This window comes from Haemaphysalis longicornis, unplaced genomic scaffold, assembly GCF_048455015.1.
Source record: "Haemaphysalis longicornis isolate Haplotype H1 unplaced genomic scaffold, Haemaphysalis longicornis Haplotype H1 scaffold_4, whole genome shotgun sequence".
Classification (NCBI taxonomy): domain Eukaryota; kingdom Metazoa; phylum Arthropoda; class Arachnida; order Ixodida; family Ixodidae; genus Haemaphysalis; species Haemaphysalis longicornis.
In genome coordinates, this window is record NW_027526361.1 from 189,136,651 (window position 1) to 189,280,829 (window position 144,179).

Below are 144,179 nucleotides of genomic sequence, written 5' to 3' on the forward strand. Positions count from 1 at the left end.
TTTATTGCCGGGCTTCGACATGCACAAAAAGCAACACATTGCAACACAAGACAACGCGAGTTAATACAACGCCACAATCCGGTTCTACCGGATGGTGTTGTCGTTAAAAAGTCATTTCAGTGCGGTCAGTGGTTCCACGCGTGCCAACCATTCAGGCACATACTCTTGGACTTTAAGCCCTTCAACATAAAGCTTCACATTCTCACTAAAGAACTGTCGCGCCGGCCTAGCATCCACATCACCATGAAGCCATGCCATGCGCGCCCTCCAAATACTGTACAGGCCCAGTAGCATTAGCACATCGTACGGCGCGCCCTCTTCACTTTCGGTTGGGAGGTACCGAATGCCGTGTGGGTTCAACGGAAATTCTTTGTGGAGGGTTCGCTGTAGGACGTCCCAAAAGTTGACTGCTATCCAGCAGTGTATGAACACGTGGTCTATTGTTTGCGGTTGCGCACAAATTGTGCACTCTGTACCCCACATAACCTGAAACCGCTTATCTTGAAGCCAGGTTTGAACTGTGAGTGTACCGGTATGGAGTTTAAAGAAGAAAGACTTCGCCCCACCCTGAACTGGCTTCCTTTTGACCCTTTTAAGAACATCTTGCCCAGGGCGTGCAACGTACAAAGTTCTGTACCGTGGCACAAGGAATAGATTACCAGATAAATCCTTGTACAACTTTTTACGGGAAATATCGCTCACGTACTGCACTGAAAAGCGTGCCGTCAAAAACCGTACCGCCAGCACAATTTCTCTAAAATACCCGAAAATTTTCTCCTCCATCCTTCTGTAGACACCACAAACTGCTGTAGCCCTTGACCTAAGCGGACCTGGCCCACGGTTCTTAAATAATTCCCCGCATTTCCCCGAGGGGGAGAATGTGAAAGTGCGAATGCACGAGTTGAATTTGCGCGGTTCGGTAATGTTCGCGAAAGAGAGATCACACACACACACACACACACACAACTACAAAGAAAGAAAGATGCATTTATTCACAGACACCTGTTTGTGTTGTCGTTGTACGTGATTGCTAGAGCGGATCTCAGCTTTGAAATTTCGTGTCAGTACTCCTTTAAGCGGGTGCATTAGCCCTTCTCACGCCCGATTCCTGGCCAATCCCCCACGTGGGTATGTGCCATGTCAGCGGCCAGGCAGCGTGCGCCCATCTCCTCCCGTTGCCAAGGAAGACGAGGAGATTCCTGGCCAATCCCCCACGTGGGTATGCTATGCGGACATCGCCGGTGGACGCAGGTTCAGGGTCGCTTAAGAAGTGCATTCGCACTTAAAAAGGGTCGGTTGTGTCCCCCAAAAACAGAAACCGATTAGCAAACTGGCGCACGAACAAATGCGCCAGTCCCAGTCCACCGTCTCGTAGACATCTAAGAGGTTTGTTCTTGCCCACTTTTCCTACGTCAACGACCATATAAACACTGCAAATATCCGGTGAAATTTGCGAAAATTCATACGCGAGCAATGCATCGCTTGCATTACAAACCATAACTTTGAAACAAAAGATAAATTGCACACAGTTGCCCTGGCAAACATCGACAAGTTGATCCCTTTCCACTTTTCTCCTCTATCCCGTATTTGCTGTGCTTGCGCACACCAGTATGGATCACTATCCCTGTAGTTCTCGAGGGGTGTTTTAAGATACTTGACCGGTTTGTTTTCCCAACTGACACATGCAAGTAAGCCTGGTGTCGTCGGCCAACTGCCATGACAGAACCCCAGGCACTTGGACCAGTTCACCATACTGCCTGACACCATACTAAACGTTTTAACATCCTCTATAGCAATAGTGACACTTCCTTTGTCTTTGCAGAATATTGCGATGTCGTCGGCCTAGGCTAACAATTTGACGTCACACTGGTGCATCTTCAAACCACGGATTCGCTCGTTTCCCATTATTTTCAAACACAACGTCTCGATGTAAATACAAAAAAAACTCCCCCCACCTCCCCGAAGGGGATCGTGCGGAAATGCGAATGCATTGGGTGCACCGATGAGTGCGCTGCGGCAAGCAGTCACGGAGAGAGGCGCGCGCTCCACTGCATTTATATATATTTTTCCGAGCGCAGCGAGCGGAGAGAGGGTACGCGGAGAGGAGAGAGAGACCCGCGCAACACGCCCGCCCCGCGCGCGAGCTCTCTCCGCCGAGCTCGGCGATGCGAGCGCCCTTACACGCCCGAGCGCGCTCCTCCTCTCCACTCACTCTCCGCTACTCCGCCCGAGCTCGGCGATGCGAGCGCCCTCACACGCCCGCGGGCGCTGCTCCTCTCCCCTTGCCCTCCGCTGCTCCGAGACCTGCTCCGGTTGCTAGGCGCGCCACAGCTGTTGCTGTAGGGGCTGTAGGGGCGCGGAGAGATAACACCTGCGTGCGCACGACGTACGCACGACAACCCCCGACTAAGAAATGCATTCGCATTTAGAAAGGTCTGTGTGTGGGTGTAGGGGGGGGGGGGGGGCTTGAGGGCAGCTTTGGCGCACCGAACGTTCCACACTAATGGGGCCCCACGACTTTTATTAACTATTAACCTTTTTGCTTTGCTTTGCTTCATTTGCTTCATTTTTTGGATGTCATCTTTAAACAGACCCGGCGCTTTGCACTCTTCACCAATAAGCCTTTCCAAGTTTGATCGCAGCGTATTTTCTTGAAGCTTTTGCTCATATCTAATACAACTAGACCTTTCAATAGCTTTTAGTTTGATGCTTTGCTTACATATCTCCCATTGCTCGCCTATGCAATTTTGCTGCGTTTCTATTTATCGGATCCATTCGTTCAGTTTTTATAAAGACCTCATCATGAAGCAGTTTGCTATTTAATTTCCACAAATCCCAATTGAAGGAGTGAAGGAGTTCTTTTGCTTTTTGTACCCTAGTGTGCACACTACGAAACAATGGTCGGAAAAGGATACAGCCTTTACAATATAGTCTTCACATTTGCAATGGAACGGAGCCGTTTGTGGTCCCTCCCAGAGCACCATTAAGCCTTCTTGCACTGCAGTGAAATCTTGTTGATACGTTTTCCACGGGAACCAGTAAATAAAACGTATTTTGCGAAAATCGCGATATCCAAAATGTTTAAAAGAAAGAGTAAAATATGCATACTCTGTGATCAAGTAATTTTTATTGAGCAACATTGGAGTCGCTGGTCACTTTCTGCTGTACTTCCTTTTTTTTTCAACATTCAGGAATAAATTCTTCTGGAGCGGAAAAAGAGAAGCTGCCGGTATTTTTCTTTGTGTTTTGTGCTACACGGTTTTGTGCGGTTATCCGTGTTGTGCTCAAATTGGTAAAGCTAGCCGCCGGGTGCATAGAACTTTTTATTGTCCAAAAATATCGGTATGTCGGCAGCTTCATCGAAGTTCACTCTGTCAGTCTAACTTCATTGAACCCGGCAAGTAGGACGTCTTCCGTTTGCTGGTGCGTCACATAACATGTTTTATTTATACCGGTGCCAAAGAACTTGCAGCTTTTGTCGAAGTTACCCTTTGACTATGGCAAACCGAAAGCCGTTGCCAGGTTCACGCGATTCCTATATATTCAGGTTCACTTAGAACATGCGTACAGTTTCCAGTTTCTTTTAACGTGAGCGCCTTGCGCTTCCTCGGCATTGTAACAAGCCTGTAGAAATAACAGTAGCAGTACAGAACACAGCACCAGAGTAGAAAAAAAAAGTGTTGGAAGGACGGGGATGACGACACGCCCGAAAGGGAAATCGCTGCCTGCCGAGAGAATCTCGCACCTTCCTTGATGATGTTACGTTTCTTTAGATGGCGCGGTGCATCGCCTGACGTACCATAATGATTCCACAGAGTGACCACGCTTGGCACAATAGAGGCCGCAGAACCAGCCAGCGCTGCCGCGGCCTCCACGGCTTTGTAACGTGGAGATAGCCGTTTGTTGGAATGCGGTTTGAGCAAGTACAGCGAACAATAACCGCAAGGTTTCTATAAATGTGGGTCAAGATCCGCTTCCCGGGTCGTAATATCGAAATTTCCACAAAAACGTGATGTTATTAAACTCACGAAGTGCATTATCATTAAGGTACGTTGGCGGGGAAGGAAAGAAAAGCATTATCCCAAAAAACGTACCATGCCGAGTAGTATCAACGATATGCATTACACGGTAACTGCGGATAGCCGGAAACCGTCGAACATCTGCTCTTAGAGTGCCCCGCTTATACTCCCGAACGGCCCTGCTTGGTGCAGAAAATTGATCACCTAAGCCTAGGACCAATTACCTTAAAAGTACTGCTAGGTCCATGACCCTCCCCTTCAGTTGAACGCAAAGCCCTAGTGAAGTAATTTGATTACCTGGACGAGATCGGCTTCACTGAGATGATTTATAATACTACCGTAATGTCCTTCAAACTATTCTCACAAAGTGAACGGTGTTTGTTTTATTTGTCTACCTCTTTTCTCGTCCTTCTTCTGCCCGGTTATCTAAAGGGCCTTTTCTATCCTCCCTTACCTTTTCCCCCGCCAGGTAACATCGGTGTCGAGATTCCCGCAAGCGTCTCGACTTTCTTTTCTAATAAAGATCTTTCTGTCCTCAGGCGTTTGGTTTTTTTTGACAGATGTTAGAACCGTTGCATGCGGGCCTCTGCCTCACCTCTGTTATCTTGGCCATAAGCTGCAAATACTTCGTGTAAATAAATTGTGCCTGTGTACATTTATCTCAGAGTAGACTGTCGTCCGCTACGTGCCGCCGACCACGAGCCAGCCAATGGCCATCACTTCATTACCTTCGGCTAACATCCATCAACGAATCGACCTTCCTGAAATTCAACTCATATCATGTGAAGTTGCCCTGGCTCTACTTTCATAGTACTGTATGTCTTTACAAACTCATTCAAGAAAGGAAATAGTTAACCGTGGAAGCCGGAAATGCAGGATTAGCTGGAAACTACGTGGGACGCCCTCCGCGAAATGTGGCACACACATATAACAACAGAACTGGCCTATTTACTGCACTCTTACCAAACATTTGTTTATTCAGACATTCAGTAAAAATTTACATACGGCTTGCTGCCCACACTCAGGCTACACAGCGTCGGATCAAAGAAATAGAGGCACCATTCAAAGGGGCGACAATCACCTGGATAAAAAGACATCCTGCACGACAGCAATTAATGAAAATCCAAACGCAGACGAAGAAATAACGTTATATAACATACTAAAAACTTTAATTATAATCACTCCTTAATGTAAAAGATCTGGACTATACGCGAAATAATTGGAGCCAACACCTTTGAGCATTGTTACCATTGTAGAACGTTGGTACCATAGGCCGGTCGCCAAGGCTCAATCACAGGTTCATCAGATAATTTTAAAGCGAAGCTTTGAGTCTCTCACTGGTGATGTTCTTACCCGAAAACGCACAGGAGAAAAGTTATAACTTGCTCTGACGATGATGAGAATCCTGCGTGAGTGTAACAAAATTATAAAGCTCCCCTGCTAAGCCTGGCGACAGTTCCGTCAGACCTCTACTCTATAGGTTGATCGGTGCCAAGGGGAGGAGGTGATACAGGCCTGCAGCGGCGCGACGTATACAGGCATAACGTGATGTTCTGAGATAATTGCGGACAGCCGTTACCAACGGCTCAACGTACAATGAGAAGGGCGTTGCTGTGCATTCGGGAAAGCTGTCAGCCGCGGGACCTTAGGCCTAACGCCGCATTTTGAGATGTAGGACGCTTGGCCTACCATCGTATTTTGGTATTTAACATCTTGAACGAGAACCCACTCGAAAAATTACCCGCTGTGCACCAAGAAGAAGGTCACAGCGTAGACCACCAACCCAAACGTTAGGCCTACATAGTGAATACTCGAGAGCAGCTACGGTTATTCTACAGAAGTGATGCATACCTCCAGGGTACCACTACTCGTAGTGTAGGATTAACCAACCAAATAATCCATTCTGAGAAAGCTTCCACTTCAACCATTATTGTCGTTAGTCGGAGGGGTGCATGTTCTTTTTTTTTCTTTTCTCTGTGTATTGTTGTTCGCGATACATGCAACCAAAATATTAACACTAATACATGGCCGTCCGATAGAACTGGCGGATAAGAATAGAGGGGTTGGTCAATCGCAGCATCAGTTTCGTGCACGGAAAGCTGGAGGCTGCGGGTGACATCTGGAAGTTGGTCATCACCAGCCAGGTGGACAACCCAATTAGGCACCTCTGCGCTCAACGAAACTGCGATTGATCATGCGGACATCGGGGCACCCTGCAAAGAAAATGGCACAGTCAAGCCCGGTTACCCCGCACGCCGAACGAAAAATTCCGATAATATAAAGAAAATCCTCTCGTTGAGTTTATGTATACGGGGCTACGTAATCAATGGTAGTAGGCAGATTTAGTCAGGCGTGCTGGGCGTTAGCGTATTGCGGCTCGTAAAGCGGAGCGGAGCCTCGTCACGACGCATCCATGGATAGTTTTAGTACAGCGTTTTTGTAGCGCGCGCTAACGCTTGCAGCGCTACCTGGTGAACCTAATGCGAAGTACGCAAATTTGTCCCTTTTTTCTTGGCTAACAAAGGTGGACAAAACTGGCTCTTAAATGTGTCCAAACACAGGCAGGTAAAGGTGGCTCTCAAATGTGTCTGAACCCAGGCGGGTAAAGGTGGCTCTCAAATGTGTCTGAACCAAGGCGGGTAAAGGTGGCTCTCAAATGTGTCTAAGCACAGGCGGGTAAAGCTGGTTCTGAAATGTGTCTAAACACAGGCTGGTAATATCTTGCTCTCGAATGTGTCTAAACACAGGCGGGTAAATCTAGCTCTGAAATGTGTCTAAACACAGGCTGGTAATATCTCGCTCTCGAATGTGTCTAAAAAAACAGCCAGAACCTAAAATGAGACACGTGGCTTCTGTTGGGGGTAGGCAAGGGTCACGCCAAAAACATCCCCCTCGCGAGGGGCACGGTCAAATGCAGAGCATTTTCGGGGGGCGCACGACGTTAAGTAGGTTGGGTTACGTTAATGTTGTAACCCAACATTATTCGTCTACGTGGATAAGAAGCTGCTCCGACGACAGCATCTGAAGAGAGCGCAGGCGATGACTGGATTGGAGCCCCGCACATACCCGATTTTATCTGGTTCGAAAGAAATTGACAGCGAGAGCGAACGCCGAGAACCGCCCCATCACAGCACGACCGCGCTACGACCTCGTCACGACTACGTCACGATCACGCCACAACTGTTGTTGCTCCCGCGCCTAACTACGACGCATGCGCGCCCCACCTGTTGCTGAACGCGATCCGAGCACGCAGAGAACACGCGAGGAGCAGCGGAGAGCAGGCGAGGAGGAGGGGGGGGGGAAAGGGCGCACCTGGAACGGCTGTTGCGGACGCCGAGGCACGCCGACAACGCCGGGTGATATCGCGAGTTAAAGAAATGCTCTGCATTTAAAACAGGCGAGTAAATCTGGCTTTCAAATGCGTCTAAACACAGGTGGGTAAAGCTGGCTCTCAAATGTGTCTAAACACAGGCGAGTAAAGCTAGCTCTCAAATGTGTCTAAACACAGGCGAGTAAAGCTGGCTCTGAAATGTGTCTAAACACAGGCGCAGGCGAGTAAAGCTGGCTCTGAAATGTGTCTAAAGACAGGCGGGCGGGTAATATCTGGCTTTGAAATGTGTCTAAACACAGGCGGGTAAAGGTTGCTTTCAAATGCGTCTAAACAAAGGTGGCTAAATCTGGCTCTCAAATGTGTCTAAACACAAGTGGGTAAAGCTGGCTCATGTGTCTAAACACACGCGGGAAAAGGTGGCTCTCAAATGTGTCTAACCACTAGTGCCGCCATGATGCCACGCTGCAGTGGCCAGATCAGTAGTTGAAAAGACAGTAAACAATCTTTTTTAAATAAGGCACAAATTTAGGGCCCTAAACTAAAAGTAGGCATCTTTTATAGCAATAATTGACTATATTTACTAGCTAAAAAAAAAAACGTTGCGCACAAGCACCACTACAGTACTTTTCAAACGAACAGAACATATAGTACATTACTCTTTTGGCTGCCAGAACAAGCATAAATCAACACAGAAAAGGCAAGGAGGTCATATCTACGAGAAATGCTCATCAAACAAATTTTATTTCACCACCAGAAATCCCACCAAGCCTTTAGTGTGTTTGGAAGTACTGAAGGCTATGGTTACCACCAGCCCAGAATGGGGTTGTGTGTTTTGCATAATACATATGTAGTCTACGATTGGCTTCATTTGAGATTTGTTTAGGTCGCTATCAAATACATTAGTCGCGACCCAAAGTAAACACCCGGCAGCGATAATATGGCAGGTGTGACGCCCACTAGGCATACAACCAATGCCAAATCTTCTCAGCTTACGCAAAAATAGGGAAAATGTTGTAAGTGAGTTTCTTCGGTGCACATAGCATAGTAATATCAGACTTGGGCATCTCATGGTTATTGAATCTATGGTAATCCAATGGCACTACCTAAAGGCATAGCAACTGGAGACAAAAAGTTGGCACACGTGCTGCGCGACCCCGTACACAGGCATTTGGAATACCTCAAAATGGTTGTTTGTTTAGCATAGAGTGCAATAACATTTAGATTTGCATTTATATGCATTTCTTGATAGAATTGTTAAGTTCCAACTTCTATTCGCTAGAAAAACAAGCGGTTTTAAAGAGCTCCTCAACGGAGCGCAAGGAGACTATCCGCTGACCCATTCGGGGAGGTTGGGTGGTGTGTGAAACTTGCTGCAATAGCGCAGTAGAGACGACACAACAGACTACACAGGATTAGCGGTGAATACCAAGTGAATTCTTTTGCCCCACATGAAAGACGATATACTGTAACAGAGCATGCGCGAACACAAGCAAAGCAACCAGGATAAAAAAATCTGGAGGAAAAAGCAATCAAGGGGATGTGTTTCTTTTTTAAAGGAAAAAGAGGAAATAGGCTGGGTATGTTATTGAGCACTCATGGTAGCTCGCCTACATTTAACCCAGTCCGCGGATTGGGATAGTGGAGGAAATAGGATAGGGCAGTGAAATGTAAAGATTGGAAAGGTGAGAAAAGAGTAGAGAAGAGTAGTGCCACTGTGGTCAATTGTGTTGCACACACCACACCTCAAACACTGCTGGCTTGCATCATTCTGTGTCCAGCAATGAAGAAATACGTGCTGTGTATTCTCCGGTTGCTTGCAAATACAGCAATTGACTGACCAGGGTACAGATAGTCCTCTTTCTTGCATCCAGGTTTTAACCAAGAGTGTACCCGTATGCAAGGGACTTCACTACCGGACTGGCTTCCATTTGTTTTACGCGTTCAAACCTTTTTGTCCTGGGCCTCCACAGTACGAGCTCTGTACATCGGTATCGGAAAAGCAGAGTCGCACACATCCTTATACAGCTTTCTACGTGCGACTGAACTAAAATATTCCAGAGAAAAACGGGCAGTTAGGAACTGAAAGGACATCACAACTTTTTTCAAATCACCGCGAATGCCCGCCGAAATGCTAGCCGAGGTTACCACAAATGCAGGTACAGCACGCCCAGACGAACATGAATTACGAAGTTCAAAAATGATCACGAGTATGCTGTAAAAACAGAAAGCTATTAACGAGCTGTCATACGTACAAGTGTACCAGCCCCAGGCCGCCTGAACACATTGGTGCGGCTGCATATTTCTTACGTCGATGACCACACAAAAGCAGCAGAAACCTTGTGAAATTTCCGCAAATTGGGCCATGAGTAATGCAATATCTGCATAAAAAACCAACTCTTCGCAACCAAAAATAAATTACAGACAGTTGCCTTCGCGAATATAGACATCCCGGCCCCCTTTCATTTTTATGCCTTTTCCGTTAGTCTCTTTTATCGGTCCGCAGCAGTAGGGCTTGCTATCGCGGTAATTTTAGGGGGGGCGTACCTAAGAATTTGACAGGCATGGTCACCTAACTCACATTTCCAAGAGTGTTGGTGTCGATGACCAAGCCCTGTGCCAAAATCCGACACACTTTCCCCAATTGACCCGACTTCCTGTGACATCAACGAAGCGCCTGACAGCTTGTATCACCATAGAAGTTCTCTCTTTGTCAGTGCAAAATACCGCCACACCACCTACGTATGCCAGGAGTTTTACCTTCGTGGCATACAGTTTGTACCCGTTGATAGCTCCATTTCTAATAATGCTCTAACAGAAGGCTTTGATACAAATTCAAAATAATAGTGAGCTCAAGAGGCATCCCTGGTGCACTGAGCGCTGCAAACGCATCCCTGCACGAAGCCTTTCATAACCATTAGCCGTCTAGGGAAATTTTGGTATGCCAAGGGAACGCCTTGAGTGATAACACTCCGAACATTACAATATTCCAACAACAAAAAAAACAAGTTCATGAGCCACGCAGTCAAATGCTTTCTCTAGGTGCAGCTAAAGCATTACAATTCCAATGTGAGTGGCGTCACAACACTCCAACAGACATTTCGCCTAGTGAATGTTTGTGAGTATTGTACGACCCTTTATTACGCAACCCTGATGTGGCCCTACGATTTCCATCATAAATATTTGCAACCTTTTTGCGAAAATCTGCATGAATACCTTGTAATCAACATTTCTTAAAGATATCGGCCTATAAGATGTCACACTTTTATTAAGCTTTTCTGTATCAACTGTTTATGAAATGAAAACTGTATGGGAGGTAGAACAAGATGGGGCAAGAGTTTTGATATTTCGCGCTTTGTTGAAAATAATTGTCCGGACAGGAACAAGAAGATGCGTATCTTCCTTATAAAAAGCCGTCTAAGCCCATCTGGGCCTGGAGATTTTCGTGAATCTAGGGTTTAAGTTGCTGTTTTAACTTCATTTTCCGAAATTGGCTCTTGTAGGGCTTCTTTTACAGCGTCATCTAATCGAGGCGAACCACCGGCAAAATATTTTTGGAACCCTTCAACACCGGCCGTCTGGAAGGCGAACGGTGTCTAAAAATGTTCAAAGAAAGCGTTTTCGATTTCGCACTTTTCAGTCATCGTGCGTCCTTTCCATTTTGTTTTGCTGATCTGGTTCTGTCTGGCGTGCGCTTTTTCGATTCCTAGGGTCCGCTTTGTGGGCGTTTCCCCAGCAGCCCAATGCTCTGCCCATTCCCACACAAGTGCACTGCGATAATGCTCTTGATCTACAAGTTAAAGTTTCTGTTTAACTTCTATGTCGTCGCTAAGCGCACAGGTAATCCTGCTGCCCTGACCAATTAGTTTTTGCAGATTTGCTCTCAACTTTTTTTTCTACATTTTTTTTCTTATCTTAGAGCACAAGACCTTTAAATTGCTCTCATTAAAATGTCTTGTTTAAAAATTTCCCATTTTTGCCCAATTGGGTAGTTATCTGCTTCCTCGAATTCTTGAATCTTTTCATTGGGGTAAGATGCAAAAACTTCGTCATTTAGGAGCTTAGAATTCACTTTCCAGAGTGCCATTTGAAGGGTGCTTTATATTTCTACCTCAGGACATGATTGCCAGAACGACCAACCCTGCTCACCGATGAGTGCAAGGCAGTTGTCCAGCTCCCTCCGGAAGCACTCGAGGACCTCCGCGACTCCTTGTTGACCCTGCAGTGGGATCAAAACAAAAAGCTGCGTCGAGGAACTTGCGCTAATTGTTCTTTCAGATGTCATGAAAAAAAAATTAGCACAGCTTTTGCCGCAGTGGTGCAAAGCTGGAAAACAGCAGACCCGGCTGCCTCCTCTACCGTCGTTGGAGACCTGGCTGTTGCACCTCAAATGTATTTCGAACTTTGCGCTGAAAGTTCTGCATGACTGGCAGCTCCGGATGGTTTCGTTCGCGGGCTTTGACATCTTCTGCCAAACAGCACCGCGTTAGCACGCGCTAGAACCCGCGGCAACCGTCTTCGCACAAACGGCGTCGGCAGCGCTAATTCGGCCTCTGTGCTCCCCACTTCAGGCGCGGGCGCACGGGAGCTGGCGAGGAGGACAGCACGCGAGAGATCACGTCAGGAACGCTGGGCAGAGTGTCACAGAAGGTCGAGGTGGCCGACGCCGGGCGCTTCTCACGATGTGCAGGCTTACGTGTGCTCGAGCGCATTTGCAAATAAGATAGTCTTTATTGGGCTAATTGAACGCGGAGATTTTGGTCTGTCTGTATATCTGTCTGTCCGTCCCTCTACTCAGCCTATTGGCCACAGTTCAAGCAGATGCTGAACTGTGACCCACAGACCCACAGAATAGACCCACAGTAAAATATAAACGTCTATGTACGGTGGCAATGTTCATACTCCTCAACATTGTTGAGCCCAAAACAAAATATTACGCACATATGAGGCAAGCCATCGGCATTCCATCGACATTCCATGATCAAAGCGACTTTCCATCATCAAAACGACACGGATGGCTGATTTAATAAAAAAATACGCTTAGAAAAACACAAAATCGGTCACCCGCGCTTTCCCTAGCGGCATTTTAAGAACTCCAAAAGTAACGGCAGGTTCCACTAAATGTGTTCCACGCTTCGCTTGGAACGTATTGGGAATGGGGCACTTCGATTCACGCGCGTCTCCGCCGTACGGCAGCGCTGGCATCGAGGTAGCCGGCGTGGAGCAGTGGGACGCGGTAAATGTAAATTTGCTTGAGCAATCCTCTAGTGTGTTTATCTTGGGAGCAGCGAGACGAAAGAGGAACAGCAATAAAGGTGAGCGGGAAAGAAAAGGGAGGCATTTATTTGCCAGGGCGCAATTTGCAACGAAGTGAGCAGTTGCTCAGCCAATTCTTTCTAGTATTTTTTAGGGTAACGCTGGACGGCGAAACAAAAAGTTTAATCACCTTTGCAGTTAATAGTGCGTCACTGGTGCCATGGCACGGTATCCGCGGGATGGGACTGGTTTGCCTTGTCAACTGAAAATTATGCGGTATCCTGGTCACGCCGGTATGGCCCCCGCGACTAGACGTTTATGCAGAGCTTATTTTCGGTACCTCACCACTGCTTAACTTCCTGACATCAGTAGTCTGACTTGGCAAAGATCTTAGTCGACGTGGCGAACTACAAGTGTAATACGTTAGCGGTGTGACACTTTTATCTAACAGTCTAGGAGTTCATAGTTTTCCAAGTGTCAACGTAACGCTGGGGCACTGTGCATACGTGTGACCATTACTTGGTGCAAAGAAAAGCGTCACGAGATCAGAGACACACCACAAGTTCACATCCTATTCTCATCATCATGATTATCAGCCTGATCAGGTCCACTAAAGTAGGAAGGCTTCTCCCACTGACTTCCAACCGCCCCGGTACTGCGCGTATAGAGTCCGCAGTTTACCCCTGAAGTTCCGTATTTCATCCCTCCATCGCGTTATTGCCCTTCCCTTCTTTTATACCCATCTCTTGCTATCCATTAGGTTACCCTAATTGTCCACCGGGTGTCGGATGCTCACTCAATTGAAAATGAAGGTTGGATTGGTTGACTGGGAAACAGATTAAAATATCCTCATGCAAAACACTGGGGACTCGCATGGATCGTGAAAATAAAGTACTGCCAGTCATCAGTGCTGATTCGCTTGATATTAGGAGTTACAAATAAACTACCTGCCACTATTTAGGTATTGGGTGAATATCTGCTCCGCCTTCCTTGAGACAATTTCGGAATGATCTTTTCTGAGCTCACCGTTTCACCCTGGTTTTTTTTTCAGGCGCTTACGCGCCGTTATTTGCGATTCCATGTGGCTCTGCGGAGAGGCAGGGCCACATCTGATGATGTTTATCCGAAAAGAAGCTAGTGCTAGATGAATACTTCTCTTCTCAATTCCATGTGGAGCTCTGAATGTGCTCCTTAATATTCGGTTGCAGAAGAGAACGAGGACCGTACAGCGCACGGCGCGTACATCTGATGGCTACAAATCACTGAGTTCGTTTTCTGTAGTAGATGTCTTCAAGAAACAAACAAAACTGTGCGACCAGTATACTCACGTCGAAGCCAAGACCGTACAAAATGGGCCGCCCGATGAATACTGCCTTTGCACCCAGTGACAGCGCCTTGACGACGTCTGCACCTGATCGGACGCCGCCGTCCATGTACACCTCGCAGCGACCAGCCACGGCTTCGGCCACTGCCGGAAGGGCGTCCAACTGCTCGCGCGCAGGAGTAACAGTAAAGCATGTTGTAGTGCCCGTGAGGGAGGCGCGTGCATGAACAAGAGAAAAATTTCCCCGCATTTCCCCGAGGGGAAGAATGTGAAAGTGCGAATGCATGAGTTGAATTTGCGCGGTTCGGTAATGTTCGCAAAAGAGAGATCACACACACACACACACAACTACAAAGAAAGAAAGATGCATTTATTCAGACACCTATTTGTGTTGTCGTTGTACTTGATTGCTAGAGCGGATCTCAGCTTTGAAATTTCGTGTCAGTACTCCTTTAAGCGGGTTTATTAGCCCTTCTCACGCCCGATTCCTGGCCAATCCCCCACGTGGGTATGTGCCATGCACAGACACCTATTTGTGTTGTCGTTGTACTTGATTGCTAGAGCGGATCTCAGCTTTGAAATTTCGTGTCAGTACTCCTTTAAGCGGGTGCATTAGCCCTTCTCACGCCCGATTCCTGGCCAATCCCCCACGTGGGTATGTGCCATGTCAGCGGCCAGGCAGCGCGCGCCCATCTCCCCCCGTTGCCAAGGAAGACGAGGAGATTCCTGGCCAATCCCCCACGTGGGTATGTGCCATGTCAGCGGCCAGGCAGCGCGCGCCCATCTCCCCCCGTTGCCAAGGAAGACGAGGAGCGCGCGCACCCGCAGCTGTTGCTATGTGGACGGACGGCGGTCACCGGAATTCAGGGTCGCTTATAAAGTGCATTCGCACTTAAAAAAATCATATCAACGCGTTTTAAAAGATGAATCTATCGCACACCCTTGAGGTTGACCCGGACGCAGGTCGCCAGGCTGAACGTTATTGCCCCCTAACGTTAACGATATGCGTATACTTAAAGATATACGCCTAACAGACCTTCAGGCATTGTAACGGAGAGACGAAAGGACGAAAATGGAGAAGGAAGACAACGATTATGGTAATGACGAAGATGACGACTACGTTTACGACGAGAGGAGACCTTGTGCAATCGGACGCTGGTACTTTAGAATCCCCGAATTAACCAGGACGTTTGGGTGCTCTAGTCATTTTTTTCTGCACGCCGCTAGCATTCGGTCTCTCTATGTCGCGCAGCTTCATCGGGTTTTAGCGTTTTAAATGTGGTAAAGATGAGGGAAATTTTTTGAAGTGTCTAAATGACAGTGTGACCATCTCTGCCTCGCCGGTTAATATAGTATCTCTGATAATTTGCTTGTTAGTGCGAGTGAAACATTCCAACGCAGTTGGTTTGCAATCTGCAATGTCGGTGTTTGACGAAACGCTTTGGTATTCCTTACTGTCCATAGTGCGGCCTTGGAAATAACTAGCCTCGACGGAATAAAACACAAGCGGAAGACTGTCTTTTTTGCCAGTTGTGATGACAACGCTGACAGCAGGTCAGACTGAAAGGAAAAGAAGTCAAAGCACGGACTCAACGGAGTTCCCCTACCCAGCCGCCAAAGATAACAAGTAAAGTTACTGCAGAAAAGAGCCAGATGGGAGTTTTTAACTGCATAATCAGCTACGAGACGAGGCCACATAACAGAACATTGCTGCAGAGAGGGTGATCCTGGAGCAATCGCGAGCTGCGGAATAGTAACTAAACATCCGTTATTCTCGAACGGTGCCCAGACCACGGAAAAACAGACGACACGGGACCAGCTGCGACACAGCTCCAGTCCTGTATTCTTTTTTGCTTGGCCCGTCACCTTCTTACTGTTTGAGAGCAATACGTCAGTATTCATTGGCCCTGAGAGTTCTTAACCTGCTCTGCAAACACCGTCTCTCATCAAGCGTATTGCGACATTCCCCACGGTCAGATAGTTGAGAAAAAGGCCCACAAACACAAGCCGGACTCCATCTCAACACCACCACCAAAGCAGATCTGGGTGCCACAACAGCACGAATAGCAAACGGTGCTGGTTAAGGTGCCAGAGGACAGTACAGGAGTAGGGGAGAAACAGAGCAGTCGTATTATCTCTGAAATTCCTTCCCAGAGAATTGTTTGAACAGACCCTGGTGGGGAACACAAAAGTTCTGCGTGGTGAAACAGCCAGAGGGGTGTCGCCTGCTCACAGGATGGTATGCAAACATTCGTTGCTCGCATGGGAAAGAGCCCGCACGCGAAAATAATACCGAGTTCGATATCTATTGTGCTTCCCGTTACTGGTGCGTCATCCTTTCTGCCATCGTACCGTGAACCAACAAGCCGCGGACTCGCTCCTCCACGGAGCAGCGAATGTTTTAGGCGCCCTCTAAATCACTTGGGATTACTGAAAGCGCACCTATGTTGTGGCTTACCAGGAGAAATTAGAGGGTCCATAAAGAAAGCATACAACCCGCCCTATCAAAAAGTGTCCTCGTCAGAGGAACACTCGTTCAAGTTTCAACACGAATTTCTTTTACATAGGTATATAACAGTCAAAAGTTAGAAGTTATAGCTTGACGAGAACAAAAGACAACGTTGGGTCCCACCAGCTGCACTTTTCCCCCGCTCAACACTTCGCTCAGTTGTCTAACTTCCGGATTGGCTGATGGCAGATAAATTAACTCGTTAATTATATTGTTTTGCGGCATGGCACTAACGGGAGCGCATTGTCTCTGAAATGGGAAATGAAGTTATTTCTAAATTAATAATATATTGTGACGGTGAAAAAGGTTCAATGCGAGTGGGAGGAAGAGGATCTGACCTGTGTCACGAGCAACTGGAGAGATGGCCATAATTATATCATCATCGCCAGCCCCTGTGTTTCCAGTAAAGGACAAATGCCTTCATTTAAGATTTCCACCCACTTTACAGTAATTTTTTTTATTACATTCTGTGCCCCAAATTTTTGTTTTTCATTTCTCCTTCAGATCCGTGGTCTGCCCTACTTCGTTTACCATCCCTTGGCCAACTGTCGTCGTCAGCGTTGCATGACTAGCCTACGTAATGAAAGGCGACCAAGAGAAGAGAAAGCAGTGCTATCGACGGGATTCCGTTTGAAAAGCCACCAGAGAATAAAGAAGCAGGTGTAACACGCTCCGGTGACAGTACTTCGTCGGAGACTGCAATCTCAACCTTTGAAAATGAGGCGAGCGGTATGTTCTGTACATGTTCGAAGAGCATGAACACTAATGAAAAGAATAGCACCAACCAGTAACTGAACATCGGTCATATATATGGACCTAACTTTCCCGAACTACCACCAGTGTTGTAGGCGTTACCGAAAAAAGTAACTAAATACGTTAGTCGTTACTTGCAAATAAAAGTAACGCGTTACCGACCTACGTTAACTCAAAATAAAAGGAACGCGTTTTCGTTACCGTTACTGATAAAAAGTAACGCACCCTACTGTTGTGTCACTTTCCATTCACGAACTAAAACATTTGCTGTTTCCTGTTTCGACGTTTGATATGTGCGTAAGCGCAGAGCTAAATTATGTCTATGCGGCAATTTAATTACCCTCTCTTTTTTAGGGTTTCACCCGAATAGTTACAATAAAAAACGCGGAAGTATATATGAAGCAGGAACTTAACAGGCAGGCAAGCCCCCCAAAAGTCCCGCTCTCAGAAAACTACTGCCGAAAATTTGCTCGTCCTGCAGGCCCTCTTGCACACACCCGTACCGGGCTCCTATCAGATGAATGTTACGGTAGCAGGGGCAGATTCCCGTGACTAACCTGCAGTGATCCAAGCAACCATTTTCTTTACTTTTTTTCAACTTCGTTCGCCTGCTTGCAGCGTAGTCAACCTTAATCGTCTTGCCCCTTCACTCTGCTTCCGGCCGTATTGTTTTTTTTTTGCCGGGGGAAAGTTCTCCCCGTCAAATCTCGCCAGTGCCCTCCACGGCGGCCTTGATGTGCGCATCACGTGGGTCCGGAGCACTCAAAAATTAAAATTTAATTTTTCCAAGTTCTGCAAAGTAAGGCAACGCAACGTAATTTCGTTACACGTTACTCAAAATAAGTAACGAGTACGTTACTACGTTACCAAAGAAAGTAACGCGTTACCGGTAACGCCGTTACTTGTAACGCGTTACCGCCAACACTGACTACCACAAACGCTAGACTTCGAAGGGAGCCTGTCTGTGCGTATTAGAGAAAAACAGAAAATTGATGCCCGCTTTGTCTGTACACGGGTCAATTGTTGTATGATATCAAGAAGTGGACGAACGTGAACTTTGCATGGGTGAATTATGATGACATTGCTCCGTGTTACGTTCGGGATGGCGTGGCCTCCGTCAATGCAGTGGTGCTGCCGTCAATGCGTGGTGGTTGAGCGGACAGCAAAAAGTGCTGCCTTGGTAATGCGAGAATAAGTCGAAAGCAAAGTTAATTTTTTGCACCATGGCGAGAGTTGAATTGCAACGATGAGGAAACAACACCTTTACGGGCGAGTCATCTGGACTTGGGTAGAGCAGCGCTGCTCGCAGTTGCGACCTGCTAGCGGCCACAGAAAGCACCGAAGCTTTCTTTGGTAACACGTAACCAGTAACGGCTCCGCCGCTTTCCTAGTGCTTTTGCAAAGTGGCACGAAAAGAGTACAGACACACACAGACACTCTATCCAGAGTTCGTGAGGGTCCGACAGTAGCGGCGGGCGTTATGTCTGAGAGAGGGAGGACAGGAGATCTCGGCAGGAGAACGGTTTGTTTATTATTTTGCACCTGCCGCTGCTAGAGTCATCGCTGGGGGGCCTGTGTCGGCGCGTTTTTGAGAAAGGCGGGCTTTCTACGCGAAACTTGCAGTACGCGCGAACAGGGTAGCAGAGCGCTGAATCTTAACACCCTGTGATCATGGATGGATGCTTCAATCTCGAAATTGAGAAGCCACACAAGAAATGGTTCACTTTGTGCTAGGAGATTGGTCTAAAGCGTTACACCAATAAAAGCTGCGTAACAACTTAAGGCCGGGCACTTAGAGATGAAACTTCGGCCAAAAGCCTGTCTGATTGTGCAACCAAACTAATAATTTATGTACAATAATCTCAAAAACTGTCATCATTAACATTATCAAGTTATAAAATGCACGCGGGTATCTTCGCCTAACCACGTTTGATGGGTCATAGATTCCCTGGTCATCCACATTCACCTAGGAGGACTCCTGCTCAATTTTTTCCTTCGTAATTTACTAAGCGAAATAAAAACGTACCAGAAAGGTCACGCAAGGTTAATCTCAAAGCACAGCCCATGTACCGCAAACAGGGGACTTACGCAGGGGCACCTGTAAAGCTAAGTTCACGCAGAAAAAGGTAGCAGAGGACACGTGAGAGGCGACCGCGTAACCCCTTCGTCAAAGGAGCGTTTGGAACAGACCTGCTTATTCGCCATCTATGCTTAACAAGATCTTACCGGAATATGAGACGGTGCGACTAGCCTAAATGTTTTATAGTTCGCCGCACACGAGAGCCAAGGCTCCCCAGCGCAAGCGCAGACCGGTTGAGAACAAACCCCACTGCGCAGACGCAGCGCGTGCCGAAATCACGTATCCTGTCAACTCTGCCACGCCGTAATTCTTAATGGTGAGCCTACTGCAACGCCACCTCCTTTCTAAACTTCCATTGGCTTCAATACCAGCTGCAGGTAAGCTGTCGCTTATTCCTTTCTTCGCAGTCCCTTCCTTTTGGCGGTGGTAACGTCGTTTGCAGGAACGCTTAAAAACCACGGCTCGAGAGCACGGAGACTGCGGACACGTAGTTTCAATATGCTGTTGCCCTAAAAACAAAGTTCGTGATTCAACACAACCTGGTAAAGTGGTAACTCCCAGAAAAACGGCAAAAACAATTGCCAACGCAAACCAAGAGACTTCCCACCATTGTTTCCCCACATGGCGCGCTGAACATTTTACGGCAGTGTTCAAGCGCAATAAACGTTCAGTGGGAGACTAAAGCGACAGGACCAACAGTTAACCACGGAAGTCAGATTCGCCTCCTATGTTTCATTGAGGTTCATTGACAGATAGAACGGCTACCTCGTATAGCTGCTTAGGTGAGGAGGGTCATCTGCCAGCTGCAGTAAACAGCCAGAACTAAGAAATACTCCGGAAAAGGAGGTTTTCGAAGCTTTTAATAAAAACACGAAAGAGAGCCTGTGTATTAGCGAACTGTCAATTTCACTTCTCGATAATGCTATGAAGTGAAAACGAAGAATACAACGATAAACCAGACACTCTCTGCGGGTATGTTTCAAAACCCGAGAGCACCATCGTCACCATCGTTTTGCGGAGTAACGCACCCACATTCGCGAGCCGGCCAATGAAAAGCTGCCAGCGACAGCCGCTGGCGGAGGAAGAGATCTTGTGAAGAACACCGAGGAGGAAGAGAGACTGAGAAGAGTGGAGCGTGACCGGGTTGCATGCAGGTCGGGCGACCGGACCCGTGCTTTGGCCCAAGAGGTCCTCCACAGGCGCAACCTCCAAGACATCTTCTGAGCAAGGAAGTCGTCTAGCCGGGCGTCGGTAATAGACAGCGTAGCTTCCAGAGAGCTGCGTTTCCCACGGCGGTGACAAAAGCTCGAGTGCGCTGTGCTACGACGGGCTACGAGACGTGACCTCCAAGCTACCAGACGTGTGACCCAAGCACCGGGCGTGCCGACGATCTCAAGCTAAAACCACGTACTGTATATTGTTTTCCTTCACTCCTCGAGTTAGACTTTTTCCCGTTTATTTCAACTCTTACTACCATTGTCTCTACCTCTTCACTGCATGTACCCATTGTTAGTTTGCATCCATTTTATTTTTTGTGGGTTTCGAGTACTATACAGTCTCGTTTCCAAAATTTATTCTGCTAGTTATTATTGTCCCCCGAACCTGACAATAAGGAGATTGCGTACATGACCCAAATAGTTGCCAATAAATAGGTCCGCAACGAACGAAAATGTTTTTATCTCGAGAAACCTTTTGATAGCACATTGTATTTGAAATCTTGTTTCGCTTTGTCTTCTTTCTTTGCTTTTCATGGCTATTGTTCTGCCGTATTAGAAAGCGCTGAGTTCGAAAACGACTGTGTTGTGTGTTTCTCGCTTTGTCCCGCCCTCTGGGCTGTTTTTTGAAGCAATAAATGCTACCAGGGCCCTGTGGATAATTGCCCGGAGACAGCGCACAGGGGGAGCCCTAATAGAAAAGAATGGGACGTCAGAGTACCCTGGCTCCCGAAGGCTGACCACTTGTAATCATGCTCCTTCCTATAATGTATTTCCTCGAGGGGTTCTCGGCTTCACTAATCAAGAAATCTTGACTTAATGGGATGACATCGTACGCGTGCCATAGTACATGTACCTTTACAGCGAGAAAATGTACCACACAATGAAGTAATCATTTTACTTTAATATGTTTGCAATGAACAAGGCAATGTCTTTGCAGTTGACGATGAGAGCTGGAAGTTCTTAGTGTACCCATCTTCAAACTCGTTTTCAACAGCAACAGTGGAGCAGGCACGGTGCACATGGCAATCAACAACAAGACACTTTGTAGTAGCTACCCATGCCCGGGTAGATTGTGGTCGAGCGCCGGAGTTCGCGGAATCCCAGATGCTGCGATGCTCCTTATAAAAGATATTCAGGTGTATACGAGTCCCTGAGCTACGTCTTACCGCAGCAGAGACGCCATCCATGTAAAGACCGCCATGATTGGACACGATGACCGCAGCAGCTCCGTGAGTCAGAGCTTGGACGGCGTCGTCGGCTGTAAAAGGGACAAAGGGTTGGCTAAAATATTTAGTAATCCTCCTTTGTCGTTACCCCTTCCCTTATCACGTTGACTACTGTAAATAAACGCGAAAATCATTTGTATGCAACACAGAGCATTTTTTAGCGAATCTGATATGTTTAGTGTTATATGTAAATTTGATGTCCAAGAACCACAACTCGCGAGGCTCAATATCTTTGCAACGCGAGGCGTTGTTTACCACGAAGCACTGTAAAGTTAACGTCGTGGTGTATGGGGCATTGGGACGGGATCACCATCAGAGTTGCATGCCTTCCACGTTTTCCTAAGTAATCACGAAGCCATAGAAACTACCATCACCTTATGGCGAGAAAACGAAGTACGCGTGCATCCCGTAACCATGGGTGCGATGCGAATTTTATGCAGCTTCTTCGGACCTCCATCGTCAATCAGTGCAATGCCTCTTCTTTTCTCTATCAGTTTCTTGGGTAATTAAATTTCACTAGGGCACCCGTTAGCGGACCTGTGCGGCTTTGTATTATTTGATTTCCACAAATGATCTTCCAAGGCCTCCCGAGTGGGTGCAAGGCTAGACGGATGTGCTGCCATCCTGGCACGATGTGCTCGATAACCCAGCAAAAGTTGGTCCAGATGAAGAAGAACTGTAGATAAAAAGTATCAACATTCCTCGACGCACTTGGGTCTTCTTGCGTTCTTTGAAGGCGAAAGGCTAAGGCGACTTATAAAAGACTACCAAACTGCTGCACGATAGTTGCGCCTCTGTCTTCGCTTTCGTTTCTTCGTCTCGTAAATGAGTTACAATTAAAAAACTGAGTGGTAACACTTGGAAGATCCTGTCCGGAATTAGGTATGTGCGGGGGAGGGTGGAGGCGTTCTTTCCCCAGATAGGTAGAGGCCCGGCACTTCGTGCAGGCGCCAACCGCTATAGTCTGGGTGCGCTAGAACAGTCCTCCTACTTAATTTGGGCAACTGCTAAAATAACTCCTTTTGTCGGCCTCTGTAGCCACAACTGCGGTTTCAGTGGGAAATGCCATTGGTTCTATCCGCAGAAATCCTAAATTTTTGGCCTCAACAAACTAGTTACTTTTTAAAAGTGAAGTGTTCCTTTATCTAAATTGTGCGTACTTTTGTGCAAACTAGGGTGCTTACTACCTTCTCGGTCGGCTTAGGGGTGCTGATCGGCAAATTAACACGTTTCATTAACATTACGCATAGCACCAGAAGTGACGGCCTTGTGCCTATATGGGAGCAAAATATTGTGGAGTTCATCGACAGGATTTAGGAGAAATCCCCAACGTGGAGTACGTTTCTATGAAGGAAAGTGTTCTAGTGTTTTACGCAGTAAAAGCATAACCCGGTTTTCAAGTAATAACAGTTTGTTACTACCACCTGTTCACACTAATTCCGGTAAGAAAACTACTTGTTTTTCAGCTGTTAAATTTTGGAATAATTTGCCTATGGCTGTCAAATAATCCCCATCCCTTGGTTGCTTTAAAAAAACCTTAGAGGATTTCTTTTGCTGTAATTAGGATCTTGTTCTCTGTTTTATTCTTACGTTACACCCAAGGTTCTCATGTGTCTTTGCTTCCTTCGAGTCATTCACGAACTCATTGTATTACTTTTTATATTAGTTATCTACAATTAGAGCTACCTTTCCGAATGTACGTACACAAACTGCGACTTTCTTGTGTGTTTTATACTGCATATTGATTTGTTGGGCTCTTTCGCCCATTTGCAGCTTTACTCAATTCGTTTGATGTAGTTATATTCGAGGGTCCCCTTTCAGTCAAATGACTCTGGTAACCTCTTCTGCATACTTATATGTTAGTATTCATTTTGGTAATAAAATTTCTCTTTCAAAATAAAAAAGAGCAACCTGTTTCTTGGTCGATCGTCCCGCATGTTTGTGCGACGAATGTAGATTAATTGATTGAAAAACCTTCATCTTGGCAGGAAGGCCAGTGGTCGGAGCGCGGGTAAGCGAAGAAAGGACGGAAATGAAGGAGTGAAGTGGAAGCCCATAACTGCTTCGCCTGTTCACATTGAGGCCTGCATAATTTTCATTACTAATTTTGTTTTACAGCTGCCAACATCAGGATATGGCACAATGGTTATAACGCGCTCGGCTTGTGTTCTGCAGAACATCGTTCAAATCCCCCGTGATATGAAGTTTGTTTTTGTTTACTCCTAGCCGCGGTGACCAATTATTGGTACTTCACACCCGCAATAACACCGACGACAGTTTTTCGCAGACCCACCCAATATTTATACCGATCTCACTATTTATGCAAATTCATTATATTTATGGTTGCATCTTTGTCTGCAGCGTGAGACTGCATCTTTGTAATTGTACGTTTTAAATTTTTATCTATTATATATTTAGATTGTATATCGCACCTTTTTTATAAGTTTTGGTTCAAACCAATTCCCGGTGCGATTTGACTCAGCGGACGCTGGTAATTGCGGCTGTCTAAGCAAACTTTTCCTAAAGTATGAGTAATTTTTTTTTCCGTTATGCATGAGCTGCGCAAAGATTGCTAGTTGTTATCCATGCATACTTCTTGTTCGCACTTTTTTATAGCAGAAATGATTTTTCCAACGGTATATTGCACCTTGTACTTAAACGGAACCAAAAAGCGAAGCGAAACACGTGCCGGGTACCGCAAGTTATGATAGCCTACAACTTCGGGTAAGCTGTCAGTGCGTCAGCAATAATGTCCGGCTGAACGCTTCGAGGAGCTGCGCCCGAACCGACACCACCATACAGTTCGAACGACCACGGAGAAGAAGCGGTAACACCGTCGGGAGTGGCTGCGGAGCGCATTGCTGGGCCGCTGTGTGAGGCCAGCAACTTCTCCCGCCCCCTTACCGTTTCTGTTCGCACAAGGCGCTTCGGTGGCGACGTCACGCTCCCCTACTGGGCATGCGTGGCGGCCCCTCCTGCTTGAAGGCTTCCAATAAGAACATCGGCGTGGCTCTGCTTTTGTTTATCTTTCATTACTTGGCGCGTCCGCTTTGGCCTTGAGCGACGGGTTCTTAATCAGACAACGCGGAAGGTCAGGTATTAATGAATAGGGATTTGTAGATTTCGCGTTAAAATGAGCTTTCCGAGCAGAGATAGAATAACACGAGGCGTAACGACCATGTTTCCACCCATTGCCCTTCCAATACACCTATTTTTTTCAGATAAGCAGAGCTAAACTGAATCTTTTGTAGAGTGCTGCCCCTTGCGCAGATGATTTCTAAGGCTTGTTCTTTTTGCATTTTTTTCCGGCTCATGAAAATGTCTACAACCGCGACGTCCAAGCGATTTGTATTGCATTTATTGCACTAGCAAATAGTGCGGCATTGTACAGTAGCTGCGGCCTAAGTACGGAGGCCCACATGTTAACTTGAGGAAGTTTTGGCCAACATTACAGAGGGTTATGGTTAAGCACCAAAGCTGAAGCCTGAAGCAGCAGCTGTCTACAAAAAACTTTCTTGTAACGTGCGCTCTTCACCTCTGAGGATGCCCTTCAGGATGATGGGAAGGTCAATAGCACTGCGAAGCCAGTCGATGTCAGCCCAACTCTGACACGGGTCCCACTGATGGCCAGGTGTGGTGCCATGAAGGGTGTGAAACCTGCGAGTAACAGCCGCTAGAACACGGTACTTTTCCACCCGAAGCACTATATGCCCAACGCCCGTTGTTCATCGTTTTTTCTAATCACGGGATCTAAGACATCTTAGACTGTATTAGCATTGGTGTCGTAGAAGTGAGCGTGGTGGACCCCTTAAGATGACGGAATAATGCTCGTAAGGTCGGGATGAGGTGAAAAGAGTGGCCTCACGGCTCTTGTTTGCTGTGCGAGACCGATTTTTTCAGTAGGATATCATGCAATGATTGAAAGAGTGTTGGGCCCGGTTTCAGCGTGGACGCGTCGATCAATACCGAGTGGAAATTGGGAAGAGGGAGGGAGAGGGCATATCCGATGAACTCTGGGAACTGCCAGAGTAGGTGTTGAAGGAAGGGGATGTGGAACATGAGAAATAGAGGCATCGGGGCGGCAATATAGAAGTGCGCCAGGCCCGGAAAGTATGTAGGGCTTGGTTAGCGCTCGCAATTTATTGGCTGGCTAATGCTGCCAATTGTTTGTTGATGTAAGTTTGCGCAATCTTTGAAGCACGGGCAGAGCGGATAGAAACCTGGTTTGAGCTAGTACTTTGAGCTTTCTTGTGTGACGTAGGAGCTGCAGTGCTGGCGGGATGGAGACAGATCATACCACAAAGCAGAGAAACAGTGGCGTTACGGGGTCTATGCGCTTCTGTGCAGCTGCGTGGACTGCCTGATTCTGTGGTGATGAATCCTTGTTTTCAGGCGACCAGCCTATGGGAAGTTGGTTTCCGTTACATCGAAGATTAAACAGCTCACCAATACCAGGAATATGGCCTCCACGACGGAAAAGCAAGTAAAACATAGACGGTGATTCGAAAGTTGTACAGAAAAGGCGGTATCAAACGCTGAACCCAAGGAGGAGCTCTCAGCTGTATGCAAATAAGCTAGGGCTGGAACACATGCTTTTGAACGTGTACTATAATAACTGAACTACTTATTCTGCGACGTCCAAAAAGTATTTCAAAGTCCCTTATGGTCATCCCTGAAGAGGAAACCTGAGGGAAAAAGGTGCTTCTGATCTATCACTACATAACGTCCTAGGCCCTGTGAGTGGTCCTCGAAAATTTTTCATTTTGGTACTTTTGTATCAGACGCGGATTCTGTTCTTTATTTCTCCTCTGTTAGTGTTTCAGAACATAAGAGTCTAAGTCACGCAATTCAGCTCACATTTCACCGAAGGGCTGCGGCTCAGCGTTTCTTGTCCTGCGTCCAATGAGGGGTGGGTCGAGCGAGACGACCAGCGCAGCGAAGCCGCTTCGCTGAGCTCGCAAAGCGTCGTCGAGGGTCAGAGAGCGGTCCTTACGGATGTCCAGCTGGGCCCACAGAACAGCATCACGCCCGGCGGCAGCCGCCACATCTTCGAGCCGGGTGGAGCTGACTATGCTGACCACCATCACCGTCCGCGCCTCTTGGGCAGCTGCAGGTGAAACGAGAGGAGGACAAGACGAGTATGGCGGTCTAGCTGAGGGCCTCAACCAACAGGGGAAGGTTTTTCGATTATAAAAACTCATGTTCTGGAAGCTGGAAAGGTTGGACAGGTAAAACTGACTAACAATGTTTTCACTACGCTTCAAAAGCTGCTTTGCTGAGCGAGGACTTGTTTATTCGCTGTGTTAGCCGTAGCAAGGAGGTCCTAAAACCCCAGAAAAAATTCTGCAGAAATTCAGAGAGTGGTGTACTAATGCGTAGCATTCTTATGCCGCTCGTATTGAGTGTGAGTTCTTTAAAGTCAGATTTTTTGGTTTTCCTAAATCGTGCCCGACCTATTACCTTCATTTACGCTATTATAGCGACTACAGGTGGGGCATTCGTAAAATCTGCCTTATTGTGCAAATACAGGGCGTTACAAGGTTTGTCGTTTTACTTAATTTTTAAAACTTTTCTTATTTTTTATTGTTTCATAATTTCGTTAGACCAATTATCTCCATTTCCGATGTTATACCTATTAAACTTGCAACTTTCGCAAAATATTCAATATTGTGGAAAGTTAGGGCGTTACACGTTGACCACTTTCGGTAAATATTTTATATATATATTTTTTTATTTCTCTAGTGTTTCAAAATTTCGTTCGGCCAATTACCTCCATTCATGTTATTGTCACGTTTTCAAGCGGAACGTTCACGAAATCTGCATTATTCCGATAATGCAGGTCGTTAAACAGTATTTTCCGTAGTTATTTTATATATTTCTTATTTTTTAGCTTTGCAAAATCTGACCAATTATCTCTATTTAGGTTATTATGAGGACTACATTTACAAGCTCCGCGAAATCAGCATTATTGTGTAAATGCCGGAGTTACACGGTTCGCTATTTTCTATAACTTTTATACTTTTCGTATTTTTTGCAGTTTCAAAATTACGTTCGACCTCCATTTACGTTAATATAGCAATTACAGGTGGAACTTCCGCAAAATGTGCATTGATGTGGAAATGCAGGATGTGGTGGTACAGTTTGCCATTTTCCCGAATGTCTTTTTATGTTTTCCTGATTTTTTATTTTTCAAAATATCGTTCCACCAATTATCTCCACCTACGATATTAGAGGTAAACCTGGATGTAAGGAAGTTGACAAAAGTTTGCAAGTTTTCGTTACATCCGGGGTTTTGTTACACGGAGGTTTCGAGTTAAACTCGCGGGAATGAACCAAAAACAATGCCAAAGTGCTAGATATAAACGAAGATGATCTCACCCTTCATGAATTCATTTCCCAGCGAAAAACCGCGTATGTTCCGCCTGCCGCTTTCGAACGAGCATAGGCACTCAACAGCGTCCCAAATGAGCTAGTTCACTTAACCCAGCATTAGCAAACGTAACTTAGGTATCACTTTTTCCATTTCACACTTTTCGGCGCCTTCATGCACTTCAAGACCCAAAATAATGCTGAAAGGCTGCTTTCTTGCGAACTTGGTGCTCTTTGCAGCACTCAAAATTGTTTAGATGGTGCCAGCTGGGATGCTATACCAGGCGGCGACATTCTTCTTTTTCGGCGGTGGAGACGGCATTTAAAATTGTGCGGTTGTCTTCAAAAGACGCAACTTTTTGTTTTCGGGCAATCAGACCTGATCCCGACGAACCGATAGCACAGATAGCAGTGGTGACCCGGGACTACTCGCCGACAGGACGGCTTAGCACCTGGAAATTTAAGTATCGAACTGAAACTGCGCTCACACTTGGAAACACACGGTTGTATTAGTTGCGGGCGAGAAAAAAATGTGGTGTAGTTACTCATAAACCTGGTGTGGTGTCACACTACACAAGCGCAAAACCAGAAGAGGATGCTACATTATCCACTGAATGGTACTAGCTGCTCCTGTCATCACCATCATCAAGGCGAATTTTGTTTTAAAGGAGTACTGACACTGAATTTCTCGCTTTCGGTTTTTATGCTGTATAGAATACGTAGTGGTCCAGTAATTACAAAAATCGAACCAAAAGCGGTGAGCCGCCAGCGTAGAACTAATTATAACGCATTTATTATAGGTCAGTTTCGAATTCGGTCGTCGCGCGCCAAACAGACGTTCAAAGGCAGGACGGCGAATCTGACGTCATGGTTTCCGTGATGTCAGGGGCGTTTGCCGCATCGTCTGCTACGGTAGCACATGGTACTCCCTTGCCCGCGGTGTGGACATGTCGTCTGAATCGTCAGACTCGGATGAGTCGCTGCAATCCGACAGACAGGCAGACAGACAGACAGACAGACAGACAGACAGACAGACAGACAGACAGACAGACAGGCAGACAGACAGACAGACAGAAAGACAGAACAACTTTATTTGGCCAGGCGACTAGGCCGGCGACGACTTCGCCGTCTTCTTTTAGATGCGACGCTGAGAGGAGCATCTCTTGCCGGCGGCCCTGTCTTTCCTGCGTCGTCGTCGTCCGCGTCCGCACAGCTGCGTCTCTCCTCCGCTCACCCCCTTTCCCTCACCGTGATAGTGCACCCTCTCCCCCAACATCTGTGGCGCGCTCAATGCGGCGCGCTCTCTCACTCCGCTGGTGGGCGGCGCTGCGCGCGGCGCAAGCGCGCTGTGCGCATGTGCCCTCTCTCTTCTCGGTCTCCTCTCCTTCGTGGGCACTGCATATAGGCGGAGTGCCGCGCTCCGGTCGGTCTCTCAGTCGACGGTCGTCTGCGCTACGCTTGCTCTCTCTCTCTCTCTCTCTCTCTTTCTCGCATTACCCGACGATTGCTCACGCAATTCGAGTAATCTACCCAACAGAAACGCACAATGGAACCCCCTTCAGCGTCGCATCACACCAGGGTTCCCGCGAGGGGAGGTGGGCGTAATTTTTTTGTAATATCGATTCGGCTCGTACCGGCGCAGACCATGATAGCAACAGCTTGTCGCCACCCTTATAATCAATCTGATCGCAAAAAGAAATTCCACACGCGAGAAAGTAGATGTTAGTCTGGTGAAAAATTGTGCTAGGGGTTGTTATAAGCGCTGAATTTAAAAGCGGCGATCAGATATTTGCCGCGATGGTAAGCCTACGCTGACCGGCAGAGGAGGTTCGGCGCTCCGACCCAGCACTGCCGGCATGGCCTCCGCGATCACCCCGCGCGCGTATTGCCCCAGCCATCCCAATCGTCCGGCGAGAGCGTAAGTTGAAAAGGAGGCGTGGCCACGTCTTCCGCCGCACCGCGGCGCTCGCCACCTAGGCATCAACTATTCCGCTGCAGCTTGGCGCAAGTGAGAAAACCCGCGTTTTCGCAGCTTGCAGTCAAATTGAGTCCAGCAGCCCGCTTTAAAATGACAGGTACAAGACAACAACCAACAAATTTATTATGGTTAACTTAATAATATGAGGAGCCAAGTACAAAGTTTGAGCAGCAATCATACGAGCGAAGCGCAGTTGGTTCTGGCAGTCTATGCTGCGGTTTCGCGTCCGGATTTTGACTTTTTTGTAGATTTGTGGATGTGTATTTACAAACGGCGCCCTTGACAAACCCCTCAAGTCCTCACCCAACATTATTTACAAGAGTGGCGACTTGCATAGGCATCTGTCGCATAAATTCAATATTAAGATTGTTTCTGATTGGTATGCATGCCACGATGGACTTGTTGCCGCGGCTTTTTAAGGCAGGCTTAGAAAATCGTAAGCATGCTAGCCTGACACAAACCAACGGTGATTCATTCAGACACCACCGTCCATTGCAATTCAGTGCCAGTGAGCATTCGCGAGGTTTTAGTGAGCGCTTTGTGAACTTTGTGAAGATTTGCGCGGCAGTTAAGAAAAGCTACCCGCCCCGGTGGCTCAGTGGCTAAGGCGTTGCGCTGCTGAGCACGAGGTCGCGGGTTCGATTCCCGGCCGCGGCGGCCGCTTTTCTGATGGAGGCGAAAAGCAAAAACGCCCGTGTGTACGAGATTTCGGCGCACGTTAAAGATCCCCAGGTGGTCAAAATTAATCCGGAGCCCTCCACTACGGCGCGCCTCATCACCTGCGTTGCGTCGGCGCGTTAAACCCTACATTAAATCAGTTAAGAAAAGCTAATCATGGCCTGTAAAAACTACACGATACATTGTAGCAATAAAGTTGCATAATTATCGCGGAATGTGCGACTTATTATTTGTCTGCGTTAACAATTGAGAATGCTTTTTGCTTGTATACCTGTGCGCAGCAGATACAGCTCAGATAGATTAGTGGTTCCATATAAATTCAACAATTAAATGTGCTAACTCCGCTATTTTTTTATTTTCTAAGATCACTGAGAATTTGTTATTTTTTATTTTTGTTTTATTTTTGTTTATAAGTTCCATTCAATTAATTAGCTCCACTTACGCTATTTTTAATATAATAAACGTCTTACCGTGCGAATTATGCACTTCTGTGCCAAGGCAGGGGTTTACACGGTTGGTCGTTCTCACGATATTTTTGTATGCGTTTCTGTAGTTGTTTTCAGTGCTTTTTTTTATTTTTATCTTCCTTTTTAGGAGGAGGTGTATGAATCCGCAGTTTTTATTTTGCAAGCTAGCTTTTATAATTATTAATCTCTACTTTTGTTTTTCTAAGATTCCGTACGACCAATCGTCTGCGTTCACACCATTAAAACGAATAATTACACATGTTAACTCCGCCAATTATACATTTTTGCGCAAAGGCAGGGATATACACTTTGGTCAGTTTTCATGATTTGTTTTTATTCTGGCTTCCGGCTTTAATTTCCTGAGAGCTTTTTATCGTTTTCTTCGCTCTGCACGGGAGGTGTATTGAAGTCATATTTTGAATTCGTAAGTCCATTTTTATAATTTCGTTCTACGTTTTGTATTTTTTGTTTTTAAGATTCCGTTCGATCAATTACCTCTATTCGCGCTAGTATGCATTTCAGTGCAAATGCAGGGCGTTACAAGGTTATAAATAGTCTGTTCGCGAGATTGTTTTATTCACGTTTTTGTCAATATTTTCGCTACTGCTTTATTTTTGTTGGTTTTGTGGAGGAGTTGTATAAGATTTATATTTTTGAATTTAACATGAGTTCTATATTTCTTATTTTTCTCCTTTCTGTATTTTTGTTTTTTTCTAAATTACGTTCACCTAATTCTCGTTGTCCACGTTTTGTAGCGATCAATTATATTGTCACGAAGCCAAGGACGACGCAGTTGTCTTGAAGGAGAAACAAGTTTATTGGAGCGAACTTGTGCTCCCCTAACAACTAAAAAGAATACAGAGGCGGCGAAGCAGCGGTCAACAAAGTGACTTGCGTCGGCGAGCGTCGCAGAATCGAATACCCCGGCGTCTGCTCTGCCGGCTTTTTATCTTTTGGCGCGCGTCGTTCTCGAACCGTCGATTCGCATCGAGAACATTGTAGATCCAAGAAGATTATTCCGGGCTGTTCACGTTAGATCGGGATGCTCTCCCTATCAGAACAGATAACACATGCGGCACAGAAAGAAAGAATGGAACACGCGCTTGCCTTGGCACAGAGATAACACAGACCGGCGCAGCCGGGCGGTAAAAGCAAAACACAAATAAACAAACCCAATGCATGGTTCGCGGCATTACCCCTCTCTAAGAGTGCATCGACCCGATGCTAACATAAGCCACAGTCCGAACAAATAAAAATAAAAGTTCGTCATCGTCTGTAGAAAGGTTTTAAGCGAACCACGTGGACGACTTCGGGCCGCGTGTGTCGTCGTGATGTGCCGGAGTCACCATCGGGGATCACTTCGTAGGTAAGTTGGCCAACACGTCGTAGAATCTTGTAGGGTCCGAAATATCGTCGCAGAAGTTTCTCACTCAGTCCGCGTCGTCGGATGGGAGTCCAAACCCACACACGATCCCCTGGGTGGTACTTGATTGATTGATTGTAGGGTTTAACGCGCCGACGCAACGCAGGCGATGAGGCGCGCCGTAGTGGAGGGCTCCGGATTAATTTTGACCACCTGGGGATCTTTAACGTGCGCCGAAATCTCGAACACACGGGCGTTTTTGCTTTTCGCCTCCATCAGAAAAGCGGCCGCCGCGGCCGCCTGGGTGGTACTCGGCGGCTCGGTGTCGGAGGTTGTAGCGGCCGGCATCCACCAGCTGCTTGTCCGCTATACGAACTCGAGCGAGCTGGCGGGCCTCCTCCGCACGCTGGAGGCATCCTTGGACGTCGGGGTTGAGGTCCTCGTCTTCTACGTGAGGCAGCATGGCGTCAAGCATTGTAGTCGGCAGTCTTCCGTAGACGAGCTCGAACGGTGGCATCTGCGTGGTTTCTTGAATAGCCGTGTTGTACGCAAACGTGACATACGGGAACACTTCGTCCCAAGTCTTATGTTCAACGTCGACGTACATGGACAGCATATCCGCAATGGTCTTGTTCAAACGTCCCGTTAGTCCGTTCGTTTGGGGGTGGTACGCCGTCGTTCTTCGGTGATCCGTGTTGCTGTAGCGTAAGATTCCTTGCATGAGATCCGCAGTGAAGGCCGTTCCATGGTCCGTGATGAGGACTTCAGGAGCTCCATGCCGCAGTACAACTTCTCTTTTGAAAAACTTGGCGACTTCTTGTGCAGTCCCCCTCGGAAGAGCGGCGGTCTCCGTGTAGCGCGTCATGTAATCTGTTGCTACGACAATCCACTTGTTCTCGGATCGTGACGTAGGGAACGGGCCCAGAAGGTCCATTCCAATCTGTTGGAAGGGCCTTGATGGGAAGGCGATCGGCTGCAGAAGTCCGGCGGGTCTCGTCGGTGGCGTTTTTCATCGCTGACAGTCACGGTAGCTCCGGACGTAGTGGGTGACGTCGGATGTAAGGCGGGGCCAGTAGTACTTCGCCTTGATTTTTCCAATTGTGCGGGCTGTGCCGAGATGTCCGGAACACGGGTCGTCGTGGCACGCTTCCAGAATTTCGTCACGAAGGTCTGCGGGGATGACAAGAAGGTAATTAGTTCTTGTTCCGGGGCTGAAATTCTTCTTCACGAGGACGGATTTTCTCAGGCTGAATGCTGGTAAGCTGCGTTTGAATGTTCTGGGTACGGTGACGTTGCATCCCTCGAGGTAGTCGATTATAACGCGTAAGTCAGGGTCGGCACGCTGCTGGGCGGCTAGGTCGCTCTCCGTCACGATTCCGAAGAACGCGCTGTCTTTATCAGAGTCTTGTGCTGGTGGGTCGACGGGGGCGCGGGACAGGCAGTCGGCGTCGGAGTGTTTTCTGCCGGATTTATAAATGACTGTAACGTCGAACTCCTGCAGGCGCAAGCTTCACCGCCCAAGACGGCCAGAGGCGTCCTTCAAATTGGCGAGCCAACACAGCGCGTGGTGGTCTGTCACAACCTTGAAGTGTCTTCCATACACGTATGGGCGAAATTTTTAAATCGCCCATATAATTGCCAGGCACTCTTTCTCAGAGGCAGAGTAGTTTTTCTCCTCCTTCGACAGACCACGGCTGGCATAGGAGATTACCTTTTCGCACCCGCTTTGTTTTTGGACGAAGACTGCACCCAAGCCTATATCACTGGCGTCCGTGTGTCTTTCAGTTTCGGCGTTTTCGTCGAAATGAGCGAGCACGCGCGTGCTTTGCAGGCGTTTTTTCAGCTCGCCGAATGCTTTTTCTTGATCGTTGTCCCAGCTGAAAGGGGTGCTATCTTTCGTCAAGCGCGTGAGCGGCTCTGAAATGCTTGCGAAGTTTGCGACGAAGCGCCGGTAGTATGTGCACACTCCGAGAAATCTTCGCACGCCCTTCTTGTCTTTCGGCCTTGGGAAGTTCGCAACGGCTGAAGTTTTTGCTGGGTCAGGTAAGACTCCCGCGGCGTTGACGACGTCGCCCAAGAACTTCAGCTCCTCATACGCGAAACGACACTTTTCAGGCTTCAGCGTTAGCCCCGACGTACGAATGGCCTCGAGTACAGACTCCAACCTTGCGAGGTGTTCGTCGAAAGTCCGGGCGAATACGACAACGTCGTCGAAGTATACGAGGCAGGTGTGCCACTTCAGGCCAGCTAGCACCGTGACAATGACTCGTTGAAATGTTGCTGGCGCCGTGCACAGCCCGAAAGGCATCACCTTGAACTCGTATAGGCCATCCGGAGTTATAAATGCAGTCTCCTCTCGGTGTCTCTCGTCCACTTCAATTTGCCAGTAGCCGGTCTTCAGATCCATCGATGAGAAGTAATTCGCATGGCAGAGGTGGTCGAGGGCGTCGTCGATTCGTGGCAGGGGGTACACGTCCTTTTTGGCGATTTTGTTCAGTCGCCGGTAGTCAACGCAGAGCCTTAATGTGCCGTCTTTTTTCTTCACGAGTACGACCGGCGCAGCCCACGGACTTTTCGATGGCTGTATTATGTCGTCGCTGAGCATGTCGTCGACTTGAGTCCGGATGGCTTCCCGCTCGTGTGAAGAGACGCGGTACGGTGACTGTCGGGTAGGTCGGGCTCCATATTCGGTTATAATTCGGTGCTTCAGTAGGGGTGTCTGACGTAATTTTGAGTTTGCCGAAAAACACTCGCTGTAGCGACGGAGCAAATCCAGTAATCTGTCCCGGTTTTCTTGCGGCAGCGCCGGGTTCACGTCGAAAGTTTGCGGCGGCTTGGAAGCATCTGCGCGTGCGCATTCAAAGTTAGCGACCGCGATCACTTGACTTTCTTCGTGCGTTTCTTCAAGGAACGCAATTGCACCGCCCTTGTTTAGATGCTGGTACTCCTCGGTAAAATTGGTGACCAAAACATGGGATTTGCATTGCTTAAAGCGCGCAATGCCTCTTGCGACGGAGACACCGGAGTTGAGAAGCAACCTTTGGTCACCCTCTACGATAGCACCGATGTTAGGAGCAGCATCCTCACAGTAGACGGCGATCATCAAGCTTGCGCGGGGTGGCAGGGTGACGTGATCGTCGGCGATCCTTACAGCAGCACGGTAATCAGAGTTTGGCGGCTGCGTCGTGGAGTGATCGGACGAAAAAGTTATCGACTTGGTCTGCAGATCAATTATTGCGCCGTTGTCCGTCAAAAAGTCCATTCCGAGAATTACGTCGCGGGAGCAGTTAGGCAAAATAACGAACTCAGCAGGGTACGTGGTGCCGCCTATGGTGACGCGTGATGTGCACATTCCACTTGGCGTTACGAGATGGCCTCCTGCTGTGCGTATATGCGGACCGTCCCATGTTGTCGTAACTTTCTTCAGCTTCGACGCGAATGAGCCGCTCATTACCGAGTAGTCGGCTCCCGTGTCGATGAGGGCGACTACGTCAAAGCCGTCGATGAACAACTTGACATCGGACGCCGCTTTCCTCGAGTTTCTGGTGCGTCGGGGCGTTGTATCTCGGCTTGTGTGTGTTGATGGTCGGGCACCATGCGTCGTCATTCTCGTCATCTTCTCAGCGGCAGGCTCTCTCGTTTCGGGTACGCGTCGCGTCGTGTCGTCGTCGGGTTCGGGAGTCACGTCCGGGTTAGATCGAGTCGTTGAGCTGCAGGTACGGTGTTCGGTGCGGCCATGCGTCGTTGGAGGGTTTTCGTTTTTTCGCCGTTCTGCTACTTTACCTCCAGAAGTTGCTGCTTTTAGTTTCCCCCGCGTGGGCTGGGGGACCTTCCACATGAGAAGTCAGCGGTGTTATGGCGGTTTGGCGACTGGTACCGGTAGGGCGACGGCGAACGGTTGAAGCGAGCAGGTCCTCGGTTCGTGTTGGAGAGGTATCCGTCGATCTCAGTAGGGCGCTGGCCGGGTCGGGGGCGTGGTGCGTCGACGGAGAATCCTCGCAGACCGAGCCTCTTGCAAGGGCAGCGACGGTAGATGTGGTCGGCCTCTACGCAGTGGTAGCACAGCGGGCGATTATCGGGCGTTCTTCACACGTCTGTCTTCCTTGGCGTCTGGTATTATACAGGGCGTGGGGCGGGCGGCATTGGACGGCGGTATGGCTGGGCCTCTTGACGACGGGTTGGAGCAGGGCGGGGTTGACGAAGAGCTGCGGAGTAGGTCATCGCTTGGGGCTGGCGGGGTGCTTCTGAAGGCATAGAAGTTCCCAGCGCCTGTTGAACCTCTTCACGGATGACGTCAGTCAGAGAAGCCACTTGAGGTTGCGGCGTTGTTGGAAAAAGCTTCTGAAGCTCCTCCTTGACCACTGCTCGAATGGTCTCGCGCAATGTATCGGAGCTTCCAGTTGCGGCACCAATGGTCTCCGAGAACAGCGCGTTGACAGGGCGGTCGTACTGCCTCGTTCGAACTTCTAGCGTCTTCTCCATCGCGGCCGCCTCAGACGCGAATTTAGCCACCGTCTTCGGCGGGTTACGGACTAGACAAGCAAAGACCTCTTGCTTCGCTCCTCGCATTAGAAACCTGAGCTTCTTTTCTTCGGTCATTTCGGGGTCCGCATGGCGAAAAAGTCGCTTCATCTCCTTAACGAAGATCACGACACTTTCGTTAGTGTGCTGCGTTCGAGTTTCAAGCAAAAGCGCAGCTTGCTCTTTTCTCACAACGGTAGTGAAGGTCTTAAGGAACTCCCTTTTGAATTGAGTCCAGTCGGTCAAAGAACTCTCATGGTTCTCGAACCAAGTTCGAGCAGCATCTTCTAAGTAAAAGAAGACACGCCGGAAAGTTTCTTCGTCGTCCCACTTGTTGAAGATGCGGACGCGCTCCAGTTTTTCCAACCATTCTTCGGGGTCTTCAGCGGGGGCTCCCCGGAAATATGGCGGTTCCCGGGGCTGCTGCAGGACGATTGGCGACGTTGTTTCTTGCACCATGGTGTTGGTTGCAGCGTTCCTTCTCTTGGGCCCTTCTGGCATGAGACAGAACTCGGGTAGCAATCCTTGCAGTCGGCGGCTTTCTCTGGTTGGGCTGGCTTGGCGGCTTCCAGATGTCGTAGAGAGCATAAAGGGTGCGTACCCCGCACCTCCACCAGATGTCACGAAGCCAAGGACGACGCAGTTGTCTTGAAGGAGAAACAAGTTTATTGGAGCGAACTTGTGCTCCCCTAACAACTCAAAAGAATACAGAGGAGGCGAAGCAGCGGTCAACAAAGTGACTTGCGTCGGCGAGCGCCGCAGAATCGAATACGCCGGCGTCTGCTCTGCCGGCTTTTTATCTTTTGGCGCGCGTGGTTCTCGAACCGTCGATTTGCATCGAGAACATTGTAGATCCCAGAAGATTATTCCGGGCTGTTCACGTTAGATCGGGATGCTCTCCCTATCAGAACAGATAACACATGCGGCACAGAAAGAAAGAATGGAACACGCGCTTGCCTTGGCACAGAGATAACACAGACCGGCGCAGCCGGGCTGTAAAAGCAAAACACAAATAAACAAACCCAATGCATGGTTCGCGGCATTACCCCCCTCTAAGAGTGCATCGACCCGATGCTAACATAAGCGACAGTCCGAACAAATAAAAATAAAAGTTCGTCATCATCTGTAGAAAGGTTCGTCTGTGTAGAAAACCACGTGGACGACTTCGGGCCGCGTGTGTCGCTCAGAAAAGACACCGCGCAGTTTGCGGCACCAGTGGAAGGGAACACCATGCGCCGGCGACAAACTGAAGAGCAAAGACGTTGAACACGCAAAGTGCGCAAAGTTTACAAGCATTGCTCACAGAGGTACACCCACGTCTCCTGCCCAAATGAAGACCACCGACAACAGCAGCACTGGCCATCGCTTCCGGTACCGAAAACGACTATATGACGTCACCCTGAATCGGCCAGACACGCCGGCCATTGTGTCGTTACGCCAAAAGCGATTTCGCTAGTGTATCCGATTTCTGGAAGCTCGCGGTCGGGACAACCAAAACCAATTTTCGATGTGATTCCGGCCTGGGATCGCTGCAAAAATTTCTGTGAGGAATCTGTGGAAACTACTGAAGCCAATTATATCATTTTTTAGGCGTCAAAATTTGGTGTCAGTACTCCTTTAACTAGATTCCAGACAATGTCGTTGCTGCTGATTTCTTGCAGTGGTGCTAGTATTCGCTAATTTAGTTCACATCTCCGGCCGGCTTTTGAGTAAACATGCAAAAAACAATTACTTATCAGCTTGCAGACTTGGTTAAATCAAGGTTAACCGCCGCAACGTTTCGTTACATACGAGTCGCAAACACATGGGCTTCAATGGGGCTTGTAATGGCAATTGAAAAACTTCATTAAATCCAGGTTTTCTTTACATAGAGATTCGTTACACGCAGGTTTAACTGTATAACGATTACCCTTGGAACTTTCGCGAAATCTGCAATATTGTCGAAATGCCGGGCGTTATACGTTGACCATGTTCCATAAATGTTTTATGTATGGTTTGTTTCTTTAGTGTTTCAAAATTTCGTTCGACCGCCATTTACGCTAATATAACAATTACAGGTGGAACTTCCGCAAAATTTGCATTATTGTAGATATGCAGGGCATTGTACGGTTTGCCATTTTTAGTAATTTTTTTATATTTTCCTAATTTCTTTTTGTTTTTATAAATTTTGTCCGACCAGTTGTCTCCATCTACGATGTTATAACGATTACATTACCAACTTCTGCGAAATCTGGAATATCGTGGTAATGCAGGGCCATTTTCTTTAAAGCTTTTTTTATTTTTATATTCATTTAGTGTTTCAATACTTCTTTCGACCATTTCTCTCCATTTACGCTATTGTAACGCTTGCAGGTGGAAGTTTCGTAAAACCTGCATTATTGCGGTAACAGAGGCCGTTATGCGGTTTGCCGATTTCCTTAACATTATATATTTTTTTAGTTTTCCAAAGTTTGTTCGACCAATAATCTTTATTTACGTTATTATAACGATTACATTTAGTACCTCCGCAAAAACTGCTCTATTGTGTAAACGCAGCACGTTCGACGCTTCACCATTTTCGGTTTGTTTTTACTCTTTTCTTATTTTCTTATTGTTTCAAAATTACGTTGACTAAATTACTTTCAGTTTTGCTGTTGTAATGATTGCAAGTGGAATTTTCGCGAAATCTTCATTATTGCAGTAATGCAGGGCGTACAGTTTGCCATTAATTGTAGGTTATTTATTCATTATATTTAGTTTTCAAATTCGTTTTAGTTTTCAAACCCAGATATATCGCATTATTGCATATATTGAACAGTCCAAAATCTCCTTGGAAATCCTATGCGAAAGCAAACATTTTATAAATCGAATTATCGATATATCGAACTTATTTGCGATCCCCTTGGAGTTCGATATATCCGGGATAGACTATTTATTATTTTTTTATTTTTTCATCCTCCATTTGACTAATCTCTCTATTTACGTTATTATAACGATTACATTTGGAACCACCGCGAAAGCGGCGTTATTCGGTAAATGCTGCGGGTTACACGGTTCGCCATCCTGCGTATTTGTTATACTTTTCGCATTTGTTTAGCGTTTCAAAATTTTGTTCGAGCTCCATTTATGCTTAGATAACGATTACAGGTGGAACTTCCGCAAAATCTGCCTTATTGTGGAAATGGAGGCGTGGTGAGTGTTCACCATTTACTGTAATTTTTTATTATTTTCCTGACTTTGTATTTTTTCAAAATTTCGTTTGAAAAATTATCTCCATTCAAAATATCATAACTATTACATTGGGAACTTTCGCAAAATCTCTAATATTGTAGAAATGAACTGTGTTACACTTTGGCCATTTTCCATAAATTTTGTATTTTTTCATTTCTTCAGTGTTCCAAAATGTTTCGACCAATTTTCTCCATTTACGCCATTGTAACAATTACAGGCGGAACTTTCGCGAAATTTCCATTATTGCGGTAATGCAGGGCGTTATACGGTTCGCCATTTGACGTAGTAATTTTATACATCTCTTATTTTCTAGTTTTCCAAATTTCGTTCTACCAATTATCTATATATACGTTATCATAACGCTTACATTTGGAACATCCGCGAAATCTGCATTATTGTGTAAATGCAATTTTATATAATTTTTATCTCTTAGTTTTCTAAATTCCGTTCGACCACTTAACTCTACTTACGTTGTTATAATGATCGCATTTAGAATCTCCCCGAAATCTGTATTATTGTGTAAACGCAGAGTGTTAAACGGTTCGACATTTTCTGTACTTTTTGGTATTTTTTAAATTTTGTATTGTTTCAAAATTTAATTCGACGTATATTCACGCTAACATAATGATCACAGGTGGAACTTCCCAAAAATCTGCTTCAAGATAGATATGCCGGGCATTGCACGGCTTGCTATTTTCCATGAATTTTTTATATTTTCCTGATTTTATTTCTTCCAACCAACTATCTGCATCTACGATATTATAACGATTACATTTGGAACTTTCGCGAAAACTACATTATTGTGTAAATGCCGGGCGTTACACGGTTCACCATTTTCTAAAACTTTTGTACTTTTCGTATTCTTTCACTGTTTCAAAATTTCGTTTGTACAATTATCGACATCTACGCTGTTGTAACGATTACAGGTGGAACTTTCTCAAAATCTGCCTTATTCTAGATATGCAGGAGGTTGTACGGTTTGCCATTTTGCTTAATTTTCTTATTTTCCGGAATTTTATTTTTTTTAATTTTTTTGGACCGTTTTGTCTCCGTTCACGATATTATAACGATTACATTTGGAACTTTCGCAAAATCTGCAATATTGCGAAAATGAACTGCAATACACGTTGCCATTTTGCAAAATTTTTTTAAATTTTCTTTATTTCTGAAGTGTTTCAGTTTTTTTTACAATTTATCTCCATTTACCCTATTGTAACGATTACAGGCGGAAATTTCGCAAAATTTGCATTGTTGAGGTAATGCAGGATACGGTTTGTCATTTGACGTAGTAATTTTATATATTTCTTATTTTTTAGTTCTCCAAATTCCGTTCGACCACTTAACTCTACTTACGTTGTTATATTGAGTGCATTTAGAATCTCCCCAAAATCTGCATATATTGTGTAAACGCTGGCGTTCACGGGTCGCCAGTTTCGGTAATTTTTTTATAGTTTTTAAATTTTGTAGTGTTTCAAAATTTCATTTGACGTTATTCACGCTAATATAATGATCACAGGTGGAACTTCCTCAAAATATGCTTTATCGTAGTTATGCCGCGCGTTGTACGGTTTGCTATGTTCCGTGATTTTTTTTATATTTGCCTGATTTTTCTTCTGTCAAAATTTCGTTCAACCAAGTATGTACACTTACGATATTATAACGATTACATTTGGAACTTTCGCGAAATCTGCAATATAGTGGAAATGCAGGGCGGTATACGTTGGCCATTTACCATATATTTTTAATAATTTATTATTTCTTTAGTGTTTGAAAATTTAGTTCGTTGAGTTATCTCCATTTACGCTGTTGTAATTATTACAGGTTGAACTTTCGCGAAATCTGCGTCATTGCGGCAATGCAGGGTGTTATACGGTTTGCCATTTCGCGTAGTTATTTCACACGTTCCTTATTTTTTAGTTTTCCAAATTTCGCTTCACCAATTCGCTCCATTTACGTTATTTTAACAATTACATCTGAAACCTATATTGATTAGAACCTATTTTGATTGACTGACGCGCCATCCGACACTGTGGCCTGCCCCCAGCGACACTAATCTTCAACCATTTGTCATTCAAATACATTACCCCGTACTTCCGGTTCCCGCCGACGTGCTGTCTCATCGCCTCGTGTGCCTGCTCTGGCCAACCGTCGCATCGCTTGGTGCGCCACGCAACCGATTTGCTGCGCCGTGAGCTTCCTGCTGTGGATGGATGGTGGCTCTTCAGCAGCCGTCGGGAGCTTAAAAACAGCACCACGCCTCGACTGCCGTCATTAGCGAGTTTTAGCTTACCGTTTTTCACGGTCCGCTCCGCTCTGATAGCAGGCGGGAGCGTCATTGCGCATGCGTGGCGTGCTTGGCCGCGAACAGCATTGGTTCCGGTTGCACTGAGTGTGCCGCCGATACCAGAGCGGACCGTCGAACACGGTTAGCTAAAACTCTTTATTGACTGACGCGCGATCCGACACTGTGGCTCACCCCCAAAGGCACTAATCGTCAACCTTTTGTAATTCAGGTAAAGTCCTCTTCTGCTGTTTTTGATTTAGAGCTGTAGTTGCCGGATCGCTCAGTCTGTCATGCCCCGTACCGTTTGAACCCTTTCTAATGAGTTGGAGAATTTTAAATTGATATTGGAAAAAACTTCAAGAGCTCTCCGAAGGCCTGAGTGCTGTTAAGAGAGTGATGACGCCACCCGAGCCTGATGAATTGAATGACCGGAGGAATGAAATCGACGAAGTGAAAACACCGATGAATTTGATGAACACTAAGTTTGAAGCTGCCAAGGAAGAAAACGAACTTCTTGTGGCGAATAACGAAGTTTGGCAGAGTCCCATGACCGTAATTCGCCTCGCGCTGCGCATATAGAACAATACTCACGCTTGAACAACTTTGAGATTCGAAATGTGCCCGTCACGAAAAGAGAAAATTGCACCAAAAGGCTGGAGCCCATTGGAGGGAAGATAAAGTGTCCTGTGACTTCAGATAACTTAGAAACCGTTCACAGAATTCTTACTCGCGCCTCCAACCAAATAAACATCGCTGTCCGCTTCCGTTCCCGTGACAAGCGCTTTGACTTTGCCGTCAGAGCTCGTAAGGCTCGCCTCACATCTTACGCAATTGGCTTTACGGCCCCCGAGGAATTCCCAATTTATGTGGATGAACGCCTCACCCAGGACAATGACGCTCTGCTTTCAAAATGCAGGGCCCTAAAAAAGGAAAAGAATTGGATGTATATTTGGACAGAGAACTGTGTAATTAAGGCGAGGTAAACAACGGACAGCAAAGTCTTTCGCGTCCTGTAAGTGGCTGACTTGAACGTCTTCAACAATTAGGGAATCTTACTTTGCCCTATGTAGGCTATCTTTTTGCCCGATAAATGTCTTCAGTGCTGGCTATGTGTGTAAAAAGTTGTATCGTGCTGGCTTTAGTGCGATCCATTTTAGGGAGGAGGAGAAACAACTTTATTGAGCATTTAAAAGTAGCGCTTAAGCGCTAGATGGGGTGGTTCCCTCGTCTCGGGTATCATATGCTTCCAGTGCCTCCTGGAACTCTAGAAGGTTAAAAAATACCACAATGAAATATCTGCAAAACTACATACTTTTAAGCACATCATTTTCCGTCATATGTTGTGGGAATTGTGGCTGCCCGCGATCCCGACACGGTACGCGGCAGCGCTCGGAGAGCCGCGCGACTTCCGCGGAATTGCGCAACAAGACCGCAAGAATAGAGGGTTCGCTTGCGCGTCGCGAGATGGCGCCAGCGGCGCGCGTGAAAACGGGGAGCTCGGAGTCGCTTCGGAGGGGAGGCGGCTGCGGAGGGCGAAGACTTCGGCTGTGGCGCTCGGCGACGGCGGGTAGACGCTCCGAGCGAGGACAAGACGGCGTGCAGCGGCGGAGCGACCCGCGACCTGGCGCCTTCCCCTTCGAGCCTGCCCCGACTAACGTCCACCGGTAGCGGCGGAGTCGAACGACTGCGGTCACTCGAGCAACGCGGGACCCATCGATGACCGAGAAGATGGGGCCAGCTAGTGGGGGGTTTTGGGAATAAACCCCCTTGGAGGTTGGCGTCGGTTGCCTTCGTCTCTTGCCTGCCTCTCACGACGGCGCCGTCTACCCGGCAGCCTCGTGAGGAGGGTCATCCGAGTCAGGCCCGCACCACAAATTGGCGCCCCGACGTGGGGCCTCGACTGCAAACGCTGTTGAGGCGCAAACAGGCAAGATGGCAAGCAACGCCAACGAGCGGAGCGACGGGAGGAGGCTGGAGCCACGTAGGCCTACTGTCAACATGGCGGCGGGTCGGCTCCCCCGCCGCGCCGTGCCCGCGCACACGCACCGGCGGCAGCGATGAATTGACCCCCCCCAAGCACCGAATGGTGCGGCGGACTCTGCCTACAAAGATGCAGCGGTTGGGAGTGCGCAAATGCGCACCATAAACCCGTGACTACAGCGCTTCGACTTGGTCGATGCGACGTTGACAAAGAGCGGGGAGGACGTTGAAGGTCAGTCTTTTCCTTTTGCTAAGGGTGGTGCGAAGGGAGACGAAACCGTGTCCACGCTAGTAGGTGCTTGCGTTTCGTGGTCGAAAAGGTGGAGAAGGTACCGCCAAAGATTGCATTCAGGCAGTAAAAGCTTCGCGTGACTCGGCAGGGGGCTCGTTTTTTTGGGAGGCGATCGTCAGTGTTTGTACCGGAGAGCTGCGCCCGTAAGCCGCTTGTAACACGGTGGGCGCTGGCGTTACGGCATCCTGTATGCTGCGATCGGGGATAGTCCGTGTGTGGGCTAGCGTTACTGTGGGAGTGGGTGTGGATGTGTGTGTGTGCGCCCCCCCCCCCCCTAAGCCGCTCAGATTGCGGCGGGCGCTGGGTCTAGTGCAGCTGGTAATGTTGCGACCTAGGGTATTTGATAATGCCCGTGTGAGTGCGCGCCTGCAAGCCGCTAATATGGCGGTTGGCGCCGGCAGCTGATATTGCTGCAAGTGAGTTGTAGGAGCCCTGCCTGCTTGACGCTAACGCAGCTTTGCCGAGTAACCCTCCCCGGCAAAGAAAACTTGAGCGGGTATTTCGAAGCTACCACCCGTGTTATGTCAGACGAGCTGCATCCGAGCAGGCTTTCTGGCCAGTGACAGGAGTTGGCGGAAATCCGCTGCTCCCTTCCTAAAGAATCGGAATCGCTCGCATTGAAGGGTGAGAGCGGAGCCCTCCGCACACGGACGGCAACGGGAGTCACGCCAGTTGCCACTGCCATGGACAGCGAGGACGGACCAGCTGAACCACCCGGCGGGGCCGGCCAGTGAAGGTGGCACCGTGCGCAGCGTGTTGAGCTGTCGCCAGTTGAAGTATATGCATTTACAGAAACTTTTCTTCGAGATTTAGAAGAGCCCCCAGCACTGCATGAATATATATTGCAAGGCTGTAACAGAACGGTATGTACTAGAAGGGGGGGAGGAGTCGGCATGCTTATTCAACAGGGAGCTAATTGGCACAGAGTAAACGAAAACTGCGAAGAACATATGTGGGTTAAGGGCACGATTGCGGGAAGAAAAACGCTGTTGGGAGTCGCCTATCTGTGGTCAGGTGATGACAGGGAGGTTGGAGAAAAGAATGAAGAATTGGTAGGATGTATTAAGCGGGACCTCGATCAGTTAAGACAATCGGGAGAAGTAAAACAGAATCGACAGCTGGGCTATTTGGTATCCGTCCATCCTAAACAGCGACGAGAAGAAGGGACACAAGACGGCGCTGTCTCTCAACTAAAACATTAATCGGAAGAAAACAGACACATATATACGGTCACACACCACACGTGTCTGTAAACGTCATCACTGCGCAGCAGTGCGTCAAACAATCTTATCGTGGCCTACTTCCCCCAAACAAAACACAACCTAAGGCATCGTCTTCGAAATGAAGGCAAATTCCTTATCATACAGTGTCACGGAATCATGACTAATGCACTTCTTTTCACTTTTTCTTATATAGAACGTCTGTACCAACTCTGTTGTCAGGTCATCATTGTGGCGCCAAAGAATACTCGTGTCCTTATACACTGGGTTGCATTTTTCTTGACCGCTTTCCTCGTGGGCCTTGCAGTGACGAGTGACATGTGCAAAAGGATTATTCTTGGGTGAAGCACGCTGCTCCATCAGCCGTACATTGACGCACCTGCCTGATTGGCTGATGTACACATCACCACAAGAAAACGGCAAAGGGTACACTATGCCAGTGGAGCAGGGAACAAAAGGTGACACATGTTTCACACTGCACCCGGTGCCAGCTTTCTGTCTTGACGGCTTGTTTTCCACCATTTTACATATTCGCCCAAGTTTATTCGGGGCCGAAAACACAACCCGGACCCCGTAACGACCGGCTACATTTTTCAGGCCATCTGTAAGGGCCATGGAAGGGCATGGAAGGGCCATGGAAGCTGTTCGGAAGAATTTTCAACCTATTGACGTAAAAGCCTCAAAAGTGAAGGAACGGGCTGTTTCCCTGCTAAATAGCCACAATCTTGAGCGTCTTGCAGGCGCTGTAAAACACGAGAAGGGCCAAACTCGGGAACTGTTTTTCTCGGCAAAAACACATAAGCCCGAAGTACCTTTTCGCGCAAAATTTTCGGAGCGGAAGTCACGGCAGAGCGCGGTTTCGGGATATCTGCAGATACACCTGGACTCCCTATGCATTCATGATCCGTTTTTGATCGCTAACTCGGAGTACCTTGTAGGTTTTTTTGAGAACGGAAAATCCAGGCACGTGTCAAATTTTCAGTATCGATGTCGAAGATTTGTACTATTCCATTCCTCATGGTGAATTAATGAACAGTGTTAAACGCTGCATCATAGAAGGAAATAATGAAATGAAGTTCATTAACAATTGTGGGGTACCGGTGAGCGGTTTTCTGGAAATTCTGTCTTTCTACTTGAAGTCAACCTTTGTGGAGGGGGAGGGGGGCTTACTTGTGCAAAAAAACCGGGATATGTATTGGTTTTAGGGTAGCCCCTGTCCTTAGCAATATTTTCCTCAGAGAGATTGGCAGACGTATTGAGCAGAACCTGAGTGGGTTGGCTATGAAGAAAGTCAGATATGTTGACGATTTCCTGGTCTTTGTTGATATCTGCGATGTGTCTCGCCGAGTGGTTGATGTCTTAAAGTTGTTTAAAGAATGCGCCCCGGGGCTTCGGTTTATATGTGAGCTTCCGAGAGGCAGTCAGCTACACTTCCTGGATTTGCGTTTGTCTTTGGAACGAGGGCATTTATGCTGGGCATATTGCCCTAGGTCAGCCAAGTCGCTTTCGAATTACAGCTCTGGGCACTCCAAACTGGTTAAAGGTGGGATTGCGTTTTCTGTGCTAAGGTCGGCCGTTTTTAAGTCTTGTATGCATAACATTGGCAGTAGTTTTGATGCCCAAATCACCAGGCTTAACTCGGCTGGTTTTCCTCAGGAAATAATGCGCAAGAGTGCACAGAAGGTACTGAATTCATCCGCGGGTTGTGAAGCTGGCCGTCCGGTTGAAAGAAACCGGATCGTTGTTATTCCCTACATGCATCGTCTCTCACATGGCCTAAAAAATGTAGCCGGTCGTTACGGGGTCCGGGTTGTGTTTTCGGCCCTGAATAAACTAGGGCGATTATGTAAAATGGTGGAAAACAAGCTGTCAAGACAGAAAGCTGGCACCGGGTGCAGTGTGAAACATGTGTCACCTTTTGTTCCCTGCTCGATGGGCATAGTGTACTCTTTGCCGTTTTCATGTGGTGATGTGTACATCGGCCCATCAGGCAGGTGCGTCAATGTATGGCTGATGGAGCACCGTGCTTCACCCAAGAATAGTCCTTTAGCACACGTCACTCGTCACTGCAAGGCCCACGAGGAAAGCGGTCAAGAAAAATGCAACCCAGTGAATAAGGCACGAGTATTCTTTGGCGCCACAATGATGACCTGACAAGAGAGTTGGTACAGACGTTCTATATAAGAAAAACTGAAAAGAAGTGCATTAGTCATGATTCTGTGGCACGCTATGATAAGAAATTTGCCTTCATTTCGAAGACGATGCCTTAGGTTGTGTTTTGTTTGGGGGAAGTAGGCCACGATAAGATTGTTTGACGCACTGCTGCGCAGTGATGACGTTTACAGACACGTGTGGTGTGTCACCGTATATATGTGTGTGTTTTTAGATGCGAACGCATCTCATTCACTCGCCTTGTCCCTGCATCCATCCGGCGTTGTCGGCGTCCACCCGTCCCCCATTCTCCTCGCCGCGCCAGTTGCGCTCTCCGTCGCTCTCCCCCTCCCCTTTCCGATAGCGAACACTCTCTCGCGAGGGGCATTGAATGGGATTGGATTCGATTGGATTGGCTTGGATTGGATTGGCTTGGATTGGATTGGAATTTGGATTGGATTAAAGTGGATTGTGTTGGTTTGTGTTGCGTCATAGCCGCGGCAGACCCACTGGCGCCGGCGCGTCCCCTCACCGTTATGCGCGCTATAAAACGCGGTGCCTGCACCGCTCTGCTCGATCGTTCCAGCGCCGTTCCTCCGCTGTCCAACGCTGCAACGTGATTCCCCTATGCGTCGCATCTACACAGGGGTTCCCGCGATTGGAGGTGGGAGTTTCTTCCGATTAATGTTTTAGTTGAGAGTCAGCGCCGTCTTGTGTCCCTTCTTCTCGTCGTTGTTTTGTTAAGCGCTGTTTAGGATGAACGGGAGAAGTAATTCTAGTGGGGGAGATGAATGCGCACATTGAGGACCTGGACGGATACACAGACCGCAACGGCAAACTCGTACTAGATATGTGTGAAGAACATAATCTCATTGTAGTTAACGAGGGGAAAAGCATTCCAGTATAGACTACAGCCGTGCTGTCTACTTCTTCCTTCGTCCTTGTTTTTTGAGCGCTTCTGTATTCCACCAAAATGAACACATACCAACTAGCGCAACTTTCCGTTCTTCTGTAGACTACAGCCTCCTTTCAGAAGGAGTGTATGAAAGGTTGACTCCAATGGAAATAGATGAAATAGGTGCCCACAGCTTAGGAAGTGACCATAAACGGATTACATTGAGTTTTGGAAAAATGGAATGTCAAAAACCAGAAAACGGTTGTACACGACTTGAAATTAAACGATCAGCAAATGGCTAATAATGCCAAAAGCCTGGAGACGAAAATAGAGAAACAACCTACGAAAGATTGGGAATACAGCGAACTGATTGGTTTCATTCAAGGAAAGATAAGGAACACGAAAGAACGCAACTACTGGAAAGGAAAAAGAAAACCTAGAAGCTGGTGGAACAAGGAAATCAAGGAAGCTATAACACAAAGGCAGCAAGCCTCGAGAGAGCACAGGGAGGCCAAGCGAGTGGGAATGCAAACAGAGGAAATAACTTTGACGTGGAATTGGTACCGCCTTAAGAAGCTGGAAGTACAAAATCTTGTACAGCAAAAGCTTAAACGAGAATTTGAGCGATGGGTCTCGAATACACGGGCGAAGGATAAAAGCGCGCCGAGGAAGTTTCGGAATTATATAAAGGAACTAAGGAAAAAGACCGAAGAAGTACAACGTCATGTCATAAACGGCGAAGGCAAGGTACTAAAAGGGGAAGAAGCGGTATTTCACATACGCTCAATGATACAGGAGAAGTTCAGAAAAACGGAGAGAGGGCTACAGCATTCAGGGAGTGAGGCAAGCGAAGTGCGTACAGACCGAGAGCTGAATTTGGAGGATCTAAACCGGAAAAAAAGCCGAAGAAAATGATCCGGCTAATGCGGCAAAAGGGACCGATGAAATTCCTATACGGCTGGTCAACCTACTGGGTACGAAAAGCAAGGTACAACTGATTCGAGCAATCGAAAAAGTGATAAAAACTAAGCAACTACCGGGCAATTGGCGTAAGAGCAGGATGAAGATGATATATAAAGGTAAAGGAGACAGGGCTTATGCCAATTCGTACAGGCCTATTACAGTTACCTAAGTGGCATACAGGCTGGCAATGCAAGCTATAAAAGCAGAACTACATGCGTGGATAGAGGGGAACAGCATACTGGGAGAACCAGAAAATGGTTTCAAACGAGACAGACGCTTAGAGGACAATTTATGTGTCCTACCCAATGCATAGAGGTGTCAATGGCTCAGGAGCGACCACTATGGATAGCATTTCTCGATATAAAGGGAGCCTTCGACAATGTACATAGACAACTTCTATGGAGCAAACTTGAACGGGAGGGATTAAGCTAGGACTTTATACAGCTGTTGCAGGGAATTTACATTGAGAACGAGGTGCAAATTACCTGGGAGGACCAAAAGTGCACGGAACCGGTAGTCACAAATACAGGTTTAAAGCAGGGTTGTCCTCTGTCACCATTGCTGTTCATGCTGTACATGGCTAGTCTAGAAAGAAAGCTCGAAGGCAGTAAAATAGGTTTCAATCTATGTTATAGCCGCAAAGGACAAGAAGTGGAACAACATATCCCGGGACTGATATATGCAGATGACATAGTACTACTAGCAGATAGCAAACAGTGTCTGCAACAGCTCACAGATATCTGCGGGGAAGAAGCCACTGACCTGGGGTTAGAGTTTAGCACAGCAAAGTCGGGAGTTCTAGTTTTTAATGACAACGCGCGTAACGAATGGGTATTCGTTCAAAAAGCAGCAATACCTTGGGTAACGGAATAAAAATATCTGGGAATATGGTTAAACGAAGGTCAGGCATATCTAAAAACTCATGAGGAGCATTTAAGAATGAATGGCAGAAGAAACGCCTCTATCATGAAGCACAGAGCACTGTGGTGATATAACAGATATGAAGTAGTGAGAGGAATCTGAAAGGGAGTAATGGTACCAGCACTCACCTTTTCAAACGCAGTAGTGTGTTTCAAATCAGAGGTTCAATCAGGACTAGAAGTAAATCAGAGGACCGTAGGTCGATTGGCATTAGGAGCACACAGTAAAACAACAAATGAGGCAGTGCAGGGACACATGGGATGGGCATCCTTCGAAGTGAGAGAAGCCCAGAGCAAAATATGTTTTGAAGAACGACTTCGAAATATGGACGATCAGAGATGGGCGGCGAAAGTGTTACAGTATCTTTACATAAAAGGCATTGACACACACAATGGAAGAAAAGAACCAGAAGCCTCAGGACAATGTATATGAAACCTGGAAGTGCAGGGGAAACGACCAAGGCAACAAAAAATGAAGTGAAAGAAACAGAGACAACGACCTGGAAAAAGTGGATGGATGCGAAGAAGTTCTTAGATATCTACAGGATCGGGAAGCAGGAGGTCACAAGGGAAAAATTACTCGATAATACCAAAGGGAGTGCTTTGCTTTTTGAAGCCAGAGCGGTTTGTTTGCGGACAAAAACGCTTATCCGCGAGCCGGTACAGGAAGAACTATGCGCAGGCTGTGGAAATGAGCCAGAAACCATGCGACATATCGTAACGGAGTGCAAAAGTATCCGTCCAGTCCTCAGTGATGGAGCCATCCAGATTCGGGAAGCCCTTGGCTTTAAGGTTAGCGGAAAAGTGATCTGGAAAGCAGTAGAGGTTAGTAAAAGAAGATTAGAATGTTGGTTGGAAAAGAGCAGAGAACAATCTGGGAAGACATGCGAACAAAGAAGTCATGCTAGCACAAACATTTCGTAAACGTATTTTCTTTTTATTTTGGCATAATTTTTATTTATTTTGTTTGTAGTTTTGTTGGCGAGGTGATTGTACAGTTCGTTGCGACTAAGGCCGCTGTGCAACGCCACCCCGCTACAAAGGGGAAGCCACTAAGCATCTTCATCATCATCATCGGAGAGGGGAGCTCGGAGTCGCTTCGGTGAGGAGGCGGCTGCGGAGAGCGAGGACTTGGGCTGTTGGCGTTGGGCGGCGGCGGGCGGCCGTTCCGAGCGAGAGCAAGACGGCGTGCGGCGGCGGAGCGACCTGGCGTCTTCCCCTCCAGCCTGGACCGACCACTGTCCACCGGTCGCGGCGGAGTCGAACGACTCCGGCCGCTCGAGCAACGCGGGACTCGTCGATGACCAAGAAGCCACCGGTAGCGGCGGAGTCGAGCAACTCCGGCCGCTCGAGCAACGCGGGACTCGTCGATGACCGAGAAGACGGGGCCAGCTAAGGGAGGTTTTGGGGAATAAACCCCATTGGAGGTTGGCGTCGGTTGCCTTTGTCTCTTGCCTGCCTCTCAGGCCGGCACCGTCTACACGGCAGCCGCGTGAGGAGGATCTTCCGAGTCAGACCCGAACCACAATGCTTATCTGAAACCTGTCTTTCCGACGCTTATCCGGACTTGTATGGCTTTGCAGATTATTCAAGCGGATACATACACAGAGCAGAAGCCTCCTACGGAAGTTCTGCGATTTTTATTTCAAAGCACCTTGCTTATATTAGGTGCACTGATTTGCAGATCAATTCCCCTGAGTGCGAATCCGTTTGGATATAACTCGATGATGCCTTCTGCCTTCCAAACAACAATAAAAATCCGATGCTAGGATCAGTTTACCGTTCCCCATCATCCAACACAATTCACTTTTGCCTTTCTTTTTCTTACTTGCTTGATAAGCTTTCCTTTGAAAATAAGAATGTGCGGATCATGGGCGATTTTATTTTAATCTTCTATACCTCTAACCCCACCAAAGCAAATTAGTTAAGCTGTTTATCTAGCTATGGCCAGCAATCCCTAGTTAACGTCCCTACGTACGCCGTCGAACACGCTGCTGACTCTTTGATGAATAATATTCTTTCCAATTTTGATGTTCCTTTACACCCTGGCGCAGTTGAATGTGACGTTAAGGATCATTTTCCTGTTCTTTCCCGGTGAGTGAAAAAGAAACAATGGTCCATTAATTGAATAGAGATCCATTTTCGATAAAGAAAAGTTCATAGGAACGCTTTCAAATGTCGTGTGGTCTTATCTGTAAATAACTATTGATGATGATGCGCCTATGGAAATGCTTATATCAATTTTCACAAAAGCTGTAAGTGGCACAGAGTAAAAACTTGAAACAGGCGATACGACGCCCCTCGTAGTGCCTGGCTTTCGCAATCTCTTTAAGGCTGTTCACGTAAGAAATAAAACCTGTTCAATAAAACGAAGTGTTAACGTTTTAACAGTCTTTAAAAAACACTCCAAATGTTATGCTTCAACTCTGTGCGGCCATGACACCAAGAAAAAGGGAAAACTACTTAATGCATTTTTAAATAACGTTGATCAAAAGAAAGCCATTACTTCAATTATTTGTAATGACTCTAATGTAATGTTTCGTGCTATAGTTATGCACATGTTTTGATTTTGCTATGTTGCTCACATTCTCTATTTTGTGTATTTCAATGCAGGTCCCGCGTACAGATTTGGCCTTGGGACCTTCTTCTGTTCTACAACCCAACTCTAAACATGGGTAAAGTACCGCAAAAACTTGAACTTGATCGTGAACTTCCGCAAAATCTGCTTTATGGTGTAAATGCAGCGCGTTACACCGTTCGCCATTTCCGTATTTTGTGATTCTTTTTTTACTTTTTAGTGTTTGGAAATTTTGTTCGACATCCGTTTTCGCTAATAAGCGATACAGATGGAACTTCCGCAAAATTTACGTTAATGTGGAAATACAGGGCGTGGTACGGTTTGCCATTTTCTGTTGTTTTTTAACATTTGCGTGATTTTTTAATTTTTTTCAAAGTTTCTTTCGACCATTTATCTCCATTTACGATATTATAACGACTGCATTTGGAACTTTCGCGAAAGCTGCAATGTTGTGAAACTACAGGCTGTTACACGTTGGCCATTTCCCCCCAAAAATTTATACATATTTTTATTTTTTAAGGTTTCGAAATTTCTTTCGACCAATTATCTTTACTTCCACGGTTACAACGATTGAAGGTGGAACTTAACGAAATCTACATTATTGCGGTAATGCAGGGTGTTATACGGTTTGTCATTTTTCATAGTCATTGTATATGTTTATTTTCTTTGTTTTCCGCATTTCGTTCGACGAAATACCTATAGTCACGCTAATATAACTATTACTTTTAAAATCTCCACGAAATCTGCATTATTGTGTAAATTCAGTGCATTACACAGTGTACCATTCTCCGTATTTTTATATACATTTTAACTTTTGTTCAGTCCAAATTTCGTTCGACCTTCATTTACGCTAATATAACAACTACAGGAGGAACTTTCCAAAAATCAGTCCTATTATGAAAATGCATTGCATTATACTGTTTGCCATTTTCTGTATTTTTGTTGATATATTTCTTATTTCTTCCATTCAAAATTTCGTTCTACCATTTATCTCCATTTACGACATTACAACCATTACATTTGAACTTTTGCGAAATCTGGAATATAGTGGAAATTAAGGGAGTTACGTTTTGGCCATTTCCCATAATTTTTTATATATTTTATATTCCTTGGGTATTTCAAAATTACGTGCGACCAATTATCTCCATTTACGCTATTCTAACGATTAAAGGCGGGACTTTCACGAAATCTGTATTATTGTGGTAAGGGAGGGCGTTATACGGGTTGCCATTTTCCATGGTTATTTCATATATTTATTATATTTTAGTTTCCGAAATTTCGACCGGAAAATTATGTATATTTACTTTATTACAACGATTACATTTCTAAACTCGCGAAATCTCATTATTGCCTAAATGCAGGGCGTTAGACGTTTTGGCATTCTCCGTAGAGTTTTTATACTTCTTGTTTTTTAGTTTTCCTAATTTCGGTGGAGCAATTATCTCTGTTGACGTTATTATAACGATTATATTTGGAAACTCCGCGGAATCTGCATTAAGGTATAAATGCAGAGCGTTGCACAGTTCGCCATTTCCCGTATTTTTTGTTTTTCTGATTTTTTTTTAATTTCGAAATTTCATTCGACCAATTATCTTTATTTACGTTATTGTAACGAATTAAGATGGAGCTTTGGCGCAGTCTGCAGTATCGCGCTAATGCAGGGCGCTATGCGGTTTGCCATTTGCTGCAGTTATGTTATATATTTATTTATTCAAATTTCGTTCGACCAATTATCCCCGTTTACGTTATGACGATTACATTTGGAACTTAGCGAAATATCATTATGGTGTAAATATAGGGCGTTACACTGTTTCCCATTTTGCAGAGTCCTTTTTATCTATTTCTGATTTGTTGGTTTTCGAAATTTCGGTCGACCAATTATCTCTATGTTATCATAACGATTACATTTGGAACCTCGAATAATCGGCATTATTGTGTAAATAGAGCGCGTTACAAGGTTCGCAATTTCCAGTATTTTTATACTTTTCTTCTCATTTTTTAAGTTTAAAATTTCGTTCGACAAATTACCTGTATTTACGTTATTATAACTATTTCGTGTGGCCCCCTCGGAATCTGCCCTATTGTGTAAATGCAGTGCGTTACACGGCTCGCCTTTTACTGTATTTTTATATTTTTTGTGTTTTTTACTCTCGAAATTTGGTTCGACCAATTCTTTTCATTTACAGTATTGTAAGGATTTAAGGTGAAACTTTCGCAATGTCTGCATTAGCGCGGTAATGCAGGGGCGTTATACCGTTTGCCATTTCCGGTAGTTTCTTGATATCTTGTTTTTAAGTTTTCCAAATTTCAGTCGACCAGACCAATTATCTCTAGTTAAGTTACTCGAACGAATGCATTTGGAACCGCTCGAAATCTCATTATTGTGTAAATGCAGGGCGGTACACGGTTTGCCGCTTTCCGTAGTTTTTGATGTATTTATATTTTTTAGTCTTACACATTTACGTCGACTACTGTTTACGTTACGTCGACTCTGTTTACGTTATAACGATTACATTTGGAACCTCCGCGGAATCTGTATTTTTGAAGGAAATGCAGCGGGTTACACGGTTTGCCATTTCCCGTATTTTTGATGTTTTGCTTATTTTTTTTTAATTTCAAAATTTTGTTGGACCATTTATTTTTATTTACGCTATTGTAGCGACTAAAGCTGAAGTCTGCATTATCGCGGTAATGGAAGGCGTTAGACGGTTTGCCATTTCGCGCAGGTATTTTATATATTTCTTATTTTCTTTTTTTTCCAAATTTCGTTCACCAATTATCTCTATTTACGTTATTTTAAAGATTGCATTTAAAACCTCCAGGAAATCTGCATTATTGAGTAAATGAAGCGCATTGCACGGTTCGCGATTTCCGTGTTTTGTTATGTCTTTCTTAATTTTTTAGTGTTTCAAAATTTCGTTCGACCTCCATTCACGCTAATATAACGTTTACAGGTGGAACGTCCGCGAGAAACTGCGTTAATGTCGGAATTCAGGGCGTGCTACGGTTCGCCATTTCCCTTAATTTTTTTTATATTTTCCTGAATTGTTATTTTTCAAAATTTCGGTCGACCTATTATTTCCATTTACGCTATTTTAACGATTACGTTTGGAACTTTTCCAAAATCATTATCGTGGAAATGCAGGGCGTTACACGGTCCGCTCTTTCCGTAGTTAATTTATATAGATCTTATTTTTTGTAGTTTTCCAAATTTCCTTCGGCCAAATATCTCTATTTAAATTATTATAACGATTAGATTTTAAACCTCCGCGAAACCTCAATTATTGTGTAAATGCAGCGCGTTACACGTTTCGAATTTTCCATATTTTTAAATCCTTCTTTATGTTTTTATGTTTCAAAATTTCGTTCGAACTCCATTTGCTCGAGTATACCGATTACAGGTTGAACTTCCGCGAAATGTGCCTAAACCTGTTAATGCAGGGCAAAGTGCATTTTGCCTTTTTCTGTACTTTTTTTCCATTTTCCTGATTTTTATTTTTTAAAAATTCGTTGGACCATTTGTCTCCACTTACGATAATATAACGATTACATTTGAAACTTGCGCGAAATTTCAATATTGTGGAAATGCATGGCGTTACACGTTCGCCGTTTCCACAAGTTTTGTACATATTTTTTTATTTCTTTCGTGTTTCAAAATTTTTTTTCGTCCCAATTATCTCCATTCACACTACTGTAACGATTACAGGCGGAACTGTCGCGAAATCTGCATTATTGCGGGAATGCAGGGCGCTATATGGTTTGCCATTTTTCGTAGTTATTTTATATATTTGTAATTTTTTAGTTTACAAAATTTCGTTCCACCAATTATCTCTGTTTACGGAATTATAAAGACGACAGGGGAACTTTTCGCGACTGCTACATTATTGTGGAAATGCCGTGCGGTATACGTTTTGACATTTTCCGTATTTTTTTATTTCTTTATATTTAGTTTTTCAAAATTTCGCTTGGACAATGTTCTCCATTTACGTTATCCTAACGATTACATTTAGAACTTTCGTGAAATCTGTATTTTTCTGGAGATGCACGGCGTTACACACTCCTGGCTTTGGGGGTACTCGGGAAAGCAATTCTAGCAAAGCGCAACCCACCGGGACGAGAAGTAGAGCTCGTGTGGGTTGCGGAACACTCGACCGTGGAAGGAAACGCCCTCGCCGACCACTACGCCCGCGAACTAGCAAACCGGCCGGAGGACGAGTCGAAGCTGCCGCACCCAGTTACGAGCTACGGGAGATTACCCTGCTGTACAGGATCGCCAGGTGCAGGCGTCGTGGGCCGCACAGGCAACTCGAACGCGAACAACCGACGCGAACAACCGACGCGAACAACCGACGATCGTGTGCCGCAAACAAGCGGGTTCACTTACTCACCCAGCTTTATTGCACAAGATTTTCCCGGCAGAGCACGACCTCATCTGCCCGTTCTGCAAAATGACTGAAGGCACTCTGCCGTACACACTAGCGCAGTGCACTCAGCTCAAGAATCCCCTACCTTCCATAAAGAAAAAGATAAAGATAAAGTTTATTTGCCCATTTATACATTGATTACATGAAAAGGGCTGAGGAAAAAAAGCTTCCAACGGAGCTTCACGGGCCCACCAGCACCTTGGTGGGCCCGTTCCCTCCCCCTTCCCCGTCTTACCCTAGCGACGGTGGATCTTGATGTCCAGCCCCGACCTGTCGACGCAGCAAGAGCTCGCGACAAGAAGCCAGGAGCTATTAGCCGCGAATGGGACACGTAAATAGGGTTCGACCCCGTCTTTCACCTGCGAGCGTCACCTGAAATGGGCTCAGTAAAAGTTGTTTCTCTCTCTCTCTCTCTCTCTCTTTCTATCTCTCACACTCTCTCTCTCTCTCTCTCTCTCTCTCTCGGCAAAGAATGCTACGCATTAAAAATTAAACCATATTTTATTCTCATCGCGTGGTGTTTCTTTTTTACCTGCAAATAAGAAATTCCGGAACTGTTCGCTATATGCCCCACTGCCTTGTAAAGGGTATTGGGTCCCCGCCAAGCTGGCTGGGACCAGCTTTTTTGCGTTCCTTCCTGCATTTTCTGTTGTTGTTTTGAAAATGCAAAATGAATGAATGAATGAATGAATGAATGAATGAATGAATGAATGAAGCACAGGTCGTTTCTAGCGCCGCCCCTGACCCACTTGCTACGTCGGACATTGTAGAGAGAGGGCTCGACATCACCGCATGAAGCGCTGGAGTCGAGAAACTTTCACGTGCTTTGAACAGCGTGCTTAGAGGCAGCCCTGTTTAATCTTCCTCAATATCAGCACACCTTAGCGTGTGAAAGCGGGGCTTTCACTTACAGTCGAACACGGATATATCGAACTCCAAGGGGATCGCGAAATAGTTCGATATATGAAAAATTCGATATAAAAAATATGGGCTCTGAGACCTCACCTATGGCGGACGATCACTTACCGATCGTCGCATTCAAGAATGACAACTAATTCCGCACTCACGACGCAACAGGACGCTTCATTTCGGTGAAAAAAAAATCGCTGATCTTGGCCTGCTTCTTCGTCCTGGAAATGATATTAAAGACGCTGGTCTCGATCTTCTCGAGGCTGCACAACTAGAAAAATTCCAGCAGTACGCCGCGCCTTCGCACACCATGCACAACACGCACGCAAAAGAAGAACAGCGCGCACGCAACACAAGAACTTTGAAGGTAACAATTCCAAGGTTCTCTGAACGATCACCAACAAAGCGCTCGCGATGGTCATCTCCGAGAGAAACAGTGATCTCCGAAAGGTGTGGGACAACTCGCCAAACAGCAGCAACAGCAGCATAATGCAAAAGAAAGAGGAGGCCGCCAGCGCCTTCGTTCCCTCTTCCCTTTCCCGAGACGACATCGGGGGAAGACAGACCCAGAGAGAGAGAACAAAAAAACTATTTTTCGGCAAGCCAGGGAACGTACGCAGCCGCAAAAAAAAGGACGTGCGCGGTCGGGGTATCCCTACCTCGCACTGTCACATTTTTTGAGCGTTCAGGCTTGTATGCCTAGAGAGATTTAGCATACCGGGCTCCGTCCGCTAACGCTACGGTGGCCGGTAGCGGGGCCCGACTGGGAAAGCGCCAATTCGTTGGGGGATTAGTTCCGCGAGCCAGCCTTTGCCATGCACGCGCATTTCTCCACATCGTCCTCAACCTCAATCGGGGGTGCAGCGACCGCCGAAGAGGACCTTTCAGCTCCCGCGGCGTTCCATATACCCAATGTCGGGAAAAATACGGTTCGATAAAAACGTACGAATTCCTATACTTTTACACATAATTTTCAAGGGGATAATTTATGAGTTTGATATAGACAATAATTCGATATACTCGTGTTCGATATATCCGTGTTCGACTGTATAAGCAATCATGGTTAAGTGAAGTAGCTAGCTGTGATGTTAGTTTAATGTCCCCTTGCACACAGCCTACCTCTGGCGACTGCTGCTTCAGCATCCGGGTGAACAATGCTGTGGGCCGCTGTTGGGGCGACTCCTACAGGCATGGAGACTGTGCGGCCCAGCAACACCACCTCTGCCCTCCTCTCCGGTGCGCCGGACAGCACCTTGGGCAGGAAGCGCCATCTGCGCATGAGTGGACGCCAGGCGGCGATTACTTAGCTGCACTTCAATGCACTAACACTCATCTATAACGTTACCAAACATCAAAAATACTGGCAATAATACACCTTTGCGAAGAAAAAGGTTTCTGTAACTCGTCGTTTTTTTTCGATCCTCAGAAATCTTAGATGTCGTTCGGGTACAAAAATATTCGGCTAGAGAAATAGTTTTGAGCAGTGTTGGCTGCGCTGCATGTTTGTATAGGGAGGCTATCATGTATGTTGTTTTGTCTGTTGCTTGTCGGGTGAGTGTTTCCGTTTACCTAACACTTCCACCCACGTGAAGAGTTTCTCTTAGGAAAAACTCGGATTACGAACTGGAATAATTTTCGGAAGGCGCTGTGCAGTCACTCGCCAAACCCCAATCACTCCTACACTGCATGGATAGACTACTTTCTTCAGGCAGTTCATGCTCATACGCTAGCTGTAACCACGAATTACCAGACCACTTGTGTGGATGCGAGGTTGCTCCACCTTTGGGAAGCACGCCATAGCCTTACCCGTAGATGGAAACGCCAGCGCCAGAATCGGAAACTCCGTAGGAGGGTATCTTTTCTCACTCAACAGGCGGCGGAGTATACACAGTCGTTGAGCAAAGAAAATTGGCTGCAGCTTTACGACAGCCTCCAGGGCACTCTGACCTCCCCGCAAAACTAGGAACCTACTTCGGTACCTTATTGACCCCCTAAGCAGCAAGGGGGAATCAAATCGAACCATGGTCCGCACTCTTCACGCTTACCCCGGCACTCCAGAACAGCTCATTCGAAACTTAACGGCTAAATACCTATAAACAAACATCCTATCCCCTCCGCCACCATACTGTCGTACTTCCAACGGAGACTTGACCGAGATGTTCAACTTTTTGAACTGGAAGCAGCCCTGGCTGAATGCAAGAAAAGGAGTGCCCCGGGTCCTGACCAAGTAACCTATAAGCTCCTGGCCAATTTAGGTGACGATGAACTTGCTATCATGCTTAAACACCTCAGTGAATTTTGGGACATCAGGCCGCCTACCTATTCAATGGAAAACCACCGAAGTCCGCTTCATTCCTAAAGCGGGCAAATCCCCCGACATAGACAACCTCCGGCCTATTTCCCTTCCCTCTTGCGTAGGGAAGCTACTGGAACGCATTATACACAAAAGGCTGCAGCCATACCTTGAAGACACCAATAAAATGCCCAAAACAATGTTCGGCTTTAGACAACATTTAAGCACCGAGGATATTATGTTGCGACTCAAAGAAGAGGTAATTGCACCTGCCACTCGCCACTCCCCTCGAGCTATTTTGGCCCTGGACCTAAAAGGGGCCTTCGGCAACGTTGCGCACGCAGCGATTCTCTCCCACCTTAATAATACTGGCTGTGGCAACCGAATGTATTCCTACATTTCGGACTTCCTCATAGGGCGCCAGGCTGTGCTCAAAATTGGAGATATAAAATCCAAATTAATCTCTCTTGGCAGTCGCGGTACACCGCAAGGATCGGTACTGTCTCCCCTCCTCTTCAATATCGCTTTTGTGGGTCTACCAGCACAGCTAGAGCAGATACCGAATCTTCACCACGCACTGTATGCAGACGACGTTACCCTCTGGAGTGACACAGACTGTCTCGGTGGGCTGCAGGACAGATTGCAGCGTGCAGCCGAAGAAGTCAATAATTACACCCAGGATTGTGGCTTACATTGTTCACCGCAAAAATCAGAACTTGCCATCATCCAGAAACACCCCCCCCACCGACACCACGTCGAGGCCATCGAAATATCTCTTGACGGCCATTCGATCAAACCTAGCCACTCACTCAAGATATTAGGCCTTACCATACAAGCCAATACCCTAAACGACCTTGCCTTGTCAAAACTACGTAATATGTCTGATCAATTCGTGCATAAGATTAGGCGGGTGACTAACCGGTATCGAAGAATGAAATAAAACGACACAATGAGACTAATTCAAGCCTTCGTCATTTCTCTCCTCCCCTATGTCGCCCCATACATGGCCCTAACCGAATCCGACATTGAAGGACTTAGCAGGATCATTCGGAAGGCATTTAAACAAGCCCTCGGGCTCCCCATGAGTACATCGACAACCAAGCTTCTTCAAAGGGGTCTTCACAACACCATTGAGGAACTGATTGAAGGTCATCTCGCAAGCCAGCGCCTCCGTCTGACGCACACTCAAGCAGGACGCTTTGTTCTGCAATGCATTAACTGGCCTTGTGCCAAACAAACCCACCTGGTCCCTTTTTCAGACAAGTGGCGTAAACATATCTCTGTACGGCCCCTACCAAAGAATACGAACCCCGACCTCCACCCCGAGCGCAGGACCACCCGCAGCCAAGACCACGAACGCTTATATGAAAATCGCTGTGTCATGTCCTACACCGATGCGGCGAGCTACGTTGACAACCAAACCATGGTTGCAGTCACAACATCCAAAAACCATGTATTTTGTGCGCATCCCTCCGTGCCACATCCCCTCGAGACGCCGAAGACCTCGCCATTGCCTTTGCCCTCATCCAGTGCTCCAGCAGAGTCATCATCACAGACTCTCAAGCAGCCTGCCGCAGTTTTCTTTCAGGGAGGGTGGCACCAACCACCCTACGGGTACTTCAGTGATACCGTCCATCTCACCATCTCACCGAGTGGGGATCGTTTGGACACCTGCCCATGCCTCTGTAACGGGCAACAACTTCGCCCACCAACAGGCTCACGAACTGGCCCACCGAGCCCCAGAGGTCACCGGAGCTCCGACGCCACTTCTCACCTATCAGGAAATTACTCAATTTTACCGGACCACCACGCAAAAATTCCTGTGCCCTCACCCATCCCTCAGCAAAACTCAAGAAATAACATTCTGACAATTACAAGCAGGGACGCATGTTCACCTGGTTCGAATGAATTTATTGTTTCCCGCACAGTACGCCGCTCTATGCAAATTTTGTCCACAGCTAGGTACCCTCCAGCACATAATTGTGGAATGCGCTCACAACCCAGCCCTATCACCCCTCTCTACCCGTTCTTTTCCTGAGCTGTAGAAGACACTGTTGACCAGCTGTCAGCCGGAGGACCAGATTCTTCTGGTGACAAGGGCCGAGATGGCGAGGGCAACTCATGGATTCCCGAACTAGAGTTCCACTCTCACATTTGAGCTCAATAAATGTTTTTTCTGTCTCTCTCTCTCAAAATTGGGGCGCTAAACTGGAGTGCCCCTCATTGGTCACTTACTACGGGACAGAATAGTCACAAATATGTTAAAATCGTGGGATGCGGAACTGCTGCGTACATCAGGAAAAACAGATTGAAACTATTGTGGCAAATAAGGATCGGGAAGTTAGCATAAACGAAGACGCATCTAAGCACCCATCCCAAAATAACAATCAATCAATCAATCAATCAATCAATCAATCAATCAATCAATCAATCAATCAATCAATCAATCAATCAATCAATCAATCATAAACCTTTATTAAAGTGCCCAGGAACAGCCGAAGCCTTCGTGCTGGCACACTGTGAGGAAAAAACAGGCCGCCTTGAAATACATTAGCGGCTGACACAAAAACAGCCAGGAAAAAAGGTGGCTGATTGAAGAACAAGAAACTTGAATACTAAAGATAATAAAGTCAAAAAAGGTATCCAAATTACATTACACGACTAACCGATACTGCAAGTTATGATACATTGCAAAAACACATCGTGCAATGAACATGGCAATACGATGAAGCATCAATTACACAAAAATGTATAAAACAAAGTAGAGGAAATATTTGTAACTATTCACAGAAAGCGATAAGTTATAGAAACATTTGTTACTGTGCCCTGCTCGGGCCACTTAAAAATATGTATGAAGAGTTGACTACAGAAGTGTGTCATAGTACATACAACGATTACGCCCGCAGCACCAACAACATATACGAACAAATGAGAACAAACTTTGTAAAAACAACACACAGATGAGGAAAATAACTGAACAACACGAGTATTGTCGAAATGAAGTTAGTGCGCCACGGCTAACAGCCCGGCCAAAAAACCCCCAAGGGGACGGCAAAAAAATATCAAGTTCCCTGGACTTAAGGCGTTGCACTCTATTAAGAGGAGAACATCTGCTAAGTTGTGCAGTTGTATGAGAAGGGTGGTTAAGCCTTGTTGTTTTTTTTTTGGAACACGAAAACCGATTGCTGCAAGCGGTTCAGGGCATGAAATTGTACCATGAAGTAGTTTGTATAAGAAAAGAAGATCTGAGCGGGTTCGCCGGTAACTTAAACAGACAGTTATCGGGAGAGGCTCAGATGGGAAAGGATGAATAAATATTGATAAAAATTTGGTCTGTACGCGCTCTACACGTTGACAATTAGATATGCAGGTCCCATACCAAATGACAGAGGCATATACAAGTTGAGGAATACAAAGTGCCATAAAGAGTTTTAGGAACGAATGAGGCCACTGGAAGTATGGTGAAAACCTGCATACAGCACCAAGTGAGCGGAGTGCCCGCCGAGTCAGTTGAGTGACATGAGGCGAGAAAGTTAAGGCGCTGTCGAAGAGGAGTCCGAGGTCTTTGATCTTGTCGACTCTAGAAAGAAAACCTTCATCAATACTGTAGCAAAAGAAAATAGAGTTCTTTTTTCGGGTATAGGACATGACTTTTGTTTTCTCCGGATTAGGATTTAGTCTGTTATTGAGCGCCAGTTAGCAAAGGTGATTATATCTTGCTTCAGGGCATCACAGTCATCAATGGACTTTATACATCTGAATATTTTGATGTCATCTGCATAGAGAAGACACGAAGACTTTTTAATTGCGACTGACACATCAGTCACCAAAATTGAGAACAAGAGAGGGCCCAACTCAGAGCCTTGGGGCACACCGCTTGTTGATCTATACATAGAGGACGTCTGCCCATTAACACTAACGAAGCTGAACCGATCGCTTAGATAGCTACCCAGCAATGCCACGAGTGGTGTATCAATGCCCGACTGCAAAAGCTTATCAAGTAACAACGCGTGGTAGACAATATCAAAAGCTTTGCTTAGGTCACAGTAGATAACGCTCAATTGGCCTCGCTCAGAAAGTGCAGCAGAGGCCTGCTCCGTGAAGCAGGCGAGGTTAGTTGTTGTCGACCTTCCTCACATAAAACCATGCTGTTTACTCGTAAGAAACTACTGTACAGAACTTGACAATACCTTGTGCAGCGCTGCCTCAAAAAGCTTGGAGGCAGCAAGAAGGAGAGAAACTGCTCTATAATTTTTTGCATAAGATCTGGTGCCTGACTTGAAAATGGGGCGCACTCGAGAAATTTTGCACTTACGAAGAAAGGTGTTTGTTTTTAGACAGTGATTGAATATTGCAGTTAAAAGAGGAACAAAAATGCTGCTGAATGTTTTTAAAATAGCGGGAGTTATTCCATCAGGGCCATACGACAGCGGCGGTTTCATGCGCCTTATACTCTGAAGCCCCAAATGCTCGTTCATTTGTACTAAGCTAGAACCCTGTACATTATTTAACATTACGTTCATTTCACTGTCATCGCGCCGGCCATATGAAGTACTAAATTGCTGCGCAAAATGGTTGGCAACAACACGAACGTCTTCTCCAGAGGAATCAGCAAGACGTATTAAATGCGAGTGCATCTCATTCACTCGCCTTGTCCCTCCATACGGCGTTGTTGCTGTCCGTCCACACCCCTCCCCCATTCTCCTCGCCGGGCGAGCTGCGCTCTCCGCCGCTCACCCACTCTCCTCTTCTATAGCGAACACTCTCTGGCGAGGGGCATTGGATTGGATTCGATTAGATTGGCTTGGCTTGGCTTGGCTTGGCTTGGATTTGATAAGATTTGGATTGGATTAAAATGGATTGTGTTGGATTGTGTTGCGTCATAGCCGCGCAACGTTGCGTCATAGCCGCGGCAGGGGGTTCACGGCACGTTTCATGCGATGGGAGAATCAACCTAACAGAAACAACAACGGAACCCCCTGTGCGTCGCATCTACACAGGGGTTCCCGCGAGGGGAGGTGGGAGAATTTTTTTTCTCGTGTGAGGTATTGTTACGCGATTCAATATATTTCCAGAATGTTGCAGGCTGGGAATTAACGCTGTTCTTCACAGAATCGAGATAAGAGCGCTAGTGCCGCTCATAAAGACTCTTACACGTTTTACGGTAAGAGCGGAAGTCCTCTTTCCATTCATCAAGCCCGGTTTTCTTATATTTTCTATGGTAGCGGTCTTTTAACTTTAGGGTGGTACGAAGTTCATTATAGAACCAAAAGGGGTGTTTTGAACGGCACGATTTGTACTTAGGTATAAACTGATTCATGCCGCTTTTGAATATTTCAGTGAACCGCTCGACCTGCACGACGCAATCAGGGAGTTCTTGAATTTCCTACCAACGAAGGAAGAAATAAAGTTATACAAGCCAATTTAATCACCACGGGCATAACAGTAGGGAGCGAATTCATTATTCTTCAGTGTAGCCCTGCAACGCTGAATCGAGACGGGAGCAGAAACTAGAAAAGGAGGATGATGCTTGTCGGGTTTGACAAAAGAGATGTCACACAACGATACTCGCGCGCTTTGAATGTCTGAAAAGCAAAGATATAAGATATTTGGATAGCTGTTTTTGATATTATTAAGTTGCACCAAGGATGTGAAATCTACGAAGTCTAAAATCATGCTGGATTTTTGCTGTACGTAATAATTGTAGTGTTGATGGGTAAGACGTTCCCATTGTGCACCCGGTGTATTGATGTCGCCCAGAATGATATGCTGGTGATTCGGGTGTGATGAGCAAACTTCTTCTACAGATGTAAGGAGCTTTTTAAACGACGATATAGGAACATGAGGTGGAACGTAAAACGCCCCTAATAGGAGCTCCTCGCCGCCATTCAGACGAATGTCCGGCCAGACAGACTCGTTGTCGCCCTCAAGTTCATGACGCCGCATAGATTGAAAAGCTCTATTCAGGGTGTCTAGCAAATTGCCTAAATCAATTTCCGTGGCTTTTCCATGTTTTCCATGACCATTTTAGTCGAAATTCCCTGACCTATACAACAGGAGCCGTTCTGTGGAAATGGTCCGTGAAGCATATAAAATCATACGGAAAAACACACTTGTTGCAAGCGCCCTAATTCTCAAAATGCACTTTCATTAACTTCAGTTTATTGATTCAGCTTGAGGTTTGCTTGCCTTCAGTTACAGCTTCAGAGAGTTTATTTCATCTTGCGGGAGTTTGTTCATTCAGCTTGAGGTTTGCTTGCCTTCAGTTACGGCTTCAGAGAGTTTATTTCATCTTGCGGGATAGAAGCTTCAAGTTGCGCTTCAGCGAGCACCTTTTGCTTTTTTTTCTTCATTGTCCTGGCTGTACATGCAACGTGAACCGCATGGTGCATTTCTGCACGCGATTCGGGCTCATCGGCGTTGCGCGTGCGATTTTTTGACGCTCCCGTCGATGATTCGCGCGCGCGGCAGCTTCTGCCTCGCTCAGAAAATGACGCGCGTCGCGCGCGGAAGTGGGAGGGGCCTGACGACTTGCGCCAATGGGGAGCCGCGCACCTCAGGGCGGCAGTTTCGAAGCGCTCGAGACAGCCGGCAGGCTCCGCCACAGATGCTTAGGCTTACCGCCCCGGCAGGTATTGCATGGGCGCTTTCACTAGCGGCGCGGATGATGTTTTATAGTACCGTTTTCGCCCAGACTATAAGCTCCTTTACCGCACAAGCAACTTCGTGCGTGCCTTGTGCGGCATTTTAGTGTGAGAGCGCTTAGAAGCGGTCGCTCAAGCTTCGCAGTTGAAGCCGCCGCCATGTTGCCGCCGCCGGCAGCACCGTGCGCAGCGTGCGGGTGGTTCCGCGGCAGCGTCCGCGCGCCTGTGACGTGCGCGGCGCGTTTTCGCGAGCAGAAAACGCCGCATGCGGTTCACGCTAAACCATGTCATGTTCCTTTTTGATTAGGTAATTCTGGCTCCTGAAATCACAAGAAAGAAGTTCTTTCAAAGTTAGCTCCCGAAAAGCGCTGCTTTTTAAAATTCGCTGAAAAAAAAGCGCATTGTGCACGTGATTTGGGCACCACCTACATCGTCCCTCCGCGCAAGTGCACCCAGCAACCTAAGCCAGCTGAGAGGTGCGTGAACCGCACGGCGAGTTTCTGCACGCGATTCGTGCGCGGTATTTTCACGGCCGCGTCCACGATTTCGTGCCTGCGGTGGCTCTTTTCCTCCACAAGCAGGTGCGTTTGTGCCTTGAGTAGCATTTTAAAGAGCGGTAAAAGCAGCCATTGGAGCTACCGCACTACTCCGCGGCCGGTACTGCCGCCATGATCACTGCCATGATGCCGCGCCTGCCGCTCAGCACGCACCGTGCGAGTGGTTTCCGTGGCGGCGTCTGCGCGCCTCAGGCGTGCGCGGCGCGTTTTCGCTTGCAGAAGACCCAGGAAACGTTTCATGCGGTTCACGCTTTCGTCGCGCGCGAACCTGTTGCGTTCAGTAACTACTTGGGGGCCTCCAACACTGGTTTCACCTATTCTAAAACAGTGTGGGCAGGCACCGAAGTGGTTTTCCTCTGACTGGTACCACTTGATTGAAAAATTCCCTGACAATTTCCTGACTTTTCCCGGTGGCTCAAAACTCCCTGACTTTTCCCTGTTTTCCCGGTCGCTAGACACCCTGTACTATCGACCGCAACTAACACCCCCCTCCCTTTTCTTTAATAATAATAATAATTATAGTAATAATAATAATAATAATAATATTTATGTCCACAAAAGGAGAAATACAATGATTAACAGGGCTGCCAAAGCCTACAAGCCTTGTGGGACATGGCCCGGCAATTGGTACGGCAATACAACATGTTGAAGTAAGAGAAAAGGAAAACAGCATTGCTGTCTGCAGAAAACACGCGCACGTTACACTTAACGACAAAACGTAATACCATCCGCGCATGGAACCAATACAATAGAAGAGGAAAATAAGGAAACGAAACTGCAAACAGAAACCAATGCATACAAACGTCACATCAGAAGCTGTGAAAAGGGAGACATTGACCTAATAACTCCACTGATCGCACAAAATTGCGATAAGCCTATTCTTCAGAATTTTCTTCGATGACGATAACAACACATCTTCTGGTAATTTTTAAACAATCTCGGAATGTACACTGAGCGCCGTGCTTCGCCGTATCTCGTTGGAGAACGAGGCACAACGAAGCGCGAGCGAGAACGAAGCATGCGTGAAGGTTTATTTTCAACTTTAAATTCGGGGCTCCAACAGTACTTCAACACCACTGTTCGAGCAAACAACGAGCGGAAAGAAGGGAATCCTAGCGCGGCGAACACATTTTCAGACGAAAGTCGAGGAAAGTTGGGGCCCACGCTTTTAAGTATATTTTTTAACAAAGAATCAATACGGGCCTCCCAATGTGCGGAACAGAAAGCGAAAACAGTTATGCCACACCTTAATACCCCGTAAGCGAGAGCATGTGCAATAGTTTTTTTGACCGGGAATAGGACAATGCTTTTGATATGATACATCAGCCATGCGACAATCCTAAGCTGGCCGCATAGGTGTGCCAAATGAGTATCCCACGACATGTTTGAATAAAAAAATATTCCAATGTACTTTATCGATTGCACATACTCTACTGTGAAGGAAAGTTTCACATCCACCTAAATGCAGCCATACGGCTACAAAGGAAACCTATACAGCTTTCTCGGAAACTTCGCAGTTGAAGAAAAATTCTTCCTGGTCCAGGATTTGAACCCGGAACCACTGCTTAACTAGATCAGTCGCTCTACCAACTGAGCTAACCAGGAGGCTAGTCGTTAGGAGCGCGAAAGCGAATTGATCAACAACTCTATGTGAAGGACACGTGTTAATCGACCAGATTTAGGGGAAATCCCCAAGGTGGAATAAGTTTCTGTGAAGGAAAGTTTGACATCCACCTAAATGCAGCCATACGGCTATACAGCTTTCTCGGAAACTTCGCAGTTAAAGAAAAATTCGTCCTGGTCCAGGATTTGAACCCGGGACCACTGCTTAACCGGAGCAGTCGCTCTACCAACTGAGCTAACCAGGAGGTAGTCGTTAGTAGCGCGAAAGCCAATTGATCGAGAACTCTATGTGAAGGACACGTGTTAATCGACGAGATTTAGGGGAAATCCCCAAGGTGGAGTAAGTTTCTGTGAAGGAAAGTTTGACATCCACCTAAATGCAGCCATACGGCTACAAAGGAAAGCTATACAGCTTTCTCGGAAACTTCGCAGTTGACGAAAAAATCGTCCTGGTCCACTATTCGAACCCGGGACCAGTGCTTCACCGGAGCAGTCGCTCTACCAACTGAGCTAACCAGGAGGTAGTCGTTAGTAGCGCGAAAGCCAATTGATCGAGAACTCTATGTGAAGGACACGTGTTAATCGACGAGATTTAGGGGAAATCCCCAAGGTGGAGTAAGTTTCTGTGAAGGAAAGTTTGACATCCACCTAAATGCAGCCATACGGCTACAAAGGAAAGCTATACAGCTTTCTCGGAAACTTCGCAGTTGACGAAAAAATCGTCCTGGTCCACTATTCGAACCCGGGACCACTGCTTCACCGGAGCAGTCGCTCTACCAACTGAGCTAACCAGGAGGTAGTCGTTAGTAGCGCGAAAGCCAATTGATCGAGAACTCTATGTGAAGGACACGTGTTAATCGACGAGATTTAGGGGAAATCCCCAAGGTGGAGTAAGTTTCTGTGAAGGAAAGTTTGACATCCACCTAAATGCAGCCATACGGCTACAAAGGAAAGCTATACAGCTTTCTCGGAAACTTCGCAGTTGACGAAAAAATCGTCCTGGTCCACTATTCGAACCCGGGACCACTGCTTCACCGGAGCAGTCGCTCTACCAACTGAGCTAACCAGGAGGTAGTCGTTAGTAGCGCGAAAGCCAATTGATCGAGAACTCTATGTGAAGGACACGTGTTAATCGACGAGATTTAGGGGAAATCCCCAAGGTGGAGTAAGTTTCTGTGAAGGAAAGTTTGACATCCACCTAAATGCAGCCATACGGCTACAAAGGAAAGCTATACAGCTTTCTCGGAAACTTCGCAGTTGACGAAAAAATCGTCCTGGTCCACTATTCGAACCCGGGACCACTGCTTCACCGGAGCAGTCGCTCTACCAACTGAGCTAACCAGGAGGTAGTCGTTAGTAGCGCGAAAGCCAATTGATCGAGAACTCTATGTGAAGGACACGTGTTAATCGACGAGATTTAGGGGAAATCCCCAAGGTGGAGTAAGTTTCTGTGAAGGAAAGTTTGACATCCACCTGAATGCAGCCATACGGCTACAAAGGAAAGCTATACAGCTTTCTCGGAAACTTCGCAGTTGACGAAAAAATCGTCCTGGTCCACTATTCGAACCCGGGACCACTGCTTCACCGGAGCAGTCGCTCTACCAACTGAGCTAACCAGGAGGTAGCCGTTAGTAGCGCGAAAGCCAATTGATCGAGAACTCTATGTGAAGGACACGTGTTAATCGACGAGATTTAGGGGAAATCCCCAAGGTGGAGTAAGTTTCTGTGAAGGAAAGTTTGACATCCACCTAAATGCAGCCATACGGCTACAAAGGAAAGCTATACAGCTTTCTGGGAAACTTCGCAGTTGACGAAAAAATCGTCCTGGTCCACTATTCGAACCCGGGACCAGTGCTTCACCGGAGCAGTCGCTCTACCAACTGAGCTAACCAGGAGGTAGTCGTTAGTAGCGCGAAAGCCAATTGATCGAGAACTCTATGTGAAGGACACGTGTTAATCGACGAGATTTAGGGGAAATCCCCAAGGTGGAGTAAGTTTCTGTGAAGGAAAGTTTGACATCCACCTAAATGCAGCCATACGGCTACAAAGGAAAGCTATACAGCTTTCTCGGAAACTTCGCAGTTGACGAAAAAATCGTCCTGGTCCACTATTCGAACCCGGGACCACTGCTTCACCGGAGCAGTCGCTCTACCAACTGAGCTAACCAGGAGGTAGTCGTTAGTAGCGCGAAAGCCAATTGATCGAGAACTCTATGTGAAGGACACGTGTTAATCGACGAGATTTAGGGGAAATCCCCAAGGTGGAGTAAGTTTCTGTGAAGGAAAGTTTGACATCCACCTAAATGCAGCCATACGGCTACAAAGGAAAGCTATACAGCTTTCTCGGAAACTTCGCAGTTGACGAAAAAATCGTCCTGGTCCACTATTCGAACCCGGGACCACTGCTTCACCGGAGCAGTCGCTCTTCCAACTGAGCTAACCAGGAGGTAGTCGTTAGTAGCGCGAAAGCCAATTGATCGAGAACTCTATGCGAAGGACACGTGTTAATCGACGAGATTTAGGGGAAATCCCCAAGGTGGAGTAAGTTTCTGTGAAGGAAAGTTTGACATCCACCTAAATGCAGCCATACGGCTACAAAGGAAAGCTATACAGCTTTCTCGGAAACTTCGCAGTTGACGAAAAAATCGTCCTGGTCCACTATTCGAACCCGGGACCACTGCTTCACCGGAGCAGTCGCTCTACCAACTGAGCTAACCAGGAGGTAGTCGTTAGTAGCGCGAAAGCCAATTGATCGAGAACTCTATGTGAAGGACACGTGTTAATCGACGAGATTTAGGGGAAATCCCCAAGGTGGAGTAAGTTTCTGTGAAGGAAAGTTTGACATCCACCTAAATGCAGCCATACGGCTACAAAGGAAAGCTATATAGCTTTCTCGGAAACTTCGCAGTTGACGAAAAAATCGTCCTGGTCCACTATTCGAACCCGGGACCACTGCTTCACCGGAGCAGTCGCTCTACCAACTGAGCTAACCAGGAGGTAGTCGTTAGTAGCGCGAAAGCCAATTGATCGAGAACTCTATGTGAAGGACACGTGTTAATCGACGAGATTTAGGGGAAATCCCCAAGGTGGAGTAAGTTTCTGTGAAGGAAAGTTTGACATCCACCTAAATGCAGCCATACGGCTACAAAGGAAAGCTATACAGCTTTCTCGGAAACTTCGCAGTTGACGAAAAAATCGTCCTGGTCCACTATTCGAACCCGGGACCACTGCTTCACCGGAGCAGTCGCTCTACCAACTGAGCAAACCAGGAGGTAGTCGTTAGTAGCGCGAAAGCCAATTGATCGAGAACTCTATGTGAAGGACACGTGTTAATCGACGAGATTTAGGGGAAATCCCCAAGGTGGAGTAAGTTTCTGCGAAGGAAAGTTTGACATCCACCTAAATGCAGCCATACGGCTACAAAGGAAAGCTATACAGCTTTCTCGGAAACTTCGCAGTTGACGAAAAAATCGTCCTGGTCCACTATTCGAACCCGGGACCACTGCTTCACCGGAGCAGTCGCTCTACCAACTGAGCTAACCAGGAGGTAGTCGTTAGTAGCGCGAAAGCCAATTGATCGAGAACTCTATGTGAAGGACACGTGTTAATCGACGAGATTTAGGGGAAATCACCAAGGTGGAGTAAGTTTCTCTGAAGGAAAGTTTGACATCCACCTAAATGCAGCCATACGGCTACAAAGGAAAGCTATACAGCTTTCTCGGAAACTTCGCAGTTGACGAAAAAATCGTCCTGGTCCACTATTCGAACCCGGGACCAGTGCTTCACCGGAGCAGTCGCTCTACCAACTGAGCTAACCAGGAGGTAGTCGTTAGTAGCGCGAAAGCCAATTGATCGAGAACTCTATGTGAAGGACACGTGTTAATCGACGAGATTTAGGGGAAATCCCCAAGGTGGAGTAAGTTTCTGTGAAGTAAAGTTTGACATCCACCTAAATGCAGCCATACGGCTACAAAGGAAAGCTATACAGCTTTCTCGGAAACTTCGCAGTTGACGAAAAAATCGTCCTGGTCCACTATTCGAACCCGGGACCACTGCTTCACCGGAGCAGTCGCTCTACCAACTGAGCTAACCAGGTGGCTAGTCGTTAGTAGCGAGAAAGCGAATTGATCAACAACTCGAAGTGAAGGACTCGTACTAATCGACCAGATTTAGGGGAAATCCCCAAGGTGGAGTAAGTTTCTGCGAAGGAAAGTTTGACATCCACCTAAATGCAGCCATACGGCTACAAAGGAAAGCTATACAGCTTTCTCGGAAACTTCGCAGTTGACGAAAAAATCGTCCTGGTCCACTATTCGAACCCGGGACCACTGCTTCACCGGAGCAGTCGCTCTACCAACTGAGCTAACCAGGAGGTAGTCGTTAGTAGCGCGAAAGCCAATTGATCGAGAACTCTATGCGAAGGACACGTGTTAATCGACGAGATTTAGGGGAAATCCCCAAGGTGGAGTAAGTTTCTGTGAAGGAAAGTTTGACATCCACCTAAATGCAGCCATACGGCTACAAAGGAAAGCTATACAGCTTTCTCGGAAACTTCGCAGTTGACGAAAAAATCGTCCTGGTCCGCTATTCGAACCCGGGACCACTGCTTCACCGGAGCAGTCGCTCTACCAACTGAGCTAACCAGGAGGTAGTCGTTAGTAGCGCGAAAGCCAATTGATCGAGAACTCTATGTGAAGGACACGTGTTAATCGACGAGATTTAGGGGAAATCCCCAAGGTGGAGTAAGTTTCTGTGAAGGAAAGTTTGACATCCACCTAAATGCAGCCATACGGCTACAAAGGAAAGCTATATAGCTTTCTCGGAAACTTCGCAGTTGACGAAAAAATCGTCCTGGTCCACTATTCGAACCCGGGACCACTGCTTCACCGGAGCAGTCGCTCTACCAACTGAGCTAACCAGGAGGTAGTCGTTAGTAGCGCGAAAGCCAATTGATCGAGAACTCTATGTGAAGGACACGTGTTAATCGACGAGATTTAGGGGAAATCCCCAAGGTGGAGTAAGTTTCTGTGAAGGAAAGTTTGACATCCACCTAAATGCAGCCATACGGCTACAAAGGAAAGCTATACAGCTTTCTCGGAAACTTCGCAGTTGACGAAAAAATCGTCCTGGTCCACTATTCGAACCCGGGACCACTGCTTCACCGGAGCAGTCGCTCTACCAACTGAGCTAACCAGGAGGTAGTCGTTAGTAGCGCGAAAGCCAATTGATCGAGAACTCTATGTGAAGGACACGTGTTAATCGACGAGATTTAGGGGAAATCCCCAAGGTGGAGTAAGTTTCTGTGAAGGAAAGTTTGACATCCACCTAAATGCAGCCATACGGCTACAAAGGAAAGCTATACAGCTTTCTCGGAAACTTCGCAGTTGACGAAAAAATCGTCCTGGTCCACTATTCGAACCCGGGACCACTGCTTCACCGGAGCAGTCGCTCTACCAACTGAGCTAACCAGGAGGTAGTCGTTAGTAGCGCGAAAGCCAATTGATCGAGAACTCTATGTGAAGGACACGTGTTAATCGACGAGATTTAGGGGAAATCCCCAAGGTGGAGTAAGTTTCTGCGAAGGAAAGTTTGACATCCACCTAAATGCAGCCATACGGCTACAAAGGAAAGCTATACAGCTTTCTCGGAAACTTCGCAGTTGACGAAAAAATCGTCCTGGTCCACTATTCGAACCCGGGACCACTGCTTCACCGGAGCAGTCGCTCTACCAACTGAGCTAACCAGGAGGTAGTCGTTAGTAGCGCGAAAGCCAATTGATCGAGAACTCTATGTGAAGGACACGTGTTAATCGACGAGATTTAGGGGAAATCACCAAGGTGGAGTAAGTTTCTGTGAAGGAAAGTTTGACATCCACCTAAATGCAGCCATACGGCTACAAAGGAAAGCTATACAGCTTTCTCGGAAACTTCGCAGTTGACGAAAAAATCGTCCTGGTCCACTATTCGAACCCGGGACCAGTGCTTCACCGGAGCAGTCGCTCTACCAACTGAGCTAACCAGGAGGTAGTCGTTAGTAGCGCGAAAGCCAATTGATCGAGAACTCTATGTGAAGGACACGTGTTAATCGACGAGATTTAGGGGAAATCCCCAAGGTGGAGTAAGTTTCTGTGAAGGAAAGTTTGACATCCACCTAAATGCAGCCATACGGCTACAAAGGAAAGCTATACAGCTTTCTCGGAAACTTCGCAGTTGACAAAAAAATCGTCCTGGTCCACTATTCGAACCCGGGACCACTGCTTCACCGGAGCAGTCGCTCTACCAACTGAGCTAACCAGGTGGCTAGTCGTTAGTAGCGAGAAAGCGAATTGATCAACAACTCGAAGTGAAGGACTCGTACTAATCGACCAGATTTAGGGGAAATCCCCAAGGTGGAGTAAGTTTCTGCGAAGGAAAGTTTGACATCCACCTAAATGCAGCCATACGGCTACAAAGGAAAGCTATACAGCTTTCTCGGAAACTTCGCAGTTGACGAAAAAATCGTCCTGGTCCACTATTCGAACCCGGGACCACTGCTTCACCGGAGCAGTCGCTCTACCAACTGAGCTAACCAGGAGGTAGTCGTTAGTAGCGCGAAAGCCAATTGATCGAGAACTCTATGTGAAGGACACGTGTTAATCGACGAGATTTAGGGGAAATCCCCAAGGTGGAGTAAGTTTCTGCGAAGGAAAGTTTGACATCCACCTAAATGCAGCCATACGGCTACAAAGGAAAGCTATACAGCTTTCTTGGAAACTTCGCAGTTGACGAAAAAATCGTCCTGGTCCACTATTCGAACCCGGGACCACTGCTTCACCGGAGCAGTCGCTCTACCAACTGAGCTAACCAGGAGGTAGTCGTTAGTAGCGCGAAAGCCAATTGATCGAGAAATCTATGTGAAGGACACGTGTTAATCGACGAGATTTAGGGGAAATCCCCAAGGTGGAGTAAGTTTCTGTGAAGGAAAGTTTGACATCCACCTAAATGCAGCCATACGGCTACAAAGGAAAGCTATATAGCTTTCTCGGAAACTTCGCAGTTGACGAAAAAATCGTCCTGGTCCACTATTCGAACCCGGGACCACTGCTTCACCGGAGCAGTCGCTCTACCAACTGAGCTAACCAGGTGGCTAGTCGTTCGTAGCGAGAAAGCGAATTGATCAACAACTCGAAGTGAAGGACTCGTACTAATCGACCAGATTTAGGGGAAATGCCCAAGGTGGAGTAAGTTTCTGCGAAGGAAAGTTTGACATCCACCTAAATGCAGCCATACGGCTACAAAGGAAAGCTATACAGCTTTCTCGGAAACTTCGCAGTTGACGAAAAAATCGTCCTGGTCCACTATTCGAACCCGGGACCACTGCTTCACCGGAGCAGTCGCTCTACCAACTGAGCTAACCAGGAGGTAGTCGTTAGTAGCGCGAAAGCCAATTGATCGAGAACTCTATGTGAAGGACACGTGTTAATCGACGAGATTTAGGGGAAATCCCCAAGGTGGAGTAAGTTTCTGTGACGGAAAGTTTGACATCCACCTAAATGCAGCCATACGGCTACAAAGGAAAGCTATACAGCTTTCTCGGAAACTTCGCAGTTGACGAAAAAATCGTCCTGGTCCACTATTCGAACCCGGGACCACTGCTTCACCGGAGCAGTCGCTCTACCAACTGAGCTAACCAGGTGGCTAGTCGTTAGTAGCGAGAAAGCGAATTGATCAACAACTCGAAGTGAAGGACTCGTACTAATCGACCAGATTTAGGGGAAATCCCCAAGGTGGAGTAAGTTTCTGCGAAGGAAAGTTTGACATCCACCTAAATGCAGCCATACGGCTACAAAGGAAATCTGGTCGATTAACACGTGTCCTTCACTTCGAGTTGTTGATCAATTCGCTTTCGCGCTACTAACGACTAGCCTCCTGGTTAGTTCAGTTTGTAGAGCGACTGCTCCTGTGGTCCCGGGTTCGAATCCTGGACCAGGACGAATTCTTCTTCAACTGCGAAGTTTCCGAGAAAGCTGTATAGCTTTCCTTTGTAGCCGTATGGCTGTATTTAGGTGGATGTCAAACTTTCCTTCACAGAAACTTACTCCCTTTGGGAAATTTCCCCTAAATCTGGTCGATTAACACATACTCTACTGAAACAGAAATGCATGGTGCACAGGATGTATAATGCAGATAAAGTTGTTGGTCTATTACTGTCGTCTTCAACGGATTCTAAAGCAAACAAGTTTGGTTTTCGAGACGTTGACAGCAAGAAGAATTTTAGAAAACCAGTCAACTGCGTTGTAAACATCATGTTGGAGCATGTTGATCGACGATTGATAGCACACATTTTTAGCCAACAAAACGGTATCATCGGCATATTGGTAGACTGTGCACTTTGAGATGGCAGAGGAAAAATCATTGATAAAATCATTGATATTTGAAATAATAAAAATGGTATTAATAATAATAATTTGTTTATTGATCCCTAGTGATAATACAGGTATTGTCGGGTCAGCTCAAGCCAGAAAGGCTTGTCGGGCTGTACCCGGCAGTCAGAGGCAGAAACAGAACGCATTTACGTCAGTGTACGGCAATCCCTGCCGGTGACTTAAAAAAAACGAAAGAACAAGTAGGGCAGGAAGCATTTCTAATTTCAAAACAGGTTTCCACAGATAAATAATTTTAAAGATCATTTTGATTGCACAGCAAATATGGCTTCACGAAGTGAATTTAAGGTGGCGGGAACATAATATTTTTTAACTAAGCGTCTAAATCGGGTGAAGCGTCTGGGTACATCGAAGCGCATATGGTGTCGTAGTGGTCTTGCAGGTACATGATTAACTAGGAATCACTGTTCCAGAAATGAGCACGAATCACTGCTTGTAAAAATAAGTTTTCAAAGGAAGGCAAGTGTAACGCTGAAAAGGTATTTCTATCATTGGGAATATTGATATTATAGGCAACACTACGAAGGATGTTTTTCAAAACAGAGTTGAACTTTAAACGCCACGTAGTTGAACAACGATTGTAAACAATAATGGAATATCGTAAAGAACTGTAAGCTAGTGCATGAACAGTGATTTTGCGAGGCTGAATTGACATAAGATGTAGGCCGTTATAAATATGCACGATAATCCGCTGAGCGTACTACATATATTATTCAAATGGGTATTCTATATCACTTCATAGTCAAGAGATCCCTAAATATTTTACACTGTCGGAATACAACATCGGGGCACAACTGCAAGAAACGCAAGAAGAAGGGTGTAAAAAAAGGGTTAGATTGGGTGAAATGTTCTTGAGTGGATTTCGAAAACATACGAGTTCGGTTTTTTGTGGGTTTACCGTGATGGAATTAACATCAAACTAATTCATGAGCGAATGCACATCTCCTCGAAGTACATTTATTGATTCACAATAAGCGGGGCGTGTCAACAAAAGGGCAGTATCATTAGCGTATTGAAAAATACGGCAATATGTCACCACCAAAGGCAGATCAAATGAAAGTGGAGATAAAGCAGAACCAGATTTTAACAAAGATTTAGAACTAGAGTAATCCCCCACGCGAACAATCTGTGTTCTGTTGCCCAAGCGATCCCTTAAAGGAGTACTGACACGAAATTTCAAAGCTGAGATAACTATGTAAAACGCTTCGTTTTTATCAGGAGATATCGCCCAGCAAATTTCAACAGCAACCGTTCAGCGAAACATATTTAAAATCCATTTTAATCTTCGCCCGCACGAGAAAGGCCAGAGCGGGTCGACGTGACATCATCTGCTACGTGCCCCAAACTGTCGACGCCGGGGCTCCCGTGACGAAGCCGACGCGCTGGCTGTGGTTGGCGCGCGCTGCTCGGGCGTGTGTACACGTCATGGTTTTGGGACTGACGTCATGCTGCCCGGGCCTGTGGGGACGGCGATGACCTCGGCCGGTCTGGGCGCGCGCATGCGCTCGCTCGCGCGCGCTTCCAGAGAGGCAGCGATACGGCAAGAATGGTGACGCCATGTGATACATGCTGTCATGGCGGCCGCTCGGCGTTTTTTTGTCGAAACCGAAACTGGCACGAATAAACGACGCCGTAAATGAATGTTTACGCTGCGCTCGACTGTCTAATCTGTCATTCTATGATTAGTGGGCTGGTAGGCACGCATAGCAGCGAAAAAAAACGTAACATAAAAATTTCGTGTCAGTACTCCTTTAACACGTGCATTAAAAGGACCCCAGGACCTCAGAAGATTTAACGTTTCTAGCAAGACATGGTGTGCGGCATTGAATGCTTTGCTCACGTCAAGAAAGAGGCCACATGAAACCTCGTTATTTTCAAAGGCCGAATACAGCAAATCAGAAAAGTCTTCTAATAATACAGTTGTGCGTTTTCCCCGAGTAAAGCCATATTGTTCTCGCGATAGGACATCAAACTTTTCTTAAAAACTGGTCACGGTTACGAGAATATCTTTTTCAAGAATCTGGAGGATGGTTGAAAGAATGAAAATGGGCCTGTAATTTTCAAATTTTAAATGAACCTTCTTTATTTAAAGGCTTCACGCGAGCAGTTTTTAGTTCCTTGGGAATATAAGAGCGTTCTATGAAACTATTTACCATTTGCAGAAGTCCTTCTTCCAGTACCAATATTTTACACTGTCGGAATGCGATTTACTCGTCCATTTGTTTTGTTGGCGGGCTACGCTTATATGTTCCAACATTACCGTGATTTATGCTATGTTGCGTTGTTACTTGCAAATTTGTACCGAATGTTTTATTAAACGTGGGGGGAATGCTAATGGCAGCAATACAACCAACTTTCATTACGACACACACTTGCAATGCAATTGAAAGAGATAATCGTCATAGTACGCAGTATTTGCGTGCAGCGCACGCCAAAAAAGTGGGATTTTCCGGCGCCTCACGGGCCTAAGCACTAAGAAGCCTCAGAGCTCCTGCGTCGATCGAGGCGCTATATACAGAACACAGCGAGTCGACGATGTCGTGGGCGCGCGACAGTTCGGTGTCTAGCTAAGGAGCGATGCCATGAGAGCAAGCTACAGCGAGGACGTGTGCTATCCAGCGTTCCCTTACTGAAGCATAGTCCCCGCGTTATTCAGTGCTTTTCAGCCTACCCGCGTTTCTGCAGGCCTGATAGGCGTTTTCCCGTGTCTACTGTACTCTCCAGCATATTCAATCGCTCTCTAATGCTGGAAAACGCGGGGGCTTTTGGCAGGGACGTCTTTTCTAGACAAAGAAAACCCAGCTGAACGGGGAACAGCTCTTTTCACCCCACTTACCACCTCGGCTCAGTCCTTTTATTTGAAATAGTAGTGTCAGCAAAGTCTGGATCACCCAGCCCCTGGTGGAACGAGGAATGTTCACGCAGCTTTAGACGCAGAGAGGTAGTCTGGAAGAAGCTTTGCCATAACCTTTGCCTACTAAATTGGGGCAATTTCAAATATTTTGGGGTGCATTCAAACGCACTATTTCTAATGACAAGCTTGCTTATGACTCCGAACGCAGTTCGTGTCTTTCTAAGTCTGACAATAAGCGTGCAAAGAATAAGATTTCTTCGATCGCGGAATCCAGTTTGTACAAACAGATAGTACAGATTCTTTGGGGATATCTCCAGATGAACTTTATGAGTCCCTGGAGACGATTGCTAGCGGCTCCAAGCTCGTTTTCCAACTGCTTAAAAGGCGTCCTTTCCTGCGCCTGACATGGTGGACGACTTTGTAGAGGTAACCTCCTCAAACTCGCTGACACCATGTCAAAATTTACCGGGCCCGGATGGCATTACTGTGACACGCTACAGCTCTTATTTGATGGGGCTGGGGATCATTTAGTGAATATGGTGAACTACTCTGCCCGCAATGCATGGATCCCCGATGTGTGGCGCCTTACCAAATACATCATATACTTAGGAATGCTGAGCAGGTGCTCGTGATTGAAAGCATCAAGCCTATTGCGCTCACGACGAATGCTGTTCAACTAATGGAACGGATCTTGCAACGCCTCATCATGCAATTTGTGCCCAGAGATAATATCTTCACACTGAGCCAAATCGATTTTAAACATGCTTGTTCTATTTGGAATACGCATATGGACCTTGAAAGCAGGGTTAAACTTAGCCGTAGCTGTAACCGCGTTACCGCTTTAGTGACCGTCGGTACTCAATAGCTTTTGGCAGCGTGGAATATCCAGAGTTGTTCTCCAGGTTAGAAATCTTCAATTTCGAAAAGTACACCATAGCATGGCTTTTTTTTCATTTCTAAGAGACATACAATTCATTTGTATAAAGGGCAATATTTGGTCCTCTCAGCGGCCAGAGACTAGAGGTGTACTGCAATGGGCTGTTCTTTACCCTGTTCTAGTTAACATCCTCGTAAGCTCAATTACTGTGGTTACGGGTGTCGATTCACGTGTCTATGCCGACGATATTGGGTTTTTTATCAGCCTGGGATATTCAAGCCATCTACGTATCAATGCAGTCATATTTGAATATCGTTGCCTCCTGGTTAGATAGTATTCATGTCTATAAATGCCAGTAAATGCTCTTTATTAGTTTTTCCTGTCGACACGCATTTCAATGCATCTCTTTGTTACGTACAGGGCATCATCTCTCAGGTTGCCTCTTTAAGATATCGCGGAATGATTTATACCAGTAATCTAGACTGGTATCGCCGTACTCGGCAAGGGCGCTTGTGAACACGTGGTTTTTGTTTGCATCATTTCGATGTTGCTGCAGGCGCTTCGCAAAGTGTCCTGATTCGCCAGTATAGACGTGATCGTAATCTGCACAAGGAATGACGTAGACAACTCCTGGATACCTCTCTGTCTGCAGTTTGTCCTTCACGTTCCAAGTTCATGCCTTAGTTTGCGAGACGGCACATGGGGAGTTTGCACGTTGTATGAGCGTAGTATGTGTAACCGAACCTCGCTGATGTCGCGCACCTACGGAATTGCCAGCCGCTATTGAGGTCCGACGTCGGCAGCATGCGCAGGGCGAGGACGCTGCCGCTGAACAGGGTCGGTGAAGCCCTCAGGGTAACCGCACGATGAAAGCTCGAGCGAATTCGCGCATTGTCCGCCATCCGGTCCTCTGGCTTGCTGCAGATCCTTTCCGTTCTGCGGAGAAGGGAGGAGACCACATACCGCGTCTGTGCTGCCGGATACACCGAATGAAAGTGTAGGTACCAGCCGGTCTTCTTTCGGAACACCGCAAAGGACAGCCCCACGCCATCACTCTTCACCAGGACGTCTAGGAATGCCAGGCGCTCGTCGGCATCTTCCTCAGTCGTCAATTTGATGGCCGGTTCCATTTCATTGAGGTGAGCACTGAAAGACTGTAGAGAGTCTTTCGGCAGCACACAAAAGCAGTCATCGACGTAGCGCAGGAACGTCCTTGGTTGCGGTGCAAAAGAGGCGAGGGCACGCTCTTCGAGTGGCTCCATCGTCTGGTTGGCGACTGTCACGCAAATCGATGCGCCTATCGCCGCTCCATGAACTTCCTTGAAGAATGTCTCATTAAATGTGAAGTATGTGTTGGACAAACAAAAATTAAGCAGCCGACCTAGGTCGTTTGCCTCGATGGTGCTTCTTTCTGGTAGCCTGGCATCAGTACTCAGTGCAGAGGTGCAGACGTCCACAGCCAAATCAATGGGAACGCTCGTAAACACTGAGACAACGTCAAACGACACCATGGTATCAGAGACGTCGAGCTGAAGGTTTTGAACCTTTTCAATGAAGTCCTCATTGTTGCGGAGATGGGCTGGGCTGCTTCCGACGAGTGGGGAGACGATGCGATGCCGGAAGCTGGAGAGCCTGTGGAGCGGTGAACGGGTAAAGTCAACTATTGGTCGCAAAGGAACACCAGGCTTGTGCAGCCTGCGTAGACCATATATTGTTGGAGCGGATCCATTGTGACAGAGGAGCTTGTAATACAACCGCTTGTGTTGAGGCGTACAGCGTGGAAGACGTCAGCCAAGAGCTTCTACAGTTCTCGTTGAACCTTTTAAGTCGAATTCTTCCTAAGACTTGCATAGGTGCCGGTGTAACCCAACAAGGCGAGCATTTTTGTCCTGTACTCCTCAGCGTCCATGACGACGGTGGCGTTAGCCTTGTCCGCAGGCAGCACAATGATTTCCTCGTTGTCGCGAAGGCTTCTTACAGCCGCGCGTTCACTCTCCCACAGCTTGGATACTTCGGGTTTGGCGCGTATCTTGGAGAGGACGCTGACTGCACGCCTACAGGCCTCGTCACGGAGTGAGGGCTCTACGAAAGAGATGGCCTTTTCCACTGCACATACCACCTTCTTGGGGTCGGGTGCAGGTCCCGTATTGAAGTTCAGACCAAGTCTGAGCACAGATAATTCAGCTTCTGCTGGCTGGTAGTACAAAAGGATATGGACAGCATTCCTGGGAGACTGATGAAAGGTGACTGCACGGCGCTCTCTGAGCCTTTCAAGCTTATTTTCGTGAGCGCGTTCGTTCTTTCGGTTCTGCAGAGACGCTTGAAAATTTACGTGCAGCTGGATACGTGCAAGCTCGTCCGGATAGCACTCCTCAATATGTCGGTGAGCAAAAAAGGCATCATTTCGCAGCTGCTTAAGCCTATCTTTGCATTCAACGATACGAGCTTGGAGTAGAAGTTTTTCTGTCTTCGAAACCACGCTATGTCCAAACTTCGTTTGCACGGGCCTGTAGGGCCGCAGCGAATGGGGAATCAAGCCGTGAGACTTACACGCAAGGTTCAAAGCCAGGTGCCTCTTGAAAGCTACAATCCTCGTAGTGAGCGAAACGTAACGGCGAATATCAGTGATGGTGGGTTGGCCATACGCCAGGCGAAGATACGCAAAGTCAAGGGTATGACGGAAGCCCATCTGGTCGGGATGAATTTTCAAGAAGAAAGACGAGGGCGCCGACCACGAGTTCTTCAGAGTTTAAAAGGAATCAACGTTCGGCTTCCACACGGAAGTCTTGGGCCCAATAAAATCTGGAAGGGAAATAATCGCCTTAAGTACATGTCCCAAATGTCGCTTAAATTCCAAAGAAATATGAAATGAGCTACAAGATATATTTGATGCGAAGAAGGGTGGGAGGTGGTTAAAAATACGAGGAGAGGTAAAATTCGCCTAGATATGGGGGGAAGCCGTGCCACTTAATAAATGAAGGCGGGATGCTATTTGCATCACTTCTATTAATTGGTTACGGACAGCTCGACGCCGCTCTCTGCTACTGTTCTACACTACAGGCTTTGCTCTAACAGAATGCCTGCGGGTCCTTGATTGTTGGATTACACTGTTTCGACAATAGGATTTGCACACAGTACAAGACTTTGCCAACATTGCATTGTCCACACACATGCGAACGCTACCAGCATTCGAGAATACGAAAGAAAAAAACTAAATGGTGTCCTTCCTAACTCCTTGTTATATAACACACACAAAAAAACTCATATTTTGACTGCCTACTAATATGTGAGCTTTTTTCCAGTCACTGTGTTACTCACCCAGAAGATGTTAGGATAACATTACTACTGAGCACAAATTTCTTGTTGCGAATGTGTTCAATCAGGCTCAGCGTCAACATTCACGTGAAAGTATGAAATTCCGATATATCTAAGCTCCGTGCGCCACAAACCGAATTATTTAAAAGTCGGATTCAGTACTATAAGCAATTTCTTTGCAAGCGCACCTGACACACTTGATTTACCGCCAATTGGCTTCTGTCTAGGGTTTGGTAGATTTTCCATGTACGGAAACAGACGCCCGAGTCTCGATGCAGCTTCGGGAGTCTTTATGGGAGCGGGAGTGAAGGTGAGCGAATGTGCCTGTGGTATCGTGAGAGAGAGAGAGAGAGAGAGAGAGAGAAAGAGAGAGAGAGAATCAACTTTTATCGAGCCCAATAAGGTATTGGCCAGTGCACGCAAGCACCGGATGGGGTGGAACCCTCTTCTCGGCTCCCATATGCGTCTAGCAGCTCCTGGCTCCTGGCCCCTGGCCCCTGGCTGCCAGCGCGAGCTGGATCGTCAGGTCGGGGCTAGACAACAAGGTCTCCCATCGTTCTCAGGGGTCGGGATTGTAAATAGGGGTGGGGGCGGGCGGATCTCAAGAGACTCAATTAGCGTCTCGGTTGGGGCCAGTTGGTTCACTCTGAACTTCCAAAACAGCGCAACCCAGGCGGCACAGAAAGTGTGCCCCAAGACCGGCCCGTCTATGGCCGCTTTCTGGCATGTCCGGCCAGCATCCAGGTTCTGGCAACCACTGATCATGCGTTGAACGGCCAACATTCGGCAACCAGCGCTTCGGTATTTTTCCGTCCGCCCGTGTCCGGACGCACAACGGCAGCTAACCGGCTGCCAGATATTCAGTTCTCTTACGGCTGCCGATGTTGAGAAAGAGAATGGCCGAAGTACGGCCTTAGGGCATCCGTTTTTTCTTCGGGAAGCGGTAATCGGCCGAAGCACGGCATGCGACCGGCCACAGAATATGCGTATTCTTGCGGCAGTTGGTGTTCGAAAGGAGACCGGCCGGAGCGCGGCTGCCGTGCATTCGTTGTTTCAACGGTGAACCGCGCGTCCGGCGGTAGAATATTCGTTCTCTTCGGGCAACCTGTGTTATGAAGGATACCGGCCGACGTGCGGCGACAGAATATACGTTTTTCATTCGGTTAGCTGTCCTCGGCCGAATTACGGCAAGTGAATGGCCACAGAATATTTGGCAACCGGTGTTCATGAGGAGACCGGCCTACGTAAGGTATCTGGTTATACGTCATTTTTCGGCAAACGGCATACAGCCGAACAACGGCACGCGCCTGGGCGCAGAGAATTCATGCACAGACGTGTTTGGAAGGAGACCGACCGGTTTATTCCTGGGGGGAGAAAAAGCCGTTAGGGAGCCGAACGACGGGGACGCGTTTTTCATCCGCTCCGTGTTTCTACGTTTTAAATGAACGAACATCCTTTGTCAAACAGTAATGAGTGTTCTCGGTGAACGGGCAAGGTGCAAGGACTCACTGGACATTAGCAGGGAGCCTTTTAGGCCATCTAAATGTCATTTATTGCCACAAGAAGACTGTGCCACACCGACGGGTGTGCTAAGCCTCGCCAGTCATCGCCGCTACCACGCCTCTGCCGCCGGCTTCGTCGACGCATCAGCTCGAGGCTATTCGCCCCCTCAAGAAATGGAGAGCATTGGAGACATCGACCCGGCAGAGATGTCCGATCCGAGATGGTTCACCAAAATAACTGGCCTTCAAGGCCATCGAGCAAGCGGCCACCATGCAGGAGCTAAACCGCCACCATGTCAAGGACTCCCCACCAAAGAAAGGCAAGTGCGAGCAAAAGCGCAAGTTATTCTGCTTACAATTAATTTGCGACAAGCAATGTTGCACTATGTTGTTGGTGATAAACGTAGAAGAGACTCGCTCGTGCATTGGTAGGATATACTTCATGCCCTGCACTATGTTATATCATGTGATTTTACGACTGCCTATTTAGAAAAAAAAATTAATTTAAATTTGCGATAACAACAGAGCCTTGTCACTGACGAAGACTAGCTGTTAATTTAGTTCCGATGTTTGAAGGTGAGCTTAGCTACTCTTGGGATATGACTCATTTGGTTAAACATAATCGCCAGCATCCTAGCAAACACGTATTTTGTCAGGATTTTCTTGCTCAACGCAGATTGTTCAGTTCACGCACGATTTGGCTCTTGCAATAATAGGCTTAAAGTGGTTGACTGTATATTCTTGGACTGCAAAAAAGCAAATGATGGTGTTCCATATCATCTTCTGCGTAGTACATTTCATCCTATGAACTGAATGAATCGGTTTTTGAATTTTTATTACTATTCGCCCTACAGCTTTGTTCAAAAGTGCTGTGTAGTTTACTGGACTATAGCGAATGAACGTGATTCCGTATACCTGCAGCTTTATTCGAATTTAATAATATCCTGGTGTGCTGATTCAGAAAAGTTTTTGGATGTTAAGCAGTGTGTTAGCGGCACCTTTACAAGAAAACCTTCATTCCAATTGAATACGTATACCGTAAATTATGCTGCTGTGACAACGGCCGAGGCATATAAATACCTAGGAGTTTATTTAGGGAGTGGTTAGAGGTTAAATAAGCAGGTTCACACCATATAAGTTACGGCTGCATATGTTTTTGGCTTTCTGAGACGAAATTTCAGTGAACCTCCATCTAATTGAAAAGAAGAACCGTATTTCACTCATGTGCGCTCAATCTTGGAGTACGCATGGGTTTTCGTGGATCCCTACACCAAAGAGCTGGTTGATACGCTCGAAAACATACAGAATATGTCAGTGCGATTCGTATTAGGTAATTGGCAAACTCAACTTAGCATGAGAGAAAGTAAAAGTAAACTGAAATGGCAGGACGTGAAAGATCACAGACGAAACCGCAGGTTGAACGTTTTTCGTAATATCTATCATTCGAAAACTGGAGTAGAAGGGGAGAAGTATGTCCAAGCGCCATTCTACATATCGCAAAGTGGGACCGCTAGCTTAAAGCAAATTATTAACTTTCCTTTAAAGGTGACGCCTTGCGCGATTCATTTTATTTTACATCAATACTGCAGTGTAATTATCTTCCACGTATGATTGTATTAACTGTTTATATTGACGATTTTCAGCGGGCTTTGTAGAATTATTTTGTTATTTTGTCTCATATTAATGCTTAGTGTTATGTATCTCCCTTTTGTAATGCATGCAAGGGCAAGCAGGCATCAAATAAATAAATAAATAAATAAATAAATAAACTTGCAGAGGCGCAAGTTTGCCTCCGATGGGTTGAGAACCCTACGCATTCAACCTTGACCAATAAAATATTTATTGCCCTATTCGTTGCAGTATGCAAGGTTTCCTGTATACATGCTACCATTGCTGTGTTATTGGTTTGAAACAAATCATGTAACTCTAATTGTACGCCTTTCCTTGCGTGAACACAGAGGGATACAACTGCAGCCACCTGAAGCAGGGCGTCATTCGCAACGCGTCTAGAATTTTTTGAACGTAGTATGACAGAAGAAAATTAAGTTCTTTTGGACTATTAAGTGGTGTGGACGTATACTCATGAAAACAACATTAAAATAGATTGAAAATGAAAGTACCTGTTCGCTCCTTCTTAGGATCAGCCCTGCGCAAGATCACCAGAAAAGTTGATCGAGTAGAAAATGTCTTTGCAAGAAAAATGGGCAAAAACTGGACATACTTTTTTGTGAAGGAGTTATATTAAATGCTCCTGAGTGTTTTGTTGAGAACCAAAACGCTTCGTAAAGGCATTCACGCCGGTTTGATATACATTAAAATTGGTCAAGCAACTGTTATAAAAATTGTTTATGCAGTCATAGCATGAAAGTGTTCCGGAATATTGCCCTAAAAGAAATTGGCTAAAAGCGGCGAAATTTATCTCTCTGAAATTCAGGTCAGTAGCCAGCGTATACAACGGCGCTCCACCACAGAGGCGTGTTTGTTATTGTTTCCTCTGTTCGCGCAACCACACTACAGTTACTTTTTCAATTGCCCTTCTTCAGCTCAATTGGTGTTGTCACTAATTAAGAAAGCATTCCAAACGTTTTTAGCTGTTGACAAAGTAAACGCAGTTCCACACAGTTCGAAATCACCGCGGAGCGGCGGCTGTCTTGACGAAGATTCCGTTTAGTTTCGGCTTCTATCTTGTCAGTAATGTTAGAGTCGTCTTAGCGGCTAATTGTGATACAGTTTGTTCAGGCCGTTCGGAATTCTCCAAAAAAGTATTTCCTCCTCCTCCCCATCTTCTGCTTAAACAATAATAGCCTCAACTTTCAGAGTACGCAAAACGCATTAAAGAATTCTCCTCCCCATCCTCTGCTTTAACAATAATAACCTCAACTTTCAGATTACGCAAAACGCATTAAACAACTCTCCTCCGCATCCTCTGCTTAAACAATAATAACCTCAACTTTCAGAGTTCGCAAAACGCATTAAAAAAGTCAGCGCGAGTAAATGCAACCTTGCCTTTGATAGCTTTCCACGCTCTCGCTTGGAATGCGTGGCCGAATTCGATGTACACTTCGGGGAACAAAGTAGGGCAGTAAGCGGGATGCGTATTGACCGTCTTGACATTGCCTTTGGCATCACCCGCGAAGTGCTGTGAATGAATATTCTTGGGCCGCCTTTAGGTATCCATGTCTTTGGCGATTGTGGCTGTCCTTCGCGCAGCAGTAGCGGTGCTGCCACTAATTCTTTCCTGCGGCCTTTTGATCCTTTCGGACCCTGCAACTTGCAATTATAACTATGTTTCTTAAAAAACTTCCGCCACACAACCGAACCGCACGCAGCGCGTGTTTTTACGTGCGCTGAACGGCCGGTCGCGACATCCACCGACCCAGAGTTCCTAAGCGGCGGCGAGAGTCGGCGCTGGAGTCGCGCGCAAACTGCAGTGTCCGGTGCCTATTGACAAAAATAAATGCTGAGCACCTTAGCCCGATAACAAACAAAGCATCAGTCCGCTGACCATGAGCGCAGGTGTTTTAGGCTTGTGTGTGCCGATTTATTTTGAAGGGCATGTAAGATAATACCAGCCCAGTGGATTTGAAGCTTTAAACGTCGCGCTACTGAGAGCGTTTCAATAGCTGTAACTACTTAAAGCGGCGCACAACATAACCAAACACTCCGGTGTGTGTGATTTTGCAGCATGTTACATACCCCCCGGCGGTGTGAATAACCTTTACCACCCTCGAACCTCTCCTCCCCCCCCCCCCTCGCACACAGACACACACAGTCTTCTGTGCACGCTATAGCCCTTTCGCAACTTCGGTGCGTTACAGCCTAATTAGTGTACACATCGGGCAGGGAGGGGATCCGGACATTTCGGTGCAGGACGTCTCGGTACAGACAATACGGTGCACAGAATGTCCTAAAGAATCTATTAACACTTTAGCTTTAATATTGTAACGTAGTCAGTTCATACGATTTTACGTACGAGCGTTGTTTTGCACCGCCATGCGTGGAAACGAACGCTTAACAGAACGCTAAACCATCAGAGTGTCAAACCAATTTCGGTAAGATGTTAAAAATCACCGTTGGTAATTTATTTGGTTACCGTTACCGTTACAGTTACCGTTGGTTACAGTTACCTTTGGTAACTGATCCTGTGAAGGCACATTTCGCTTTCGTGTTTCACCAATTCCTATGAACGCGCTGTGAACCACATTTTTTTCAAAATTTGTGCAACCAATTATCTCCATTTACTTTACTATATGGATTACAGTTGGGACTTTTCCGACATCTGCATTATTGCAGAAATGCAGGGCGTTTCACGGCTCCCTTTATTTTCGGTAATTAGTTTGCTTTGCTTATTTTTTGTAGTTTTTCAAATTTTCAAATCTTCATACAAAGATTACTTTTGAAACTTTCGCGAAATCTTCATTATTGTGGAAATGCAGGGCGTTACATGGTTCGTCATTTTCCGTTTTTATTTTAGTTTTTCTTCTTTTTTCAGTTTTTTTTAAATTTCGTGCGACCAATTATCTACATTTACGCTATTATAACGTTTACTGGTGGAACTTCCGCGGTATCTGCATTTTTGTAGAAATGGAGGTTGTTACACAGTACTGGCAGTGAGGTTGCTCGGCAAAGAATGCTACGCATCAAAACTAACCAACCATCGCAGTTACAGTGGCGTTAATAAAGGCGGGGGGGGGGGGGCGAGCGGGGAGGGCTAATCCCCGCCGGCTACCAGCTCTTTTGGTAGAGAGCTTGTGCCTCTCCTTTGGGTAAACTGAATGTTCAAGCATTGACGACGACTGTCGCAGCTCTTGTCAAACCAGCCTATTCAATTTTTTTCTTATAATAGAAAAAAAGGAGTTATGTCGGGGGTGTCCATGATATGCGCGAGTTAATTACCGATGTGGTGACCGAAGGCCAAGAAAGAGTGATTCTTGAAAGGGGGTGTGGGAGGCAATGGGTATGACCATGACGCGCGGAGGGTGTATCCAGCAAGCTTATATCTCGATGGTGGAGGCAAACACGAACGATATTTGCCATTGTGTGATGAGCGGCTTTTCGGTTAGCTTGTTGTTAGAGATATTGTGGGAGCTCATGCCGCAGTGTTTTACGAAACAGCGTTCTGAGGTACGGGGTTACTGGAACTAGTTCCTTTTCGGAGGAGCGGAGCAACGCCACCGTTCCATTAAGAGTGTGTGGAACTGTAACGGTAACTTGTTACGTTTACGAAGGAACGGCAGAGGGAACGTCGCTCCTTCTGTAAACGTTCGATTTGGCTATTTTTGATGGCAAGGCTTTAGGGCTGACGCTAGTGCAAAAAGCCGCAGGCCAGTACTGTGGATCTTTTCCTGTCAGCTGCCCAATTAGTCCGACCTTCCGCAGGATGTACTTCCTGCGAAAGGCAGAAGAATAACCACGCACCAGGCCGGAGCCTGTTAAGCAGGCTGCAACCGGTGCGCACGGCCATGTCGCTACGTCGGCTGCAGATGCGCATAAGACAGGTGGTCCGGCGCCTCTTTGATTCGTATTCTTCCGCGACCTCTTATTTTGTACATTAGAGTGGGACGTGAAAACCGAGCAAACGAAGACGTCACTGCACTGTGTCTACTGCACGCGTGTTTTCTACAGTACAGGCAGCCGAGCCCGCCAAAGTGAACGTATGAGAGACGTGTCTGCGGATTCGGCAGCGTTGTGCTCACCGCGTGCAAAAACAAGGCGTCAAGTTCCCCGCTACCTAGCGCAGGTAGTTAGACGAGGTGCGGTGAAGCCCCGCGTGGCCTGACCCGCACCTTTCTCGCAGGACGAATCAATAAAGGTCATTTCTCTCTCTCTCTCTCAAGTTCTCAGCCTATGGTTCTTCAAACATTTCCGCTGCAGCCCTACGCGAGTTGGGCTGATCTCATGCGCAGCAGCAACCATTCCTGAAGGCTGCAACCCGAACCTAACCTCGAACGTACTATCGCCCCACTTCACGGTCATGGCGCTCGAACGTGCCGCCGTCTTTTTCACGCACAGAGCAGACTTAGTGTTTCGTGATGTGCCAAGTTTGGTTTGACGATTTGTTTTCGAATTTAGCTGGGAAATATTGCACCACCTTTGCTTAGCATTATATCAGTGCGACGATTGTGGTGCACTGTTACGGACCGCTTGCGACCATCCTTCAGCCGGGCACCGATGGCGAACCGAATACCGGTAGCGTAGCTGATGGCTGCTGCAGTGCGCAGAATTCCTCCGTTCGGGCGACGAGAAGCCGGAGGCCCATCTGAAAAGCTGTTTTATGCGTGACTAAGGGAAGAGCATAAACAGACAGGAGACAAGGCTGCGACAAAAAGGGGAACATGAATTTTCAATCCGGAGAGTAACACTGAAGCTCTGTTGTTTGCGCACTGGCTCAGATGCTCACGCGGAGGAAAATTTCAGGCGCAAACCACAACGGTCAAAGTTATGCGCCCGGCAGAACAGAGTTGTAACTGCCATCAAACAAAACATGAACAAAACAAACACTGTCCGTAGAGAGCGCGGGTTGCATGCTAGCACACGCCTATGAGCACATGCGGAGGCGTCTCCTGAGCCCGAGGGACTGAACCAACTGATATTCAAGTACGCACGGCAGTACCCTCAACAGCTTTGGTGGAACGGCTCTTCAGCATCGCCAACGAAGTTTTGACGAGAAAAACGTGTTCTTCTGTCCGACACCAACATCGAGATGGAACTCTTGCTGAGTTCAAACAAAGGACTCTTGTATGTTGCGAAAATGTATTCTAGACATCTTCCCCCTCATACTGTAATATTGAATCAGCATTTATTAAACGCGTATGTATTGTTCCTTCTGTCTTTTTGCACATTTCTTTTGCACATTCTTTTGCACATTTTAAACGCAGCATCCCGACTGCGCATTTGAAGACCCAAGTAGAAAGCACCGTATGTGTTGCACTTGCCTTCCTACAGATGAGCCCCAGAGTTGGTTGCACTTAGGCATGTCTGAAATATGGCCGGTGCTATCTGAAAAAATTCTTCTAGGAGCGTTTCGTTAAATATTTGCAATCTCCAGTTGCTATCTCCAGGTAATCTGTTGCCACTGGTGTTCATATTCGTATGATATACGTTGTTTGATGTGTTATTTCGCCTCAGGATTACCTGACACTATATTGTAATTAAAAAATTCGAATGTAACGTTAATGTAATGACAGGTTACAATGTTCGAAGTGTAACTGGAACGTGTTCCTTTCTCAAAGTAGGAACTTGTAACGTGAATTCGTTTCAAAATTGGGAAGGAACGGGGAACGATCTTTCGTTCCTGTTTTAAAGGAACGTGTATAACAATGGCTCATGGTGAGCGTATAGCATCAATGAGGTGACGCTTCGGAGACGTGTAAGGTTTTCAGGGGAAAGCGAAAATAATTTGGCTGAAAAAGAAATCTGGGGTAGATGGAAACCTAAAGACACGGGTAACGAGGGGTTGGGTGCAGGCTTGTACGAAGATATAAAATGAGATTATGAGGACGCGTGCAAACATAAAGCGAATGTTGGTTTGCCAGAATACGGGAATGAGGGGTACTTGTACGCACAACCCGCACGAGCTTCGTCAGCCTTGAAAAGATATTGAAGCTGCAGCGGGGTGGTGCATGTTTCAGCACGTTTAAACTCAATCCCAATTCCGCCGTTCCTGTCCAACTGTGCCTATTCACTCGTATTCTTTTCCCATTTTTTACCCTCCCCCCACCCCCGCCGGCGAACGCCAGCGGGGAGCAGAGGGAAGGGTGTTTATGTGGAAGGCCCTAACCACGCCATGAATAATGGCACTGCGCTAAAGAATTTCCCTTAGTTGCAAAGGCTGGTGAACGGGAGGAGACAGCATGTAACGGGGGATATGGGTAGAGAAAGAAAACAATGGAAAACGGGCTGGGTAAGGGGTCTCTGTTGGGGAGGGGATTATTATAATCCTACGGAGCTTTCCGAGCCACGTTTTGATTTCCTGCTCCGGCCACTCGCTCCCGGAAAGCGCCGCCGATAAGGCGTTCCACTGCTAAGCATGACGTTGATGCTAGAGTACGCGCTCCGGCTAAGTCAATATTTTGCTTGAAGCATTAGTAACGAGCATTTATTTTGGAGTGTATAACGTCCATGGATTCGAGTTTTAGAGAAAACGAATTATGAAGCGACCAAGAAACTTAAAGTCTACGTTATGTGATTTTAACATCACAGCACTGAAAAATTTAATTGCCGACCTCGGTTAAAGTCACAACATATTTCCCAGGTTATGCTCATTGCAGCAAACGTTTAAAGCATCGTTCGGAATACTAGAATGTTTGGAGACGTAGTTGAATGCGTTTCTGCAATTTCAATTTTCTGGATGAAACACTACCACGAGACCAAAGTTTGCTGTCAAAAAAATCTGCAGAAATTCAGAGAAATGTCGTGTTATTCTTATGCCGCTTTTTAGAATGTGGCTTTTGTGCAGCCAAATATGGCTAGGATTCGCGCAAGAAGTCGTATTACTTGATTAGTTTTAAATTTTCTTTTTTTCCAACGAATTACTCTGCTTTGCTTTAAGGGCCTTTACTTCGCTAATTATGTTTTCTTTTTCAGAAGACACAAGGCGTACTGCATGGTTGGTGCGTTTGCGTCATTTTTTATTCGCATTTGCACTGTTAGTTAGCGGAATTTTCTTGTTTATTTGTTTTTTCTTTTGGAGGGGGGAGATGTATAAGATGCGTATTTTTGATTTTGTCATATCATTGCCGTTGAAATTTTATTTCGCCTATTTCCTTATATTAGGGGGTTTTCAAAATTCTGTCGGACCAATTATCTATATTTACGCTATTGCAGCCACGGTTCTGTAAGGATCAATAGGTTTCTATTGGATGCCAGGGCAAGGTTAGATACGAGGAGAAAACTACGAGTCCTTGCGAACAATGGCGGAATAGGATAGATGAGATCGTATGGAGCTAGGGGATCGAGGGTCAGTAAGCAGGCGCCACCGTATTTACTGCAGTGTGGTTGCTATGGTCCATTGGTCCACAGCATGGTCAGTTGTTAATAAGTGCACTGTGAACCAAAAATTCAAGTATTGATTGATTGATTGTAAGGTTTAGCGCGCCGACGCAACGCAGGCGATGAGGAGCGCCGTAGAGGAGGGCTCCGGAATAATTTTGACCCCCTGAGGATCTTCAACGTGCGCCGAAATCTCGTACACACGGGCGTTCTTTCTTTTCCCCTCCATCAGAAAAGCAGCCGCCGCGGCCGGGAATTGAAACCGAGACCTTGTGCTCAGCAAACAAATTCAACTATGTTCCGTCTGCTGTTGGCGTCGTGTATCGCAAGCCATTGCCTTGCCTTGTGGGTTTTGTTATATATATGTCAAACCGGTCGCAGCGTCAATAAACGACTGCGCGAGCGTTATGTCTCCATCCAGAACTCTTCACTTCTTAACTTGGCTTCTTATTGCGACACGTGTACAACTGCTTTATCTGACCCAACCGGGCTATTCAAACATACCAACAAGCATACAAGAGAAGTGTCAGAGCCTTTTTACACATCTAAATTTGGTGAGCCTTGCGTCAGGCAACTTTCTCTGAACATTCACAAAAGCAAAGTCTGTTATCTTGCGGAGCGTGTGACTTGACAATTTGCAGACTTGTGCATTGATTCCTGCTTCAATTAAGCTGTTCTGCAGTGATTGATTGATTGTTGAGTTTAACGCGCCGACGCAACACGGGCGGTGAAGCGCGCCGTAGTGGAGAGCTCCATATTAATTTTGACCACCTGGATATCTTTAACGTACTCCAAAATCTCGTACACAGGGGCGTTTTTGCTTTGCGCCTCCATCAGAAAACCGGCCGCCGCACCCGGGAATCAAATCCTCGACCTCTTGCCCAGCAGCGAAACGCCGTAGCCACTGAGCCACCGCGGCGGGTTGTTTTGAAATGCGCGGGTTTCTGAATGTATGTTTGCTTTATCAATAAAAATATGAGTTGTGAGTGCAGCGTTGTGTTTGTAACGTTCATCTTCCTTGTATTTCTTGCACTAGTTGATCTTGAGGCTCTCTACTACGTTGGCCCGAAACAACACAACAATAGTAACCCCCCCCCGCACCCCCTTACCTGTCAAAAGCTTCTCGGTTCTCGCGAACAGTCAGGCTCTGACCAGTTCCTTGCTGAATGAAAGTCCACACTTCGGGCGTTAGCTTGGCCAGGGCACGTTGCTCGATCTCGGCTACGTCGGCCGGTGGCTTGGAATCGTCGCCGCCCGAAGACATGCTCTCTTGTCAACACAGCCGTGCGTTTGGTCGCAAGGGCCCCCGTGGAGTGTTTCGGCACACAAGTTACACAACCGAGAGCAAGGCGCGATAGTGCTGAAAACGGAAGCACTCCGCTCGTTCCTCGGTTCGTTGGCCGAGCGCCACGAGCGTGTCTCATTGCCTGCGAGCACTGACAGCAGAGCGCCGCCGCAAAGGGCGACGTATTGATGCCCCTCTTCGCCAAGGCCGAGCCACCACTCTCTCCCTCTCCCGCTGTGCTCCGCGCGTTTCCTGCCCTCTCTGCTTGTGTGTCTCTGGGCCGTTAACCGTTCGTTGATTTTTACTGTCCGGGAATTTTTACCCTGTGCGTTCAGTTCGTCGCCGAAAAGAATGATTGGGCAACTCCTCTCTGGGGCCGTATATTGCAGGTTGCTCGAGGTGGTCGCTCACTCGTACACTGCCAATTAGGCTTCGCCTATCACGAAGAGTTGCGGCGGGCTTGCTCTGTAGTAATTTGGCCGACCGCCGCTCCAAAGAGTGAATAAAAAAGCACCCTAGAATTGATTGACACTTCCTACTCAGGTGCAGCAGTCGACTTGATTACATTCGCCCTACCTCATCACGTTGGCAGCAGCGGAACAACTGTTGCAGTAGTGCGTGTCCCGGGACACGTGGACGTGATGGCGCATGACTGGAACAGGTGGACATCATTGGCGCACTGATTCTGTCGAACCTGTGGAAAGTGTCTCCAGTCCGCTTGTAGAATTACTTCGTGCTAAATGGCCAGCACACCAAAGAGAAGAAATGCAAATACGATGCTGCAGTAAAGGATCCTGTCGAAGTAATTTGCGCCAAAAAAGAAAGCAAAAACAAAAAAAAGGCGGGGAACTACAATGCAGAGGATAAGAATGAGATCAAGAGTTGTTTCGTAAAAATCGCAAATATTTCGCTTTCAAAGCCGTTAAGCATACCTAAGTTCTGGGAGGATTTTGTTTTGTTTATCTTACCTTGCTTCTCCTCGACACCTCTTTTAACGTGTCCTTTTATTTAATATCGCCTAAACCAATCTTACGTTTATTCTAAATAAATGAGTTCTGCTACACTCACGTACTTCCGTCTTACTTCAAACATCCTTAATGTTTTTTTACTAAGCCTTCTTGACATGTATGACGCATCCTACCCCTTGTAGTAGATCGTCAAGGTGTTGCCTATATGCATGCTTCTTGATCGGCAGTTACTTCAATATTTCACTGGTTGACTGAATGGAGTGTCCTTCACCAAGCCATAGAGACACACCAAATGTTTCGCTTTCGGTAATAGAAAAAACCTACCCTCTCTAAAAAATAAATTATCACTTGTACACGGACGCGAATGCATCTGCTCCACATTCAAACGTACACCATGTAGTTCATCTGCCATTAAAAGTTGGTTATCAGCTAGTTTAGGTTATCCGCGGAGGAGGGGCTTTCTTTCATGTGCTGAAATCCTACGGGTTATTCACATAATTGATTCTACAGCTCACGTATCACTTCGTAATTACATCACGTACACACATTCACATCATCCTCGGACCGCCATACTCGTTCATAAATCAGACACTCTGCAATAACACACCCTTCCCATTAGTTGGCAATATACCTTCATTGAACTCATCCCACCTCATCAACCGCATGGAATGCGCAGATGTCTATCTGGACTGATGCAAGGCAGCAATACGCACCTCTTCATGAGATTGATCCCAAGTGCACCTTCAGAATGCCACCTGGACTTAAGCAAGCGCGAGGAAGCCATTCTGCATAGGCTACGCTTGAATGTGGCCTACACGGGACATTACCTGTACAAACTCCAGCAGGCATCTTCACCTCTTTGTTCCAAATGTGACTCACGAGAAGACATCCATCATGTTATATGCGTGTGTCCAAAGTACACCGTGCAAAGACAGAAACTCATATTATCTTTGTGCAGGCAGCATGGTGCGGGACTTGAGCTGAGGGCTGTTTTGGGTCCATGGCCGGGTCCCAGTCAGGCTGCGTGTGCAATCAAAGCTCTTTTGGAGTCTCTTCAGAGCACAGAACTGGACAGAGTTTTGTGATTGAAAATTTTGGCCGCATCAAACGACATAACTTGGTTTTCACATTTTTTTCTCTTTTTTTTTCTTTTGTTTTTTTTTCTCTCATCTAGCGTAGCAAGCCAGCCCGACGGCTCGCCTAACATCGCTGGTTTTCATTAAAGTTATTCTCTCTCTCCCGCCTAAGAAAACTCTCACCAGTCTCTTTATTCTAAATATCTACAGTCCCCCGCAGCGCGCCCTAGCTTCTATAAATTACATCCTTCAGAACGTTAAAGCTATGACGAAACATCACAGCCTAGTCCTTCTCGGCGACTTTAACGCCCCTCATACTGCATGGAGATATACCAAAACAAGTAAGAAAGGAGCGCAAATGCACGACGCTGCCCAACAAGCTCACCTCACGCTCTGGACCAACCCCGCATACCCCACCCGCATCGGCAACAGCGCGGCACGAGATTCCACCCCGACCTCACATACGCTTACAACATAACATGAGCGACTTGGACACGCCTCTACGAAACATTAGGCAGTGACCATTATATCACTGAATTCAACATAAATCACATCCGCTCTCCTCAAAAAGCGGCAATGCTAAACTGACAGTCTGGAAATCCTTTCATGACTCCCCTCTCCCCACCACAATTGAAGACATCGAAACATGGACCCAAGATATACTCAAAACTGTCGAAGCCCACACTCGCACCCTAGCCATAACAGAATATCACCCTTCCGTGGACATGCATCTCCTACATCTGTGGAGTGCCCGAGAAGTGCTTATCCACCGCTGGAAAACAACAACAAAAAGCTCAAAACACGCATCGCCCACATCACACAACAAGCAGCCGACTATGCTCGCACCTTACACAAACAAAACTGGACATAATTTTGTAACCGATTTCAAGGAACTCTCAGGATTAAATCCTCATGGAACATTCTCCGCTCCGCAAAGCAGACACCGGCTACACCATCCGTCGCCTAATCCACAATCACCACCTCAATGATACACAGCTCCAAGCACAACTCCTCACACAATACGCAGACCACGCAACACAACCACCAAACATTCCACCTCGCAGTTACCAAGGAAAAGAAAATCCCGACCTTGACGCCCCCTTCACTCTCATTGAACTCGCCTTCGCTATCAGCAACCTAACTCGCAACACCACAGCAGGCAAAAACCGAATACACAACAAACTACTCCGCAACCTGAATCCCGAATGCACAGCCGCACTGCTTGACTATTTTAATAATTGCTGGACAATCAACTATCTGCCCCTCAATGGAAACATGCCGAAATCACGCTTATTCTGAAGCCCGGAAAGCCAGTCACCCTAGAAAATCTTCGTCCCATACCTTTAACGTCTTGTGCAGGCAAGTAATAAGAACACATAGTTACTAATTAGCTCACAGCGTACCTCGAAGAAAACCGCTTACTACCTCATACCATGTTTGGCTTCCGCTCACACCTGTCCTCGTAAGACGTCCTGTTAGCTAAAAGACGAAGTCCTTACACCGCTGACCTCACAAACCAAACGCGCTATCCGAGCTCTGGACATTAAAGGAGCCTCTGACAATGTATACATAAGGCTATACTCGAAGGACTTCATTAACTAACTGCGGCACACGTATATACAATTACATACAAAATTTTCTTACTCACCGCACAGCCAACCTCAACCTCGGCCCCATTCAATCAGTCTCCTTTCGTGCCCTACCGCGTAGTACACCCTAGGGGTCAGTCATTCCCGCACTCTTTATTCTTGCCGTGCTACAACTTCCGCCACTTCTACAACAAATTCCACACATACAACACGCACTTTGCCGGCGATCTCACTATTTGGACCACAGGGGGTTCGATTGGGGAGCAACAAGACGCCCTCCAAGAAGCCATTGACACCACCGACAACTACCGTACAGCCCACGGCCTCAATTGTGCGCCAGAAAAATCTCCCCTTCTTGTCCTCCAAAAAAGCACGCAAGGCCATAAACGACAACTCCTCCTAAACCCACAATTAAGCCTGCATGTCACTCCCATCTTAACCACCCCTACAATTCGTGTTCTTGGACTTACTATCCAATCTGACGGCGCAGGCATCTCTACTCTTCATAAATTATAAGGAACGCTATTACAAATCCCACACCTCAACAAACGCGTTGGTAATTGTGGACAAGGACTGAATGAAAATGACCTCGTGCGCCTCATTGAAGCCCTACTAATTAGCCGCATCAGACATGGAACTCCAAATATTGGGCTCTCAAGATCAGTGAAATCCAAAAACTCGACATAATCATCTGGAAAGCCTATAAATTAGCACTACGGCTGCCGCCAACACCTTCCACTGCCAAAGTACTACAGATGGGGCTCCATAACACCTGGGACGAGCTTCGAGAGGCCCATCATCTCAACAAGATCGAACGGCTCAAGCTCTTACACACTGGCTGTCACCGTCTCCGTCGCCTCGGCTACAAACTACCTGCCACCCATAACCCCCCACAACGCATCTCTGTGGAACTACGCAATTGCATCTCCGTCGCTCCAATACACAAAATATGCACCCCCTTCATAACCAGGGTCGGCGACAAGCCTGGATTCAAATGCTTCGCAAGATGCTCCAAGTCAAGCCACGAGACACACGCTGTGTTGACGCCGACAACTATGCCGATAAACCAGCCTTCGCAATTTCAACAGTAGACCACAAAGGAATTGAACTCACTTCCGCAACAGTAATTTTCAACGACTCCACAACTGCAGAAGAAATCGCAATAGCCCTTGCAGCCACTACATCCCAAGATATTATTTATTTTATTTATTTATTGGTACCCTCAGGGTAATACATTACAGAGGGGAGTGGGTTTAAGGGGGAAAAGAATGAAAACAGGCACGTATTTTAAAAAATTACCAAGGTGGCTTGAGTAATGTAGAAGAAAATACTTAACACATTTCTACAGACATACAAATTTGTACACGTACAAATATTTCGGGAGTAATACAGTAATTTAAATACATTTCACGCGTTAGAAATTGCGCGTGCACAAAACAAGACTTGTTCAAGAAACACTACACAATACAGAGCGAAACAAATTGACATCGTTAATTTCTACAATGTCTTGTGGAAGGTGGTGCCAGTCATTGGACGTACGCGGGATGAATGAATTAAAAAAAGCCTGAGTAATACAACTGATGACGCCGACTTGGCGCGTGTGATCCAGACGCGATGATACATATAACGGCGAAGGAATTAAACAATCTCGCAAATTGATGTTGAAAAAAAAACTTTATGAAAGAGGCAGAGACGTGCGATTTTACGACGTGAACTTAGTTATGGAAGGCCCAAATTATTTTTCATTTTGGTTACGCTGGCTGTTCGGTGGTAGTTTGAGTTAATAAAACGTGCCGAGTTGTTCAGGAACCATTTCCATCAAATGAGTAATAGTTTCCGTGGAAGAATCCCATATCGATGATTCGTATTCAAGTTGCGAGCGTACGATGCTTTTGTAAAAATGAAGTTTTACGGATGACGGGTCGGAATGAAAGTTGCGTTTTAAATAACCAAGCATGCGGTTAGCTTTGTTGACGATGAATTCGATGTGAACTTTCCATAATAGGTCGGATGTAACATGAAGGCCTAAATATTTGTAAGATGAAAAAGATTGCAGAGGGGTGCCGTGTAAGTGATACGAAAACGGGTTAGTAGCGGCATGACAGATTCGCATGGATTTGCACTTGTCAACGTTTAAGGTCATCTGCAACTTGTCACACCAGGAAGAGATAGCAATATTGTCTACCTGTAGCGCATGCGCATCATTAATTGTGGTTATTTCATAGAAAAAGACGCAGTCGTCAGCGTATATATGGACTGGGGAAGAAATACAGTTTGAAAAATCATTAATATAGATGATAAAAAGCAGTGGCCCCAATACTGTGGCTTGGGGGACACCCGACAGCACAGGCTCAAATGAATAGCTTGTCTCGTTAGCCACTACAAATTGTCGGCGGTTAGTGAGAAAAGTTTCAATCCATTTTAATGCATTAGTATCAAGACCCAAATTTCTTAATTTTAGTAGGAGTAATCCGTGCGAAACTTTATCGAACGCTGTCGCAAAATCTAAAAAGGTGCAATCAGCAAAACAACTACGGTCAAGAATACTATGCAGTTTTTGCGTGAACAGCAGTAGTGTCGTCTCGCGTGAAAATGTCTTCCCGAAACCATGTTGTGCTGGATGCAAAAATGAATTAGATTCCAAAAAATATGCTATGTTAGAAAAAAAGTATGTGTTCAAGGATCTTGCAAAGAACGCTGGTGATTGATATAGCTCTATAGTTGAAAGGTGAATGTCTGTCCCCTGATATAAATGCTGCAACCACCTTCCCTATTTTCCAGGCCGATGGTAGTTCACCGACGTATATGATTGTCGAAAAATTTTAGATTACATAATGAAACAACACTGTTTATTGCTTTTAAGGAACTTTGGATTAATACAGTGAAAACCAAAAGCGGACGATGTTTCGATACTGTCAATGATTTTACCAATTCCATTGGTATCTATGAGCGCAGGGTACATCGGAATATAATCATAAGAGCGAAATTCTGGCGTATCACAGGTTAATGTGTGTGAAAAATAACTGGAAAATGCATTGTTTAGTACACTAGCACACTTAAATTCCGGTATCGGTTCACTGTTTGAATCAGTCAGGGCTATTGTTGTTCTCTCGTGTTGGTTTATTACGCTCCAGAATTTTCTAGGGTTATTACGCAGCATATCCGGTAAAGTGCTAGTGAGGAAGTTCGTTTTCAAGTTTTTAATTGCAAATACGTAATCTTCATCTGCTGCATGCTACTGTGACCAACGGCATTCACTGTCAGTCTTCTTCACTAAGCGATAAAAGCATTTTTTTTCTGTTCGCTATACGCCTGATATAGTGTCAGAAGGGGTAAACTGCGCTAAGGGGGACGCTACACAGAGAGAGGTACACAAAGACAGGCGCAGACTTGCAACTAACGTTTATTCCACGCAGAAACACACATAAATACACATACGGGCCTATCATTGCGCACGCGCGAAAACCAAAAACAAACGCAAAACATAACATATACACAACTTGTGGTGAGCATTTTCACACACGCCCGTCGATAAACAACATTGAACTGTTGTACAGCACAATCGACGTATCGCTGACACAGTCATTTCCCTTTTTCCTGATATGGTAAGCCTCGCTAATCTCTCTTGCTCGGCTATTCTTGCACCTGTAAGCGACTCTGTAAGCCACTCTTCAAGCAAGTTAAGATATTATGTAGGTACAAGTTAAGATATTATGTAGGCCTGGCGTATCTGGGCTAGGAGTATATTACACAGGATAGGGGCGAGGCACGAACCAATTGAAGCGTGGTTTTAGTCCTCTTTTAGTGTTGAACGTTTTTAGATACGTAGATGATTTTTAATTATTTTAGGAGAGTTCTGTGACGCAAGCTGACTTGGTTAAATGTGGTTTAGACGATTTTAAGCGCCCTGGAAAAGGTCTGACCTTTAGTCATGCGTTGCCTCATCAATATGCGATCTAGTTCTTGGACCTGAGTATTAAGGTGCTGCAGGGGCATGTGTGTTGGTCTTTTCCACCTCGGTCTCGTGAAGAACTCTTACCGTATGACTCGGCACACTCAAAGTTAGTAAAGCGGGCTATTGCCAGCCTCTGCATAGAATCTGCCTTGCGGAAATCGTGAGCACACATGATGCAGTGAAGTTTTGAAAATCAGGTGCAGCGATTTTTGTCGGCTGGCTCCCATCTGTCGGTCGTGACTGCGCTGGCGGAAGCCCTCCTTCAAAAAGTGAAGGGTAGTAAGCCTAGGACGAATGCGGAGCAACGAAATGACAAGTGACCTGAAGTGGTTCCGTATACCTACACAAGATGTCGCATAACCTAAAAATGTTGCCACGAGGTACGGCGTCCCTGTCGTTTTTTCTGCCCCGAGTGAGCTCGACCAACTTTGCCATCGCCGTGCTACTAGTAGCAAAAAAAAATTACCCTATCTTCCCGAGGGGAACCCTGAGTAGGATGCGGAGCATCGCGGGGTTCACCTACATTTCCCCCAAACCCAACTACTAACACAACGGAACGCAACGGAACCCCGATGGGAATGCGGACGTTGTTGACGTTTACAAACGGCTTCCCGTTGTTAAAAGTTCGGTTCCGCCGCTCGCTTCGTACGTTTGCGTTCCACTTCACGTTGTCGAAGTTCCGGTACCGCCGACGTTCTCGAACCGACGCTGCTTGACGTTGCCGAAGCTCAGGATCCGCTGCTCGACGTTGACGCTTCGAAGCTGCTTCGCGCTGACGAAGTTCAGGGTCCGCCGCTCGCTTCAAGCGTTTGCGTTCAGCGTCGCGTGCCCTTCGCTTCGCAGCTTTGTCTTGAGTGGACGTAACGTTGCTATTAGTGTTTGGGCTAATGCTAACGCGGGCTTCCGTCAGCCCACTCACTGACGGGACTGTTGCTTCCATCACACTTCATCGGAAGCATCAACGGAGTCAATCGAAGCAAGCGCTGCACTGAACGCGCCCAGCGCTATAACCGCTTTATATTCACACTTGAAGCAGAGGAGACTACAGGAGGAGAGTAGCGCATGCGCCGCGAGAGTAGAAGCGAGACCGCAGGAGAAGCGCAAGCAGGTGGTAGGAGAGAAGTGGAGAGAGTAACGCGCAGCTGTTGGAGAGCGGGAAGGAGAAGAGTTGCGCATGCGTAGTTTGAGTGCGGACGCCGACGCCGCGGGACATACCGCCGAGCAAGAGATGCTCCGCATCTAAAAGAAGGCCTGTGAAAAACGGCATGAGAAGCCGTTTGTTGATTGCGCTTTAGGGGTGGTCTACGGAATCCTCCTCACCTGTGAAAAGTCCTACATCGGCCAAACTGGGAGATGTTTGAACGACCGCCTAAGGGAGCATGCGCAAAATTTCAAGTCTAATAATGGCGCATATTTTGACAACGCATTGTGAGTTCACAAACTGTGGCTCACAGACTGGGAGCCACGATTTTCCGAGACAAAGATACTGCCTAAAAGCAGATATCAGAAGGCCCGAGAACTGCTCGAGGCACATCGTATAATATTCAAGGGAAGTAACTGCAGTAGGGATACTTCGGTGGTATTGATGAAAGCTGAGGGACGGTTTTTAGATAAATTCTTGCCCTGACGCTGTGGGCACGTCTATTGCGCGCATGTCGGGATGTATGTGTAAGTGTACGTTGGTGTCGTTAGTATTAAACTGTTTGAAATGTAGCGCCTGGCCGTGTCTTCTTTCTTGTCTGTTGTGTATTTGCGCCACTCAGTATGCTCGTAACAAGTAAGGCGCCATGAGAAACCATTGAGAAATGAGCAAAGAAGTTATAACGAAAAAAAGGAAGGCGCTTCGCTACCAGATCACGCAGCTTATCAACGCAGCCTAGCAGCAAGTTAAAGAAGGAGCCAGCAGAGAACTGGTACTCGCAACTCAGGCGCAGGTTAAAGGGATGAGCGAAAGCCTCAAGAACGCCAACGAGCAAATGAAGAAATATCTGACTGAAGAAACAGTGGATGCCGAATTTGAAAGTGTAATGGAGTATGGCATGAAAATAACAGCAATCTTGCCTACTATCGAGTTAACAACTAGAGAGCCTGTACAAATGGATTTGAACAGAAGCGCAAGGCAGGCGGTAGCACGAAGTATAGCGCAATACGTAGCGGGGCTAGTTAAACTACCGTAGCTAGAAATAATAAAGTTCGGCGGAAGAGCTTTGGAGTGGCACCGCTTCTGGGCTTAGTATAAATCAGCTGTACACATCAGACCTCATATGACCGAGGGACAAAAATGTAATTATTTGTTAGCATCTCTCACCGGAAAAGCAGCGGCTGCTATAGAAGGGGTTCAGTATTCCGCCGAGGACAATTACGATGAAGCTATAACAATACTGCAAGAAACGTTCGGAAATCGATAGCAATCGGTGGAGCTGCACATGCGTGAGCGGGGAAATGTAGAGAAAATAAGTTCGGCCCAAGAAACGGACGATCTCCGCAGGCTTGTACAGAGAGTGCAGATCAACAAATTGCACCGTCACTTGCACCGTCAGCTCACAGCAGCCATCATGTGCCACCCTAACTATTAATAATAATAATAATATTATTATTTATTTGTCAAACAAAAGTCATGTACATAATCAGGCCTACAAGCCGCAACGGGCTTGTCTGGCAGTGCCTGGCAGGCGACAAGCGTTAAAAAAGCATATATATAACAGCACAGAGTACCAACCAAGAACAGATAACCATGCGGTATTCACAAAATCTCTGGAAAGCTGTACCGCATGCGCCGTAAAGCCTTTTTCAGTTAATATTTCGAAGCATGCGCAAAAAAGTCAGATGGCAAAGTGTTAAATATGGCTGGCACATAATACCGACGTGTTCTTTTCCCGTACCTTGTGGAACAACGAGGAATTGCGTAACGTTGCTTCGGTCTCAGGGACCGAGCAGGAGTGTAACAAGTTTGGAATGGGTTAGTCCAAAAATGTTTTAAAATAACAGTTTCGTGTAGGAGCGAGGTAAAATTGGGCCACATCAAGGTTTTGAATACATTGTTATTTTTCTCAATACACAAGTCATATGCAATGGTACGCAGCAGAAAACGCAAAATGGAATTGACTCTCTCTATCCAACGTAAAGCACAGTGACCATATACTTTAATACCGTACCGAAGCACACTATAACAAAGGGAATGTACAATAACTTTTCGCAGCAAAAATGAAATAGATGTTCCTAATTTGTACAACAAAGATGATACAGCACAAATGTTTTTACACACATAAGCTAAGTGGGAATTCCAAGAAAGGTCGCTATTGAAATACCACACCTAAATACTTCACAGTGGATACATAATTTACAGGAACACCACAACAAGCAGAACAGGCCGCTGTGTGTAGAAATAAAGATTGCGTCAGTCAACTTTTTTCAACGGATTGTCATAGCAAATCAGCTTTGTTTTTTTGGTATTAACATCAATAGAAGTGGCCTAAACCAATCGATAGTTTCCATTGCAGAAACTTCAGCGAGTTTATGGCGTCAGAATGATGAGAAGCATACGAAACAAGAACCGTGTAATCAGCGTATTGAAATATTGAAGACGATACAGCAGAGGCGAGGTCGTTAACATACAAGTTAAACAGCTGAGGACTCAGTAGAGACCCTTGTGGTACACCTGACTTAATAAAAGAAACATTACTTGAAAATTTATCAATGCGAACAACCCGAGTTCTGTCAAGTATGTAGTTTTCAAGCAGAAGTAGAAAGTTGCCCCGAAAACTTAGTTTTTGTAGTTTCGTGAGCAGGAGGGTATGACACACGCTATCGAAAGCCTTACTGACATCAAGAAATAACCCACATGCAATCTGGTTACGATCGAAAGTATAGTTTAATATATCAGAAAAAACTTCGAGCATAGTTTGAGTACCTCGGCCCCCAATAAACCCATACTGAGATGGGGACAAAACATCATGACTCGATAAAAAACTGGTCATAACATTTAAAATGTGCTTCTCCATTATCTGAACTATACAAGGGAGGACAGAGATAGGTCTATAGTTTTCAATTTTGTTTCGAGAACCTGACTTAAACAAAAGAAAAACTATTTCCTTCTTCCAGTGTATGGGAATGATGCCACTCTCAATGATGTGGTTTAAAATGGAAAGAAGAACAGCTTTAATGTGGTCAAAAGTTCTGCGCAGCAAGCTTATCGAAATACCATCATGTCCAGGTGATTTGTTGACTTTCAGGGCAAATAAAATTGACTTGAGATCACCTTCACTGAGTGGGGGCAGATAAGCCGAATCAGCAACGCTATTCTGCAACGTACAAATGCCAGCGGTTGCTCGGGCAACACCAGTGACCCGCGAAAAAAAGTCGTTGAAACCATTGGAGATATTCAGTCCATCACAAAAAATGGGAAATAAAGTATTCGTTCTTGCTAGATTGTACATTAGAATCTCTCATATTGTTAATTAAGGACCAAGTTTTCCTAGAATTGGAGCGCGCATCCTCAAACGTATTCCGCATGTGGTTGCGTTTAGCTAGCCATATCATCGCATTTACCTTATTTCGACTTCGTTTAAATCTTGCCCTGAGAATTGCATTTTGTGGGGCACGTTTTGCTCGAGCCCAAAGAATATCTTTTTGTTTAATGGCGACAAGGATTTCTTTTGTCATCCATTTTTCATTAGAGTTTGTTTGCCTTACCTTAAATATTCGCGTCGCAGTTTTCTTGAATTCATCGAGCAAGGTTACGAACTTTTTTACATGTTACTGGGAGATGTAATACATATAATGTTGTGCCAGTCGTACTGCGCGATTTCCCTATTAAGTGCCCTCGGATCAATGACTGAAATAGTTGTTTTGCTCGCGACTGTGCGCACATGTGAAGACTTCGGTGAGAAAGAGCATGCAACAAAATAATGGTCAACAAGTTTAGTTTCAATTACAGCAAAGAGTGTTTGAAAATAGTGAATGCGTACATTGATGTGATCTAAGCAAGAAGTCACGAGCTTACTGGACAAAAACTTCTTCACGGGTAGCTTTGGAAACTGCACAGCCTAGACACCATTTGGATAATACATATAAATCGTCCCCAGTTAGTGGCAAGTTGGGGCTTAATGTGTCAATGTTTATATCACCTGTCATTCATATGTTGTTACCAGACAACAGGAAAGAAATGGCCACATTTAGTTCTTGCAGAAATATGCGCCCATTAGAGCAAGGTGCGCTGTACACCGCTATCAACACAAGAGATAGTAATGGGGAACATAACCGCAATGTGACTATACTTGAGCTTGAGTGAAAGAAAAGGTTATTTCGGAAACCAACCACGTGTTTTTGATAAATACAGCTATGCCTCCCCCTTTTGCAATGGGGCGTCAGTAAGAATAAACTTGATAACCAGGAAGTGTGTAGTTGCAAAGGGTGCCTGAAGGAATACTTATCTCGGTTAACACAAAAACATCATATAAAGTCCTATACGATGAAGTTAAAGCCAAGAACTGGTCCCAGTATTTTCTAATGCTTCGATTATTGACGTGGCAAAGTGGAACCGAACTACTATCACACCTAAAAAACTCTCACTGCCGATAAAGATTTAGAAACTAGGAAGTGGTATTTATCCATTTTTATACGATGAAGTCAAGGTCCGTTTTTGAATCGATATGAACGATGAGGCGACCTTCCTCTTTCCTAGCGAGCACCCTGCCGTTCCTAGTCAACACAAACTTGAAACCTTTTTCTTCACCATTAAGCCTAGCCAAACGGAAGAGCTGTTTATTAGCGCGAGTCACGTTTTCGTTGATGTAGAGGCGAGGGAACGTGTCCTCTTCTACCTGCTCAGGAAGCTTTGTGCGCGCGCCGATCCACTGTTCGTTTGAGCTAACTTTGTGCACTTGCACAAGAACGGGCGGTGTTTTATTAGGACCACTAGGCAGACGGTGCACAGCTGCGATATCAGTTCAACTGAAGTTAGTCAGGTCAAGTTTCAGAGCTAGCTCGTACACAATAGAAGACAAGACAAGACAAGACAGGAAGGGGTGCATTTTGTTTCGTGAAGGACCGCTGTAGCGCAGATAGCGCCACCTCGGAGGTCAGCCCGTTCACCAGCAGCTGCGCCCTCGTGGTGATGGTGTTTGCGGCCACGCAGGTATAAGAGAGGCTTTAACACGAGAACCAAGGTGTCTTCCGAAGGTGTTCTTACAGGCGGCACTTGCAGGGAAAGCGAAGCGCTATGACTGGAAGCCACGTTTTGTACGAGCTACCCCGCAGGGGTAGCGTCACCCTATTTTGGCTGTCGGCCCTCTCCATTATAATAGCACAGACTGGCGGCAGCTGTGCACAGCTATAGAGTTTTTCCGCGCGGGTGTGCCTACGTAAGCCAGTAATTACAATCTGTCTGCCGTGATGTGAGATCTCCAATCGGTCATATGGTGCCTTTGAAAAGAAAAGCATGTAGCACCGTATGCACCTTCGAAGTCAGCCTGGCTTGCGGAGGGGTTCAGAGGACCTGTGTTGTCACACTGCTGAAGCGGCCTTCAATTTTCTTAATTATGTGAAGCTGGTTCTTCCAAATGTATCTGATCTGCCGTATGAACTCGGTAGCCGCTCCGTCGAGGGGCCCGTCACGTATTCAGATCCATCTGTCTACAGCCCGCTCGATGGGTTGACAATTCGGCGTTAATTGTATTTGTGCTTGCCGGTGTTCGAGTGCTTCATTAACAAGGTATTTCGTCTTTTCAGGAGACACACCCATTCAAGTCCCTGGGAAACACCCATCAACAGCCTCAATTCCACGCCTAATTGCGTTCATTTCGTCACGCGTGTTCATCGTGGTAGGTCGGGTGTCAACACAGATGATGATCTCATCAGCATACATAGTGTGCTGCAGGGGTGTGGAATGTGGCGAAGTTCTTTGGCTAAGTGTCGCATCACCAGGTTAAACGTCGTAGGCGACAGAATGGCTCCTTGTGGTACACCAATCGTATAGGCGAAGACACGGGGATTGCTGAGATCTGTTCTAATTTCAATAGTCTGGAAGATCAAAAAGCTCTCTACGAAGTTAATGATGCGTGTAGCCGAACCACAGTCCTGGGGAGATTCGATAACGGCGCTGTGTCGAAAGGTGTCGAAAGCCGTTCGAGGTCGACTGCCGCCAACACAGCGATCAGTTTCGCTCCACGTCCGCTGTTCTGGCCGGTCAAGCCACGGAGAAGCAAAAGGCTGTCCTGGGTGCAAAGCGAGGTCAAAACTCAGTTTGTGTTGAGTCGTAGTACGGCTCTGCGCCTCCGTGCTCAAGAATAAAGCATAACCTGGTTAGAACAATGCGCTCAAGTTGCTTGCAAAACGTGAATATCAGCGAGATGCGTCGCATGTAGTTACGCTGTACATCGGTTTTCCTGTATTGGGAATAGGCTGATAGTTCCAACAAAGCTGCATTTGTCGCCTTAATTGAGGATCTAAAGCTTTTGCCATGTAATGGCATGTATTGCGGGGGTGCTCCTCACATGGATCGCTGAATCGCCATTGCCGTTTTGTGCAGAGTGAACGTGTGCATTTTGGGCCACAACTGATTTTGGCTGAGGCCACTTATACGTAGTCGGTGACGGAACAACGCTGGGTAGCGGTAAAATGGTGTGAGCCGTAGCTTCCTCGATTTCAGCCGAGGAAAGGCTGGTTGCCGGATAAATGTTCCAGCACGTATGAAATGCTTTGGTCTTCCTCTTCAGGGCACATAATGTGTTGCGTAGCTTGTTCGAACAAGTCTTTTGGATGAAGGTGCCGCAGTGATCGAGCCACTCTGATCTTACGAGTATTTCAGCATACTCCCTTGATTGAGCTGCGTTGTTTCGTACCCTGGGATGTTCCTTTAGGGGGCCTTTTGTTGGTCAGGTAGTGAGTGCATACTTGTACCCTCATATTCCACATATGGATAAGGTGCGTGTCCGATAGAGGCATATCTTCACTCACTTGGAGTTCGCGTGCCAACTCTTGAACTGCGCGCTCCTAGTATTTAGTGATTGGAAGTTCGTAGCATCCTCGGGCTGTCTGAGTCTTCGTGCGTTAATATGCAGCCATTAGGGGTAATCCTCCAAGCGAATAGGATGTATTCCGACGCGCGGCTGTCCAACGAGGCCGTCGGCTGCCCATGTGAGATCTACGGTGGTATCGCCCGGCCTCACATCATGTCCACGCTTCGTGCGGTATTCCAAGTCGTTGATAAGTGGGGGTGAGCAACTTCCGTATTCTGAAATTTGCTGCCGTATGCGTCCACGGGGCTGTAGCCTTAGTCTGGGTGCTGGGCATTGAAGCCTTCTTCCACAAGGAGGTGGTCTGCTGGATACTGTTTTCTCATACCGAGCATCCATTGGAACCCGTTATTGCCGCCTTGATACCCGCGACGGCTGCAGCTGAGTTCAGGAAGCGCGTAGCCTATTCTTTTTACTCATTGCTTCTGTTGGTCCGCGGTGAATTTTGTGTAGCCGCGGAAGCGGTACTCGTAGAGACGAGTAAAGAAGCGCAAGTATACTCCTTGCCCACATCTCTTGACTACACAGTCCTACCAAAATAAGTCAAAATAGCCTCTTTCGTCTAAATATCTATGGCCCTCCGGCGGCCGGCCAAGGGGAGATTGACCGCTTCTTCAAAACAGTGAACCAGTGCCCCAGAGTTCAGTTTTTGGTACTAACAGGAGATTTTAATGCGCAACACACAAATTGGGGCTATTATAGAGAGAACAAAAAAGAACTACAACTTTACGATAACATACGAGCTAATATCTTGTACTTGTGCAATCCCCCAGACACTCCAAGCATGGTTGGAAATACTGTCTCTCGTGACACTACCCCAGATCTTACTGTAACACATGGAGTTACAGATCCAACATGGGAATGTCTCTTTGAAAGGCTGGGCAGTGACCTTTACATTATTCAATTGCAAATTTCAAACTGTTACACTGTATCACGAAATATTGGCTCTGCCCGCATAACTGATTGACAGAAATTTCGCGAATCGGCACCAACCGGTCCCATTCAAGGCATCTAAGAATGAGCACAAAGGTTGGTAGAGATTTTCCAAAAACAAATGAAAGAATTGTCTGTCACGCAAGATTGCCCCGCTGTAGATGCACACCTCTTACATCTGTGGGAGGCCCGATGAGAGCTAACTAAGCGATGCAGAAAGCACAAAACAAATAGAAAAATACGTATCACAATAGCTAAAAACGCAGAAAGCAGCTGAGTACGCTAAAACCTGAAGGCAACAAAACTGGGCTCATTGCTCTACACCAACTGCCCTTCCTACCAGTCACTACGACACCTTTACTGGCAGTGACATCCCCCAGACCTAGCACCACATCTGCATTCCCGCATCGCTTCCTGGGAGGACTGGTTAAACCTGGGTCCTAGCATAGATGTCAAATCGACGCAACAACTTCTGGCAGCCCGCTACCTTCATGTTAGTGCGGAGCTCTAGGAGTTCTACAGACCAGATCTCCTAATGAAGAGACTGTAGCACGATGGCCCAGACTAGGGCTGTTTAGAAAATGAACTTTTCTCTATCTCTCTCTCTCTCTTTCTCTCTCTCTCTCTGTCTGACCGCAATTGCAGGGTACACTTGGTACCAATAGAACATGGCATCTCCTTTGATCCCTCATTGGGAAACAAGGAATCTAAATCATCCATAGGCCAACAATTAAACAGACTTATTCATAACTATCCGGGAACAGAGGCGGAACTCCTGCAGGGGGTTCAAAAGCCATGTAAAAACAACGCCCAACCTATGCTTCCTTTCCCACCGTAGAATGGCGCGCCGAAATAGAAGCCTCCCCACAAAACGCCACGCGGAACTCTGCACCTGGAAAGGAAAGAATTGCGAATAAGCTCCTCCGAAATCTCGACTCTGAAGCTTTATAAGCCCTTCTAAATTATATAAAAAATAATTGGGTAACAGGACAAATTCCTCCTCAGTGGAAACATGCCGATGTAACATTAATACCGAAACCTGGAAAGCCCTTAACAACAGGGAACTTGAGACGTATATCTCTTACATCCCGCATAGGAAAATGATTTGAACATATGGTCCAAAATTGTCTCTCCCCATTCATTGAAGACCATGGCCATTTTCCATACACTATGGATAAGTTTCTCTTGAACCTATTCATTCAGGACGCACTCATTCAAATTAAAGAAGACATTCTTGACCGGCTTCCCCAGAACCATTAGCGCTGCATCCTGGCCCTAGACATTAAATGTACTTTTGGCAACATCAGTCACCGCGCTATCTTTCAGTGCATTTCATTCATTGATTGTGGGGAGAGAGTGTACAACTACGTCGTCCTTCCTTACGAAACGCTCCCCGACCACTGGAATTTGGCAATCGCTGTCTGCCCCTTTCAAGACGATTGCTCGTGGTACCACACAGGGGTCTGCCATTTCGCCACTTTTGTTCAACCTTCCCTCCCCCTTCCCCTTCCCCCCCTACCCGAGCGATGGGAGATCTTGATGTCCAGCCCCGACCTGTCGACGCAGCAAGAGCTCACGTCCAGGGGCCAGGAGCTATTGGACTCATATGGGACTCGTGAATAGGGTTCCACCCCATCTGACGCCTGCGAGCGTCACCTGAAATGGGCTCAGCGAAAGTTGTTTCTCTCTCTCTCAACCTTGCCTTGAAGGACCCCCCACCACATTGGAAGATATTCCCCACCTCTGTGACTCCATCTACGCAGATGATCTCACCTTGAAAACCTCTACAGGACTCATGGGTGAGTAACAAGATGCACTTCAAGTCGCTATAGACAAAGCAGAAAGATACCTGCGAGAACGAGTTCTTCAATGTGAACCAGAGAAATCGGCACTTTTGACACTTAGTGCTGGCACCCCAAGACAAAACATGTACGCCGTCCTATACCCGGACCTATCCATAACATAGCAACCCGTCCTATCTGTGCCTCACGTGACAATTCTGTGACTCGTCCACAGAAATAGTTCTGGAATAGCACGTCGCACATCGTCGATATGGTTCAACGAACGTGCAACGGTAACAATAATACAAGCAGTACTTATAAGAAGAATCACCTATGAAACACAGTACTTGGTCCTTAAAACGAATGAAAAAGCCAGATTAAATAAAATTATTCGCCAAGCCTACAAGAGTGCAGTCGGGCTGACCTCGAAGACATGGATATGTAAATTATTGCAATTTGGTGTATATTGTGAGGAATTACAAGAAGCGCACCACACTTCTCAGATACAGAGAGAGCCTGAAGAAAACAACGACGTGGCGCGCCACTCTTCGCCGATTATACGATTCCACCGGTTAAAGATCAGAAAACAAGCATACCTTTGAACATTCGACAGCACATAAAAGTGGCCCCAATACCAAGAAATGTGCCTCTGTAGTCCATTAAGGCCAGAAGAAATGCCCGAGCGCGAGCAATGTTCGCCATACATGCAAACAACATAAATACCTGGTATGTCGACACAGCCCCTTATCCGCACCATCCCGAACACGTAACTATTGTAGTGAATGGTCGGGGACACGAAATCGCATCTTGCACAGTCAATAACAGAGCGATTGATACTGCCGAAGAAGCTGCGATAGCCCACGCCATAATCAGTGCCCAATAAGCAATCACCATACTTACAGACTCTCAGGCAGCGTGCAGACATTACAAGGTTGAATTTCTAAACTGGCACTTCATCTTCTTTTAACAAGACAGAGCATTCGCGAATTTCTAATAGTTTGGGTGCGAGGACATGAATCCCTTGAGGGGATTGAAGCGGCTCACGCCGCTGCCCGCGATTACGTCCACCGGGCCGTTTCTTTCTCGGGGCAGGCACAACCTTTTCCATCTAACCCGCAACCCTTGCGCTAAACAGATATCTTGGCAGACTACTGACACAAACGGCACAGTTTTCCCATTCCACAGCACCAACTCACAAGGGATAAGGCCCCAACGTTCAAACGACTTCAAACTAATATGCATCCACACCATACCCTTCTTCATGCCATTTATTCGGCCGACTATCCAGCCACCTGCCACTACTGCCCAGCGCCTGGTATCCTAACCATCAGGTGTGAGAGTGCCAAAAGACACCGTACCTTAAATCAGCCCAACTCCCTCTATACAACAGTAAACAGCGCTGTTGACCAGGTGGGACCCTGCGCTCCATCTTGACCTGATGTAAAGGGCCCGCGCAGCCAGCCGCAGCCACGGGATCCCAGAATAGGGATCCATCCCCTCCATTGTGCGGGTGCCCTAATAACGGCACCTCTTGTTGTTAATAAAGATTTGATTCATTAATTTATTTATGGCTTATCGTACAGCCGCAATCTCTTGAAAGCTACTGCAGTATTGAGCAGTGTCGGCTTGGCGTTCGAGAAGTTCCTGGTGCACAATAATGGCAGGCTGTGCCTTTAGGTGGTTCGACTGTTGTGGGAACAGGACACTACACTATTCGTCGGAAATATACACCGTTTTCGGAAATACCAGGTGCATCTATTCGAGTCGTTTGCAGCAGCAGTGTGATGCCGTAAAGGATAGTACGGACGAGCTAATTCAGCTCGCCCGTACCCGGCCGAAGGGAGCGGCAATTCCACTGTAAAAGGTCCGGCGGTGCCCACGCTCTCGACGCGTTACTGGTTTGTTGCGATGTACACGTCATGCTTCATCTATACATCATGTTGTCGAACTGGTGTCGTCGGAAACAAGGCTTGCTATGTGGCGCCTTGAGGAATGCATTGTGACAATGGCTGGATGACCTTCTGAAATAGATGGTCGAGTCGCTGCTCGTGTAGTTGCTGCTGTATCGCAAGGAGGTGGTCTACCCAAGCCGGAGGCTCCACCGCTGTTGCATTATCCTTTACGTTTTTGGTTGCTGCTGCTGGGGGTTGCCCCGTACCCACAGGAATGGCATAAATCGCCTGTGAATCCTGGTGGTTTGGTACTTGTGGTTGGGAGGCAATGCTCTTTGGTAGTTTGTTGGATTCGTTCTGACCGGTAGCATGCGGGTGTTACCGCTGGGCTTCAATCTTTCGATGCTCCAAATATTCGCTCCTTTCGGGGTTAGCATGAGCCGGTTTATCCTGGAAATTGCGCTGGCCATTGTCGTTGGCTCGTTCGCTGCTTCCCAGTGGCTGTATTCATTACACAGCTGGCCTATTTTTGCTCAAGTTGACGGAGCCGTTCATCATAAACAGCACGGTTATGATGACATTCAATCTGCAATTTCCTGCTGGGGGCGCTTGCATTCGCTGTCGTAATTCGCAAGCAGTCTGTCGTTCGGTTCTGTGTTTTCTTCGCTGTATGCTGCACCCGTGGAGGGTTTCATTTCAGTGGTGCTTACTGACTCCGCTCTCCAAAGGTTTCGCCGGGCCTGGAATTGACACCTTGACCGACCACTGCAGCAAGCAAGCCAATAAACGTCCGAAGAACCAGTGTGTCGAACCAAAAATCACCGGTTTGGGTCCGGTTCGGGTTCGGCTTTATTTCGGTCTAGTTCAGCCTAATCCGGCCCAATTTATTCATATCCACTTCCGGTCGGACTAAATCTTAAGCCGAACCGGTTCCCGAACCCGTTGAGTGAGTTAAGTATTACCGCAGTGCGAAATAACTTTTAGTTGGTCAAACCGACCGTGAAAAGAAAATAACAACCTTATGTATTTAAAGTACTGCTTGTCGTAATAAAACCTGGTTGTGAGAAATTATGCCTGATAACAAGACAAGCAGGAGGAGTAGTGGGGACTAACCAGCTACTTTTTCACACAGCCGTTACGTTGGCTTACGCGGGCTACTTAAAGCAACCCCCAATGGCCATCTTATCTGTGGGTAATACTTCCTCCCGCTTCCTTGTTTTGTTCCCCCTGAAATATTCTAAAACCTTCTCCCTGAAACAGGACATCACCCGGAATGTTGAAATCGTAGAGATATTCCTGCGTCCCGCGAGTTTACGGACGTTTTTTTATAACAGCGACGTACTTTTCCCTCAGTTGTAGCATGTGAAACAATCCTACGGCAGCCACGTGAACGCTTTAAATGAGTTTGACAGTTGTCCACCTAGGTAAGTTTGCCAGCAGTCGCCTTCCCGAGGATGTGCGTGAACGTTTGTTAAAAGGAAGCTTTAGTATGTGCTCAGTAACTCATCAGTGCTTTAATCACTAGAACGCTATTAAGGTTGTGTTCGTTAGCGTGAGTGCATCTCAGTTCCGTCTGACTACCGCCCTTGTTATACGTGGCGAAATGGTATGGCAGAATATGAGGTTACAAACAGAAAGGGTGTTTGATGCTGCAGCAAAAGATTAAACTTTTTTGTGTTTACTTTGTCGACAGCAGTGCTCACCTCCGCAATGAGTAGCAGTATGAGCAGAGTAGTAAGTTCGACTATTTATATAAAGTGCATCTTCTGAAACAAAGAGTTCTGAAAGAGAATAAAACAGCACAACAAGCAGATAGGATGAACGATGGGCAAATGGGGCAGTGCGGGACAAACGCGGTTTTCAGCGGGTGTCATCTGCTTTGGGCAGTTTTTGTCTCCCAAGAGAAAAGACAGTTGCTGCAAGGTAGGAAGGAAGGAAGGAAGAAAGACTTTGTTGAGTGCCTGCAACAGACACAGTGTGTACACTGCGCCCGGACGTAGCCACTCGCCGATCCCGACGTCACCCCTACTCGGACCACACCTTCGCTACTTCCTACGGAGTTGGACGCCGCTGCCCCATAAGGGAGGGCGTCACCCCGCAGCTTTCGCTCCGGTGCTGCTTTTCGAGGGCCGCCAGGACCTGCTGGATGGCTGATAGTTGGGTGTCCTTGTCACAACTGCGCACTGCTTCTTGGATCCATGGCGGTAGGTCTGGCCTGGTTGCCGCCTCGTTAGGTCGCACTTCACAGTCCCAGAGTCAGTGGGCGGTCGAGGCCCTAGAATTGTTACATAACACGCACATGTCGTCCGTATAGAGTTCTGGCTGTATGTGCTTCATGACGACCGGGGTCATCAGTGAATTCGTCTGCAGCTGTCTGAACGTAGACGCTTCCTCCCTGTTTAGGTCGGGGTGAGGCGGTGCCAGCACCCTCCTACAATTTCTTTTGTCTCGGTCCACCCCTCTGCAGACGACTCAACTGCTGCCGCGCGGCCAGCTAATCCTCGCGCGACTGCGTTCGCCGTCTCGTTGTGGTTGGTGGCGAGTTCCGATACCTCGTTTTCCGCATGGGCGGGAAACCACTTGATTGTCAGCTTGCGTCCATCGGTGTTCACCCGCTCGAGCACCCGCACCGCTTCACAGTACAGCCAACCCATTGCGAAATTGCGCACTGCACTCTTTGAGTCGCTAAGCACCGTCGTCGTCTCTGGGTCCGCGATGGCCAGGGCGATGGCCAGCTCTTCTGCTCGCTGCGCGTCCCTCGTGACAATGCTCGCGGCGTTCACCGTGACTCCCGTCTTCCCATCTATCACTACCGCCGCGAAGCACCGGCGGTCGCCGTACTCTGCGGCGTCGACAAATCTGGTGCCCGGAACGTTCAGGTGATGTTCCAACACAGCCTTCGCTCTGGCCCCTCTCCTGTCCGCGTTGTGGGTGGGATCCATGTTCTTTGGTAACGGGTACACTCGGACGGCGTTCCGGACTGCCGCCGGTACTTCGCGCTCTTCCTGCTTGCCGAGGCTCTGAGGGTCGGCCACCGTCTTCATTCCGAGGTGGGCGAGAATGGTCCTCCCCGTTCGCGAACCCTTGAGCCGCTCTATTTGGCCGACCCGCTGGGTTTCCATGATCTCCTCTAGCGTATTATGTATTCCCAGCTGGAAGAGCTTCTCCGTGCACGCGCTGTCGAGCACGCCTATGGCTGCCTTGTACGCCTTCCTCATGGCCGCGTTGAGGCGGTTGCGCTCCTGAAGCAACCAGTTGTGGAAGGACGTCGCGTAGGCGACGTGGCTTATCGCGAAGGGCTGGATAAGTCTGAGCAGGCTGTCCTCCCTCATTCCGGATCTTCTGTTCGCCACTCGCCTGATCAGCTGCGTTGCGGCCGCTACCTTGCCTACCAGTCGGGAGACCGTGTCGTTGTTCTGGCGGTTGCGCTCGATCAGGAACCCCAGCACCCTGATCTTGGCTACCTTCGGGATCGTACCTGTCAGCTTGCTGACAGGTACGATCTTGCCCGTTGCTCGTGCGCAGGCTGATGTCGCTCTCCTGCTTGGGTCTGGATTTCGGCGGGATTATCAGTAACTCCGACTTGTTCGGGGAACAGATAAGGCCCGTGCCCATCAACTGGTCTTCTATGGCGTCCACCGCCTGTTGCAGGGAAGACTCAACGTGTTCGTCGCATCCGCCCGGCACCCACAGCGTGATGTCGTCCGCATGTATGGTGTGACGGACTTCGGGTATGGCTTCCAAGCGCCTCGCGACTGCGATCATAACAAGGTTGAATAGCAGCGGCGATATAACCGATCGCTGGGGTGTGCCCACGCTTCCTATCTTCCGCTCGTCCAGAGAGTGGTCTCCCGCTTGAATCTTGGCCGTGCGTCCAGAGAGGAAGTCGCGCACGTAGTTGTACGTGCGCTCCCCCATCCGCAATGAGCCGACTTGGGACAGGATGGCCGATGCACTTTTGCAAGAGGAAATAATGAGCACCGCACTCTGCGCGTTTCCTTTCTTAGTCTATTATCTTTGTTCGAATCCGCTACAAAAACGCGAAGTCGCTCGCCCCAGGCTACCTGAAACACTGAAGGTTGTATCAGGCACCAACCCACACACTGTATTCGCAGTGATGACCCGCTTGATAAGAAAGGACCAATGAAGTGTGGTATAGAGCAAAATATACCTTTTGGTGCCTGCTTGTTTGATGTCTGAAGGCCGAAAAAAAGGAGCTGAAAATGGTCGTCTGGTAACTCGGCGAGGAATACTCTAAAACCACGCGGTTTTCCCCTTCTCTTCAACTTTTCTCCTCGAAACCCATTTCCCCTCAAATATTGCATATTTGGCTTCGCGAAGTGGATTTTGCGCTATGAGGAACACGGTACATTGCAAGCAGGCAGAACCCAACTGGCGATCTTAAACATCTTAAACAACTGGCGATCTGAAAAAGAAGCTGGTCCCGCACAGGATTCCAAGCTGCCGAAAAGCGAGGCATACGAAGCCTCCAGGACAACAGTGATGTAATAGTACTTCCCGCCGACAAAGGGAATGTCGCCGTACTTCTAAACCGGGTCGACTACAGTACGAAAACGATGTGTCTACTGAACGACAGCCAAACGTACGTGGGTTTGCCCAAGGACCCCATAACAAGCGTGCAAAGTAAACTTCAAGGACTTTGCTGAACTTTTCAAGCTAGTGCCTCCGGAACAAAAGAAGCACTATTAACGACTTCTATGCCCAAACAGTTCATTCACCGCCATTTACGGCGTACCTATGATACACAAGCAAGGATGTCCTCTGCGCCCAATAGTAGACTTTACAAGGTCACCACTGTACCGCCTTTCTGGATACCTGCACCCAGTGCTCAGTCCCTTAGTGGGCAAAACATCGACGCATATCTAAAACGGATCCGACTTTGTTGAGAGAGTGCGATACGTGAACTTGAGCCCCGACGACGCTATGGTGTCCTTTGACGTGACATTCCTCTTTACCAGCGTCATTGCCGACCTTGCTGCGACCGTATGCCGGGATGCTTTGAATCGTGACAGCACACTCGCCGACTGCACCCCCTTTGACGTGCCTGAGCTGTGCAAGCTGATCGACTTCTGTTTCAGCAACACGTACTTCACGTACTGCAACAAGGTCTACAAGCAGGCCCGCGGCACGGCAATGGGAGCTTCAATATCGGTAACTACAGCTAACATTGTGATGGAGGTCACAGAAGAAAAATCCAGTATCCAGTATCCAGTACCCAGTTCACTGATGCCTGCCCTTTCTTGACGTTTTCGCATTTTCTGTGCACAGGAAGACGACCCACACAGGCCAGCACCCTAACTTCGCCTCCTGCTACCCCGTTGGCCACAAGACATCTGTGGTTCCCCCTTGGTAATCGGCGCTAAGCGCGTCTGCACCGGTGAGGAACAACTAGAAAAAGAACTAAAAAAAGATACAAGATATATCTCAGAACGGGTACCTGCGAAAATTCATCAAGAAAATCGAACAGCGAATTTCGTCTCCTTCCGAAGATGCACCGAGGCGAACACTCCACTCCAGGGCGGTAATCCCTTACGTCGCCGTCGTCAGTGAAGCCCTTTCCAGGGTATTTTCCAGTTATGACTTGTGGTTTGCTAACGTGCCCTACGCAAAACTACGTGGCAAGCTAGTGAATGTGAAGGACAATCTCCCAATGGTACCCTGGTGTCATTTACAAGATCCTGTGTGGCGACTGCGCCGGCGTATACGTTGGTGAAACTGGAAAGGTCCCGAGACGCCTCAAGAAACACCAGCTTGACGTAAACAAAAAGAACGTCCCCGCAAATGCACTCGCGGAGCACATGGAAGCTCATAATCACAATATTGACTGGGAAGGTGCCACAATCATGGCAAAAGAAAGAAACGCAACAGCCGGGCTCCTCGTTGAATCGCTTGTTATTCAAACGACATCAGATACCATCAACCGGACAGAGAGCAATATCCCCGGTATCTAGGCACGACCATTACGACGCATTTTTAAAGCATGAAAACCGGACGACGTCTTGCCTCGCCTCATTGTGATCAATGATTCTGTAGCGGATCCGAAGCGTCAATTTTACTCTTTTGACCTGGTCAATCACCGCAACTTTGTTACGACCTTAAACATGCATCGAAATTGCGGCCCCTCTGGAAGTTTGCGTTGTTCGTCGATAACAGAAAAACGGCAACCGGTTGGGATGGTTGAGCCCGCCTTCCTGTGGTAAGCAGCCAACTGCTGAGTCACCGAGAAGCTTTTGAAATGAGTACTTATTGAGTATTTACGCTTTGCAGGTCTTCTGCTTGTCTAATAAAAATGATTAAATACAACAAGCTTACACTTTCGGGTGTTAACTTTCGCTGTTTTCGAGGGCAGCAATCTTGCACCTGCATTTTGATCACACAGTCGCGGCGTGGGAAACGCAATATTCGCGTTTCATGTCATCCGCAGGCTGCCGAGATTATCAAATTTCGTTTGCTAAGCCTTACTCTTGATCGTCCTACCAGCAGCAGCTTACTATTGCAACCTTGATGCGCATCGCATGCCTTTCCTTCTGTTGAAACGACAAAGAGTGTGCGAATAGTGCTGTGACTGATCACAAGAAAAATTGCGTGAGAAGTTTCGAATTTGATGGTGTGAAGAGGAAAGCGCTTACTGACTTTGATTGCACGTTATCGAGGATGGATGGTTCAACCGTCATGTTGTGAGCCGGTCAGCATTTTTTCTCTTCTTGGTTCAGTTACGGTTAGGGTTCCGTGTTGATAATACAACGGTTCAGGTTCGAATTCAGTTCCGGCAAAAATACCGGTTTGCTTCCGCTTCGAGAACCCGCAGGCAAACAAAATCAAGCACACCTCCCCTAACGATAGCGATGGTTGAACGTAGACTTCTTCCGATGGGTAAGTAGATTCGCCAATCCCACACCTGGGGTAGGCGCTACTCCGGAGGTATGCGGCACTTTTCTGTAATAACCATAGGAACTGTAGGGTATGCATTCCGTGGACGTAATATTTGCGTTTGTGGTCTAAGGCGCCATTACTTCCTTATGCTGTGCGTACTATGTACTTTTTCGAATGGGTGCCGGGTCTATGTGCTTAACCTAGAAATGTTACGTTAGCACTAACATCTTAAACCTGAAAATGAGACGTTAGGGCTAACCCACCGCGGCTAAACGGCTTACAGCTTGGAGAGCAAGGTCATTCTCATAGTACCTCAAAGTTTGTGTAAGGGCTGTCCACATTCAGCCCAGAACATGATGTTTGGCCGATATAATGCGCGCCGTCGGAAGCCTGCGTCACCAACGTCTGCTCCACATCGACCTTTAGCGTATGCCGTCATAGAAGTGTGGCGAAGCTTCGCAGGCAAGCGTTTACTTTTTTCTATACTTTCCCCGGGATCATATTCATCGCAAGGGAAAGTTGTCGTGTTTGCAGTGCGTTTCTGCGTACGGGAATCATCAGCCTCGCTTTAATATTTGAATCGTGCGGTCTGTGAGGCACCTGAAGGAGACGGCGCGGGGTTAAAAAACAGAAAATCCGGCCAAACAGAACGCTGACTGTGGGGAACCTGCAGGAAGTGTTGCCAGCTAGCTTGTGGAAGTTATACGCACGGAAACGCGAAACCCAAAACGTAGAAAGAAACGCGAGCAGAACGTAGTAGTAAACGAGTGGCTAAGAAGTGTTTTTTCCTTCCGCCTTGAAACGTCTGAGCTGAAATCAAATAAGTAGATCTATGGGCCCTGAGGACACATTTATGGAAACGGTTTGTGTCACTAGAACGGCTTTTTGAGACTGATCAAGCAGCTATTTCCCATGGGGTCGTCGCTATTCATTTTCAGTTATGTCTTACTCCGCAGTTTTCCCATTAAATTTTTAGCCATCCGGCATTTTGTGATAGCAATCTTCATAATTGTGGAAACACAAGGCGGTATTCCAAAAAATTCCCTGAATTCACCTGTCACTATTCCACTTTATTGCATTGACGGGGCTTTATTTTCACGTTGCGATCACTTATGCAACATTCAGCCGTCATGGTAAAATTATTACGGCCAGATACACATCAGATCAAGAAGGCGCCTTCTTGAAGGGCTGGTAGTGCGGAAATCGTTGATAACGTCCGCAGCCTCACAGGAGGCAGAAAAGTTGCTCGTGCCCTCTAAGAGCCTGCAGGTCTGAAAAAATGTGAATTATGAAGCAGAAATATTTGGCTGCAATAAAAAGTGTTTTTGGGGAACCTGGAGCTGCGAACAGGCTCAACAAATTGTGTGTTCGTGTCGATCACGCTGTAGAAGACTGAGCGAATCCACAAAGATTTTGTATAGGGGCACAAAATTTTAATATCAGCGCATTCTAAGTCGCTGAAGGACTTAAAAGTAGTTTCGAGAGAGGGGGTTTATTTTCAGACAGAACAGTATTCTTTAAAGCATGGCCGGAAATCTCCACTACGCATCGTGTTGGCATCACTGCGGTGCTTAAGAAGTTTCTTTTGGCGACTGTGACAGCCATCTTGCCTCATCTCTATATAAGTGGGTGGTTCATTATAATACCCCAAACAGACACAAAATGTCATAATTGGCTATTTCATGTTCTTCGACACTGTGAAAATATTACCATCTACGACCTTGGTGGATCACTTCAAGGCTGTGGGTTCCTCATGATTTGCTACCTTGAGGTGGACTTGGTCACACGCAGCATGTTGGAGGCACAGAAATTACTCTTGGAAGGAGAGAGAATTGGCATACAAGTGAGGCGACTGTGACTTTGGCAGGAAGAGGCTGCAGCTTTACTGTGTGTTACGCGCGCCTCGACAGTCATACACATTGGACGTAGCTTCCGAATTAGCAGCCGGGCGATTACTCGGTCAACGATACCGCGAAACAGCGTCTTGCGTTTGCTTGTTCTAATAAGAACACACGCGTTTTCTCATTATTATTTTCGAGGACTCCCTTGAAAGCATATAAAAACCTAATAGTCAAGTTGTGGAGCTTCTGTTTTTGTATCGTCTAGGCCAAGCAATCGACGCTTAATTATTACCTACTTACAACCATCTTTTGGATAGCGGGTGCTGCTTTGTCAGCTTCGTAATTACATTTCCTAGAATGACATTTCCTAGAGATTGAGTGCTTTGGTTAACGCCCAGTCACCTATTATTGCTCTAATCCCTGGAAAGTATTTTAGATAGCAAATGCAGTTGCGTCAGTCACAATATCTGTTCCGCCTGACCACCGCCCTCATGATACATGGCGAAATTGTATAGTACATTATAAGATTACAAACCGAAATGGTTATTTGAGTTTGAAGCACAAGATGGAACTCTTTTGGGAAGACGCTGTTTAATTTGTCAACAACAGTGCTGCCCCTCAGTTAGGAAGAATAGGAGCAGCTGAGTAGCAAGTTCGACTATTCAGATATGGGCAATTTTACACTTTCGAGGTCTGACTTCGAGGCTCTGATTGACCAGCATCCCGAACCATGCATTCTGACAGGCGAACCTAATGCACACAGTTCTCTTTGAGACTCTTGTCCCACGGACGCCTGAGGTCGCCTGATAGACAAGTGTCTAACATCATCTGGAGCATGCCTTTTTAACACAAACCAGCCAACATACCGTAACGTACACCTCTGTACATACGTCTTGATTTGGCTATTGGTTTTGCAGTTCTCTTTTCATGTCTTGAGTGGAGTGTTGCAATGAACCAATTGGTAGTGACCACTTTCCCACCTTACTAACAGATTTAGGTAAAAGCCCACGCAGTCCATTTCCCCAGAAATGGTCCAATGAAGCGAGAGCTAGCTGGAATACATTTGCAGAGACATAAACTACACTACACATCCATAAGACACCTACACGTTCAAGATGCAACCCAGCTACACACGGCCCACATCCTCGACGCGGACGAAAAGTCCATTCCCCACTCCTATGGTGCCCTGCGGAATCAGAGAAGGCCATAGTAAAATGATGACTGTAGGTGGGTGCGAAGGGCCCCGAACAAGGCGTGGGGTATCCTTCGTCGGTACCCAAAGTCGGATAACCTCCTTTATTTCTAAAGGGCAAAGGCGTTAGGAAAACGAATGCGCCGCGAGGCAAAACGAAATAAGTGGCACCTCATGAAATAACATCAATAAACGCCTACACAGAGTCACAAAAGTATGGATGCAAATATGAAAACTTAAACGATAACAAACACACAGCCTGCCTCTAGTAAATACAACCGGGGACACACTCGAAGACCAGTATGACACACTCGCACATTTCCAACACGTGTGTAGTTTTGCACACTACATAAACCCAAACGTTCGGCCGAAAAGAACTCTTTACTAGATAACTGCAACTCGACCTCCTACTATATTCCGATGTTTCACTTCCTGAGCTGAGGGCTGCTTTGACCACTAGTAAACCCTCTGCACCAGGCCCAGATAACATCACATATAATTGGCACAGCACTTACACACAGAAACTCTTGTAACTATCCTTCACCTTTACAAGATATGACTTTCGTGGCACATTCCATTTTTTTGGAGGGAGGCCAAGGTTGTAACATTCCTGAAAAAGGGTAGTGACCCTCCCTCTACGGCTTGCTATCAACCCATTGCCCTGACTAGATGCTGTGCAAACTTCTCGAGAAGATGATAAACCGGAGGCTCTTGTACATTTTGGAGTACAACGGTCTTGTAGAAAGCTGCCATGCAAGCATCAGGGCTGCATGATCCACAAACGATATACTTGTCTCACTACAGTCATACATCTGGGATGTGTTCGTTCTGGGATGCATTTGTGCACTGTCAAAGGTTCATGTGCAAGAAAATGGCATGCCGAAAGGTGGCTTTTGAGCTGCACTCTTTCCATACTTAAGATAAACTCTCTTGGAAAGGCATTGCCCCAAACAATTTCTTATTCAATGTATGTAGACGATGTCCAGATATCCTATAAATGATGTATGATGTCAGTCTGCGATCGTCAAGCCCAGCTTGGCGTCAAGAAACTTGCCAGCTGCGCAGACAAGAATGGTTTTAAACTTCATCCTTGAAAGAGATTTTTTGTAGTGTTCTAATGGAAGCGTGGGGTCCACCAAGACCCAAACATCACTCTTAACGACGTGTGGATTCCTGTGAACAACGAGCAGAAGTTATAGGAATTTTGTATAACGACAAACTTACTCTAATTCTGCATATCAAGCAGCTTAAATGCAAATGCTTAAAAACAGTGAACATTTTTAAGGTCCCCTAAAACCAATTCTATGGGGCCGACAAACAACTTCTGCTGCATCTTTACACCGCCTTGGTAGGGTCTCGGCTTGACTACAGCCGTATGAAGTATGGGTCGGCGACAAACACAGCGCTGGAAATGTTTGACCAACTGCTGCATCTTGGCCTTCGCCTCTCATGCGGCGCTTTCCGCACTAGACCTGTCGAGAGTCTGTATGTCGAGTGTGATAGATGGTGCCTACGGGATCAGCGGGAGTATGTTGACTTCCTGTTCACCTTAGATTGTGTCTCTCACAAACCATCCTCTTAATCCTATCACGAACGATGCAGCAAACTTACAACTATTATTTACAGGTCGTCTATTTCCTTACCTTTATCTCTCACAGCCACCCTTTCAGACACGCACAATACACCCACCCATAATTTCGTTCAACCATAGTATCCACGTCCTGTATCATGCGACCTCTCATTTGCGCAAGTAGAGAAAAACACGGTACCCCGAAACGTGATTTTAGAGCACTTCCTTTTCCTGCAGGACAAGTAGAGGTGCGCAGAAATGTTCCGCAATGGGTCCAGAAGTGCTTCTACTGTCTCTTGTGCAGCGCACGGACCAAACTTTAGCATCAGCAAGACGAGGAATTTTCATAACAGTATTTACATGGCAGAAGCGTGTGGCGTCTTACTCGTTACAAATCGCATCATCGAACATAAAATTCCCAAATCCATCCCTAAGCGTTATGCAGGCACTGGCATCAGGAAGGTCATCTGAAAACAATGTGATCAACTGAAAACAATGTGATCAATGTTCTTTTAAAGGTTCGAACGGCTGCATAAGATTTAAATCTTGAAATGACTTCATACTGGGTTCCAGGGCACCGTGAAAACCATGGCAATGAGGGCGCTGAGCAAATGGCTGGTGCTCCGGCTCTCATCACTCCAGTTGGCATAATAACAATACCTTACACCGAACTAAGGACACACATCAGGTGACATCTTCGTAACACATGGCAATTACACTGCAGTCAACAAGCAGACAACAACCAACGTGTACTAAAACTGCAACTTGGAACCAACACAACTGACTCACACAACAGGTACACCGGAGTCACTCTGCCTATGACACGGATAGGCCACACACATGTAACGCACTCACACCTGCTCACAGGATTTTCGAGACCCATGTGTAGCAGGTGTGGAAAGGAGCTATCCGTAGTCGACACACTAATCACATTCAAGGCACTTGACACAACAAGAAGCACACATTTCCCGGAACTGTACAGATGACATATTTCATTGCACCTGTCATATGTGTTAGCCGACGAACCAATGTTATCGGTCCAACGTGTTCTTAAGTTTTTAGCAGAGATGAATTTTCGCAGCTTTTGCCTTGCCACGCACGATCATCCTGGACATATACACCAGTGATCTAAATTGCCATTTTTTACGTGTCACTTATACTTGTACTCACAGGTCTTAGTATTCACTTACATCACTCACTAAATAACGCGTTCTTGGCGCTCTTTGCCCTTGTTGGCCTTGCACCATTAAAGACAAACTATCATCATCATCAGAAAGGATGAACGCTTGGCACATGGGACAGTTCGGGACTCGCTTGTTTCTCAACGTGTGTCTTTATGCTGTTTTTTTTTTCAAGACAAAATATGTAGTTCTGCAAGGTTGGGCGTTACACTTGTTTCAAAAAGCGCAAAGTCTGTGCCGTACACTGACAGTTTTCGCTGCTAATCGAATATCATTGAATCCACAAACGAAACGCGAACTTTGGCGCCATACTGTGTCATATTGTCACGAAACCAAGGACGACGCAGTTGTTGTGAAGGAGAAACACGTTTATAGCAGCGAACGTGTGCTCCCCTAACAACTCAAAAGAATGCAGAGGCGGCGAAGCAGCGGTCAACAAAGTGGCTTGCGTCGGCGAGCGTCGCAGAATCGAATGCCGAGGCGTCTGCTCTGCAGGCTTTTTATCTTTCGGCACGAGTGTTTCTGGAACCGTCGATTCACAGCCAGAACATTGTAGATCACAGACGATTATACTGGGCTAGCGACGTCAGGGCGAAACAGTTTGCTTATCTGAATGTGATAGCCGGTGCGGCATAAAAATAAAGAATGGAAGACGCGCTTTGCTAGGAACGCAGATAACACAGCCGCGGGCGTGGCCCGGCAGTAAAAAACAAACAATAAATAAGCAAGCCCATACATGGTTCGCGGCATTACCCCCCCCCCCCTCTAAGAGTGCATCGACCCGATGTTAACATAAAAGACAGTCCGAACAAAGAACAATAACAACAAAAAATTCAGTCATCTTGCATAGTAAGGTTTCAAGCGAACCACGTGGACGACTTCGGGCCGCGTGCGTCGTCGTGATGTGCCGGAGTCACCATCGGGGATCACTTCGTAGGTAAGTTGGCCAACACGTCGTAGAATCTGGTAGGGTCCGAAATACCTTCGCAGGAGCTTCTCACTGAGTCCGCGTCGTCGGATGGGAGTCCAAACCCACACACGATCCCCTGGTTGGTACTCGGCGTCTCGGCGTCGGAGGTTGTAGCGGCCCGCATCCACCAGCTGCTGGTCCGTTATACGAACTCGAGCGAGCTGGCGGGCCTCCTCCGCACGTTGAAGATATCCGTGGACGTCGGCGTTGAGGTCGTCGTCTTCTACGTGCGGAAGCATGGCGTCGAGCATCGTAGTCGGCCTTCTACCGTAGACAAGCTCGAACGGCGTCAGCTGTGTCGTCTCCTGGATAGCCGTGTTGTACGCAAACGTGACATACGGGAGCACTTCGTCCCAAGTCTTATGTTCAACGTCAACGTACATTGACAGCATATCTGCGATTGTCTTGTTCAGACGTTCTGTTAGTCCGTTCGTTTGGGGGTGGTACGCCGTCGTTCTTCGGTGATCCGTGTTGCTGTAGCGTAATACTCCTTGCATCAGCTCCGCAGTAAATGCCGTTCCGCGGTCTGTGATTAGGACTTCCGGGGCTCCATGTCGCAGCACAACCTGGCTTATAAAGAACTTCGCCACTTCTTGTGCAGTCCCCCTCGGAAGAGCGGCGGTCTCTGCGTAGCGCGTCATGTAGTCTGTCGCTACGACAATCCACTTGTTCTGTGATCGTGACGTAGGGAACGGGCCTAAAAGGTCCATTCCAATCTGTTGAAACGGTCTCGATGGGACGGCGATCGGTTGCAGAAGTCCGGCGGGTCTTGTCGGCGGCGTTTTTCGTCGCTGGCAGTCACGGCAGCTCCGGACGTAGTGGGTGACGTCAGAGGTAAGGCCGGGCCAGTAGTACCTCGCCTTGATTTTTCCGATAGTGCGGGCTGTGCCCAGATGTCCGGAAGACGGGTCGTCGTGGCACGCTTCCAAAATTTCGTCACGAAGGTCCGCGGGGATGACGAGAAGGTAATTCGCTCTTGTTCCGGGGCTGAAATTCTTCTTCACAAGGACGGAGTTTCTCAGGCTGAATGCTGGTAAACTGCGTTTGAAGGTCCTAGGAACGGCAACGTTGCATCCCTCGAGGTACTCGATTATGACGCGTAATGCGGGGTCGGCACGCTGCTGGGCGGCTAGGTCGCTCTCCGTCACGATCCCGAAGAACGCGCTGTCTTCATCAGAGTCTTGTGGTGGTGGGTCGACGGGGGCTCCCCTCACAACTCAAAAGAATACAGAGGCGGCGAAGCAGCGGTCAACAAAGTGACTTGCACAGGCGAGTGTCGTCGAATCGAATGCCCCGACGTCCGCACTGCAGGCTTTTTATCTTTTGGCGCGCGTGGTTCTCGAGACGTCCGCACTGCAGGCTTTTTATCTTTTGGCGCGCGTGGTTCTCGAAACGTCGATTCGCATCGAGAACATAGTAGATCCAAGAAGATTATTCTGGGCTGTTCACGTAAGATCGGAATGCTCTCCCTATCACAACAGATAACACATGCGGCACAGAAAGAAAGAATGGAACACGCGCTTCCCTTGGCGCAGAGATAACACAGACCGACGCAGCCGGGTGGTAAAAGCAAAACACAAATAAACAAACCCAATGTATGGTTCGCGGCAATATTTATCATCAGCTTGACAAAAAACGCCCGTGTTGCCGGACAAACGATCGAAATATGCGAGTTTGTATTTTATGTTTGTCGCTTTCGTATCAGGTTTTCCCTCTCCGCGCAACCTTGAACGCCGTTTTTTGTTTACTCTTTGAAGCAGCGTTGAAAAAAATGCCGTCCAGCTCTCGGGCTTCGACCACGTCTCCTGTACGTATTTTTTCGAGGGTTTGCGCATCAAAGTTGTCAAAGAACGCCAAGCAAGTAATTGCAAATATGTACGCCCGTACCAGGGTTCGTTTCCCGGTGAAATCTGTGCAGGAAGTACTGAGTGTTGTGAGCGAGTACACCGGAGTATCTCATTGTACCGTGGTGAAATTGAAGGCGGAGTGTCTGCGTGGGAATTTGGTGTCTCCAAAGAGAAGGCCGCGCGACGTGACGATATCAAGCACGCGGACCGTCAAGCACGACAGCTTCACAGTCCATGCCATCCGTCTGAATGTGAAGAGCATCTACGCCAAGAGGGAGATCCCGACACTGGACAGTGTGCGAAAGGCTGTCCACGAAGACGACGACTTGCCGAACTTCACGAAAACGACCTTGTGGAGGTTAATGAAGGACGTGGGCTTCACCTATGATAGGAGAATACGGAATCTTGGCATCATTGTTTGGCGCCGCAGGTCCCTGCGGACGATCAAGGAATTCGAAGGCAGGGCAGGGGGGAATCGTTGATGAACTTCCCAGCAATGTGTCTCCTGTCAGTAGTGGCGGCTTTGTTCACGAGGGTCAACTAGTAGAGCTGGAGCGTGGACACCTTTCTATCCAGCCTGCTCGCGCTTCTTCATGCTGCGCCGATTCCCCGAAAAGGCTTTGTTACCGCGACAAAGCAAACTGTGTTTCTTCGTCGTGTGGTTTTGTTGGTGGAGTTTAACGTCGCCAAGTGACCCGTGCTATGAGAAACACTACATTGTAGTGCTGTCCTGTTCGGTCGTGAAGTGTATACAGCTGGAGCAGACATATAACCTCTGCAAAAACTGTGTGGGAGAAAGGAAGGAAAGTAAGAAGTCGGAACCCACCAGGAAATTGACCAGAGGTGCTCTTCTATAAATAAAGTTTGTTTTTTAAACCGCGAAAGTCTCCTCTTGGAATATTTGTGTAGGACACACAATCCGTATTGCCCCTGTATGCATTTATGTATGGCAACAAATCTCCAACTCATGAGCTAGTACTGTTATTTGTCAGAGCATTAACCTATACCATAGACATTTCTTTGACACAGAAAAACGGGCCATATCAGGGTTTCGTATGTAAAAACAATTGACCTATCCATGATTGTCTTGCGAATAAGTGCCTAGCGTAAAGAGCTCTTTCTCCAATCACAAAAGAAAATATAACTCTTGCTTCCGGGGTGAAATATTGCAGTGAAAAAATAAATAAATCACGCACAAGAATTCACAAAAATGTTGCATATATTCGGACTGGAAAGGGGCGAATAACAAATTTAAAATATATATTATGCGTTTCTGTGCCAGAAATCAGTATTCTAAGGTACAGAAATCTGCTTTCTGTCCTTTCTCATGAATAACAAATGATACGTTATTCGCACCAAGAGCTTCGGGCTACTCCAGAGTGCAGTGCCAAAGTCGGTTCCAAATGTTTCGCTAAAAACTGAACCCGTTGCTCTGCTGGCGGCCCGGTATAATCAATAACATGCTGAGTGTGTTAAGAGAGGCCCATAAAGAAGTGGATCGTCAGGGCAACGGCAAAAACGAAAGCTGAAAGTGAACACCTGTTGGTAATTCACCCTGGTTAGAGCAGCTGTGCTAAATAATTAATGAATTAACGTGTTTTTCTTACACAAAGTTCTCGCTAGAATCAACGATGTAGCTGACAATGGTATAGAATCGCGACAAAATAGCAATTGCTGGTGAAACATCGGTATGCATCCAGAACCCATACGTGCAGTTCATTTCCGCATGCGCGTTGGGAACGAAATAAGATTTAGAATTAAACTCGCAGAAGATGTGATAAAAAGAAAAAAGAAACGTCGGAACGCTGTTTCGAACCCATGTACTTCAAGATTCAGCGTCTTCTCTCCAGAGCGACGCGTTAGACCACTCGGCTACAAAACAGGGCGGAGCGATACACCTCCTTTCTTTGCGGACTCTTCACAGCGTTGCACTTGATGTATGAAACGGAGTATAGTATGTGCACTACGGATAGGGCCTCTCCGCACCTGCTGCACTGGGGTCTAGAAGATCCCGTCAGCAGATACGAGTGCGTCGCATGGGTGTGCCCTATCCGCAGCCTACCCAAGGCGACTTCCCTGTGTCTGTTGTGTGAGTCAGCTGTGTACCGTCCCAAGTGTGGCTTTATTACGTGTAGTTTGTTGTCTGTCTGTTCGTCCCAGTGTGTTTGCCGTGTTCTGCGCAGGTGTTGTCTTATGTGAGGCTTGAGGTCTGTGTAGGGTATTGTTGTAATGTCTACAGTGTTCCTGAGTGCAGCTGCAGCGGCCCTCTCGTCTGCCAACTCATTCCCAGCGATCCCTGCGTGTCCTGGGACCCAGCAGAGGACCAGCTCGTGCTTTTGTGCATACACGGACATGATAGTGTTGAATACAAGATAACCTATGCGGTTTTTGGGGGGCTTGTGCGATGACAGTGCGCGGACAACACTCAAAGAATCTGTATAGATGATGGAATTGGGAATTTGATTTTCAAGAATGTGTCGTACAATCAGTAAAATTCCATACGCTTCTGCTGAAAAAATTGTTGTGTGCACGCTTATGGTTCTGGCTGCATTGAAGTTTGGACCATGAGCAGCACACGACACCATAGTGGAGGTTTTAGAAGCGTCACTATAAAATTCTGCACATGTGTATTTAAACTGCAAAGACAGAAAGTGCTGCAGTATTGCAGCTCGTGGTACACGATTTTTGTCAAGTCTCATAAAAGAAAGGTCGCACGACACAGGGCGAACTTGCCAAGGCGGTAAACTGTTAGAAAAGGATGACATGTACACATCTAAAAACAAAGCACTGAGATCCGAGGCTCGCTCTCTCACTCTAAGTGAAAAGGGCAGAGGAACGGATGGGCGATTTACAAAGAGCAGAGATGTTGATGTATCGTTAAAGACAGGATAAAAAGGATGATTATTCAGCGACGAAATTTTAAAAGCATAAAGCAAGTCCAAGTACGTTCGTTGGTTCTCAAGGCTCCACTTATCACACTCGACATAAAGACTCTCGGCAGGGCTAGTGCGAAAAGCACCCGAAGCAAGACGAAGCCCCAAGTGTAGCACTGGGTCCAGAATTCGCAAGGCTGTCTTAGTCGCCGACCCATACACCACACTGCCATAGTCTAAACGAGACCCCACCAACGCAGTATACAAGCGAAGCAGGAGTTCTTTGTCGGAACCGAAGGATTGGTGGGAGAGAACCTTAAGTATATTCATTATTTTGAGACATTTATTTTTAAGTTCCTTGATGTGGGAAATGAATGTGAGTTTGTGATCAAACACAACACCTAAGAACTTGTGCTCCTTGTTCACAGGAAGCGACACGCCATTCAGAGTAATGTCTGGGTCCGGATGGACCCCGCGCTTCCTGGAGAACACAACGCAGGAGCCTTTTACAGGATTCAATTTAAAACCATTCTTGTCTGCCCAGCCGGCAAGTTTCTTTACACCAAGCTAGACTTGACGTTCCCAGATTGACATATTGCATGATTTATAGGATATCTGGACGTCATCTACATACATGGAATAAGAGATTGTAGGTGGCAGTGCCTTACCAAGAGAGTTTATTTTTACTATGAAGAGAGTGCAGCTCAACACGCCACCTTGTGGCACGCCATGTTCTTGCACGTGAACCTCTGAGAGTGCACCACCGACTCTTACTCGGAACGTTCTGTTCAACATGTTACCCGAAACACCGAATGACTTGAGGTCCCTAAGTATCCCATAACGCCAAGCAGTGTCGTATGCCTTCTCAAGGTTGAAAAACACCGTTAAACAATACTTCTTGTGCGCGAAGGCATCCTTCATGTACGAGTCGAGAGCTAACAGTTGATCGTTCGTCGATCGCCCCACCCTGAAGCCTGCCTGGCAGCTCTCGAGAAGACCGTTGTACTCAAGGAAGTACGCGAGCCTGCGATTTATCATCTTCTCGAAGAGCTTGCACAGGCAGCTCGTCAGGGCAATAGGACGGTAACTTGAGGGGGATGACGGGTCCTTTCCCTCCTTCAGGAAAGCTACAACTATGGCCTCCTTCCAAGAGTTTGGAATGTGCCCCGAAAGCCATATCTTGTTATATAGGTGTAAGAGTGTTAGAAGAGTGTCTGCGTGTAGGTGTTGTATCATTGTATATGTAATTTTGTCTGGGCCTGGAGCTGAGGGTTTACACGTGCTCAGGGCAGCCCTCAGCTCATGTAGTGAAAACAGGGAGTTGTAAGAAGTCTGTGATTTGTTGTTGTCGTGTAGTGACTTCTTTTCGGCCGTTTGTTTGTGTTTCATGAAAGTGTTTGTGTAGTGTGCGGAACTGGACACGTGTTGGAAGTGTTGTGCGAGGGTGTCAGCCTGGTCTTCGAGTGTGTCCCCTGTTGTGCTGACTAGAGGCAGGCTGTGAGGTTGTTGTCCGTTGAGTTTGCGTATTCTCGTCCATACTTTCCGTGTGTCTGTGTAGGAGTTTATGGATGTTATGAAGGAACGCCAACTCTCTCGTTTTGACTCACGGCGCACACGTTTTCCTAACGCCTTGGCCCGTTTGAACAAAATGAGGTTACCCGACGTGGGGTACCGACGAAGGACACCCCACGCCTTGTTCTGGGCCTCTCGCGAACGCCTACAGTCCTCATTCCACCACGGCCTCCGCTGGTTGCGCGGGGCACCAGAGGCGTGGGGAATGGACTTTTCGGCAGCGTCGAGGATGTGCGCCGTGAGCAGTTGGGTAGCTTCTTCCAACGTGTACGTGTCCTATGGATGTGTGGTGTAGTTGGGATGTCTCTGTAAATGTATTCCAGGTAGCTCTTGCTTAATTAAACCTTTTATGGGAAGATGGACTGCTCGGGCCTGTACCTATGTACGTTAATGAAGTAGGGAAATGGTCACTACCATATGGGTCCGTGCCCACACACCACTCAAGAAATGGAAAGAGAATTGCAGAACCAATAGCCAAGTCAAGACATGAGTATGGGTTGTGTCCTATGTTATGATATGTAGGCTGTTTATTGTTGAAAAGGCATGCTCCAGAGGATGTAAGAAACCTCTCTATCAGGCGACCCCGGGCATCCGTACGAGAAGAGGCCCAAAGAGAATTGTGAGCATTAAGGTGGCCTGTTAGAATGTACGGTTCGGGCAGCTGGTCAACCAGCGCCTCGAAGTCAGAGCTCAAAAGTGTAACATCAGGAGGAATGTATATGGAGCATACCGTTATCAACCTATTAAATATTATTAGGCGTATTGCTACAGGCTCAAGAACGGTATTCAAAGTGACAGGGTGGCATGCTAAAGATTTTCGGGCGATGATGGCCACACCGCCAGAACAGTGTGTGCAGCCTTCCCTGTCTTTCCTGTATACGAGGTAACTATTCAAGAAATTTGTGTGTTTAGAATTCAAATGTGTCTCCTGAACACACATTACACTTGGCTGATTGGTATGCAGAATCTCATACACGTCGTCAAGATTACTCGGAAGGCCTCTGCAGTTCCATTGAACAATATTTTCTCTTCCCATTATTTAGTGTGAGAGCTACTAGAGTGTATATGTTTATGTGTCGTCTTTCGGGGCTGTGACTCTTGGATTTTGCTTTCTGGGCCTTTCTGTAGGCTTGGACGTCGGAGGCCGATCATTGCGCTGCGTTGCAGGCAAGAATGGCACGACGTCCCTCTCGTCGTCCGATGTCCTGGGTGTGCCCGTCGAACCGGGGCCCCCGGACTTCGCCCCCCTTCGAGGGGCCCTTCGTTTGACCTGCCACCGCCGCAGGTATCGGAGGCACCAGAAGTGGCACGGGCGGTGCGGTGGCAGTGGGAGCCGGTGCGGGGCCCGAGGTGTCCATGGCACCCCCCAACGCACTGGACGATGGGGAGGCAGGGACGGGAGCGGCACCGGTCCCGACGGAAGAGGTTGCCACCACAACCGCCGCTGGCCCAGCGAGCGGTGCGAAGGCGGGTTGGGCTGCAAGAGGCAACCCAGGGGGGGGGGGGGGTGAGGGCGGGAACAAGTCCGACTCTAGGTACTGGGTCCCCGCCGAAACAAGACGCCGCTCCTCCCCCCGGCAAGCTGCGTCGGCGTACCTGCCCAGAGGGAAGAAGGCGAACCTCTTCCGCGCCTCTGGGAAGGTGATGTTTTCAGTGATTTTGAGGTTGATTATTTTCTTTTCCATCTGGAACCTTTCACACGTGCGGGAGTACGCAGCATGAGGTCCATGACAGTTGCTGCACATTAATTGTTGAGCCTGGCAGTTATCTGTATCATGATCTTGAGATGAACATTTTGCACACGTTGTCTTGCCACGACAGGAGGTGGTGCCATGCCCGAACCGTTGGCACTTGAAACAGCGCCGCGGGTTCGGGATGTAAGGCCGGACAGAACAATGAATGAAACCCGCTTTGATGGATTCGGGGAGTGTGGAACGATCAAATGTCAAGATTATATGCTTTGTCATGATTTGCTTATCATCTCGCCGCATGGTGATGCGCCTCACTGCCGTCATGCCCTCGCCTTTCAGACCTTCGAGCAGATCAGCTTCCGTCTCATTTATCAGATCTGGCTCAGAAATCACACCCTGAGAGCTATTGAGGCTACGGTGGGGTGTGACTCTGATGCCCAGATCTGCCATGCGATTCTGGGTAAGGAGGCTTGTGGCTTGCTGGTGAGAGTTCACTTCGACCAGAACTTCGCCGGTTCTCAGTTTTTTGGCTTGGAACTACTTGCCAAGGATGCCTTCAAGGAATTTGGTGATAAGGAACACTGACTGGGAGGAGATAGGATTTGACCTTCAAGAGATTAAACAATCAAGAAGCGCGGATAGTTATCCGGCTTTTGGGATGCCATTGTTGGCAATGGTGGGAATGAAGCTTCGGTGCGGCCCCTTTTCGGGGTCTGATCACGTTTGGGGGGGGGGGGTTTGGAAAATGCCATATGATACATTGGAAAGCAGGGAGACGGGGGTACTTTCTTCTTTGACCTTACCCTGGTAGTCAAAGAGGTCCTGGAGCTCCCTGCCTGGTGCACAGACAGGGAGCCCATCCGTCGGAGCTTGACCTGGGCTCCGACGGCCACCGTTCGTGTTTTCTAACCCTCCACCTATAAACACATCGCCACGGTTGGATCCAGCTTATGTTTGGGGGCTCGGGGTCCGCAGTATCGCCAGTACCGTCACCAAGATTGCTCAAGGTGCCCCGTGCGGGGTCAGGAAAGTGGTAGCTGGGTGGAATAGTTGACTCGCATTGCTGTGGCCAGGAGCCAACTGCTGAGGCCCCGAGTAGCTTTTGAGGGCAACACTTGTGGAGTATTACCGCCTTCCATTGGGTGCTACGTTTTTACTAAAAATGCTGAAATACAACATACACTTTACGGATGTTGACTTTCGACGTTCAATAACACGCCTCTTTTTTTCATTGCACAGTAGGAAGAGCAAAGTAAATGTTCCGTGTCGCCCGCAGGCTGCCGAGAATGTGAAATATCGTTCCCTAAACCTTGCACTTGCTCGCCCTACGGGCAGCAGCTTACAATTGCAACATTTATTCGCATAGCTTTCCTGAAGTTGTAACTACGAAGATAACTTCCATAGTTCTGCTACTTATCAATGTTGAAAGTGGGTGAGAAGTTGCGAAATTGAAGGTGTGGGAAAAGAAAAGCCCAGAATGACATTGTCCGCGCATTATCATCGGGGGAGGGTTGAACCATGTTGTTGCGAACAGGTAATCATTATTTCTTTGTGCGATTCACTTCCGCTTCGGGTTTAGCTCGAAAAATGTACAACAGGTCTAGTTTCGGTTCAGTTCAAGCAAAATAACCAGTTAGGTTCCGGTTCGACAGCAGGCAGGGGAAAAAAATCATGCACCCCTCCGTTTTACGATGGTGATGATTGAACGTGAAGATTCCTTGCGGTGGATTTCTAGGTTGGCCAATCCCACACTGGCGGTCCGTGATACTCTTGAGCTATTCACCACTTTTCGAGAACAGCCACAGCAACCCTCGGGTATGCACTCGGTAGACCTAACATTTGGGAGTGTTGCCGAAGACGGGATTACTACGTTATGCTTTGCGTACACTATCTACTGTTTCGAGTGGGTGCCGGTTCTAGGTGCTAATGCTCGAAGTGTTACGTCAGCATAAATGTCTTAAACCTGCAAACGCGAAGTTAGGATAACAGAATTTTGGCTTGCAGAGTACCGTCATTCTCGTGGTACGTCAAGCTGTGGGTAACGGCTGTCGCCCTTCACCCCAGAACGTGACGTTTGGCCTATATAAATTGCGCCGTCACACGCTAGCGTCCCACCCTCCCTCTGCTCCACACGAGCCTTTAGCGAGAGGCCCTCACGGAACTGTCACCAAGCTCCGCAGAGAAGCCTTTAATTTCTTTTTACACTACTCCCAGGATCATATGCCTCGCCAGAGAAAGTTGCCGTTTCTGCTGCACGTTTCCGCGTACGGGCATCATTCGCTAGAGGGTGAAAGCTTCGCTTTAAAGTTAGAATCGTGCCGTCTGTCCGCCACCTGAAGGAGACGGCATGGAAGTAAACGAAGGGCACCCCAGCCCAACAGAACTCCTACTCTGGGAAAACCGCAGCAAGCATTGCCAGCTGTCTTGTGGAAGCTATGCGCGCGGAAACGCGAACAAATAAAACGTGCAAAGAAACACCAACACGATGTAGGAGCCAAAAAGTTGCTAATAAGCGTTGCTTTACTTTCGTCTTGAAACTTTCAAAGTGAAATCAAATAAGCAGATTTTTGTGCCCTGAGGAATATTTTTAGAAGCCGTTCTTGTCACTGGAACTACATTTAGCCATTGATCAAGGACCTATTTCCCATGTGATAGTCGCTATTCATTTTGCAAGAGATTAGTTTCCCATTCATTTTTAACCATCTGGCATTCGTGGTAGTAATCTTCATAATTGTGGAAACACGAAGCGGTGTTCTAGAACGTTCCCTGAATTCACCTGTCACTATACCGCTTTATTGCTTGGACGCTTCATTATTTCGTGGTTGCGCACACTTCGCCCACATTCAGTAGCCATGGTAAAATTACGACCGCCTGATACACATGAGATGAAGAAGGCGCCTACTACGCTGCAGCCTAGAGCTACTAGTGCGGAAACCGTTTAGAAAGTCCTGAGGTTCACAGGAGAGGTAAAAATTGCTCCCGCCCTCTATGGGCCTGGAAGATTTAAGCTATATCAAATATGGTGCAATAAATTCGGTTAAGCTGAACAAATTCGGAGTGTCGGTAACGCTTAGCAGAGCAAGTGATTCCACAAAATGTTTGCAGGTGGGCACAAAACGTCAAAACGCCCACAATCTCAGTCGCAGGAGGTCTTAAAACTAGCTCCTAGAGAGAGGTGTTTATTTTAAGACATTATAGGAGTATTTAAAGCATGGCCCGTCTGCACTTCACGCTGTGTTGGCTTCGCTGAGGAGCGTCAGAAGGCTCTTTTGGAGAGAGAGAGAGAATGAACATTTATTGAGCCCAATAAAGCCAATAAGGTATTGGCTAGTGCACGCAGGCATCTTATTAGGTGGAACCCTCTTCTCGGCTCCCATATGCGCCTAGCTGCTCCTGGCCCCTGGCGGCCACCGCGAGCTGGATCGTCTGGTCGGGGCTAGACAACAAGGTCTCCAATCGCTCTCGGGCGTCGTGTGTGGGAATAGGGGTGGGGGGCAGCCGGATCTCAAGAGACTGGCACTAGGCCAGGACGTGTGCCAGAGTGCCTTGTCCGTCCTTGCAGAACGGGCAACTACTCTCGTACCTGTCCGGGTACATCGTGTTTCAAAGTGTGGGATGCGATAGTGACCCCACCTGTATTGTTCGGATTTCGGTCTGCAGTTTTCGGTTCAATTGCGGGTGAGGCCTGGGCAATCCGCATCTGCGCTCTCTGTAAATTTCAGTGATTTGCCTATAGCTCGTGACGGGGTGCAGCTGCGCCGGCTCGTCCTCGGCCCGGAAGAATAACTCTCGGGCGTGGTGGTCCGCGAGTTCGTTTCCTTCCACCTTCCATCGAGCCGGCACCCACAGGAGCTCTAACGCTCGCCTCAGAGGCCTACGCTTGGACAATATCGCATGTGCCGCGGGGGACACCCTCACTATTCGGAAGCTGGCGTACGCCTTCTTAGAGTCCGTGACTATAGTGCCGACCCTCAGATGTGTTAGCACGAGGGCCACAGCAAATTCCTTTGCTTCGTTCGATTGGGTCGTGCGGACCGATGCTCAGGGCTCCAGGGTGTCTATGGTGGTGACCGCCGCCGTAGCCTTCGTTCTGTACTTGGGAAACGCCGCGTCCACGTAGAGGGTGTCGGGGTCCTCTTCGAGCTGGCGGGCCAGTGCCCTGGCCCTTGCGGACCACCTCTCTTGGTTTGTCCCGGGCTACATGTTCCTTGGAAGGGGCTTGGTTTTTACAACGTCCCTCCACTCGTGAGGTACTGTATCCGTGTCTGGTTCCGGTTCAATGCTCCATCCCCCCTTGCGCGGAACGGCCCGTCCGTGTTTGATCTTACTTAGTCTGATCCTTTGGTTAGAGAGGTGGGCCTCCACCATTTCGTCCACAGTGTTGTGCCTGCCCATGCCCATGAAACAAATTCCTGTTCCCTTGTGTAATGAAAGCAAAATAAATGAAAGTGGGAACAACAACCTGCACCAGCAAAGCTATCACAGGTTAAAGCCAATTAGAGAAATAAATGACCTGGGAGGTATGCTCCAATGTGAATTTCAAGTAAAGCCAATTTGGTAGAAAAGCAAAGAAAAGCGGGGCTCTTGCTACTCGCGACAGAAGACAACACAACCCAGTCCCATGAGAAAGTGATTTCGAAATGCAGGGGTGGCGCCACCTGAACTGATTCAACTCCCACATAAATGTACCCTTTCCCCAATGAATCTCCCCTCCACTGACTCCCTGATCCATCATCGCTAACCACAGCCTCGGGAGGTACCCGGCAAACAGCGGCATTTATTGAAAGCCAATGTAAAAGGGGTGCACTAGCCCATCCGTGGGGGGTGAAAAACCTTGCCTCCTTCTCCTGGCTGGACTAAAAACACCCCCCATCGTGATGAGACTGGTGCCTGCCCATGCCCAGCAGTTTCTGCGTGGACGAGTGGACGGGAGCTCCCACGGCGAGCTTGGTCGCCTTTCTGACCACCGTGTCCAGGTCCTCACGGTCCGCCTTCGTCAGCTCGAGGTACGAGGCAGATTAAGTGATGCGGGACACGATGAACACCTGCACCAATTTCAGGGC

The 144,179-nt window shown here is 47.1% G+C and overlaps 1 protein-coding gene and 1 non-coding gene across 2 annotated transcripts; both read right to left on the minus strand.

The window, feature by feature from the left end:
• Window positions 1–4,985: 4,985 nt before the first annotated feature.
• On the minus strand, window positions 4,986–97,424 carry LOC144179595 (2-Hydroxyacid oxidase 1-like). The gene is made up of 8 exons (XM_077708014.1): window positions 97,101–97,424; window positions 60,034–60,185; window positions 26,570–26,819; window positions 25,248–25,369; window positions 21,653–21,744; window positions 13,932–14,090; window positions 11,497–11,566; window positions 4,986–6,232 (listed from the first exon to the last, which is right to left on the minus strand). Exons 1-8 carry the CDS (start codon window positions 97,253–97,255, stop codon window positions 6,177–6,179), a joined length of 1,056 nt encoding a protein of 351 aa, XP_077564140.1. The 5' UTR covers window positions 97,256–97,424; the 3' UTR covers window positions 4,986–6,176.
• On the minus strand, window positions 69,940–70,013 carry Trnat-agu (transfer RNA threonine (anticodon AGU)). The gene has a single exon. It is a non-coding gene; the product is annotated as a tRNA-Thr (tRNA).
• Window positions 97,425–144,179: the final 46,755 nt, after the last annotated feature.

Bases quoted from the DNA above. Each gene is read 5' to 3' on its own strand.
- LOC144179595 (XM_077708014.1), bottom strand. From the start codon at position 97,255: ATGTCTTCGGGCGGCGACGATTCCAAGCCACCGGCCGACGTAGCCGAG. The intron at 26,820-60,033 runs GTAGGCTGTGTG...TTTCACCTGCAG, and splicing joins TGAAGCAGCAGTCGCCAGAG to CTGCCCAAGAGGCGCGGACG. The intron at 6,233-11,496 runs GTGAGCAGGGTT...TTTTCTTTGCAG, and splicing joins CAACTGCCTTGCACTCATCG to GGTGCCCCGATGTCCGCATG.